The 136,336-nt window shown below is 38.0% G+C and overlaps 8 protein-coding genes and 1 pseudogene across 9 annotated transcripts; 4 read left to right on the forward strand and 5 right to left on the reverse strand.

Moving 5' to 3' along the window:
- Window positions 1-16,048: 16,048 nt before the first annotated feature.
- Window positions 16,049-16,990, forward strand: LOC310650062 (olfactory receptor 6F1-like; the record flags this gene model as incomplete). Its single annotated transcript, XM_083378899.1, has 1 exon — window positions 16,049-16,990. One exon carries the CDS (start codon window positions 16,049-16,051, stop codon window positions 16,988-16,990), a length of 942 nt encoding a protein of 313 aa, XP_083235025.1.
- A 19,331-nt stretch (window positions 16,991-36,321) lies between these two features.
- On the forward strand, window positions 36,322-37,263 carry LOC310650063 (olfactory receptor 6F1-like; the record flags this gene model as incomplete). Its single annotated transcript, XM_083378900.1, has 1 exon — window positions 36,322-37,263. The coding sequence occupies one exon, from the start codon at window positions 36,322-36,324 to the stop codon at window positions 37,261-37,263; it is 942 nt and encodes a 313-aa protein (XP_083235026.1).
- Window positions 37,264-42,851: 5,588 nt separating this feature from the next.
- LOC310650064 (olfactory receptor 6F1-like) lies at window positions 42,852-43,802 on the reverse strand (the record flags this gene model as incomplete). The annotated part of the gene is made up of 1 exon (XM_083378901.1): window positions 42,852-43,802. One exon carries the CDS (start codon window positions 43,800-43,802, stop codon window positions 42,852-42,854), a length of 951 nt encoding a protein of 316 aa, XP_083235027.1.
- A 10,431-nt stretch (window positions 43,803-54,233) lies between these two features.
- Window positions 54,234-64,494, reverse strand: LOC310650065 (olfactory receptor 6F1-like; the record flags this gene model as incomplete). The annotated part of the gene is made up of 5 exons (XM_083378902.1): window positions 54,234-55,172; window positions 58,171-58,228; window positions 60,525-60,595; window positions 63,117-63,123; window positions 64,454-64,494. 5 exons carry the CDS (start codon window positions 64,492-64,494, stop codon window positions 54,234-54,236), a joined length of 1,116 nt encoding a protein of 371 aa, XP_083235028.1.
- A 174-nt stretch (window positions 64,495-64,668) lies between these two features.
- Window positions 64,669-65,625, reverse strand: LOC310650066 (olfactory receptor 6F1-like; annotated as a pseudogene). Its single transcript has one exon. The product of its transcript is annotated as an olfactory receptor 6F1-like (transcript).
- Window positions 65,626-83,553: 17,928 nt separating this feature from the next.
- On the forward strand, window positions 83,554-84,501 carry LOC310650067 (olfactory receptor 6F1-like; the record flags this gene model as incomplete). Its single annotated transcript, XM_083378903.1, has 1 exon — window positions 83,554-84,501. One exon carries the CDS (start codon window positions 83,554-83,556, stop codon window positions 84,499-84,501), a length of 948 nt encoding a protein of 315 aa, XP_083235029.1.
- Window positions 84,502-99,064: 14,563 nt separating this feature from the next.
- LOC310650068 (olfactory receptor 6B1-like) lies at window positions 99,065-100,036 on the forward strand (the record flags this gene model as incomplete). The annotated part of the gene is made up of 1 exon (XM_083378904.1): window positions 99,065-100,036. The coding sequence occupies one exon, from the start codon at window positions 99,065-99,067 to the stop codon at window positions 100,034-100,036; it is 972 nt and encodes a 323-aa protein (XP_083235030.1).
- A 20,224-nt stretch (window positions 100,037-120,260) lies between these two features.
- Window positions 120,261-121,202, reverse strand: LOC310650069 (olfactory receptor 13G1-like; the record flags this gene model as incomplete). Its single annotated transcript, XM_083378905.1, has 1 exon — window positions 120,261-121,202. The coding sequence occupies one exon, from the start codon at window positions 121,200-121,202 to the stop codon at window positions 120,261-120,263; it is 942 nt and encodes a 313-aa protein (XP_083235031.1).
- A 7,720-nt stretch (window positions 121,203-128,922) lies between these two features.
- On the reverse strand, window positions 128,923-129,864 carry LOC310650070 (olfactory receptor 13G1-like; the record flags this gene model as incomplete). The annotated part of the gene is made up of 1 exon (XM_083378906.1): window positions 128,923-129,864. One exon carries the CDS (start codon window positions 129,862-129,864, stop codon window positions 128,923-128,925), a length of 942 nt encoding a protein of 313 aa, XP_083235032.1.
- Window positions 129,865-136,336: the final 6,472 nt, after the last annotated feature.

Genomic DNA, 136,336 nt, shown 5'->3' on the forward strand with positions numbered 1-136,336 from the left:
TGGTTTTGGGGTGGGGTATCATCAGTATGCTGATGATACCCAGCTTTTCATCTCCACCCCAAACCAACCCAGTGATGCCGTCGACATGATGTCCCATTGCCTGGAGGTGGTTTGGGTCTGGATGGGGAGGAACAGGCTTCGACGTAATCCCAACAAGACCGAGTGGTTGTACATACCGGCATCTCAGGCAATCCAGCCTATTCCATCTTTAACTATGGGGGGTGAGGTGTTACCCCCCCCCCCGTAGATAGGGCTCGCAACTTGGGAGTCCTCCTTGACTCACAGCTGAGTTTGGAAGATCACATAGGAGCTGTGGCCAGGGGGGCTTTTGCGCAGGTTCGCCTGGTGCGCCAGTTGTGGCCCTATCTGGACCGAGATGCCCTACGTACAGTCACTCATGTGCTCGTGACCTCTTGAATAGACTACTGCAATGTTCTCTACATGGGGCTGCCATTGAGGACCATTTGGAGGCTTCAGCTGGTGCAGAATGTGGCCGCGCAAGTTGTGATGGGGGTCTCCCGATACTCCCATTTAACACCTCTTCTCTGTGAGTTGCATTGGCTCCCAGTTGTCCTCCGGGTGAGATTCAAGGTGCTGGTGATGACCTATAAAGCCCTAAATGGCATGGGTCCGGATTATTTACGGGAGCACCTTCTGCTGGCATCAACTTCCCATTGCCCCATGTGCTCCCACAGAGAGGGTCTCCTCAGAGTGCCGTCGGTCAGGGAGTGCCAGCTGGTGGCCCCCAGGGGGAGGGCATTCTCTGTAGGTGTGCCTGACCTCTGGAATCAGCTGCCTGTGGAGCTCCGGTTGGCTCCCAACCTTCGCTCTTTTCGCCATGACCTGAAAACCTGGTTATTTGAGCTTGCCAGCCTGGACTGAGGGATTGGGGTTTTAAATTTCATAATTTAATTTATTTTGTTTGGGGCTAAATTTAATTTAATCTATTTTTAACTTTTCTATGTTATATTTTAATTGCCCTGTACACCGCCCTGAGTCCCTCGGGAGAAGGGCGTTATATAAATCTAATAAATAAAATAATAAATAAATAAATAAATAAATAAATAAATAAATAAATAAATAAATAAATAAATAAATAAATAAAAGCACTATTATGCAACACTCCTGCGCTAACCAAATATACTGCAATTGAAATACTCAGAATCATGGTTCTCGTGAACCATTGCCCTTCCACCATTGATTTTGTTCAAAAAATATACCAATAAATCAGAGGAACATCCATAGAATCACTACTCTCATAATTCATAGCAGAATGTAATGCAATCCCTAGAAGGTCCCAAATATGCAATCTAAATTATGAATCCAATATGTAGACAAAACCTTCAGCATAATAAAAAAGAAAGAACTAGAAAAGATGCATAAAACTATCAATAACTTCAAAGGAACATAATTTACAAGGGAAGAGGAAAACAACAACATACTAACATTTCTAGATATCCTCATTAGCAGACACAACAATGGTAAATTAGAAACACAAGTATCATAAAACCATCCACAATAACCAAAGGTTTCACTACCCAACCTCACAGAACAGAAGCTGTGTAAGAAAACAATTTAGACAAGCACAAACATACTGCAGCAACTCTGAATATCAAAGAAAGGAAACAGATAATCAGTACATTTTCCAATAAAAGGAATGCCCATGCAACTTTATCAAAAGTTGAACACTCAATTATTCATAGGACAAACAACACAAGCTGTACTATACATTGGGTGGGGGAAATCTCAGAAACAACCAACAATGAGTATAGAAGAAACTGTTCAGCAAAGGTAGTGTGGTTAGAAGATCAGTATGACTGTTCTACAGAGCAAGTTTTACAATTCTTAGTTCTTCTAGAATCTTAGTTCTAGTTCTTTTTGTAGAAAACTTCAAAAATGTTTTCAAGGGCAGGCAAAAGTAGAAGATGTACAATGGTAATTGCTTCGGCAGAGAACTGCAACTAGTTTAAAAATGACTTAGTCATGGTAGGGAAGATAAAATGCCTCCAGTGATTGAAAACATCTACTGATAAATTTCTGCCACTTTTACCAGACCAACGATGAGATTTAGGAATCTTGGACAATTGATGGTTATGATCAATTATGGGATTCAAATATGTGAACAACCAGTTCTCTGTGTGGATGCTGCTTCTGGAAGTCCATTCTGGGCCTGGGCAACAAAAAATTAGCTACCAGTTCTGCCAAAGTGGTGCAAACTGGCTGAATGCCATCACTGGTTATGATGCAGAGTCAAAGGCTTTATTCAATTCACAAAAGGAATAAAATCACACATTCATAGAATAAGATAAGCATATCCTGTTCTAAAATATTGTAGAATATTCTTATTCTAGAAACAGTAATCAGACAGATGCTAATTTGCCACACCATGGTAGGCAGAAAATAAAGCATTTAAACATTAAGTTAGAATAATGTATTCCATTCATTTATTTTTCTCCCATTCTAGATTCAAAGTTTCCTTAAAAATGTCAGGTTTAACAATAGTGCTGGCCATGAAATCTCATTTGCCTCTGGGGAATTTTTTGCTGGCTTGGATCTCATCAACTGGATCACTTTCTCCAATCAAACATATTCTAAAATGAAAGTGGGAAAGCTTTCACCAAGGGAAGAATTCACTATCTCTGAAAATGCTATTCAGTGGAATACAAGATTAAAGCAGGTAAAAAATAAGCAACAGTGAGTTTAAATAACAGTGATGAATGTGTTCTGTTGTGCTGTTAACCACCAAGTGCTTGGTACTTTCTGATCATTATAGAGTGGTGAAATGGATAAAGGAGAATGTTTGTAGCTCATGGGTTCCTTGGTGCTCTCTGAGCCTAATTGTTTGTAATTTTTTTGCAGACATTTCATGGGGAAAATTATTCCTGCATTAAATTAAAGTATTATAGAACAAATAGGGAAGTGTTCTGTACAATGCGAATAAGAAAATTGATTTTGAGTTCCATATGCAGTAAGACATTGGATGAAATTCAAGGTAGATTATTACTAGCAATAACAATAATCATAATCATCAACATCATAATTATCACTGAGAGGTGTAATAATGATGCTTATATTTTATAAAATTAGGTACCTCCCTATTCATTTTGTGTTGAAAATTGCCACACTGGACAAAGCAAGATACTTCAGGAAGGAAAACCAATATGTTGTTATGATTGTATTCCATGTTCAAAAGACATGATTTCTAACCAGACAGGTAAATGATAGTAAGTGATACCTGTGTTTAAATATACACAGTATGTAATATATGAGCAAGAGTTTCAATCTGTCTCCTCTGTAGAGATAGTTCTGTACATATATGCAGCATATTTCTTTCTAGGATAAAATTCTTATTTATGAAAGGCAAGATATTTTGAATGAGAAGAATATTAATGTACTATCTTTTCTCCAGGAAATCTAAAAACATTTACTAATGTGGCTGTAATGCTAACAATACTGTAGGAACCAATGAAAATATATCTAAAATTTGTTTGTTTGTTTGTTTGTTTGTTTGTTTATTGGCTGTCGATCTTACCATAGGGTAACTCTGGGTGGCTTACAGTTATTGAAATGAAATCTGTTGCTTTGGCTAGAGCATCAGACAACTCCAATTCAACCGTAACAAGATGGAGTTGCTATGGGTAGTTGAAACCAATAGAGACAAAGCTCTTCTACCTCTGGTCCTGGATAGGGTTGAGGTGCCCCAGACAGACCCAATGCACTATCTCAGGTTTCTCCTGGGCTAGGAGGGACTTTGCATATCTTTGGCTGGTATCCAGACATGCCCATATCTGGACCAAGAGGCCCTGATCACAGTAACTCATGTTGTTGTAACCTTCAGGTTAGACTACTGTAACACACTCTAAATTGGCTTGCCCTTGAGAACTTTTTGGAAACTTCACTTGGTGCAGAATGCAATTTGTGCATATTAAATGTTGCCAGATACACATAAACACAACTCCTGCATGAGCTGCACTGGTTACCACTATGTTTCTGAATGCAATTCAAGTTTCTGGTGGTGCTCTCATCTTCCCAGGAATAGTCCTTTAATTCAGAAATCAAAGCTTCCATGACAGCACTAAAAACCTAGCTATGTTTCTGAACCTTGGATGCAGAATGTATTAAGAGTCCCTTTTCCTCTCTATATTGCTAATTTGCTCCTATCTTGCTCCTATGAACAGTATCTTGTTCCTATGAAGAGTTAAACTGAATATTTTAGTGTTATTTGTTTTACTGTTTTTATTGTTTTAAAATATTTTAATATATATTTATATTTTAATATATATTTAATTGCAAGCCACCAGAATTATTGCCTGAAATGGGCAGTCATAGAAATTAATTAAATAAATAAACAATGGCTCATGAAAGTTAATTCAAGAAATGTATTTACAATATTTAAAGTACTTACAATTAAACAATTGTAAATGGTTTGTCTGATTAATAAAAATAAAATAACCAACCAATAATATATTTGACACTATTATTACTTGATTAACTATCTTACATAAAATGTATACTTCTCTGAATAATATATCAAATCTGCATATATCTCATTATATTCAAATTGGTAACCAACCTAGTGTTATAAATACAACTTGAGGGCTATTGTGAAGAAAAAGAAAAAAAAGAGAGAGAGATCATGAAAAGTCATTGATACTTGTTATATTTTAAATATTATATATTATGAAACAGAGCAGAGATTAAATTATATTCTGATGTATTGTTTAATAAATATTTCTGCATCCAAATGTTTTGAAATAGCCATCTATGATACAATTAAAGCTGTCGTGATATAGGAAATGAAATACTGTTCATTTGATCAATGACCAGCACTACAGTACAAAAATAAAATCAAATGAATGTGACAATATTCCAGTACAGGTAATCCTCGATTTATGACCACAATTAAGCCCAAATTTTGTTTTTAAGCGAGACACTTATTAAGTGAATCACTGCAGTTGTTATGTTAGTAGCTTGGTTATTAAGTGAATGCCCCTGAATTTGTTTGTCAGAAAGTTGCAAAAGCTGATTACATAATCCTGGGACACTGCAACTGCCCTAAACACAGGCCACTTGCCAAGCACCTGAATTTTGATCACAGGAGAATGGGGATGCTGCAGCTATTGTAAGTGTAAGAAATGGTCAGAAGTCACTTTTTTCAGTGTTGTTACTTTGCATGGTCACTAAATGAACTGTTGTAAGTCAACAGTATAACAACAAATATATATGTAATATACATTACTATAGATAGTCCTTGACCTATGGCAACAATTTAGTTGAATCTGGCTTCAGCATTGACTTTGCTTGTAAGAAGGTTGCAAAAGGTCATCACATTACCCTGCATCACTGCAACTATCATAAATATGACTCAATTATCAAGCATCTGAATTTTGATCATGTGACCATGGGGATGCTGCAACAGTCATAAGTGTGAAAAAATAGCCATAAGTCATTTTTTTTCAGTACCATTGTAACTTTGAACAGTTATTAAATGCATGGTTATAACTCAAGGATTGATTGTATAAAGGTGCATTAGTTAGCTATGCAAGTGTAAATCTAAAATATTACAATATATGAGGTGAAAATATATAGTATATCATTTAAATCAAGATAGGTAATGTGTAATAAACCTAAAGGGACGTGGTGGCTCAGTGGGTTAGGACGCTGAGCTTGTCGATCAGAAGGTCGGCAGTTTGGCGGGTCGAATCCCGAGTGCCGTGTAGCAGAGTGAGCGCCTGTTACTCGTCCCAGCTTCTGCCAACCTAGCAGTTTGAAAGCACGTAAAAATGCAAGTAGAAGAATAGGGACCACTGCGGTGGGAAGGTAACAGCGTTCCGTGCGCCTTTGGCGTCTAGTCATGCCGGCCACATGACCACGGAGACGTCCTCGGACAAGCGCTGGCTCTTCGGCTTTGAAACGGAGATGAGCACCGGCCCCTAGAGTTGAAAACGACTAGCATGCATGTGCGGGGGAACCTTTACCTTTACCTTTACCTTAATAAACCTAAAATGATGAATAGAAGAGGATGCATCATTTCTGTGTAGAGTTGTGACTTATTAGGATATGTAGTGTCGTTAATTTGATAAAAATTGTTATAAAATATTATTTCATTTATATATGCTCTCAGCTTAGCTTTTGAGAGGTATTACTTGTTTTTTATTCTTTTGTTAATGTTGTCAATCTGTTTGCTGATGTCACCCTGCCCATCACTACCATATCTCTCTATGCATCTCTTTGAGTCAGTCTACAAAAGTCTATGCATTATTAGCAAGAGTTTTAGAATTTAAAATTAATTGAATATGCAACTATTTGAATCTAAAACAAACATAGGTAACACTGGATGGACATAGAAATAAATTGTGTATCTGTCAGGACCCACCCCAAACCATGTCTTAGGAAGACAAAAACTCTTACAGTCAGTTCTAGTCCAAAAGGAATCTTTACTAGGACATGCTTGGTTGTGGGAATACAAGGCAGGACTTAGTATTGTTTTACAAATTGAAATTTTATAAAGGGTACCCGGTTCAACCCCCCCTTCCCTCAACCCCATTTGGTCAGCCCCCATCCTTCTACTTCGTCATCCCTTTCGTGGGGGAAAAAAGGAACTTCAAATTTTTATGGTTATTGCTTTCTTCTTCTCCAGAATTAAAAGAAGACACAAGCCAGACGCCTTCTTCTCTACCCCTCCCTTTTGTTCCCCCCAGTTCAAAAGGTTCCCTTGGCCTTTGAAATAACCTAAGGCAGGCTGAATCCACATATGCTCCTCCTTCCTCGGGAGATGGCAGAATCCAGGGGTGGGGATAATGTTTTAAACATACATTTATGAATGTGATATAAATGGATTCTGACATCCCGCTCTCCTTAAAAGAAAGATATATCCATCTGTAGGGAAATAAAAGAAAAAACATATATAAATGTTAACTCGGTTTGTTTGGATATTCTGTATGAAATCTCTTAAGCAGCTTTGGTGCTTTAACGTGGCGTTTGCTCACCCATTCGTTTTCTGAGGAGGGGAGGTGTTTCCAAGCCACTAAATATTGGGTCGTTCCATGATGTTTCCTGGAATCCAAAATTTCTTTCACCTCAAAATGTTGTTCCCCTTCCACCATAATGGGAGGTGGTGGTGGTGGGATTTTTGTTCGTAGGGAAGATTGTTGTTCTCTCTTTATTAGGCTGCAGTAAAAGATTGGGTGTATTTGTCTAAGATTTTTAGGTAGTCTCAATTCAACTGTTACTGGGTTTATGATTCTTTTAATTGGAAAAGGTCCAACATATTTTGGTCCTAGTTTTTTGCATGGTTGGAGTGATTTGAGGTATTTTGTGGACAGATATACCATCTCTCCCACTTTGAATGGTGTGGGATCGGCTCTTTTCCTATTTGCCTGTGTTTTGTATGCTAGTCTAGCATCTGTTAACGCTTTTCTGACAATAGACCAGGTGTATTGTAATTGAGCAATCCATTCCTTTAGTTCTGGAATTACCGGTTCTTTTGGGGTTAGTTGAACCTGGGTCAGTCACCAGGACTAGAGATTTACTCTTCCAAACTTTCAGACTCATGCTGCTGGAACCCATCTTCAGGGAACCCATCTTCTATAGGGCACACCCTCCCATACATCAAAAACATTGTGGAACAGTAGAACACAACTTCCAAGATCTGCAGGTGGGCATCTCACACTTCCCAGAGGCTACCATACGAGGACAAATTATGCACTGTAAAGATTACTTGGAGGTGGAAGAAACTTCCAATATAATCTACCAAATCCCCTGCATGGATTGTCCCTGTGATTTTGTGGGATAAACAGAGAAGAAGCTAATCACCAGATTGCAAGAATATAAGCAAGTGGTCAGACAAGGAACCTGAACTCTTTGGTAGCCTCACATTGGAATGAACAAGAACACACATTTAATTTCCCAGCTACTAAGTTCTCTGGCCATGCAGGTATAAAGATAGCCAGGGAAATGATTAAAGCCTGGGAAATGGGTCTCTTGTCAGTTAAGAGAAGTGCGGATTTACTATTGGTTTATCTACTTAAGAGCCAACAGCTTGGCAGCAGAAAGAAACAACAGCCAAACACCAGCCATCAACACCAATCAGCCAAAAGGAAGGCACCATGTAAACACATCTCACAGAATAGCCCAAAGCTATTCCAGTAGAGAGAAGTTTACTGAAGATGGGCTCCAGCATGAATCTGAAAGCTTGGAAGAGTAAATCTCTGGTCCTGGTGACCAATCCAGATTCAATTTAAATTATTGGTCACTTCTAAGCTTTGGCTCAATCCTTTTTTCCTCAATTCTCTGTTTTGACCATTTTTTTTTGATAACCAGTTCATAAAAATAATCATTACTTTTTAATTACTTTTTTAATTAAGGCATTGACATTTCTGACTCAGATATATATTTTCCCTTCTTTTTAGATGCTGCTCATTGTATTCCATGCCCCCAGGATCAATATCCAAACAGCAATCAAGATCAGTGTATCCCAAAAATTTTAACTTTCCTTTCTTATCATGAACCAATTGCGACTGTTTTGGTTTCTTTTGCCATATCCTTTGCCTTCATCACATGCTTTGTGATATTAGTTTTTATAAAGAATTGGAACACACCCATTGTTCGAGCTAACAATCGGAATCTCAGTTGGGTTCTTCTTGTCTGCTTACTTCTATCTTACCTTTGTTCCTTGCTTTTTATTGGCAAACCTACTAAAGTGTCCTGCCTCCTTCAGATAACAGCTTTTGGCATAATTTTTTCTATTGCAGTTTCTTGTGTGTTGGCAAAAACAGTCATTGTTATTCTGGCTTTCATGGCTACAAAACCAGGAAACAGGATAGCAAAATGGCTAGGACAAAAAGTGGCAAATGCCATTGTCATTTCTTGCTCCTTCATTGAAGTAGCAATTTGTACTGCTAGGTGGCTGATCTCCCCTCCATTTCCACATCTTAACTTGGATTCACCAACTGGGCAAATGGAAATAGAATGCAGTGAAGGTTCCATCAACATGTTCTATTATGTTCTGGGCTATTTAGCCTTTTTGGCCATCATCAGCTTTATTGTAGCTTTCCTAGCCCGCAATTTACCAGACACATTCAATGAAGCCAAGTTTATCACCTTTAGCATGCTGGTCTTTTGCAGTGTTTGGATCTCCTTTATTCCAGTTTATCTGAGCATCACAGGGAAGAAGATTGTGATTGTGGAGATTTTTGCTATCTTGGCTTCCAATACTGGTCTTTTGACCTGCATCTTCTTCCCCAAATGTTATATCATTATTTTCAGGCCTGATCTCAATACCAAAAAGGTTCACTGAAGAAAGGATCAATTAAGTCAGAATGGAAATTTGAGGTTCTTTCTTCCTTTTTTATTATATTACATTTATCCTAGTGTCTGTAAATTATTGTTAAGCTAGCAGGTTATAATTATTGTAACAGTTATATAGGCACAGTGAGTGAGAAAACTGCTCCTAGAATTTGACCACCTCTTGCAAATAAATCCTGGACAAAAGGACTTACCTACTATAGGAGGCCATTACTATGAAGTTGCTTTGGATCTGATTTGAAAAAAAAAATGAACAGATATAAAATATGTCATAAAAATACAAATCATAGAAAAAACTAAAAGAAACTAAATAATAGAAGTAAGAAACCAGGCAGAAGAAAAGATTAAATTGAAAAAAAAAGATCAACAAGTAAAATATATGTTTTCCATAAACTCATTGTTGTATCGTGAGTTCTTTGGAGGCAGTAAGCGAGACAAGAGGTTGGAAACAGGAACATTGCTTTATTGAGGCAAACAGGAAAAGAACTGAATCAGAGGCTTCTGCACAGCTACTTATACGGTTGGCCACTAGGCAGCGGCCAATAGGTTTAAAGGAACTCATTCCTGCCCCAAATCATCCAATGATCTTCTTGGAAACAGCAAGTCTGGCAAGTCAGTGACCATTACACAGACACACCAATTGAGCAACCTTAAGCAGCATTCAAACAGACATGTGAAACAGTTCAACTAAAATCTCAATACATTACACCCCTCCCCTATAGAATATACACACATTATTAATAATATTTAAGAATAAAGTCTTGTAAATATAGTAGTGGTCTGCATGACCTTGCAGACCATCTGGGGGACCCAGGCAACCCCCGGTCTACCAGCTTGCCCACCGGGCAAGTTCCCAATAGTCAATCTCTTTGGCTGGCCATTCCAGGTCAGCCCAAACCAAATTCCAAAGAAGAAGCAGAGTCAGTGCAGTTCCTGCCTTGTTCAGTTTGACCTTCCTTGTCTGGAGACCCATGTTGCACTCCCAGACTTTGTCCATCTATGACCACTTCCCCATTGTACTGACTGGTTGAGTCCTCAGAGTGTGTGGACTGCCCTGCTTGGCTGCTGGTTTCTGGTTTTATTTGCGGACCTGACATGAGGCCCTTGCTTAGTGGCCGTTCTGCAAAATGCTTCTGCAGCTGATCAATATGGCAGTGAACAACTCGCCCCCCATCCAGAGCCACCTCATAGGAAAGAGGTCCCAAAATTTTGACAATTTTACCTGGCACCCACAAGTTCCCATGCCCATAGTTCCAGGTCCACACACCATCACCCACTTGCAACTCCCTTGGAGCCTTTGGGTGTGAGGTGTCTGCTGCCACCCGGTCAGGATGCAACCTGTCCAGTTTCATGATGAGCCTTCTTCCCCAGTGAAGCTCTGCTGGGCTCTTGCCTATTGCTATAACAAGGTGTAGTGTGCTGGCAAAGCAAGAAATGAGCCAGCCTATGGTGCCAATCCCCGGTCACGATGCACTTGAGTGGCTCCTTTGTTGTGTGCGCCATGCATTCAGCCTGCCCATTAGTCAAGGGATGAAAGGGAGCCAATGTTGCATGCCTTATGAGGTTAGTTCTCAAGAAGCTGTGCAGCTGTGAACTGGGCCCCATTGTTTGAGACTATGAGGTCCAGCAGCCTGTGTGTGGCAAAAAGCTTTCTAAGCACCTGGATGGTCCTAGCAGTAGTCATAGTTGCAATAGGAATTACTTCCAACCATTTAGAGTGGCTGTCGACCACTATAAAAAATAGCTGTCCCTGAAAGGGCCCAGCGAAGTCAATGTTAATCCTTGACCATGGTGTATGAGTTTCCTCCCACCTGTGGACAGGACCATGTGGCATTTCTGGTCTGGTCTGTCAATAAATTCACAGATTTTCTGGAGGAATATTTAAATTAAACAACGGGGACAATGAGTTAATTGATACAGAAGATCTCTGTCCCTGTCAATCTAAAAATTATAGGGTTATCAGAGCATGTAACACAGATGAGTATGTGAACAAGAATGTCAAGGAAAATCAAGCTTTTAATAGCAAGTGCCACACAAAGTCCACTAACCAAATAGGTGGTAAGAAAATAGGGGAACTCAGGCACCACACAGGTTATGTAGAAAGTAAACACAGGGTCAGTCATAAAGGACTCAAATGTCTATACACCAATGGACAAAGTATGAACAGTAAACAGGGTCAACTAGAAATTCAGGTAAATGAGGGCAGGTATGATATTGTTGCCATTACGGAAACATGGTGGTATGAAACCCACAAAAGGAACACACAGCTAGAGGGATTTAACTTATTTAAAAGAAACAGGCCAAACAAAAGGTGAGGTAGAGTTGCTCTCTCTATAAGAAATAACTACATCTCTACAGAAATAGAGCACAACAATGATGAAAACTGTCTTGAATGTATTTGGGTCAATATAAAAGGGGGAGGGAAATGAGATTGCCATAGGTATATACTATAGGCCACCCAGCCAAACAGAGGAAATAGATGAACTTTTTGCTAATCATCTAAGGTGTGTAGGAAGCACATCACAATAGTAATGGGGGACTTTAATTACTCTGACATCATCTGGGAGACAAACTCTGCACCAAGTGGAAGATCAAACAGATTTCTGACAAACCTAGCAGACAACTTTGTCTCCCAAAAAGTAGAGAAGGGAACTAGGGGATTAGCCACACTGGATCTAATCCTCACTAATAGAGATGAAATGATAGAAGGTACTGAATCCACAGGAATCTTGGGGGGAAGAGATCATGCAATATTAGAATTCTACATTATGGAAGCACAAGCAATAGAACACAGTCAAACTAGAGCCTTGGACTTTAAGAGAGCTAATTTCAATAAACTTAGAGAGCTTGGGTAGGATTCCATGGATGAGAATCTTCAATGGGAAAACAACTCAAGAAGCTTGGGAAATTTTGAAAAGTGAGATAATAAAAGCCCAGTGTAGCACAATACCAACAAAGAAGAAAAATAACAGCTCTCAAAAGAAACCAGCATGGCTGCATAAAGAACACTCTGATAAATTGAAAGATAAAAAGGACAAGTATAAAAAGTGGAAGGAGGGATGCATAACTAAGGCAGTATATCAGCAAATAGCCCAAGCCTGCAAAGATGAAGTGAGGAAAGCTAAGCCTCAAAATGAACTAAGGCTTGCAACCAAAGTCAAAAATAACAAAAAAAGTTTCTTTCAACATGTAAAAAACAAGAAAAAAGTTAAGGAAATGCAACACACGCAACACCCTCAATAGCCTTATCTAACCCTGACCACCATAGATAAACTCCGTACCAATGCCTTCATCTGGACTATGCCTGGATGGCCCTCATGCTGAGACTGAAGCACACAGTGCCTTAATGAATTGGGGATAATAACCCTGCTCCCCCATAAGATGCAGCCTTTGTGAACTGAAAGCTCTTGTCTACGTGTCAAGTAGCTCTGGAACTCTGGTCCAGGGCTATTTTCAAGCCACCCTCTGTGAATCCATGACAAGACTCTACTTAAAACCCTGTCTGCAGCATCCACAGCAACATCCCCAGCATGGAGGGGAAACTCAGGCAAATCCTGAACTGACAAAATACGAGCTGCTGAAGCCAGATCTGGCTCTACCTGTGGCAATGGCAACCTGCTAAGGCCGTCTGCATGGCCCATGTCTTTGCTGGGTTTGTGAACCAGCCTGTAGCTGTAGGCTGACATAAAAATAAAGTAGACCATCTTAACATTCTAGGGGACAATATTTGGGGCATCTGCCTATGTGTAGTGAATAACCCCAACAGTGGCTTGTGGTCAGTGAAGACCGTGAATTCCCTGCCATACAAGTAATCATGGAATTTCTTTACCCCAGCCACAATGGCCAAGGCCTCTTCGTCAATCTGAGCATAATTGTGCTCAGCTGAGGACAATGTCCTTGAATAATAGGCAATGGGAACTTGAGTCCCATTACTTGACAAGTAGCTTAGAACTCCCCCTATGCCATAAGGGGATGCATCATATGCAATGCACACAGGAGCTTTGAACTTTTACTGGTCTCTGCATGCCATGGACTTCATGAGACATCTTAGGGCTGTACTGCTGCAAAAGTACTCAGTGCAGTGTACCATACAAAAATATTCAGTACAGTATAGCATGCCTCTGAGTTTTCCTTGAAATTTCTGGAATATTTTATAATCTGGCCTTGGGAGGCTCTTCAAGAACTCTGGGACTGTGGAGGGAAAGTTATGTGAGAGTAATGTGAGTGTGTTATTCCCTCCCCCCTGGGTAAAAGCTAGGGGGAAAAGTGGCTCCCTGCTTGGTGGGTGAGAGCAACCAGGCAGGGTGTTATTTGTGTACTGAGTGGATGCATTGTAAGTGTGTTGGTGTACAAGGGAATGCTGGATGTGACTCCTCTGCTGCAGTGAGGATGCTGGATGTGACTCCTCTGCCTTTTGGGGTCATCTTACCCCCTGACTTTTGTTAGTTGGCAAAGATTCCACTTTTATAGCAATAAAAGAGTATGGAAGATTGGGAATGGAATGTTGGCATGGAAGGAAAGGAGTGTATTTCAGTGGTATCAGATAATGGGTGATATGGCGGCAAAAAAGGACAGGGAACACAACCTCGGTATTTAGTACCATTTTTCTGTTCTGACCACTTGCACCCACCTCAGCAGAACTGCAGGGTGCAGTTTTTAGGCTGCTGCTTTTAAATGTCAGATCAGCCTATAAAATGGCTTGTCTTATTGCTGATTTGATTCATGTAGAGAAAGCTGATCTGACTTGCATCACTGAGACCTGGCTATGCCCAGAGAGAGGTGTTCCTTTCTTAGTAAGGTGCCCAATGGGTTATTGAGTATGGCACCAGCCTAGACTTAATAGCCAGGGAGAAAGTATGGCTGTTTTCACCATAAAATCTCTGGCAGCCTGCAGGGAATTAGTTCCAACAAATGTATCTATGAGATCTTTTTTTCTTAGGTTGGATTCAAGGGATCATGTGGGACTGCTGCTGTTGTACCAGCCTCCCTGCTGCATATCAGCTTCTCTACCCAGGTTGCTAGACCTCACCACAGGGCTGTCAGTGAGGAGGCTTATAGTTCTGGAGGACCATCCCTGGGGATGGAGTCACAGGTAACCTGGGATTTCATGAAAACCATGACTTCCAAAAGGCCTCTCCAAAGGAAAGACTACCATCTCTCTGTGATTGATGAAACACCCCTCCTTCTTCACTGCCTCTTTGGGGCAACTTTAGGCCCTTTTTAGGGTCCCCAGCAGGGCAAAATTGGGTGCAACTGGCAGAGCCCTACCTTCCTACATCCATATCCCCACGATGCAAAACTGGAAGTTGAATTACATAGAGTTGGAGTAGTATCTTACTATCTAATCCACACTGGATAACAAGGGCTCATTAACAGTATTTAGAACCTAAAGTCCCATTTGGAGTCTTCTGTACATGCTGACATTATTCTGCTGAAATTCAACTGCAAAATGGTCACTTTCAAATCTCATATTTACGTTTAAATAATGTAATCAATGAAATTAGTGTAATGAACCTTCTTCTGCTATCTCCCATTCAAAAAACTTTGGGCTGACATTCTTCATTCCTATCTCCCAATAACACCACTTTATTATTATTATTGCAAAAGTAGTTTTCAGGCCAGATTGAAGGCTTAGAACTCAGACAATCTACACTCCAGAGTCAGGAAATGGTAACTACTATTGATTTCTTTTTAAATTCTAAGGAACTTTCAGGAATTCAGCTGAGAAAGTGTGGCCAGAAGAGGCTAAGTTTTTCAGTGGTATGTTCAACTTTGCCATCAAAGACCATTTGCAAATGTCAACCAAAGTTGACATCTTGACTGTTGTCACTCCCCTCCCCATTGAAATTTTAGAAGCACTTAAAAAAAATCCTTTCTACTACTGTGACCTAATATATGCTTTAAAACCACCAACTACACAAAATTAAAATAAACAAATTCCTCATTTCTGGTTTTGCATCGCAAAGCAATGGGACACAGGAAAGCAGGGCTTTGCCTTCCACACCTGATTGTAACTGTATAATAAGGGGGAAATGGAAAAATATGGGGAAGAAAGGAGCATGAGGGGAAAAATATGGGATTGTGTAGTACTTAACAGATTTATATTGAAGAAGTTAATGTCAAATATGTGAATCGAGACAACATGTTGTTTAATAAGCAATAAAGATTATGATTCTTAAAAATCAATAAAACATTTTAAATAAATAAATGCCTCAAAAATAATTTGATGGCACTAGTGTCAACAGCTTACATACAGTTGAAATTACAACTTTTAATATGGTCTTCTCACTTTGCAGAGTGTGGCCCCAGAAGAAATAACTTAAATACCAAGTGTGAGTTTCTCTTAAAATGAAGTATTTGATAATGATCCAACTCAAAATTTAATGAATCACCAATGTTAAATTAAAAATAATAGGTCCCATGTGCTTTATCAAATTTGATGATATTTTCCCTTTGTGGTAGAGCAACATAAATCTATTGAGGAGACTGAGCATGAATAATCTTTTATTTTTAGATAGTAGAAGTACTGTACCTACAGAATATCCAAGGGAAACTATCATAGTGGCAGTTTGAATGGGATCTCAGTATTTAAATTTCTAGGGGGGAAAGATTTTAATATATATTCTAAATGCAGACTTAGAAAGACCTAAACAAAATATAAAATTGGTCTGTTTCAAGTAGGGAAGCCAGAGTCTAAATAGTATGCTTTCCCCCAATTTCAACAAAGACAAATATGGGACAAATGGAAAAGACCAATGAAGGAACACAAAATCAAACAAAAGTGATGGAATTCATTCTTCTTGGCTTCCCTGGATCTCATTATATACAAATGTTTGTCTTTATTATCTTCCTTATAATGTACATTCTAACAGTTTTGGGAAATGTTGTCATCATCATTCTCATAATCTCAAATCAGTGTCTCCATACTCCCATGTATTTCTTCCTTTGCAATCTCTCTTTTCTGGAAATGTGGTATACGACAGCCTCTGTTCCAAAGGCCCTTGTCACCGTTCTTGGATGGAATAAAGCCATTTCTTCCACTGGCTGCATTCTGCAGATGTACTTTGTTTTTTCTTTGGGATGCACAGAATACTTTCTTCTATCTGTCATGGCTTACGACCGATATTTGGCGATATGTTATCCACTGCATTATACCAACATCATGAGATTCCATTTGTCTAGCATACTAGCAGCTAGCTCTTGGCTCTGTGGATTCATCATTATTTCTGTGCCAACTTTTCTGATCTCGAGATTGACCTTCTGTGGACCCAATGTGATTAATCACTTCTATTGCAACATTGATTCTTGGATTGTTCTGGCTTGCAGCAGCACCTATGATGTTGAAATGGCTGCCTTTATTATATCCATCTTTGTTGTACTGGGACCCTGTGCTGTAACTCTACTTTCCTACATTTATATAATCTCTACCATCCTGCGTATTCCTTCAGTCAAAGGGCAGCAAAAAGCATTTTCTACATGTTCCTCCCATCTTGCTGTTGTCATAATTTGGTATGGTTCCACTATTTTTCTCTATGTTAAGCCTTTTAAACGGACCTCTTTAGAAATGACCAAATTAGTGAACATTTTGAGTACAGTTGTAACTCCCTTGCTGAATCCCTTTATTTACACACTAAGGAACAAAGAAGTAAAGAAGGCATTTAAGCATACACTATATTGGCATTAAAGAAGAATGACAGTTGGTGATAAAAATAGGTTTTAGTTTGAATAGTTTTAAAGACAATGTACATCTAATTCTGTTTTACATCACGTTTTAAAATAACTTTAATAAGATTTGAATAAAAAGGCAATTGAATACTAACTGAAACTAAGATTTAGAATATAGAAAAGTAGAAGAAAAGAAAGACAAAAAATAAAAAGGCAAAGACAGGAAGAAACCTTTATTTGGTCTCTGATGTTACATCCTATTTTTTTAAAAAAAACATTTGGATGGATTTTGAGAACACAATGTCATTGTTGCAAGTGTGGTTTTATGTCAGACTGAAAGTTTAGACTTAGACATGCAATCTACTTTCTTATGGAAAAATCTGATATTGTAGGGCAATTGTAGGATATAGTTGTAACATTGTAGGATATCTGTAGAACAGAGAGGAAAACCTGGGCAGAAATCTGGCAAAACTGCAGAAAGAACCTGATTTTGGATTAGGGGCTTCACTCCCTCAACAGCCTCAGAGGAAAACTTGGAAAAACCAAATTTGGGCTACCCATGAACTTTGCAGCAAAGCATAATTTTATTTTGGGAACTCTACTATTTCTGAAATAATAGGTAAAAAGTATATCAGAATTTGATTTGTTTTCCATGTGGTAATGAGTCTACATTTATATGGTACTCTGTACTAATTAAAGAATTCTTTTTAATTCATACTTAAGATTGCTTTGGGAAAATATATTTTCTTTCTTGCATTTGCAGCTATTCAGTTTTCTTTATCATGAAACAGGTAAATATTATCTTGAAATCTGCAAGGATCACTGAATATTGTTCAGGTATTTATTTTCCAGTTTGTCACCAGATGTATCATTATAATTTGGGCAGGTGCAATTAATTTTTCCAATATTAAAAAGTTGACACTTCATGTACTTACATATTTCTACATTGAGTCACCTGATTTCACATCAGTTAAATCAAAGATTTGCAGCTAAAACACAACAATCACAGAAACATTTATACAAGATAAAATTCTTTACCTTCCTCAATGGTGATTGAGTAATACAGAGGTTTCTTCTCAAGCTACACACAGATCTTCTGTGTGAACAGTCCCAGTTTTTCCACAGAAGGGACAAGTACTAGAGGGAAAACAGGGTGGGGAATTCTTCATAGTGAGTCTAGGTGCTTGGTATTCACCACAGTAACATGTAAAAGTTAAAATCTGAATCATATCACAGGGTAAAATCTGGCTTTTTGTAACTCTGATCTGATGTTGTATAGAAATAACATATTGGTTTGTGTTCAATACTTTTTTTCCATTTTCCCCATTTTGTTACCTCTCTTTAGTTTTATTTTGTTGAACATTTTCCTAATCATTCTGTACTGAGTGAAAATTAATAAAACTGCATCTCCAATAATATTTGCACAAGGAGTTTGAATGCAATAACTTACACTCAGAAAGTATTTGATTCTCAAGCTGATTTGTATGCATCTATGCCTTTTAATAATAAATTGCTAACAATTAAAATAAAATGTCAATTTCAAAGCATACTATCAAACAAATAAGTAAGAATTTTATTTGAATAAGATTTAGAAACTTTATTAAAAACAAATAGCCTTTATACAACAAATTAAACATTAAAACAAAAAGATAATGATGTCCTGACTTCCTTTAAAATACAAATCAGAATCACTGAACTTATTCTAGTGTCAGTTAGTGTTAGGGAGAAAGATATTCTCAGAAAGTATTAGGATGGATGACTAGATTCACAACAAGCTCAACACAAAACAACTGATGAACTTGAATGCAACCCAAGAACAGCCAACAGAACATTAGAACTGGATCATAAGTACCTTTTGAGGAGTAACTCAAAAGATCACTAAGTGATCAGTGGTAAATCAAAGACTGTCTGTATTAGTAGTTTGTTATAAGTGATCAAAAGAATGACCCTGAACCCTGGTGACAGTCTTACTGTCACCCTAGTGACAGTAAGAAAATGTAGCATGGACTCCTGTGATGATTTTTAACAATAATCATGGGATCCAGTTTTTGGTTTTGGGAGAAAAAAAGTTGTGGAAGCAGAGAGAGCTACATATTGAGAGCTATGAAAACTGACCACAGTTTGATTTATCTGGGAAAAAATGGCATGATATGGATTGCTAGCAACATTTTCTATGCCCAGAAGCATATCAGCAGCATCACCTATCAAAAATAAAAGTTATCAGAATACAATTGAAGCAGTTAATTGGTATACTGGTGTGATGAAAATGCTGGCCTAGAAACCAGGACTCTGTGAGTTCTAGGCATAAAAGCTGACTGAGTGATCTTCACTCTCTGTTAGCCTAAACCACTTCACAAGGGGAAAATAGAAAAAGGAAGAAGTCTTGTGTGTGTTTGCCATCTTGAGTAATCAAAAAAATAATAATAAAGGTGAGATAAAAATATTTTTAAAACTTTGTATGAAAATCATTTATTTGAAAACTTCTCAAGACTATTCCATCAAGAAGGATATGGCTAATAGATACCCATGTGAAAAATCTTTGCCATCTGAGAGATACTTATCTACTCTGTAATTAATGAAATCACTAGTATGTATTTATTTTCTTGCAGTCAATAACAGTCAAGGCTAAAGATACAAAGAAATAAATTATGTATCTTAGTGTGCTGAAGCTATAATTTGACATTCAGAGCTAAGGGCAATAGAGATTTATGATTAATTTGGAAGCCTGATGTAGAGAACATTGCAGCATTCTGTATGACCAAAGATGAGACTATGCAACTGTGGCATCATTAAGCATGGAAACCTACTGCTGCTGTTACAGTTGCTGCTCCCTCCTCCTGCATGTGAAAATGTAACCAAAAAGTGTAGTCATTCTACAAATATGCAAGAGAACCTATACAGACCAGGAGAAGTGATTATTGGAGGTGTTCTTTCTCTAATCTATCCTAGAGTTCATGTCCACAATTTTAATGAAATTCCAAATAGGATATATGACACTTCTGTGTAAGTTTTCTCTTAAAGTACCTCCTACATTGAAACTATTATTATAAACTTAAATAAATAAATACAATACCAGGTCCTTGGGAAGGATTCAATATTTAGATAAAATGAGTATAAACATGTGGCTAACTGTGCAACCAATCATAGTAATAAATTTATTAGGTGTTATGGGAACTGTCTGGAGTTAAGAAAGATATATCCCATTCTCTATCATTGATTAAACTACTAAAGTTGGAACTGGTTCTTGAAACAATAGCATTAGTAAAGCATGTGAATTAGGTTTATGCAGAAACTACCCAGTTGCTTTAAACATCTGACATTCACAAAGAGTTTTATCAGTGATATAACTCATTCTCAATTATTTCTGGCGCCAGTGTATGTTTCTGTGATGCTGCAACACTTTTCTTTTTAATTTACCTCCACAAGCAAATTCATTTTTTTTTAATTAAGTTTATTTTTTTTAACTAAGAAGACAATCAGAATCCAAGCATTGAGAAGCAACCACTGAAAGTTGTTACAAGTTCCATAGAAAAATCACTATAGAAACTGAATTGAATTTTTCTAGGGTTCATGTATGCATTTTCTGGAAAGCATTAAACACTGTTCTGTGCATTTTTCTATGCATGTATCTATACATAACAACTGCTGCACTACCATCACTCACATGCCTGAATTCCAGAATGATAGTGTCTTTTGTCTTGAGGCCTCCTATAATTTCAATTCATAAAAGTGTTCTACTTTTCATATACTGCATATGCTAAATATCTCTGTATTATCCCACAATATTTATTCATGCAGATCTGGAAAACAGATATCATAGACTCCATAGTTAAATAAATTGTATATATATATAATTCAAATCACCTTTGAACATTTCACATTGATTACTTTCTTGTTTATCCTATTATTTTTCAACATCCCCCAAATGTATTCTTCAGCAAATCGAGCTAAAAAATAAAACAGTGGAAGCAACATAAGGTAATGTTACATTAGTTGAAGTCTCTCAGTAAAGTCAATGATAAAATTTCAGCATAAAGTATAATTCACAATAAAGTCTCTCAAAATATATTTATTTCTCGTAATCAGTAGAACAGAACCTTTTCCAGTCTGTGAGGATTGCTGTTCCACAAATTTATAAAGAACACTGCAATATTCCTAGAGTTTCTGGGTTGTGGGTGGAAGATAACAGATTGCTGCTAGATTAAGAATCACAGATTAGAGCAATTCTATTCCAGTAAACAGAACTGTGAACTTCCTGGGAGAAAATTCAGCCTTTTTTATCCGTGGGTTAGAAACAATGATACATTGTTGCTGATGTCAGTTTTTTCATGCTCAGTGTTGATATTATTGCAGAATAAAGATGAAACATTATCAACATATTCTTGCCCTGATTTTTGCAATTAATGAAATTGATAAGAATCCAGAACTCCTGTCCAATAACACTTTGGGTTTTCATATTTTTGACAATCTTTTTGATTCAAAGACAACATACGAGACTGTTCTGGACCTATTGTTCTCAAAGAAGAAGAATACATTTAATTACAAATGTGATAAGAAACATCTATTATCTGTTATTGGAGGCTTCACTGTTGAAAACAGCATCCAGATGGCCACAATATTAAGTATCTACAAGATTCCACAGGTGTGTGTTTATGTCTGCAGTAACAATTTGGATTCTTACATTTGTTGTCATTTATGATCAGATTCTGTTCAGCTAACTGTCTTGATGGGGAGAGGCTTGTAATTTTAATATATTATTTTTCACTTAAAAACATGAAGCCAGACATAATTACTGTATATAATTTCAATGGATTAGATTTTGTATTGAGGAAGTTCTTGGTATTGATTATTCAAGTGTTTAAATCAGGGATATTGTGTCGTATCACAACTTTTTTTACCTTTGCCGGCAATGGGGTAGCTGCAGTTTTGCCATGAGGCATCTGGCCCATGGGCCAGCAGTTTAATTGAAAATACTACTTTGTGGCTGAGAATCTTGTCAACCATTTCATCAATAAAGTGTACTCTTGATGAAGTGTTTTATACTGATGGATCAGAAGATTTGGAGTCTCACTAGTGGAATTATAATGCAGAATGTCCTCTTACTAGAGATTTGGTTGATGCCTGCTTTAGGAGAGGTTTTGCTTCAGATGTTTTTGTATTTTCCCTGGTTTTTAATGTTTAGAATAATTGAATTTGCCTTCCTACAAAGTTATTTAAGTGTAAGACATTTATTCTGACATTTATTTCTATAATTTTACACGTTTTATAGTTTACCTTTCTATTAGTTTTTACTTTACCTGTTTTATAATCTTTACTGAATATAATATTATTTTAAAAAAGAAAAGAAGTCTAAACAAATTATTTATTGCTGTACTTTAATTTGACAACAATAAATAGAAGATTTATATGAAGGTTTTATCAATTTTACTTGGGGGTATGCATGCTGTTTTATTTTGGTATTCGGTATTGTTTTCAGAACAAAAGAAATCATTGGAAAAACATTTAATCTCCCATTTCAAAATAGGATTATTTTTCCTCTGTTAGCTCACTTATGGTGAATATCAGCCTGAATCAAGTAGTAAAATTGATTTCCCATGTCTGTATTGGATGGTGCCCAGAGAATCTATTGTGTTTAGAGGGATAATCCAGTTACTTCTACACTTTCAATGGAAATGGATTGGCCTTATTGTTTCTGATGATGATGATGGAGAAAACTTTGTGCAGAAACTGACACCTATGCTGGCCCTTAATAGTATATGCATTGCCTTCCTGAAAAGAGATACAGCAAAGAATTATCTTCCTGTCAGTTACTCGGCTAAAAATACTAGAAAATTATTAACAACACTTCACTCAACAGATGCTAGTGTAATTATTCTCAGCATGGGCTCTGAATTAATTAATATCTTGACATTCTTCTTAGAAAAAAATGAATTAACATTCAAAGGGTGTGTAGAAAAAGTTTGGATCATGCCAGTTCAATGGTATTTCAGTATCACACCTAAAAATGAATTGCATGGCAGAAACATTTTCCATGGTTCCTTTTCTTTCTCGGTTCAAACAAATCCAGTGCCTGGATTTAAAGATTTTCTAGATAACATGAATCTAGATGAGACACTGAATCACTTTTTCTGTATGTTTTTGGAAAGTGCATTTCATGCATGTGAAAAAAGTAGAGGAGAAGAGAAACTGAACCAATTCCCGGCACATGTATTTGAGATGGAACTCTCTAGTGAGAGCTACAATATCTACAATGCTGTTTATTCCTTAGCACATGCTTTACATGCTATATACCTTTCTAAAGAAAGAACCTTCCAAAATAGATTTCAGTGTAAGCATTTGAATGTTCAGCCATGGCAGGTAAAGAAATTTCAGTGTCTATATGCATTTGTGTGTTTCTGTATGTTTGTATTCACATTTTTATTCGTGTGACCTAAAATATAAGAGTCAAAACCAGTAATTTCCTAAAGATTTTCTCAGGCGTTTTAGAGGAGGGAGTCTGTTATAGACACACAGACATAGAGAAATTCATAGTATTAAAGTTATATAATTGTTTTTAAAATATAAATGTTCAAATATTGTGTATAAATACATACTGTAAGCCAGGCATATCTCTTGGTCCCATTGTATAGTTATTAGGGACCCCAACCTATAATATTGTTAAACAACTGACAAAAAAGCTTAGATATCTCACAGAAAAGAGAAAATATTCTGACAACTTTTCATTATAGTGCCTCCCCCCCAAAAAAATCAAAGACCTGATAATAGAAGATGAAATCATGCTTTCTTTTGATATAGCCTTATAGCCATGGACCCAAAATTATAAAAGAATTAATCCAGCACATAACATACCCAACATAAATAAATATAGTAAGACTGAAATATTCAGAACTATGAATCTCATAAACGTTTGCCTTACTTTCAGTTTGTCAGACAAATATGCCAACTAAACAAATAAACACCCATGGGATCTCCACTCTTAGGATTCGTGGCAGAGAATGTAATGTAATATCTTGAAACTATAATATTCCTGCAAATACAATCCAAAGTATTGATCCAATATTAGAGAACTCCTTTGTTGTAATAAAAAAGGAGTAATTAGAGAAGGCATTTGAAATTATCAACAATATCTTCAAAGGAACAAAATTCACAAAGAAAGAAAAAACAACATCACACTACCCTTCCTGGATATCCTCACCAGCCAAGAAAAAAATGGCAAATTAGAAACAAGTCTATTGTAAAATCATCCACTCTCACCAAATGCTCCACTACCAAAGTAACAACCCAACAAGAGAAGGTGTTTGCATGAGGGCAAACAAGTGCAGAAACATCATGAAAAAGAAACAGATCATCTTTACAGCATCCTCCAAAAATGTATGGCAGTGTTGTTTGAATTGTATTGGGTTGGATGGTCAGGCACTTTTTGATAAAGTCGCATGAGGATGTGAGGGCGATCTGGCTGCGACATCTGTCACCCCATTGATCACCAAGGTTGATTTGGCTAATCTGGCTGGCTAGGCGGGTGTCCCCTTCCTCCCTCACCCCTCCATGTGTGTCCCTCCCCAAGCTGCTCACTCAGTGGAAGAGGATGACCACCCCAGTTATAAGGAGTGGACCAATCTTTGGTCAAGGGTATACAATAAAGTTGTACGGATATCCATTTTGTTGAAATATGTTGGATAGATGGTCTGTTTCCATTTTGTGCTGTTCAGGGTTGCTACAGTGAATTTGTGCTCATCTAAAAAAAGGTTCTTATGCAGCTTCTTTTGTGGGAGATGTATAACACTGCCATACATCAAGAACATTTCAGAAACCACCAACAGACTACTACAACCACATGAATCAATACAGCACACAAGCCTACTAAAGCCCTTCAAAACAGCCTAAATAAACCAAAAGGCTCAGTAGCCTTGGAAGGAAAAACAGAAGGCATCTACAACATACAGTATAATGACTGCAACAAGCATTATGTAGAACAAATGGGCAGAAGACAGGCAGAACACATCCACAAACTCCAACAGCTGTCAGAAGACACGATGAAATCTCTTTAATTTCACAACATATGGACAGACTTAACCATTGTTTCAACCAGGAAACTGACTATCCTAGACCAAATCAAATCCAAAAATGCTAGAAACCTGGCACTCTGACAAATTAACCATCAATAGGCACATATACACAAACAAAGTCTATATATTATGCAAAAGAGACAATCAACAAACCAAAAAGGTGGGGGAAAGAGCAAGGCACCTCCCCACCAGTAATCAACAATCAGCAGTCAGATGAGCATAGATTAACTCCAAGATTAATATTAGACCAACAGTCAAGTAAACAATACCCCAATCAAGGAACTGCCAAACAAGCCAACAGTAAACAGCTCAATCAAAGAACCCTCTAAGACCAGCCTCACCAACACTGGCAAGGCAAGCCTCTAGAACAGGGGTGTCAATCTGCTGGCCTGCGGGCCGGTTTCATCATACCAAAGCCGCGCCCACCCCATTGCCGGCAATGCAAAAAGAGTCGTGATACATCACGACATGTCACATGATATGGTGATTTTGACACCCATGCTCTAGAATATAAACTGAGAGCAAACCTCACTTCTTACTAAGTTTGGGTAATGAAACGTCTGTAAGAAAGCAATCAAGCTCTGAGAGCACATGGATCTTTATTGCTATATTATACTAATTATAATAATGTATTCCATTTATTTATTTTTATTCCATTCCAGCTTCAAAGTTTCCTGAGAAATATTAAATTTAACAATAGTGCTGGTCATGAAATCTCATTTGCCTATGGGGAATTCTTTGCTGGCTTGGACGTCATCAACTGGATCACTTTCCCCAATCAGACATATTCTAAAATGAAAGTGGGAAAGCTTTCACCAAGGGAAGAATTCACTATCTCTGAAAATGCTATTCAGTGGAATACAAGATTAAAGCAGGTTAAAAAAAATAAACAACAGTTTAAATTACATTGATGTATAGTGCTATTGTGCTGTTGATCACTGTTTGGGTTTCTCTGATCACTGCAAAGTGTGGAAAATTCCGCATACATTTAGATATAGCATTGTAGAACAAATAGGGAGGTGTGCTATATAATGTAAGTAGCAGATTTAATTCTGAGATACATACACAGTAATATATGAAGTAAAATTCAGGGTGGATTATTACTAGCAATGATAATGATAATCATCATTGTACAGTGTATATTCAAATTTCTTGACTAAAGATAGTTTATGTGTAGTTTCTCTTTTTATTTTATATAGAGTTGTGACAGAAAATAGAAATCAAGTTTTGTAGAAGAACAAGGTTCCTAAAAAAATAGGATTAGACTGGTATAATAATAATAATAATAATAATAATAATAATAATAATAATAATAATAATAATAATAATAATAATAATAATAATATTGCTTATAACACATTTTATAAAACTAGGTACCTCCCCATTCATTGTGTGTTGAAAGTTGCCATTTAGGACTAAGCAAGATACTTCAGGAAGGAAAATCAATATGTTGTTATGATTGTGTTCCATGTTCAAAAGATATGATTTCTAACCAGACAGGTAAGTGATAATTTACATATGTGTACTAATTAGGTTTGAACATGTATGTTACAACTGAGCAAAAGATTCACTCTCTCATCTCTCTAGAGATAGTTCTGTAATTATATATGAATATTGTTTTCTAGAAATGTTACTTGTAAGAGGCAAGATAGTCTGAGCAGAAAAAAAGATTAAAAAGAGAATATTAATCTACTAGCTTTTCTCCAGGAAACTGGAAAACACTTACTGATATGGCTGTCATACTAACAATAGAAACCAAAGGGGAAAATATATGAAGTATGGGGGGTGGTGAACCAAAAAAACTATTGCTATCTTCCCTAATACAAGGATGAGGAAGAATAAAGGACCTTGGAGGACTTCTAGTCCATCCCCCTGCTCTGGCAGGAAAACCTATACCATTGCAGACAAATGGTTGTCCAATCTCTTCTTAAAAACTTCCATTCCCTCCCTCTCTCTTTCTCTCCCTATTAGCTGATCTGGAGAAGTTTATGCAATTTTTTTAAGGAAAATTGTTAAAGTTTAATATTAATGAAATACCTGGAAATGCAGAGAAATCTAAAGCAGAGAAAAGTAGCATCTCACTGGATGGGCATGCAAGTCACCCTTGCATCTATGACCATGTCCTCATTGCATGAAAGAAGAACAGTTCTCCTGTTGCTCACAGGCAGCAATAATAATTAATATAGTAGGAGTGGTCAAGCACCTTGATTTCAGGAAGTAGGACTACTGAATATAAAATTGGGCCTATTTAGATGAACTAAAGTGGTAGATAAAATGTTAGCCATCCCTGAGTATTGGATTGTTCTATTATCCTTATATTAGGTGTCTGCACTGGTGGATAGGGAGCAACGGAAATAAATGCATCATGATGCAAAATCTATGATTTCAGTTACTTGTATCCACTATTTGTGGATTACAGAAATCAGTCTGCATTCAATTGTCACTACATGTGTTGTGTTGTGTTTTTTTTAGTTATATGGATGACATTGGACACAAATGTCTCTTATTGTGTTTGGTTACCTGTTGTCATTTTGAAACATGATGGTTTCTTTGTGAAATGTGGTGTTTCTCCTGGCACCAAATGTTAAAAGAAGAACTTAGTGGTAATTTTTATCATCCTCAAAGGAAGATAATTAATATGTTGGTCCCTTCTGAGATTTGACTAGATTCTTTCCCCCCCTTTCAATTTATAATCTCTTTTATTCATTTTCTTTTGATACCAGTTCACAAATTAATCAGTACTTTTTTTAAAAAAAGGCAATGGAATTACTGACTCAGCAATATTTGTTTCCTCATTTCAGATGCTGCTCATTGTATTCCATGCCCTCAAGATCAGTATCCAAACAGCAATCAAGATCAATGTATACCAAAGATTTTAACTTTCCTTTCTTATCATGAACCAATTGGGACTGTTTTGGTTTATTTTGCCATATTCTTTGCCTTCATCACATGCTTTGTGATATTAGTTTTTATAAAGAATTGGAACACACCCATTGTTCGAGCTAACAATCGGAATCTCAGTTGGGTTCTTCTTGTCTGCTTGCTTCTATCTTACCTTTGTTCCTTGCTTTTTATTGGCAAACCTACTAAAGTGTCCTGCCTCCTTCAGATAACAGCTTTTGGCATAATTTTTTCTATTGCAGTTTCTTGTGTGTTGGCAAAAACAATCATTGTTATTCTGGCTTTCATAGCTACAAAACCAGGAAACAGGATAGCAAAATGGCTAGGACAAAAAGTGGCAAATGCCATTGTCATTTCTTGCTCCTTCATTGAAGTAGCAATTTGTACTGCTAGGTGGCTGATCTCACCTCCATTTCCACATCTTAACTTGGATTCACCAACTGGGCAAATGGAAATAGAATGCAGTGAAGGTTCCATCAACATGTTCTATTATGTTCTGGGCTATTTAGCCTTTTTGGCCATCATCAGCTTTATTGTAGCTTTCCTAGCCCGCAATTTACCAGACATATTCAATGAAGCCAAGTTTATCACCTTTAGCATGCTGGTCTTTTGCAGTGTTTGGATCTCCTTTATTCCAGTTTATCTGAGCATCACAGGGAAGAAGATTGTGATTGTGGAGATTTTTGCTATCTTGGCTTCCAACACTGGCCTCTTGACTTGCATCTTTTTCCCAAAATGTTACATCATTATTTTCCGTCCTAATCTTAATACCAAAAAAATGTTCACTAAAAAAAGGATCAATTAAACCAGAAGACAAAAGTTGGCTTTCTTTTTTATGTTCTTATATTTATCTCACGACCTAAGTTAATGTTAGCTAGGAGTTATCACTGTTGTAGTTTGATAGGAGAAAGAATCAGAAAAATGGTTATATAATTGTCCAACCATTACAAATAAGGTATTTAAAAAAGGTAAAGGAATCCCTGCGGATTTTATGTCGCTAGTCTTTGCCAACTATAGGGGGTGGTGCTTATCTCCATTTCGAGGCTGTTGAGCCAGCACTGCCCAAAGACATTTTTGTGGTCATGTGTCCATCAAGATGTCACAGAGCACTATTACCTTCCCACTGAAGTGATATCTATTTATCTACTTGCCTTGGTATGATTTTGAAGTGCTAGGTTGACAAGAGCCAGAGGGAGGATGGAAGCTCATCCTGTCATATGGAGCTCAGGTTTTGAAGCCAGGCCTCATGTCTTAACCACAGCACCTCCCATTACTAATAAGAGTCTGATTAAAAGCACCACCTATGATAGGAGTATATTATAATAAAGTCATTTTGGATCTGATTTGAGAAAAATGAACAAGTATAAATGATGACATTAGAAAAATTCAATTTATAGAAATAAATGGAAGAAGCTAGATAACAGAAATTAGAGACCAGACAGAACAAAATTATAAATTTGAAGAGCTGATAAATAAGAATTGTAAAATGTATTTTGTCTTTATCTTATCTCATAATTATCTTATGAATTTTTTTTAAATCCACATATTCTATTTCATATTCCCTTTCAGATTGCATAGAACAAATAGTTGCTTTTATTATTCTTTGAAGTAGGGTATATTTCAAACCTCACTTCCCAAGTTGCTAACAGATTTGTTTAGAAATCAGAAAACTATTTAATTGACAAAATGCATCATATAGTAATGTTTTGTATGATGTGGAAACAATTGAATTCTTCCTGCCATTGTTCTATTTGGTGATGTGTAAGTCATTGCAGCATTCACTTTCTAATGGCAGAAAGTGAAGAGGAACTAAAGAGCCTCTTGTTGCAAGTGAAGAAGGAGAGTGCAAAAGTTGGGTTGAAACTAAACATTAAGAAAACCAAGATCATGGCATCCAGCCCTCTCAATTCCTGGCAAAACAGATGGGGAGGAAATGGAGGTAGTGACAGATTTTATTTTCCTGGGCTCCAAGATCACCGCAGACGGGGACTCCAGCCAAGAAATTAAAAGACGCTTGCTCCTGGGGATGAAAGCCATGGCAAATCTAGACAGCATATTAAAAAGCAGAGACATCACCCTGCCAACAAAAGTGCGTATAGTCAAGGCTATGGTCTTCCCAGCTGCAATGTATGGCTGTGAAATTTTGAACCATAAGAAAGGCTGAGCACCAAAGAATGGAAGCCTTTGAACTATGGTGCTGGAGAAGACTCCTGCAAGTCCCTTGGACTGCAAGGTTATCAAACCAGTCAATCCTAGAGAAGATCAACCCTGACTGCTCTTTAGAAGGCCAGATCCTGAAGTTGAAACTGAAATACTTTGGCCACCTAATAAGAAGGAAGAACTCACTGGAGAAGAGCCTAATGCTGGGAAAGGTTGAGGGAAAGAGAAGAAGGGGATGACAGAGAAAGAGGTGGCTGGATGGAGTCACTCAAGCAGTAGGCATGAGCCTAAGTGGACTCCAGAAGATGGTAGAGGACAGGAAGGCCTGGAGGAACATTGTCCATGGGGTCGCGATGGGTCAGACATAACTTCACAACTAACAACAGTCATTGCACTATACCTAATTGATGGATTATTATTTTTGCTATAAGTTACACCTGACAATCAGGTTTTTATTGGCTGCTGGGACAAACTACATTACATTTATATCCTTAACTCTCTGTGACTTCAACCAAATTGACCATTACTTTGGGGACATAACACCCTTCTTGAACTTGTTCTGATTTGACATTTACCTGGCAGAGCTGTCTATCTTTGCAGGCATTGTTCAATCTTCTCACTGTTCCCCAAAAGGAATCTTTCTTCTGAGGAGAAACTTACAAACTTGTTTTCAATTTGATTTTAAATGAAATACTGTACATAAAAATGTCAGGTGTATAATCCCTGAAATTCCCCAAGTGGTATGTTTTTGTATACACTGTATTTTACAAATGAAGGAAAATATTTGTGTCCCAGGATAATATTGCAGGATCCAATCTGGGTCAGTCACTGGGGCCAGTTTTGGCTTCTGACCTTTTGGACTCATCCTGGAGCCCATCTTCAGGGAACTTCTTTCTAGCAGAATGTGTGCTATTCTGTGGTATTTATAGTGCCTGTTGCATGTGACTTTTTAGATGTTGATTGGATGTGTTGATGGCTGGCTTTTAAGCTGTTAGCTGTCATTTGCTTGCATTGCCCAGCCCTTGCCTTCTAGGTACTTGATAGGCTGGTGGTAAATTAGCACTCCTCTTGATTGACGAGAGGCCTGTTTTCCAGGCTTCAATCATTTTCCTGGCTTTTTTGTGCCAGCTTGTCCAATAATCTTAGTAGCTGCAAAATTGAATGCATGTCCTTGTTCATTGCATTGAGACTACCAATGAGTTTGGGTCTTTTTGTCTGACTGTTCACTTGTGTTCTTGCAATCTGGTGTTTGGTTTCCTTCTCGTCTGTCCTACATAGTTACAGAGGCAATACATAAAGAGGATTTGGTAGATTACATTGGAAGTATTTCCCATATCCAAGTGATCTTTACAATGGATAATTTGTCTTTGTTTGGTAGCCTCTGCATGTGCAATGCCCACTTGCAGATCTGTGTTCTACAGTTTCTGTAAAGTTTTTGATATATGGCAGGGTGTGTCATGTGGTTGGTATTGTACCTTGTTTCTTTCTTTCTCTCCCCACTGTGTTGCACAGACATCTTGTGATACAAGCAAATGACAACTAATGACTTAAAAGCCAGCTGTCAACACGTAGTAATCAACATCTAAAAGCCACATACAAAAGGCACTATAAATACAATACACAGAAGAACACACTGTCTTCTAGAGAGAAGTTCTCTGAAGATGGGCTCCAGGACAAGTCCAAAACCTTGGAAGACAAAACCTCTGGTCCTGGTGACTGACCCATATTGGATCCAATTGTATTTTAAGTGAAATTTAAAGGACTGAAAATTTCATTTAAAGATGACTGCCACAATCTGCCACAGTCATTAGTCAACACTCTATTGAATTCCAAACTGATCACCAGATTTTGTAATACTTCCAGTTTTTTTACATGATCTCAAAGAACCTTTTCAGGTATGCATGACTCTATAACTAAGCTGGATGCAAAGCTGAAATGGATAAAATGGACAAAATAAGTACTTATGCAATATTAATAAATCAAGCAGAACCATAACTATGTTTTTGGCAGAATTGAAGAGATGGATTAGTGCTTCTGTCATAATCCAAACAAAGCAAAACTCTTTTTGATGTGATTTTCAACATTCATCATACACTTTGAATTATTGAGCAGAGTTGAAACATGTCACACAATCATTACATTTCTTCCTTGGATTAAAAGTGTTATACCTATCCATCCCATTAAAATTAATGTGAAAAGTTACCTTTAACCTAATTAATTTAATTACCATCAATTTCCATGGTATTATGATAGCTTCAACCCATAAAATTAGATAATCGTATCAACTGGGATTTGACATAATATACAGTACCGTGCCTTTATATGATGCTGAATAAAAAACTTCAGAATTAAAATTGCTTGAAAGATTATATTCTCTAGTTCCTAATCATTCTAGCTATTATTCCAGAAGTCAACTCTCATGTCATCTTTTCCAAAAAGAAGATATAAAGTAGCATAAATAGGGTTCATCCATTGATTTCAAAAAATGTCTAATACCTAAGAGAACTAATGATTAAACTTAAGAACTATCTCTTAAAAGCCCTGATTACTGTGCAAATTCATATCATACATTTGGATCAGGACACATAGTGGCACATTTAATTGTAGCACCAAGGAAACTTTGAAATCAAGGAAACAGAAGATAGATTGAGAAGAAGAAGCAGAAATAAGCTGTTGAGTATAGATATCGTAGGTAATATTAGTTTATTTTCTTCTTCTCCTCCTCCTCCTTCTCTTCATCAAGAATATTTGTTTTAACTATAACTATTGATATAAATTTTGCACCTGAAGGCTTTGGACAAATAATAATAATAATAATAATAATAATAATAATAATAATAATAATAATAATAATAATAATAATAATAATAATAATGATGATGATGATGATGATGATGATGATGATGATGATGATGATGATGTTGGAAGGGACCTTGGAGGTCATCTAGTCAAACCTGCTGCTCAGGCAGGAAACCCTATACCATTTCAGACAAATGCCTGTCCAGTCTCTTCTTAAAATGGAGCATTCACAGCTTTTGGAGGCATGTTGTCCTACTGATTAATTGTTCTAACTGTCAGAAAATTTATTCTTAGTTCTAGGTTACTTCTCTCTTTGGTTAGTTTCCATCCGTTGCTTCTTGTCCTGCCTTCAGGTGCTTTGGAGAATAGCTTGACTTCCTCTTTTTTGTGGCAACCCCTGAGATATTGGAACACTGCTATTATGTCACCCCTCATCCTTCTCTTCATTAAACTAGACATACCCAATTTCAGCAACTGTTCCTTATACAGTATGTTTTAGCCTCCAGTCCCGTAATCATCTTTGTTGCCCTTTTCTGTACTCTAGAGTCTCAACATCTTTTTCATATAATGGTGACCAAAATTGGGTGAAGTATTCCAAGTGTGGCCTTACCAAGGCATTGTAAAGTGATATTAATACTTCACGTGATCTTGATTCTATCCCTCTGTTAATGCAGCCTAGCACTGTGCTGGCTTTTTTGGCAGCTGCAGCACACTGCTAGTTAATATTTAAATGAGTGTCCACTAGGACTCTGAGATCCCTCTCACAGTTACTACTGTTGAGCAAGGTACTACCTGTACTATACCTATGCATCTGGTTTTTCTTGCTTAAATGTAGAAGCTTACTTTTTTCACCATTGAATTTCATTTTGTTAGATAGCGCCAAGATAGTGTCAAGATCCTTCTGTATCTTAAGGCTATCTTCTGGAGTGTTCGCTGTTCCTGCCAGCTTGGTGTCTACTACAAATTTTATGAGTTCCCCATCTATCCCCTCATCCAAATCATTGATGAAGATGTTGAAGAGTACTGGGCCCTTGGACACCCCACTGTACACTTCCCTCCATGTAGATGCAGTTCCATTGAGGACCACATGCTGAGTATGGCCGGTCAGTCAGCTACGAATTCCTCTGGGATGCTGCTGTCTAACCCACATTTTTCTATCTTATCAAGTAGTAGATTGTGATCTACTTTATCAAATGCCTTACTGAAGTCCAAGTAAATTATATCCACAGCATTCCTCTTGTCCACTAATTTTGTCACTTGGTCAAAGAATTCAATAAGATTTGTCTGACATGATCTGTTTATGACAAACCCATGTTGGCTTTTGGCAATGACTTTGTTTGCCTCTAGGTGTTCACTGATTCATTGTTTGATTATCTTTTCCAGAATCCTCCGAGGTATTGAGGTCAGGATGATAGGTCTGTAGTTTCCTGGATCCATTTTTTTTTCCTTTTTTGAAGATGGGAACTACATCAGCTCTCTTCCAGTCCTCTGGTAGTTCCCCAGTGCTCCAGGATCTTTGAAAGTTTTGATATATTTCATATATCTAAATCTAGATCTGTCTGCTGATGTATCTGACATCTAAATTTATTTCCTTCTGCAGCTGAAAATATCAATGTCCAAAATTTAAACTCTGGATATTAACATTTTCTATGATTCTGCTTGCACTGTTGAGGTGCAAGAAGATTCTCTCTTGAAGCATCAATATTCTACAATACAATGTTTAACAATAGACTACAGTGCTCCAGACCAATACTATTATAAGCATAAAGGGAAGTTTAAACACACAAGTGACTCAAAGCATTGCAGTTGATGATGGGCTTACTTATGGACCTGTTCAAGTCTTGGACTTTGACAGCCATGTGCTAGCTTTGGACTTGTCAATATGTGTTTTTATAAGTTACCAAACTCTGATACTGAATTTTGATGAGACTATATATAAAAGGAAGAGGGAGCTTTCTTTCTAAGACGCAAAATAAATCATGCAGTAATTCAATACAAAGCACAATGATGTAAATTATTTTAAAAGTTTGTTATCTGTACAAACTTGTGAATCAGTGCAGATGTGAAGATCATCTTACTTAATATGCAAGCAGAAAAAGCTCAGTTGCTGTGCATTATTTTGTTATTTGCTGTGCAATATCTTGATCTTGAGGGAAATAGCAATATAAATCTATTGAGAAAACCTTTGACCTTTGGGACTGTTTCCAATGATAACAAAAAAATATATATATTATTCATTGCAAACTGTAATATACAAAAAAGATGGTTTTGGCAAAGGAATAATGTATTTGTTGTATTGGAAAAGTGTAAGTTTATTTATATATTTCTATCTTGATACTGCTATTTATTCTGACACATTTTTTATAAAGAAAGAAGTATGAATAATTATTACATAGAAGAGGAATTGCAAATTATCAAAATAGAAATGCAAGTGCATTTCAGATTAAGAACCCAAGTAGCAAATATTTTGGTAGTGATCTTTGTTTTTTTAGGCCACTGAATAAAAGTTTAGAAAATTTCAACTTTATATTCATGTTCTCTTCAAAATTGCCTGTTGAACATACTTTCTTTTTCAAAACATATTAACATCTGGTACATTCTAATATAAATAATAATTAAAAACAATATTAGACAATGCCAGAAGGCATATTTAAAGAACATTTGATTTTTCTTTTTATGCTTTTGAAGCTCAGTTTGGATGGAAAGAGATAAAGTAATATATTAGAATTAACCAAATATGTATTATTTCATGATTTCAATTCTGACTACATTATAGATATAGCTTTAAAAACAAGAAAATACCCTGTATTTTGTAATTTATTACTTGTCTCAAATTTATTCTACAATGTAGTGGTTACAAACCTTTCAAAGTGCCTTCCACCATAAATTCTAAAGCAATAGTAATGGGTATATATACAGAAATACTAACACAATAACATATATATACATTTGTCTGCATATTTATCTGTTGGTATGTATCATGTTTTGTCTGTTAGATTTGCAGTTTAGTGACTGAAGATCAAAATTGTGAATGAGGACATCAGACAATGGGAGAATATAAGTGGGAAAATCATTTTAGAATGGAGAATTTGCCCTAGATCAGAGTTTTATTTCAGATGGTAGAAGTACCTGTATACTATCTTTGGGATGCTATCAGAGAGGAAGGATGAATGTGACCCCAGTATTCAAATTCAAGAAAGAGGGGTTTTATTATTATTTTTAAAAGGATTTTATAATTGTAATCTTGTGCAGGTGAAATCAAACTTAGGGAAAATAAAAATCATGAAAAATTGATGTTTCAAGTATAGAATAAGTAACGTAGAATCATAGGGCTGAAAAGGACCTCAGAGATCTCAGAGAATGAAAGCCTGAATTCAATTAGTATGTTTTTTCTCCAGTTTCAGCAAAGACAAATAGAGGACAAATGGAAAAGACCAATGAAGGTGCCCAAAATGAATCAAAGGTTATGGAATTTATTCTTCTTGGCTTCCCTGGATCTCATTATCTAAAAATGTTCATCTTTATAATCTTTTTTATCATGTACTCTCTAACAGTTTTAGGAAATGTTGCCATTATCATTATCATAGCTACAAATCAACATCTCCATACTCCCATGTATTTCTTCCTTTGCAATCTCTCTTTTCTGGAAATGTGGTATACAACAGCATCTGTTCCAAAGACACTTGCCACCATTGTTGGATGGAATAGAACCATATCTTTCATTGGGTGCATTCTGCAGATGTACTTTGTTTTTGCTATGGGTTGCACAGAATACTTCCTGCTATCTGTCATGGCTTACGATCGATATTTGGCCGTATGTTATCCATTGCATTACACCACTATCATGAACTTTCATTTGTCTAGCATGCTAGCAGCTAGCTCTTGGGTCTGTGGATTCATTATTATTTCCGTGCCAGCTTTTCTGATCTCAAGATTGACCTTCTGTGGACCCAATGTGATTAATCACTTCTATTGCAACATTGATTCTTGGATTGTTCTGGCTTGCAGCAGCACCTATGATGTTGAAATGGCTGCCTTTATTATATCTATCTTTGTTATATTGGGATCCTGTGTCATAACTCTACTTTCCTACATTTATATAATCTCTACCATCCTGCGTATTCCTTCAGTCAAAGGACAGCAAAAAGCATTTTCTACATGTTCCTCCCATCTTGCTGTTGTCATCATTTGGTATGGTTCCACTATTTTTCTCTTTGTTAAGCCTTCTAAATGGACCTCTTTAGAAATGACCAAATTAGTGAACATTTTGAACACAGCTGTAACTCCCTTGCTGAATCCCTTTATTTACACGTTAAGGAACAAAGAAGTAAAGAAGGCATTTAGACATTCATTGCATTGGCATTAAAGAAAAATATATATTTGTTGGTTATAAAAAATAGGTTTTAGTATGAACAGTTTTTTTAAAGACTATCTATGGTGTGTCCTTGAAATTTATAAGTTTGTATATTTATGTAACTTCACTAAGCTATCCAAAGGAACAATGAACACTCAGGCATTGGTATTTTTGTAGTTACATTGAAAAAAATAAGGCATTTTCTGTTGTTTAATTGCTAGTTCTTTATTAGTCTTTAGCATGCACTTTCATTTGTGCCTCTCCTTCACTAGTTATAGGCACCTGTGAAAGAGAGATAAGTACTTTTCAGACCATTAGCATTTTGGTCTTTCATTTTCATTTTTTTACCATTTTATTTGCTTTTTCATACTTTCTTTCTTTCACCTTTCCAATTGACATACTGCATGATGAATATGCCAATTCAGTAGGATATGCATAATTCAGTAACATCATTTACTGCATGATGAATAAACCAATTCAGTAGGATACAGATGGAAAATTACATAAAGAAATAAGTTGAATTTCAAATTCAACTTACAGAAAGTAAAAGAAAATTTATCTAAGGAATAATACAATAATTTAAAGTGATAAAGCAAGGGACCATTTAGGGGCCACAAAGTCAAGCTATTCTCCAAAGTGCCTGAAGACGGGACAAGAAGCAATGGATAGAAACTAATCAAGGAGAGAAGCAACTTTGAACTAAGGAGAAATTTCCTGAGTGTAAGAAGAATTAACCAGTGGAACAACCTGCCTCCAACACTGGAAGTTTTTAAGAAGAGACTGGACAGCCATTTGTCTGAGATGGTATAGGGTTTCCTGCCTGACCTCCAAGGTCCCTTCCAACAACATCATCATCATCATCATCATCATCATCATCATCATCATCATCATCATTATTATTATTATTATTATTATTATTATTATTATTATTATTATTCACAGTCAGTCAAATGTTCAGACTGGATTTGGCATTTTTGTCTACCTATAGAGTCCTTACCAAGGATCTGGGATAGGCAGATGTGGATGTTTGATGGTATTATAGATATCGTCACAGGATGGAAGCAGTTCCCAATAAGGCCGCCTTTTGCAATTGATTAATGGTGAATTTGTCAATGCCAATGGTGTTCAAGTGGTGCTCCAGTTGTTTTGGGATTGCACCCAAGGCACCTATTACTATTGGTACTACCCTTGCTTGCTTTTGCCACAGTCTTTCTCTTTCTATTTGTAGGTCTTCGTATTTTGTTACCTTCTCCAGTTCTTTCTCATCTATTCTGCTGTCTTTCTTGTCTTTCTTATCAACAATTGTTAAGTCTGGGGTGTTATGTTGCAGGTGCTTGTCTGTTTGAATTCTGAAGTCCCAGAGCAGTTTAATTTTATCATTTTCTATGACATTCTCTATTTTATGATCCCACCAGTTCTTGCTTACAGGCAAATGATATTTCTTGCAGATCTTCCAATGCACCATTGTTGCTTTGTCATGCTGCTGCTTGTAATCAGTCTGTGTGATCTTCTTTCAGCATCTTATCAGGTGGTCCACTGTTTCTTCACCTTCTTTGCATAGGTGGCACTTACTGTCTGTTGCTGTCTTCTCAATTTTGACTTTGTCTGGATGGAGCAGGACCAGCTCCCTCATGAACAAAGCCTTCAGAGTATCAAAGGATATCTGACATACTGTAGACCATGCCAGTGGCTGACCAGGACGTGGCTTCATCATGGCCTGTTGGGTATGTAACAGGTCCGTAAGGGGTAAAGCTACTGCAGCAAACAATGGGATGAATTGCTGATAGAAATTGGCAAACCCCAGGAATCTCTGTAGCTGACAATGGGTCCTTGGCACCTGCCACTCTAGAACAGCCTTGACCTTATTGGGGTCCATCTCCACCCCTGCCTCTGATATCCGATAACCCAGGTAGTCCAATCAGGTCTGGTGGAACTTGCATTTGACAGTTTCACAAATAGCTGGGTCCTCAACAGCTTCTCCAACACCCGCCTCACCAACCTGACGTATTCCTCCATGGTGGTGGTATAAATGAGGATGTCGTCTAGCTACACAAGCACACCGCGGTATAGGTGTTCATTCAACATTTCATTAATGAGTTGCATGAACACTGTGGGGCCCCCCTGCAGTCCAAATGGCATGACCCGAAACTGATAACTGCCAAGTGGGCAATTGAACACCATCTTCCATTCATCCCCCTGCTTAATACAGACCATATAATATGCCTCCCACAAGTCCAACTTGGTGAATATCTTACCCTTTACCAGATGGGCCAGAAAGTCCTTCATCAGAGGAAGGGGATATATATGTTCAACACAGACACCATTAATGCCTCAGAAGTCCACACACAAATGGAGAGAACCATCCTTGAACAGGACCAGCACTGCAATCTGTGAGCAGGCTGGTTGGATGAAACCCCTGGCCAGGTTCTGGTTGATGTAGTGGCATAACTCCTCTATCCCTCTTGGTGCCATTGCATACATATGGGGCTTGGGCAGCTGTGCTCCTGGCACAATGTCAATGGTGCAGTCGGTTGGCCAGTGGGGTGGCAGGATGTCACATTCTCATTTTTTAAACACCTTGGCGTGGTTAGCAAACACAGCCAGGAAGCAGTTCTCTTGCCCTGTGCTGACCTGGCTTATCTTTGCCCCCCTGCCTTTTCCCTCAGACTCCCTGGGGTCTTGGGATGGTGGCCAGGGGCCAACCCCAATGCGTAGGTAACCAAGCTCCCACTAGATTGTTGGGCCCCACTTATCCAGCCATGCAAGCCCCAGAATTACAATCTCAGTCATGGAAGAAACTACAATGAATCGGAGGACCTCCCAATAAGCCCCCATCTCCATCCTTACAGGTTTTGTTACAAAAGTGATTGGAGCCCCCCCCCCCAAGAGGCACCCATCCACTTGTTTGAATTGGATCAGGTTAGGTAACTGCCTCACCCTGATCCTGACCTTGGCTACCACATCCTTACTGATGAGACAGCAGGTACAATGGGAGTCGATCAGGGCTCCCTGATAAATGGTTTCCATTTGTCCAACCAGGCTAATCCTAGAATCACAGCCTCAGTCATTTTTGGAGCCACCAGGAAGCAAATAAATTCCCAGTGCTCACCTATTTCTAGACATAGGGGATCCATTAATTGCTAAAGTCCCTCCCATCAGGGAGCCATCAGCTTGCTCAAACCTCACAGGTTTGGAGAGCAGTTTTGCTCATATGCCCAGTTTCATGGCAAATGTCAAGCTAATGATGCACCGGGAGCATCCAGAATCAATTACCACTTTTAAATCTACCTGTGTACCTGACTTAGGGATTATGAGCTTGGCAGGTAGCAAGAAAGGTGGGACATGTTGGGTCACCATCAGGTCATTCTCTCCTTCATCGACACTGTCAAAAGAGGGTAGAATGTGGGTGGATCCAGCCTGAGTTCTGGCATCCTCCTGTGTGGGGGATGTGACCTGGGCAATAGGTTCCTGCATCATCTGGTTGGATTTCTCTCCCTTTAGCTGCCATGCAGGTCTTTTTCTCACTACTGGTCCTGGTCTGTTCTGCTGTTGGGGGAAGGGGACTGGGCATTTCACTGCTCGATGACCGTTCTGTCCACATCAAAAACACTTAAATGCCAGGCCTACAGGTCGCCTGGGTCTTTCAGCCCTCACGGTAGCTGGAGATTTTCGTGGGGGTGATTGCCATTCAGGTTGTTCTCACCTCGGCTCAGCTTCACGGAGGAGAGACTTCTTATAGCAGGTGAGCTGAACATCTAATTTCACCACTGCCTGGTACCATTCATGCAGCTGGTCTGGCACAGCTCGGTAGATACATGCCTTAGAAAGGTGGTCATCTAACCCTTCTCTAAAAAGATGAATTATGGATTGCTCAGGCCATCTTTCTAACCAACCAGCCATATTTCGAAACCCCTGCACATATTCTAGGGCAGGCCGGCCATCTTGCTTTATCTTATGGATTTGTTCTTCCTCTTTGAGGGCAATGGAAGGATCCTCAAATCTTTCCCTCAGCTCCAGGAGGAAAATGTGGGGGTCCTCCAGCTCAGGGACCTGCTCATTATATAAATTGTTCAATCACTTGGATGCTTCTCCCTCTGGGCTGGATGCAATCACATTTACCATAGCACCTGGGTGAGGGTAGAGATGACCTCAGTGATTCAAATGAGAGCGTACTTGGTTGAGGAAGAAAATCAGTTTCTCCGGGTCCCCATCAAAGGTTGCTCTGAAGGATGGGCTCATTATTGGTTGCTGGGGCCCCCATTGCTGCTGGCCCCACCCTGGTTGTTGGTTAAATGGTTGCTGAGGCCCCCACTGCTGTTGTTGTGTCTCCAGTTGCTGCTGGCCCCACTCCGGTTGTTGATTTAATGGCTGCCAGTGCCCCCACAGCTGCTGGCCCCACTGCCCCTGTATATTCAGGGGTTGCACATTTGTGTCCTGCTGCTGCCATTCTTGCTGTTGTCCTCCCACCAGCTCCTGATCTCCAGGCTTCTGCACCACCCCCAGCTGTTGCAAGGCCTCTATTAGCTGGGGGAAGCTCAGAGGTTGTTGGTCTTTCACTAGTGGGGGTTCCCCAACCTCCCATAGCTGCAGAGGCCCCATGCTGAGGTCCTCTGTCTCTGTGTGTCTGGAGGGCCTGGCAGGGGATTCTTGGGGCTGGCAGACAGTCTGGTCTGCAGATGGGATTTTCCACTCACCCTGATTCTCAGTGGTAGATGGTCTGGCAGCTCTCCACCATTCTGCTCTTCGGGGCTCCGGCAATACAGTCTCAAGCCATGTGTAGTCTTCACTATAGTGGTTCCAGCCTGACAACCAGCTGACCTCTGCTAACTGCTTGGATTCTGCCCCCAAATGGGAGTTCTACAAAAATTCATCTTCCCACAGCATACTGTCAGTGAAATCCTGCCCTGCACTGTCAGCAGCTGCCAAATCTTCAGTTCTCAACCAATTCTCTGTTTCCATGATAAAGATTCTCCTCTGAATCTTTGCCAAATTCTCTCAAGGCCAGAGACAATGGCAGGTTGTTTGAAAGAATTTAGATTCTGGCATGATGTCATGGTTCCGATAAATGAGACAGTTCAAACAAAATGCAGGCATTGTTTATCTAAAAACTCTTAATAATGAAACAAAACATCGGCACTCATGGAGGGATGCCAGAATCTGAAATCTCCTCCCCCCAAACCCATCGTAACATACACAATTCCTGCCCTTATTTACATTTCATAAATCACATTATCTAATAAGTTTTGCATATGAAGTTTCACTTCCCATTCTGTACACAGGCTTTTCTTATCTTCTCAAAACATCAGGTTGACATCCCCCCCGGGGATTGAAAGCGAAGCAGTTAAAGTAACAGACTGTCTCTTATATTGTCAGTGCAAAAACATGTCAATGTTTGCAGCATTAACATTTAGATAGAAAATATGAATGGAAAAATATGCAAAAAGAAAAAAAAATGGTAAGAATAAACCTATTCTTCCCATTCTCTCCCAGCCTTGTTAAGTGAGTCACAGAGTGAGTATGGGTTTTTTAAACATTTATTTATTTCTAATGTTTTGAAACACAGAGTCTTTAGTCTTTTACATCAATGTATAATTGGTCAATCACCTGCAAAATACATTTTTCAAAATATCCCTGATGTCTTTGTTTCTTAATGTATAAATAAAAGGGTTCAGAAATGGGACCAAAATTATACTGAAAATTATACTGAAAACACTTACTAACTTGTTTTTTTGTAAATAAATCTCTTTAGAAGGCTTTACAAAGAGGAATATGGTGGAGCCATACCAAATGATCACAACAGCAAGGTGTGAAGAACATGTGGAAAAAGCTTTTTGTTGACCTTTGGTAGAAGGAATGCGCAAGATTGTGGAAATAATGTACATATAGGAAAGAAGGGTCATCATACAGGAGCCTATAATAACAATACTAGCTATGAAAAAAAATGTTAATTCAATGAAACGTGTATCTGTACATGAGAGTATGATCCAAGAATCAAGGTTGCAATAGAAATTGTTGATCACATTGGGCCCACAGAAAGACAACGTAGTAACCATGTATATAGGTATGGAAATAAGAAGGAAGCTCCCCAGCCAACATCCAAGAGCTACCTTACAAGATAGGTCGATAGTCATGATGGTGCTGTAATGCAAAGGATAACATATGGCCAAATATCTGTCATAAGCCATCACAGCTAATAGCAACTGTTCAGTGCATCCAAAAGAAAAAATGAAATATAACTGCAGAATGCAGCCAGAGAAAGAAATACTTCTGCTTCCCCCCAGGAGTATGGCAAGGATCTTGGGGATAGATGTTGTTGTGAACCATACTTCCAAGAAAGCAAGATTGTAAAGGAAAATGTACATGGGAGTGTGGAGGTGTTGATATGTTATTATGAGAAGGATGATGGAGAGATTCCCTAAGATGGTCAGAATGTAAATATTTAAAAAAAATATGAACATGAAGAGCTGAAAATATGGTGAGCCTGGAAAGCCTAGAAGAATAAATTCTGTAACCCTTGTGGCATTTAGTTGTTCATGGTTGAGTTCCTCCATCTGAAATGAAAAAAAAATGAACAGAAAATTTCACTGAAATGTAACAGTACTAATATTAATTTATGCTATAGCATCAGCACCAACAATATGAATTATTTTACAATATTACATTTTTTCTTTTCCTTCCGTTTTGAATCTCTTAATTTATCATTACCTATATTAGTGACTTTGATATGAGCATTAGAAAAATGATTTTTAGAAATATCAACAGAGCAATATTTGTTATCCCCTTCATGGATTACTGCCTTGTTGTGGCAAGAATCCCTCGGAAGAAATGGAGTAGCCTTCATAGTCAATAAAAGAATAGGAAAAGCAATCCTGGGATGCAATCCTCAAAATGTCAGAATGATCTCAGTTTGAATCCAAGGCAAACCATTCAATATCACAGAAGTTCAAGTCTATACCCCAACCACCAGTACTGAAGAGGATGAAATTTACCGGTTCTATGAAGCCTACAGCACCATATAGAACTAACACAAAAAAATGATGTCCTTATCATCATGGGGGATTGGAATGCTAAAGTAGGAAGCCAAAAGATACCCAGAATAACAGGCAAGTTTGGCCTTGGAGTACAAAATGAAGCAGGGCACAGGCTGATAGAATTTTGTCAAGAGAATATGATGGTCATAGCAAACACTCTTTTCCAACAACCCAAGAGACGGCTCTACACATGGACATCACCAGACGGTCAACACAGAAATCAGATTGACTATATGCTCTGCAGCCAAAGATGGAGAATCTCCATACAGTCAGTAAAACCAAGACGAGGAGCTGACTGTGGCTCAGACCATGAGCTTCTCGTTGCAAAATTTAGGCTTAAACTGAAGAAAGTAGGGGAAAGCACTAGGCCACTCAGGTATGAACTAAATCATATCCCTGACGAATATACAGTAGAGGTAACAAATAGATTTAAGGAATTAGGCCTCATAGACAGAGTCCCTCAAGAACTATGGACAGAGGTTCACAGCATTGTACAAGAAGTAGCAACTAAAACCATCCCAAAGAAAAAGAAATGCAAGAAAACAAAATGGCTGTTTGACGAAGCTTTGCAAATAGCTGAGAACAGGAGGGAAGTGAAAGGCAAGGGAGAAAAAGAAAGATACACCCAACTGAATGCAGAATTCCAGAGAAGAGCTAGAAGAGATAAGAATGCCTTCTTAAGTGAACAGTGCAAAGAAATAGAAGAAAACAATAGAAGAGGGAGGACCAGAGATCTCTTCAAGAAAATTGGAGAGATGAAGGGAACATTTCATGCAAAAATGGGCATGATAAAGGACCAAAATGGCAGGGACCTAACAGAGGCAGAAGAGATTAAGAAGAGGTGGCAAAATTACACAGAGGAAATATACAAGAATGAGCTTAACATCCCTGGTAACCATGATGAGGGGGTCACTGACCTTGAGCCAGACATCCTAGAATGTGAAGTGAAGAGGGCCTTATAAAAACTGAGCAACAACAAAGCTAGTGGAGGTGACAGTATTCCAGCTGAGCTATTCAAAATCTTAAAAGATGATGCAGTAAAAGTGCTACACACAATTTGCCAGCAAATTTTGAAAACTCAACAGTGGCCACAGGATTGGAGAAGATCAGTTTTCATTCCAATTTCAAAGAAAGGCAGTGCCAAAGAATGTTCAAACTATCACACCATTGCACTCATTTCTCATGCTAGTAAAGTTATGCTTAAAATCCTACAAGCTAGACTCCAGCAGCATGTGGATTGAGAACTACCAGAAGTAGAGGCAGGATTTCAAAGAGGCAGAGGAACTAGAGATCAAATTGCCAACATACGCTGCATCATGGAGAAAGCTAGGGAGTTCCAGAAAAACATCTACTTCTGTTTAATTGACTATGCTAAAGCCCTTGACTGTGTGGATCATAACAAACTGTGGCAAGTTCTTAAAGAGATGGGCGTACCAGACCATCTTATTTGTCTCTTGAGAAACATATATGTGGGCCAAGAAGCAACAGTGAGAACTGGACATGGAACCACTGATTGGTTCAAAATTGGGAAAGGAGTCCGGCAAGGCTGTATACTGTCGCCCTGCCTATTTAACTTATATGCAGACCACATCATGAGAAAGGCAGGGCTAGATGAATCAAAAGTTGGAATTAAGATTGCCGGAAGAAATATCAACAACCTAAGATATGCAGATGATACCACTCTAAAGGCAGAAAGTGAATAAGAACTAAAGAGCCTCTTGTTGCGAGTGAAGAAGGAGAGTGCAAAACTTGGGTTGAAACTTAACATTAAGAAAAGCAATATCATGGCATCCGGCCCTCTAAATTCCTGGCAAATAGATGGGGAAGAAATGGAGGTAGTGACAGATTTTATTTTCCTGGACTCCAAGATCACTGCAGATGGGAACTGTAGCCAAGAAATTAAAAAAACGCTTGCTCCTTGGGAGGAAAGCAATGGCAAATCTAGACAGCACACTAAAAAGCAGAGACATCACCCTGTCAACAAAAGTGTGTATAGTCAAGGTTATGGTCTTCCCAGTTTCAACCTATGGCAGTGAAAGCTGGACCATAAGAAAGACTGAGCGCCAAAGAGTTGAAGCCTTTGAACTATGGTGCTGGAGAAGACTCCTGCGAGTCTCTTGGATTGCAAGGCAATCAAACCGGTCAGTCCTAGAGGAGATGAACCCTGACTGCTCTTTAGAAGGCCAGATCCTGAAGCTAAAACTCAAATACTTTGGCCACCTAATGAGAAGGAAGGACTCACTGGAGAAGAGCCTAATGCTGGGAAAGATTGAGGGCAATAGAAGAAGGGGATGACAGAGAATGAGGTGGCTGGATAGAGTCACTGAAGCAGTAGGCGTGAGCTTAAATGAACTCCAGAAGATGGTAGAGGACAGGAAGGCCTGGAGGAATGTTGTCCATAGGGTCACGATGAGTCGGACACGACTTTGCAGCTAACAACAACAACAAAATGAATGAATGAATAAACTAAAATATATATGGAAAAAGTGATTAAAAAACAAGAACATAATATTAGGTCCCAAAATGTATTGGTAATTAGCTGTCCTTGCAAGGATTTATTGATTATTTAAGATTCTCTAAATCTAATCTCATTTTTTGCACTAGTATTGTTATACCCTGAAATATTTGAAAATGGATGGTGAATACATCCTTAAAAAAATTATAGGGCAATTCTGGGAGAATTGTGGGGCATATTTAATTATGAGGGAATGCAAATCTAATCCTGTCTTTTACAAAGTTTAGTATACAACAGAGAACAAAGAACAGCATGGAAATTGGGGGGGAAATGGCACTCATAATTCTTTCAATATCTCTGCCCAAAGTTAAATAAATTTTATAAGCAATTGTATTCAAAGGACTCAAAGAGGCAACAGCTAAGAAAATAAAAGTTACTTCAGAATTACCAATTCAATATCATTATTGTCATGTGCTAAGCCTTAATAAGACAGGAATCCATAGCGGACTATTCCCAGTATATTATTACATTTTGAAACTAGGTAAAATAATTACACAAATACAAACACAATATGTCAGTTTGTATCTTTCAGAAAATAAAAAAGCACTAATCAGCATAGTTTGATCTTGCCCATGTTGGAAAATTCCAAAAGTTCAGAGCAATTTCAGGCATTTCAGGCATTAACCTCAAACTGGATATTGCTTGCAATATTGCTTGAATGAAATATCAAAAAGAATTTCAGAATACTTCCATTAAAAGCCAAATAATGGCTCATTCAATTTTAGGTTTTTGTTTAGCTAGCGTAACTGCAGAAATAAGTATATTTCCTGCTCATCCTTATTTCCACCTAACAGTTATATGGAGCTTTGAAAACCAGCTATAGAAAACTTAATTTAGCTTAATTTTGTTTTTTTTTTTCTTTGTATTATTGTTCAGAAACCTGATTCACCTTTCCTCTATTGATAGGATATGTTGAAGTAAAAAAATATGGAAGGAAGGTGAAGAAAAGATAAATTAGATATTTAAATATAGATAAAAAATGTCAGTAGTGTTTTCTCTAATTTGAGAAATTGTATCTGCTTTAGAAAAATATAAGTGAAAATTCTCTATTAAATTAACTACAGCTAATAAGAAACTATAAAACTTAAGAAGAGAAAACCAGAAGATGCATTAGATGGGAAAAAAACATTATTATTATTATTACCGTAAGTTTATCTTATCTTCTTACAAAATCTTTAGTATATTTTAGCAGTAAAATGTCCTAATGATACCCTTCCCTGATTTTCTGAGTGAATCTCAATAATCCATAAAATAATATATCTATATTTAGTTTTGCATACTGATTTGTTGTTTTCTTTCTTCTATTTGCAGAACTTGAAATTTTCTTAGAGTTTTTTTAACAAGTGGAAAGCAAAAGTATCCAGAGATACTGGAATTGGTATGTTTTATGAAACTGGATTCTAATACGTTGATTGAAACTATTTTAAAAACATTCATGTCATGATTAATTTAATCCCAGTGGATAGATGTCTCTACTGGCAGTTTATTAACCCAAGCAAACCTTTTAGAGAGGAAAAAATACACAGAGAAAAGAATTTTGCTTACTCCATAAAAAATGAGAAAATTGAGGCATTATGAATTGTGATAGCAAAGTTGAACTTCCTGGTTAAAGTTTAAAACAAATAGGACTAGATTGTGATCAAATTCTTATAGTCCTGTCAATAGTTACGAATTAGCAATGGGTAATTGCAACTTTAATAATACTGGGTACTGGGTTATATTAGTATATACATTATCTGTAGAATGAACACTACTGCAGTCTCTCTCTCTCTGTGTGTGTGTGTGTGTGTGTGCGTGCAGGAGCAGGCAGAGTCAGAACTTCAGAACCAAGTCCTAAGTACATTTTGAGGGAGTTCATCATAAATTCAAAAGATAGCTAAGTGACTGGTTATAACTCAATAGCTGCCTGTATTAGCAGCTGGTTACAGGGGATCAAAAGAATGACCCTGAACCCTAAAGGGAAAAATGAAAGATGGAATCTGTAAAGTCGCGTGCTTCACATAGAGACGGACACAGAGCTGGGGTAAAGATGAGTTTATTCTGAACAGAACGAACTGGGGAAACAGGGAAGCCTGGCGTCTATTTGTACCTGCCCAGGTGGATGGCATCCAATCAGTTCAAACTTGGGCTTCCTGCCAGTGCAGGTGACAATGGGTGTAGATTCTGGCTTCCCACCAGGCTGACCATGCCTGGGGCTGTCAACAGCTTAAGTCATTAGGCTTAAGTCATTAGGCTCCGAACGGCCCCCCCGACCTTCGCTCCTTTCGGCGTGATCTCAAAACCTTTCTTTTTGAACAAGCTGGCCTGGTCTGATGGGTTGGGGCTGGGTTTTATAATTGGTTTTAATTTTAATATGTATTAATTTATTACGGGCATTGTAGTTTAATTACTTTTTAATTTTTGTATCCTGGTTTTTATTATGTATTGCCCTGTTCACCGCCCTGAGTCCTTTGGGAGAAGGGCGGTATACAAATTAAATTATTATTAAATTATTATTATCATCCTGAGTGAGCAGTCATCACCCGGAGCTGTCCAGCCCCTCTGCTGATCTGCACCATCAGCCTCCTGCTGTGCTGTCCTTTGTGTATGCTGGGAGGCATACACTGCAGAATCCTTTTTAACAATAGTTAAAAAGGATCCATTTTGGGAAAATAAACACTTTTGCAACTTGAAGGAGCTATATATTAAGAACTGTGGAAACTGACAGATTATAGCTCATATTCCTTCAAGTTGTGAACAGAAAACTGTGTCAAACACTACTCTTTTACTTTCAGAATTCAGAATATGAAAATAACAGAGTTGGAAAGGAGCTTGGAGAACTTCTAGTCCAACCCCTTGTTCAGGCAGGAAACCATATACAATTTCAGACAAATTATTATCTAATCTCTTGTTAAAAGCCTCCAGTATTGGAGCACCCACAATTTCGGGAGGCAAGTCATTTCACTGATTAATTCTTCTGATTGTCAAGAAATTTCTCCTTAGTTCTAGGTTGGTTCTCTCCTTGATTATTTTCCATCCATTGCTTCTTGTCTGCCTTCAAGTGCTTTGTGCAGTCCCTTAGATATTGGAATAATGCTATCATGTCACCCCTAGTCTTTCTTTTCACTAAACTAGACATATCTAATTCCTGAAACTGTGAACCACTGCATATGATTGATTCTGGAGGGAAACACACCCACAAAACAGACAAGTATACACACACAAATCAAATCAAAACAACAACAGCTAAGCCTGATGCCTTCATTATTTCTGAAATTTATACGCTGGTCATCTGAATGTTACAGTGGCATAATAAAAAGATAAAACAATTATCTTTTCTACACTAAGTTACGACATTACATAGTATCAGAATATTTATGATTTGTTTTACATCCATCAGGGCTGGCCTTGGTCAAACAAAACAATACAATACCATAGAGAAAAAAATGAAGATTTTGGGGTGAATTGCCTAGTTCATACTTAGTGACAAGATAAATTCACTCCTGCCCTTTTGAACACATAGCTCTCTGGAATGAGATTAGTTCCCACCCTTCTGACCTTCTGCAAGAGCTTGAAGACCTGAGTCTGCCAACTGGCCTGGAGCTCCACTAGGGGACCGTCACTCTAGATTGATTGATAACAACAGATCCCACCTTCCTCCCTACTCATAGCAATAGCACTGAGACTTAAGTTACAAGCCTCTGGTCTCAGAGGTCTCTTCCAGAGAACCTAGCCCATGGGTCAGCAACCTGAAACAGTGAAAGAGCCACTCAGAACCGGTTCCCTCACAAAAGGAAAAACTGGGAGCCACAAAAATGTGCATACATGCGTGCATGCGCAGAACAGGGTTTGACTGAAGAGTGGAGCCAAGGTGAGATATGCACCTACCCTGCATATTTGAATAGATTGGTTGAACGTTTTTAGTCCCACTTTTTTTTTTTGGACTGCACATGGCAGAGGACTGGGAGCTGCAGGAGATGGCTAAAAGAGCTGCATGGAGCTCCGGAGCCATGGGTTGCAGACCTGTGACCGAGCCCATTGATTTTAATGGGAAAGTTAGTCCCCCAGATATTCTAATCCTATGTAATACAGAACTTAAAGGGATGTCCGGTTCCTGCAAGCAGCAAAGCAGTTGAGAGGCTCTGGACTCTGAGCTGTCCAGCTGAGTTTATTCCTATAAGGGGATCCTAAATGGGCCAGAGGCCACCCTGAAGAGGTGGCAATGAAGGAAGGAAGTCCCAGGGACCTAGAAGAGATGGCAGTCGACCTGATTAATCCAGGAGAAGCCTTCCAGAAACCAACAGGAGAAAGGCTGGCTTAACTTCAGAGTCCAGCCACAGTTGCAAGCAACGGAAGTCAAAAGCACTAATTTAAGTTGATCGTAAACAGTGTGATTGAATCTGGGTAAGAGCATTGATTTTCTCTATCCTACCTACTTTCCTGAAGGGGAGAAACTCCCAAGAAGCAAAAAAAAAAAAAAAAAAGCCTCCAAAACTGAAAGGGGGGGTGCCCCTACCTTTCGGATGTGGTGAATCTTAACCTTCCAAGGAGGAACAAAATCTGAAAAATGAACTAGTGATGACACCCACTGGTGGATGAGGATAATGACAGTCAAGGTAAAACCAGGGGAAAAAAATAATCTTGCCTGTGACCTTCAAAGTACAGCTGTGTAGATAAAGTGAGACTTGCAAACCTGAGAGAACAAAAACAGAACAAGAACAATTCTGACTTCAAAGCTATTTCCAAAGTGGGGGAAAAAAAATCTGGATTTTTGGCCATCATGGAAAATCAGAGATTTATAGGAAGTATTTATCAAGAAAAAATGAATATTTTTCATGTAGAACTGCAACTAATTCAAAGAACAATGATCTCAAATCACAAAGAAAATCAGAATAACTTTGAAAGTATAAGTCAACTTATTTCCAATTTAAGCTTATACCAAAAAAAAAAAAATCCTCAGGAAAATACAGCAGAGAAGGAATAGACAAAAAAAAAGACTGAACATAAATTCGAGGATAAAGACTTGAAGATGGAATTCAACAAAACAAAGGAGTATGATCTAATCCAAGTGAGAAAAAAAATACAAGAAATACTAGATTTTTCAACACTACAAAATAAATTGAAGGACAAGAAAAAAGACTGGATAAAACATTCTGCAGAAATATCAGGAAAAACACCAGAACCAGAGAGGCAAAAAGTGACAACAGAAGCAAAGAGAAAAAGAAGGAAAAAAATTCCTAATAAAAAGCAGTGGGTAAATGCCCCTAACAAAGATATTGATTTATCTTTTATATATACAGCAACATTTATAAACATATGGAAAAACCTTTTGATTCAACAAAATACACTGATTAAGAAAGATATTGGGCAAAGGGAAAAGACTAAGATGGAAACCAAGAAAATAGGTGATGGGACTTATCAGAGAGAATAGTTAAAAAAGAAACATTTGTTTGAATATGGTTAAAGAAATAGAAAATTTTTGGAATATATTATTTTAAGAAGGATGGATTCTCTAAACAATATAGTCTGCTTTCTTCTCTTTTGTGTTCTTTTTCTTGCTATGAGTAACATAAAAAAGTTGAAATGAAGGAAATGTTTTAGATACGTAAACGTGACTGAATGTAAGAATTTTTTTTAAAAAATGAGTAAGAGTTAGAAGACTAGATGACTAGATGTATTGAATGGAATGTTTAAAGATTAAATATATTCTTAATTATGGTTAAAAAGAATAAGAAACTAAGGAAATAAATATATATTAGCCTAGGAGGGATAGATATTTTAAATATTATGTTATTTCTTATGTTTCTTTATTCTTTATTCTTTTTTTCTCCTTCCCTTCCCTTTCCTTTTTTTTCTAATTTCTTTTCATTGTTTTATTTATTTCTTAAGAAATGTAAAAATGTGAGATGGCTTATATGGAAAAAATAGAGTTAAATTTGTAAGTGTAAATGTAATTACCTTTTGAGAAAATCTTCACCACCCAGAATATCTAGAATTAAAATAAGGATTGTAATAGGATTTATGATGAAGCAATCAGAATGATTGAAAAAAACCTGTACATTTAATTGTTATTTATCAAAATAATAAGAATTGTATCAATCCAATGCTTGCAAAAGAGGTTATTTTGGAGAAAGAGGAAATCAACTAAAATTAATATGTGGAATATGGATTATAGAAATTAATTGTTAATGTTCCTTTTACAAATGTAACCCAGACAACGCACTGTTCACCACTTATTGAGTGGAAAAAAATCAATAAAATATATTAAAAAAGAACTTTGAAGAATAACATTAAGACCTTAAATCATGAGTGATATGTCATGATGTATCACAACTCTCTTTTTTTGCATTGTCGGAGTTGGGGTGGGCACAGCCTCCACATGATGCAACTGGCTCCTGGGCCAGCAGTTTGACCCCCCTGCCTTAAATTGTACCTAGTGCAATTATGAGGGATAGATTAGGTAAAATTTTGGAACCTCCTGTGCAATACATTTTATTTGAATATTACAGGTTCTCAAAATGCCAGTGATACCTACTAACCTACTAACAAGAACCAGGGAGAAATACCAGTGGGACAATTGATGTTCCATTATGAGAGGTCCTTGATGCTCTCTTGGTTGTTTTCTTGCAGACATTTTGTTACCCAAAGTAGGTAACATCATCAGTGCTCCATTCTGCCGTGGTGGCACAGTGGTTAGAATGCAGTACTGCAGGCTACTTCTGCTAACTGCTGACTGCCAGCAATTTGGCAGTTCGACTCTCACCAGCTCAAGGTTGACTCAGACTTCCATCCTTCTAAGGTCAGTAAAATGAGAACCCAAATTGTTGGGGGCAATATGCTGACTCTGTAAACCACTTAGAGATGGCTCTAAAGCACTGTGGAATGGTGTATAAGTGTAAGTTCTATTGCTATTATGTTCCATTTATTCAGACAATAATTGAAGAAGGCTGCATTAGAATCGAGGGTATTATCTATGTAAATGAACTATGTGTTTGGTACCCAGATTTTAGGATCAGTTCTGAAACTATTTCTTTAATGAAAGAATGAATGACAACATTCTCACAACCAAATAATTAGTACCTCTCTGAGTTTTCATTTTAGATAATATGAAATGGAAAAATATTCAAAAGGAAAAAAAACGGTAAGAATAAACCTATTCTTCCCATTCTCTCCCAGCCTTGTTAAGTGAGTCACAGAGTGAGTATGGGTTTTTTAAACATTTATTTATTTCTAATGTTTTGAAACACAGAGAGGAAAACAAAACAGATAACAAATATCTTCTATGTTCACTCCAAAATGAGAAGATCAGCAATGCAGCTTCACTGAAACAGTGCTGGAGAATATGGCTAGTGTGGGAAAAATATTCCTGCCACCTGTAAGAGTTGAAATTCAAAATTGCTGAGCAGTACCTTTGTTTTAACCATTTTAGTCTTTTACATCAATGTATAATTGGTCAATCACCTGCAAAATACATTTTTCAAAATATCCCTGATGTCTTTGTTTCTCAATGTATAAATAAAAGGGTTCAGAAATGGGACCAAAATTACATTGAAGACACTTACTAACTTGTTTTTTTGTAAATAAATCTCTTTAGAAGGTTTTACAAAGAGGAATATGGTGGAGCCATACCAAATGATCACAACAGCAAGGTGTGAAGAACACGTGGAAAAAGCTTTTTGTTGACCTTTGGTAGAAGGAATGCGCAAGATCGTGGAAATAATGTACATATAGGAAAGAAGGGTCATCATACAGGAACCTATAACAACAATAATAGCCATGAAAAAAAATGTTAATTCAATGAAACGTGTATCTGTACATGAGAGTATGATCCAAGAATCAAGGTTACAATAGAAATTGTTGATCACATTGGGCCCACAGAAAGACAATGTAGTAACCATGTATGTAGGTATGCAAATAAGAAGGAAGCTCCCGAGCCAACACCCAAGAGCTACCTTACAAGATAGGTTGATAGTCATGATGGTGCTGTAATGCAAAGGATAACATATGGCCAAATATCTGTCATAAGCCATCACAGCTAATAGCAACTGTTCAGTGCATCCAAAAGAAAAAATGAAATATAACTGCAGAATGCAGCCAGAGAAAGAAATACTTCTGCTTCCCCCCAGGAGTATGGCAAGGATCTTGGGGATAGAGGCTGTTGTGAACCATATTTCCAAGAAAGCAAGATTGTAAAGGAAAATGTACATGGGAGTGTGGAGGTGTTGATATGCTATTACGAGAAGGATGATGGAGAGATTCCCTAAGATGGTCAGAATGTATATGTTTAAAAAAAATATGAAGATGAAGAGCTGAAAATATGATGAGCCCGGAAAGCCAAGAAGAATAAATTCTGTAACCCTTGTGGCATTTAATTGTCCATGGTTGAGCTCCTCCATCTGAAATTTAAAAAAAAAATATGAACAGAAGATTTCACTGAAATGTAACAGTACTAATATTTATTTATGCTATAGTATCAGCACCAACAATATGAATTATTTTACAATATTACATTTTTCTGTTACTTTCATTTTGAATCTCTTAATTTATCATGACCTATATTAGTGACACTGATATTTTTATGAGCAATAGCAAAATTATTATTTTTTTATCAGCAGAGTAATATTTGTTATATGGCATGGTTTCAAATGAAAGCTAATGAAAGACCTTTCATTAAAAGGAAAATTATTCTTAATATATTAATCAACCAAGTTAGGTAAAATTCTCTTACATATCATTGTTCTGTTTTATTTGGGAAAATGCAACAAAACTTGAAAATATAATAAAATATATGTATGTATACACACACACACACACACACACACACACCCTTTCAATGTATCCTGCAATAAAATGTCATGACTTTTCTGAATATGAAACAATTGGATCTTTCCCTTCCAAAACTGAGGAAGATATTTTAACAATATCCCATATCTCAGGGATGAAGTCAGAAACTGGCCCCCAAAAGCTTTTATAGTTCCTGATGACAGCAATGATATAATAACTAGAGGGTTGGATCTTCCACTGCTATAGGGTAAGGTATTACCTATATAGTACAATGATATTCAAATTATATTTATCTGATTCTGTTCAACTAAGTGATGCACTCAAGGTTCTATATGAGTATCTAAAAGCTTTGGGAATCTGGATGGGGAGGAACAAATCTTTGTTGAAGTCTAATAAGTATAAATGCTTGTGGGTTTTAGATTGCTATTATGCTAGGAATTTTCCAGCTTTAGATCTTGGTCAGTTGGAATGCCACCATGCTTGACCTTGATTAGGGCCTCTCAATCCACAAATAGGAAAAAAATGGCCCACAAGATAAACTTCTGCAAAGGTTTGCCTGACTTTATCTGCCAATGGTTCTGCTAGTAGGAGCTATAAGTACCATTGATGCATAATTTGGGGTCCAACTGTCCTTACAGCTCCTGCTAGAAGAGCCATTAGCAGGTAAAGTCAGGAAAACCTTTTCAGAAGTTTGTCTTGAGGGCCACTATTTGCTATTTGTGGATTGGGAGGCCCTGATCATGGTCAAGCATACCTTGGTGACATCTCATTTGAACTAGTGGAATGTGCTTTACATATGTCTGTGTTACAACTGAAAGTACAACTGATTTAAAGTGCATTGGCATGGGTTGTTACAGGCATACCTGAATATACCCATGTTATACCATCAGTTTATAAACTGTACTATTTCTAATAATTACTGGGTACAATTCAATATATTCTTATTATTTATTCACTTCAAAGCACAGCCCGGAGTTATTAGCAGAATCTTGTATTACCTCTGCTTGCCCCAATGGATCTGTCAGCATTGGTATGATATTTGATGGGTCCCAGAAATGTGTTTCTCTGCCATGGTGCTCATCTTGTAGAACAAGTTATCCCTCAAGATTTTGCTGCTTCAAATATTACTGCCCCTTTTTTATTGTCTGAAGACCTGCTGTTTTCTTCAGTATTCAGTCAGTGTGTTGACTGAACTCATTTCTAGGAATCTTGGAAGTATATTGATTAGTGTCTTTGCTTGTCACATTTTTTTTCTGTTTAGTGTGTGAGAGAGTGAGTGTGCACTTAATTGTTTTCAATGCTGCCCAGAGTTGTTGTGAATTGAAAGCCTCTAAAATGAAGGAATGAACCAACTAAAAATATATGGAAAAAGTGATTAAAAACCAAGAACATATTAGGTCCTAAAATGTATCAGTAATTAGCTGTCCTTGCAAGGATTTATTGATTGATTAAGATTCTCTAAAATCTAATCTCATTTCTTGCACTTGTATTGTTATACCCTGAAATATTTGAAAATGGACAGTGAATACATCCTTAAAAAAATTATAGGGCAATTCTGGGAGAATTGTGGGGCATATTTAATTATGAGGGAATGCAAATCTAATCTTCTCTTTTAGAAAGTTAGTATACAACAGAGAACAAAGAACAGCATGGGAATTTGGGGGGAAATGGCACCCATAATTCTTTCAATATCTCTGCCCAAAGTTAAATAAATTTTATAAGCAATTGTATTCAAAGGACTCAAAGAGGCAACAGCTAAGAAAATAAAAGTTACTTCAGAACCACCAATTTAATATCATTATTGTCATGTGCTAAGCCTTAATAAGACAGGAATCCATAGCGGACTATTCCCAGTATATTATTACATTTTGAAACTAGGTAAAATAATTACACAAATACAAATACAATATGTCAGTTTGTATCTTTCAGGAAATAAAAAAGCACTAATCAGCATAGTTTGATCTTGCCCATGTTGGAAAATTCCAAAAGTTCAGAGCAATTTCAGGCATTTCAGGCATTAACCTCAAACTGGATATTGCTTGCAATATTGCTTGCATGAAATATCAAAAAGAATTTCAGAATACTTCCATTAAAAGCCAAATAATGGCTCATTCAAGTTTAGGTTTGGTTTAGCTAGCGCAACTGCAGAAATAAGTATATTTCCTGCTCATCCTTATTTCCACCTAACAGTTATATGGAGCTTTGAAAACCAGCTATAGAAAACTTAATTTAGCTCAAAGACAATTCAGGTTTGACATATCCCATGTAAAACATAATTAACTAGAAACCGGAGAATATATTTAAAACAGATTAAAATCTAAGGAAGGTGATAAAATGAGTATTGGACATGCATTCCCCACAACTATATTTAATCCTTCCTCCTTAACAGATTGTGTATAAGAGTGGGCCAAGTCCAATGTTGCTGTTTGGAGACATGAGAATGTAAAAATGGGAGACAAACATGGGACAAAAATGTATATGGATGGAGTTTTGCAACATTTACTGTTTACAAAGTGACCTTGGATTCTTTTGTTTAAAGAACCAAGCTATTTTCTCCAGGATGGTTGTCAGCCTTGCTATTAGCTAGACAAGCTTAGATGATAATAATACCAAAGCTACTTCATACCAATCAATGTGATCACTAGCCTCTCTAGATGATTCATTGTTGCTGAAGAAACACAGAAAGACAGAAAACAGTTATCCATTCAGTCCTAATTTTTTATTGACTTAACTTTAATATTGAGGAAAATTTCCCCAAATTGTTTAAATGTCATAGAGAAGAGGGTTTTTCCCCTAACAATTGATTTGTGTTGCTGGCAGAAATTGTTAATGCTGGACCTAAAGACAAAGAGAACAGCATTTTACATCTGCATATTCACACTTACAGAGAAGGACATCCTACTGTGCTCAATAGAGCATACATTTGAGTAGAGATATATAGCATTGTGCTGTTAAAAACATAGATGCATGGAGAAATTATTTTATTTATTATTCTATGAAATAAAAATATGAATAGGATGATCCTATTTGTTTCAACAAGAGGACTGTAATTTATGATAATTCTAGCTTGATAAGAAAGGCATGAATGGTATATAGAATGATAGTACAGTTTCAAAAAAGGGAAAATGTACTTTGGAGTAATGCTTTTTTGAGAAAACACACTAGTAACAACGGAGTAATCATGAAGACTCTCAACATCAAGCAAGTTTGAATTCTAACATGAAGTCCATTGTTGTGGATGTAAATGCAATATATCATCATGCCAATATTACTGAATTGGCTGAAGTGCAAAGAAGAAATTTTGTTTGTTTGTTTTCCTTTGCATTAATGTTCAGAAACCTGATTCACCTTTCCTCTATTGATAGGATATGTTGAAGTAAAAAAAAAAATGGAAGGAAGGTGAATAAAAGATAAATTAGACATTTAAATATAGATAAAAATGTCAGGAGTGTTTTCCCTAATTTGAGAAATTGTGTCTGCTTTAGAAAAATATAAGTGGAAATTCTCTGTTAAATTAACTACAGCTAATAAGAAGCTATAAAGTGTAAGAAGAGAAAACCAGAAGAAGTATTAGATAAAAAAATATTATTAAGTTTATCTTACCTTCTTACAAAATCTTTAGTATATTTTAGCAGTAAAACGTCCTGGTACCCTTCCCTGATTTTCTGAGCGAATTTCACAATAATCCATGAAATAAGATATCTATATTTAATTTTGCATACTGATTTGTTGTTTTCTTTCTTCTATTTTCAGAACTTTAAATTATCTGAGTTTTATTAACAAGTGGAAAGCAAAAGTATCCAGAGATACTGGAATTGGTATGTTTTATGAAACTGGATTCTAGTACGTTGATTGAAACTATTTTAAAAACATTCATGTCATGATTAAATTAATCCCAGTGGAGAGATGTCTCTATTGACAGTTTCTTAACCCAAGCAAACCTTTTAGAGAGGAGTAAATACACAGAGAAAAGAATTTTGCTTACTCCATAAAAAATGAGAAAATTGTGAATTATGATTTCCATAGCAAAGTTGAATTTCCTCGTTAAAGTTTAAAACAAAAAGGACTGGATTGTGATTACATTCTTGTAGTCCTGTCAATAGTTATGAATTAGGAATGGGTAATTTCAATTTTAATGATACTGAGTACTGGGTTATATTAGTATATACATTACCTATAGAATGAACACTACTGCAGTGTGTGTTTGTGTGTGTGTGTGTGCACGCACATGCGTGCACATAAATAAATAAATAAATAAATAAATAAATAAATAAATAAATAAATAAATAAATAAATAAAATAAATAAATAAATAAATAAATGCATACACACATACATACATACTGCCCAATATACTACATAGCGTAGTAAGATAAAATTAATTAAGAAACTCTGGTGAAAGAGGTGTATTATTTCTTTCTATTTCATATTTAGGGAACAATGCTGAATAAAAATATTAAGTGACAATGTCTAGCCTCAGAGGTTTCTTTAAGGGATATATACTGGTTAGATATTCTGATTCTATGCTATTTAGGACTTTAAAGTTTAACATTAAAAGTTTAAATTGCATTTAATCATCATGTGATCACTAGGGCAAGAATGAGATCTAGATTAGATAAGATCTGAAAACCCTGAGACACCCAGATACATACACATACACAGATGCACGCGTGCGCACGCACACGCACACATACACACACACACACACACACACAGAGAGAGAGAGAGAGAGAGAGAGAGAGAGAGAGAGAGAGAGAGAGAGAATGATTTTATATTTTTGAGTTACCATATTTCTTCAGTACTAGTTTTCTGTGGGTAGGTTGGGTTAGTGTGTCTAATAAAACTAACTTTCCAATTTTGTGTGCTTCAAGGTGTGCAAAACTTCTAATTCCAATCTGAGTTTGGCCTCCTGCATTAAGTCTCAGTGAATAACTTTGGAAAGACGTTACATTTCAGTCATTTTACCTTACAGATGATTTTGCTGAAAACAACTGAAAAGGAAATATCTCGGGTACATTATCCTGATCTGTCTCTTCCTAAGTATAGCAAAGAGAAGAAAGGAATGATCATGAGCAAGATGGATTGGCTAAGTTAGGTGCATCACTGGAACACTGAACAACAGGTTTTGGGATAGATCATTCTGGAGAATGTCTTTCTTCTTACAGTATCTCTCTAAACATTCAATTTGCATTGCTGTAGAAAAGTTTCTGATTAAATTTTCTGGAAGATAGCAAGTAGATTGACAGCAGAGATGAGTCATTATACATAGAATACTAATTACATATTGTATTAATTTAATAAATAAATAAAAATATCCTAGCACACAAAAATTTATTTACCACAGGAAAAAAGGCTCCATTTCTATAGTGAACCTATGGCACGCATGCCACAGGTGGCACGCAGAGCCCTCTATGTGGGCATGCGTGCCATCACCTCAGTCCTAGGCCTTCAGCTTTTGCTTTAGGCCTCCACTGCCATGTGCAAAAAAAAAAAAGATTCAATTAATCAATTTCAACTTCTTGCACAAAAAAAAAGATCTCGCAAAGTTGGAATTGATTGATTGAACTTTTTAGTTCCACCCAGTCTGCCATTACCACCACAGCTATACCCATGTAATGGACCACACCCACACAATTGGCCACACCCACCCAGCACCCAATGATACTTAAGTGGGTTTTGGGTTGCAGTTTGGGCACTCTGTCTCTAAAAGGTTCGCCATCACTGCTATAGAGAATCAAATCTTATTAGATTCAATGGACTTACGCCTCCCCATTTGAGTAAACTTCTGATTTTGTTCCATCAAGGATTGTATTTATCTCACCACTTACTCCATTTCTCTTACAATGAGCCCACAGGAGGACAGTATTGTAACCAGGAAGGCAGATATGCAAATAACAAGGTACCCACCAAAGACAACACCCAAAATCCAACTAAGATAGGTTGATAGTCATGATGGTACTGTAATGCAAATACTTCACTGTCCCTTAATAAGGAGCTTCCTAATATTTTAATATAACTGGTCATTGCTATTATAGTAGAGTACCCAAGAAAGAAAGAAAGAAAGAAAGAAAGAAAGAAAGAAAGAAAGAAAGAAAGAAAGAAAGAAAGAAAGAAAGAAAGAAAGAAAGGAGGGAGAGATTGATATTCACACTTTTTTGGATAAGATTAGCTGGAAGTTAATCTGGTTTAAGATACAGAAGGATTTTGACAGACTTGAACATTGGGTGCTATCTATGAAAATGAAATTCAATGGTGAAAAAAATAAGGTTCTACATTTAGGCAAGAAAAACCAAATGCACAGGTATAGTAGGTGGTACCTTGCTGAATAGTAGCAACTGTGAGAGGGATCTTGAAGTTCTAGTGGACAATCACTTAAATATAAGTCAGCAATGTGCTGCAGCTGCCAAAAATGCCAACACAGTGCTAGGCTGCATTAACAGAGGAATAGAATCAAGATCACATGAAATGTTAATGCCAATTTACAATGCCTTGGTAAGGCCACACCTGGAATACTGCATCCAGTTTTTCTCACCACGATGTAAAAAAAAAACATGTTGAGACTCTAGAAAGAGTACAGAGAAGATGATCACAGGACTGGAGGCTAAAACATACAAGGAACAATTGCTGGAATTGGGTATGTTTATTTTAATGAAGAGAAGGATGAGGGGTGACATGATAGCAGTGTTCCAATATCTCAGGGGTTGCCACAAAGAAGAGGGAGTCAAGCTATTCTCCAAAGCACTTGAAGGCAGGACAAGAAGCAATGGATGGAAACTAACCAAAGTGAGAAGGAATCTAGACTTAAGGAGAATTTTTCTGACAGTTAGAACAATTAACCAGTGGAACAACCTTCCTCCAGAAGCTGTGAATGTGCCAACACTGGAAGTTCTGAAGAAGTGACTGGACAGCCATTTCCTGTCTGAGCAGGTGGTTGTACTATATGACCTCCAAAGTCCCTTCCATCATCATCATCATCATCATCATCATCATCATCATCATCATCATCAGCAACAACAACAACAATAATAATAAATTTTCTATTCAAATCTTTAGATCAATTTGATAAGCCAAATAAAGGTATTCTCATGAAGACCAAGAACTTGGATGCTTTTTGCATGTGCATTTTAGTTATCCCAAACTATTTATATAGTTGAGTTTGGAAAATTGGTTCAAATTTACTAAGATGCCTCTGTATAACCAGATTAATTTTCTAAATCAGTTTAGCATTGGAACTGAATTGAATACAATTATATTTTTGATTGAAAATTATTTTTACATGAAATAAATATATTTTTATATGTTTATATATTAGTTATAATGCAATTTATACCATATAAATGTAATCTATAGGTGATTACGTCAATATGATTATTTTAACCTGGTCATTTATTAGCAATTAAGCGAGGATAGCAAGTAATACATATCTTCAAAATAGACAGATACATTTATATTTTCCACTTTTTCCCTTGACTTTAAATTTCCTCTTCTCCAGTTGTACACTTCATGATTTTTTTTTCTTTTTGCAACAAAAAAAATGAGGATATTTTTTTTACTTACTGGTAGACTGATAAAAGAAAAGGGTTTTATTAATAAAATTGACCATATGGTTGGCATCATTCAATGCTGCTGATCAACTAGCTAGCCTGAGTCAGATTTGAGTTTTCCTCATATTGGTATGTTTTCAGGAAGTTGCTTGTTTTTACTTTATAAGTCTGAAGTGTGATGGCCTACATGAACCCATACCTACCAGTCCTTAATTGATACATATTAATCTGGATGAACTTTGCCATCATGCTACTTAATCACAATGGCATCTAGTAAGTAGATAACCACTGAAGTTGGATATGCTTTAAAGAAGAAAACCAGTATTTAGAATCATCCATCATTTCCAAATTGTATCAGAAACCCCATATGGATTTGTGTGTGTGTGTGTGTGTGTGTGTGTGTGTGTGTGTGTGTTTATTTAGAAGCAATGCTTTGACCAGAAGGGGGAAAAAAGGCAAATGTTGTATTGGAATTGGCAATTAATATCTGAAATGCTGACAGAGGACAATCTCATATGTTTACTATTTAAATAAATGAAATTGGTTATTTCCATTTGGAAACTCTGGGTGTGCAGATTTCTCTGTGAATATTCAAGCAATTTTCTTTGAAATGTCATTGATACCTATTAGTTGAAACATTAGAAACTTCTGATTTGCCTTAGTAGTTTCAGTGTTATCTAATAAGTTAATCTGGGGGGAGGAACTGATAGACCAAGATTTGCAGTTTTTCTGATGTTTCATGTAAGAGAAATGCTAGAGGAAATAGCAGAGATGGGAAGCCCACTTGGGTAAGATGATGATGATGATGATAATGATAATGATATGAGGATTTCTGCAATCATTGTTTTACAAAATGGAACATTTGTCCCATTTTGTAAAACAATGATTGCAGAAATTCTCATATCATCACCACCACCACCACCACCATCATCATCTTAACGATTGTCTATCCACTAAAGGATGAAATTCTCTTTGGCATGTTTCCAACAAATACGGTCTTTTCCCAATTGGGCCCACAATACTTGCTGATATCATTGATCCATCTTGTATTAGGTCTCTTCTATGGCTGCTTTTTGTCAGGTGGGATCTATTCTATGATTGCCTTGATCTGCCTGCCTGTTTCCATTTCAATTCTTTTACTCTCTTGATGATATTGTATACTTCTCTTTGTTCTCTAGTCCATGTGCAGATCTTTCGATTTTGCTTTGTAATGCCGAGCATGTATCTTTCCGTGACAATTTTCTTTATTGTATCACCTATTGCAGTGATGGCGAACCTTTTAGAGACTGAGTGCCCAATTACCTTCTTGCCCCCTGCTCTGCCCACTCTTCCCTTCCCCACCCCACCCACCTGCAGGACTGCCCACCACCTCCACGGCCTGCATCAAACATTTTTTTAATGTCTGAAACTGGGAGAAAAAAAAATTAAAATGTTAACATATCCTTTCCAGAAAGAAAATATAAGTAATGCTAGTTGATGGAAACAGTGATTATGAATCTGCAAGAGTTCAGATTCAAAATGTATGGTATAATGTTTCAGTTTTAATTATTTTGAGTCTTTGAGGATCAACATACATTTTGCCCATCATGGTGAAATACATTCCTCAAAATATCTCTGACTTCTCTATTTCTTAATGTATAGATGAAAGGATTCAGCAATGGGACCACAATAAGGTTGAAGATGCTTACTAACTTAGTCTTTTCTAAAGAGGTCTGTTTAGAAGGTTTAACAAAGAGGAATATGGTGGAGCCATACCAAATGATAACTACGGCAAGGTGGGAAGAACATGTGGAAAAAGCTTTTTGTCGACCTTTGGTAGAAGGAATGTGCAGGATTGTGGAGATAATGTACATATAAGAAAGAAGGGTTATCATACAGGAGCCTACAATGACAAAAATAGCTATGAAAAAAGCTGTTATCTCAATAAACCAAGTATCTGTACATGAGAGTATGATCCAGGAATCAAGGTTACAATAGAAATTATTGATCACATTGGGCCCACAAAAGGACAGTATTGTAACCAGGTAGGCAGGTATGCAAATAACAAGGAAGCCCCCAAGCCAACATCCACAAGCCAACTTACAAGATAGATTGATATTCATGATAGTACTGTAATGCAAAGGATAACATATGGCCAAATATCTGTCATAAGCCATTGTAGCTATCAGAAAATGTTCAGTGCATCCAAAAGAAAAAATGAAATACATCTGTAGAACACAGCAAGAGAAAGATATAACTCTGCTTCTCCCCAAAAAGATGCCAAGGATCTTGGGAATAGAGGCTGTTGTGTACCATATTTCCAGGAAAGAAAGATTGCAAAGGAAGAAATACATAGGCGTATGGAGGTGTCAATATGTTATTATGAGAAGCATGATGGAGAGATTTCCTAAGATTGTCAGAATGTACATGATAAAAAAGAGGATGAAGATGAAGAGCTGAAAACGTGGTGAGCCTGGGAAACCAAGAAGAATGAATTCTGTTACTCTCGTGCTGTTTGGCTGTCCATGGTTGAGTAACTCCATGTGTCTTCTTTAGCCTGTAAAGGAGAACTCACAAAATTAATGCCCAGAATATTTCAATGGAGTCTATAGTTATATATGTTGCACTGTGACAACCCCAATATTAGTTCTTTTACAATATTGCAATTTGTTCCTCCTGAAATTTTCAGTCTTTTAATATGTCATGATCTTCATTAGTGACATTTATACTTTTATGAATAGATGACAAAATAATTCCTAGCAATACAACCAGACTAGTGTTAAGTATTGTTAAGGCATAGAATCAAGATCACATGAAGTGCTGCTTTATAAACCTTAGTAAAACCATACCTGAAATACTGCATCCAGTTTTGATCACTACATTACAAAAAAGTTGTTGAGAAATAGAGAAGAGCAGCTAAGACAAGAAACAATGGATGGAAACTAATCAAGGAGAGAAGCAACCTGGAATTACAGAGAAATGTTTTAACAGTGAAAATAATTAATCAGTGGAAGAGCTTGCTTTCAGAAGTTGTTGGTGTTTCATTACTGGAGGTCTTTAAGAAGAGACTGGAGATCCACTTGTCTGAAATAGTATAGGGTCTCCTGAGCAGGGAATTGAACTAGAAGACCTCCAATGTACCTTCCAGTTCTATTCTGTTTTTCATTTTTAAATGAAGTGTGATTTTTAGATGCAATATTTATTTTTTAATTAGAAAAAAATATATGTGATATCAGCAAACCCTAAAGGCAATAGCACAACTTTCCTGAAAATGGGACAATTACAGATATGACTTTCATCAGTGGATCATGGCTTTTTCTTAGCATCAAGTATTTTCTTTGTAAGAAGAGTTTTGAAGTTTGTTTTTGGTAGCAATGATTTGAGGAATGAGTGAACTGCAGTTAATCTATTACTGGAGTTAATTCAGGCCAATAAAGTAGATTTGATTGTTCTGCATCCCTAGTCAATCCTGCTTTTAGATTTGAAGAAAATTAGGGAGGGATAACCAATCACTGATTCCTTAATAACATACAGTATTTCTGAATACATGCTATTGAGCAAAATATGAACTAAAGAACAGTCTTGTTTTATAAATTTCTACATTCCATAACTTCCTTTCTAACTATTTTACATGTTTCACTCTCCCATAATTTAGATTCTGATTTAGTTTAATCTGTTCCATAATAATAATAAATTGCCATGAATTGCTTTATTAATGTTATGCTTACATAAGGAAATACTATTTCCTTGATCAAAAAGAAAATCAGTTATGTAAAGTACTCATTTTCTTTGGATATGTTCTGCTGGTGAAAACTATACTTTTCTAAACTAATATTTAGAAAAAGAAGGAGGAGAAGGATAAAATAATCTCAGAATGGTATCAGCAAAGATTTAATTATATTTTCCACATCATGTATCTGAACTGATGCAAAAATAATATGCAGTAAATTTCCAGTTATCCATTCATCCATTCTGCAATTCATATATGCCAACTCTCAGCTCTCTGCCTTCCTTTGTTGTACAGTATTTGGGAAAAAAAATACTTATTACTTCTACTTACCCAATCTAATGACAAGTAGAACATGCTGACATACGAAGGATGAAATAAAATATGTTTATATAATTGTAACTGAAACCTCCTTTGAGATTTAATATGAATAGCAATTAGACCTCATGTGAAAACACTTTTCCAGCTATTAGGATTTCCCCCCTTTTCTCAAAAGGCATGTAAGCTCCAGTGGTGATGAATGTTCCATTGGGAGACCTGAAAGAACTGATTGGGGTACATTATCATGGAGAAAATTTATCTATGTGGTTGCTAGGTGCCAAAAATAACTTGATGGCACATGATGAACCAATTAATTTGAGAGAGAGAGAGAGAGAGAGAGAGAGAGAGAGAGAGAGAGAGAGAGAGAGAGAGAGAGAGAGGGGGGGGAGGGAGGGAGGGAGGGAGGGAGGGAGGGAGGGAGGGAGGGGGAAAGCTGAAGGAAGGAAGGGAGAGAGAGGGAGAGAGGAAGGAAGGAAGGAAGGAAGGAAGGAAGGAAGGAAGGAAGGAAGGAAGGAAGGAAGGAAGGAAGGAAGGAAAGAAAGAAAAAATGTCTGAAAAATGATTATGGGACACAAGGTTTAGCTAATGAAGTTCAAGGAGGTAATAAAAATGGGGGTATTCTAAAAGAGTCCTTAAACATTATTGAATTATTGTATTCATTACTGAATTATTCAGGAGCAAGACAGGAAAGATAATACAGCTGCATCAAATAAGGAAAGATGTAGACAAAGAAGGTCTTGAATAATTTAGTCCATTTATCATATGTGCTTTTTCTGTTCTTTGTAGATTCACAATCATCTCTTGACCATTTCAGATATGGCATAGCATTCAAGCAGAGTTGTGTTTTGTATGTGTTTTTTGTTTCTGGCTGAAGGAGGAAGAGTCAAAATTGAACCCATAATTCGTTTCTTTTGTTTGTTTGTTTGTTTTATGCATTTTCAACTACTTATTACTTTGATACTGTATCTTAATGAAAACCTGAATTCTGAATGACACAATGATGTTCATTGTTTGAAAGCCTTTTAAATACCTTTTCCCCCCTGTTGGTTGATACAAAGAGGGTTATTGCTTGTTTTTATTTCAGCAAACCAGGAAAGATAAGATTTTCTCTTGAACAAAATGGTTGGTGGCCCAGGACAAAATATTATGGTTTAATATAAATTTAATTAACACAAACATATAATAAATTAGTCTCCATATATTTAATAATTTCCCCTTTCCAAAGGAAGGTTAATTTATTTATTCATTAAAATCTACCTATTTAAGTTATCAGGGGCAGAGCTTTGAAATAACATAGTGTTCTTTGAAACCTCAGGCTGCATAATTTTTAAATCAAATCCAGATAATGCCCAACAGAAGTTTATGTCCTTTAGTTTTCTTTTTTACAGACATGAATAGAATCATTCAGCATCAGAATTTATTTCTTCTTTTGCTTCCTGTCTTTCATCATGCTGAATTCTCTCACTCCTTGTCCTTTTTTTTTCTCTTTTAGAAAAGCCCTTTATCACACAGCCTTTCATTTCTCAAGGACCAAGTCTGTAAATATATATTCTGTGATGATGATGAGGCTTATTCTGAAGGAAGCTGTCAAGCCCCGTGGGCTCGACATCACGAGGGGAGCAGGGGAAACGCCGCGCAAACCGCCTGACCGAACCTTCCTGCTGGAGCCACCCGGGAACAGCACATCCAGCAGTCAAACGGCCTCCAGCTACCACGGGCAGCTGCACAAGTCCCACGGCCATGCCACCAACGGGCAGCTGTTCTGGGGCTTTCTGGTGTGCCTGCGTCGACGGAGCTGCTGAAGGGACCCACAGGCAGTCAGACCGGCAGCCGCAGCTTGTCCTGGGATTATCCAGCTGCCCGTTCCTCGGTGGGGGCGTTGGGCGGCTCAGAGGGGGCGTCAGGTGGCTCAGAATGAAGTCCGGATGGCGGGGTGTTGTGGGGAGCTGTTAGGGGGGCTGTAACACTGACACGCTGGATGGTGGAGGGGAGCATGGAGGAAGGGTGGGGGAGCATGAAAGGGGTGTTAAGGGCATACACTCACCTGGAGTCTGTGTGGGAGCTCAGGCACAAAGGGCAGGGTGACATGCGGAGAGCTGGGAAGGGGGCAGGTTTTTGAGCAGACTCAGCCGGATGCTGGTTTGCATGGGGAGGGGTGGGGCTAATCACCCCCAATGTATAAAAGACGCATTGGGACGGCTAGCTCCCAACGTTGACTTTGTATCTGCTAGGCTTTTCTGAAGTAAAGAAAACCTCGTTGTCTCCCATACCACGTTGTTGTCATTCTTTCAGCGTGGACGGCTGTGATAGAAGCTATATATTCCCCTTTCCATACTTTCTTTACAATTTATTGTCAGCACAGATTCCAATGTAATAAGTGCTTCAAGCCTTCCTTCACTTCTCTGGAAGTAGATAAAAGGGTTCATCAGTGAAATTATAATGAGACTGAGGATATTCATAATTTTGTTTATTTTTAAAAACTTCTGCTTAGAAAGCTTGACAAAAAGGAAGATGGTGGAACCATACTAAATCACCAAAAGGAAAGAAAATGTAGAGGCTTTTTGTTGAACTTTGACAGATAGGGTATGTAGAAAAGTCCAAATAATATAAATATAGAAAATGTCTCTTGCATAACAGAACAATGCAAAAAAAGAGTTGCCCAAAGAATTAAGGATATAGAAGCACAAACTGATATAGCTATCCTTGGTAAGGTGGGTAACTTGAAATGGCTGAGTAAATGCAAACATACTTTTCAAGTAGACAGTTATTTGAAGTTAAAACTCCCAAAACATCTTAGGGAGATATTTATGCGAGTGAGATTTGAACATCTTGACACAATGGGAGGTTTCATGCTATACCCAGAATTAGCATCTCTGCATTTGCGAAGTGGCAGAGGTAGAGGACCTGGCTCACATCCTATTTGACTGTTGCCTGTATAAGGTGAGAGACAGGTATCTTGGTCTATATACCAAACAAATGACCCATTGGGATCCCCATATCAAAACAACTTATCTTATGTCTGGCCAGAACTTGAAAATAACATTTAATGTAGCACAGTACTTAAACAAAATGGTTCGATTGAGATCTGCATATGTGGGACTGATTGGGGTAGATTGCAAGGGTGACTCCGAAATATAATTTTATCATATTTTATCTATATCTTAAATTATTGTACACTATTACAATTTCATTTTAGAATGTATTTTATTACCATTTCATTTTAAATTGTATTTTATTCTAGTTCCATTTTAAATTGTATTTTACCAAATTCCATTTTAAATTGCTTTTATCAAATTTTAGTAACAATTTGTTGCTAGAACTTTGCACTTTGATATGGCCCAAGGGCTAATCAATAAAGACTTTATTATTATAAATGTAGAAAAGAAAAATCATCATGCAGGAACCCTAGATAGGAATGGTGGAAATGATGAAGGATGCCAGTTCAATAAGGATAATAGTGGTACAAAAAAAACCTAACAAGGCATCAATACAACAATAGAAATTACTGATTACATTGGGTCCATAGACCAGGATATAATATGAAGACAACATTTGTTAAACTGCTGTCAAACTGCTGAGTAAGGTCACCCACCAATTTAGAATCAGGTATCATGAATATGCTATTGATACCCCAGCCAAGCAATCGGGAAGAAGAGTTTAGGTTCAGTCCCAACAGAACCAAATACCTTTCTATATCTGGGCTCCTTGAAAGTGTACATGGTCATTCATGTCCTTGTTACCATACAATTAGTTTAATTTATGATATTATACCTGAAAAAATTGTAAGCTGTAAAAATGAATATAATTCAAACACAGATTAATATAATAATAATAATAATAATAATAATAATAATAATAATAATAATAATAATAATAATAATAATAATAATAATATAAAATAATAATAATAATAATAATAATAATAATAATAATAATAATAATAATAATAATAATAATAATAATAATGATAATAAAGTTGGAAGGGACCTTGGAGGTCATCTAGTCCAACCCCCTGCTCAGGCAGGAAACCTTATACCATTTCAGGCAAATGGCTGTCCAGTCTCTTCTTAAAAACCTCCAGTGTTGGAGCATTCACCACCTCTGGAGGCAGGTTGTTCCACTGGTTAATTGTTCTAACTGTCAGGAAGTTTCTCCTTAGTTCTAGGTTGCTTCTCTCCTTGACTAGTTTCCATCCGTTGCTTCTTGTCCTGCTTTCAGGTGCTTTGGAGAATAGCTTGACTCCCTCTTCTTTGTGGTAGCCCCTGAGATATTGGAACACTGCTATCATGTCACCCCTCACCCTTCTCTTCATTAAACTGCACATACCCAATTCCAGCAACTGTTCCCTATATGTTTTAGCCTCCAGCCCCCTAATCATCTTTGTTGCTCTTCTCTGTACCCTTTCTAGAGTCTCGACATCTTTTTTACATCGTGGTGACCAAAACTGGATGCAGTATTCCAGGTGTGGCCTTACCAAAGCATTGTAAAGTGGTATTAGTACTTCACTTGATCTTGATTCTATCCCTCTGTTAATGCAGCCTAGCATTGTGTTGGCTTTTTTGGCAGCTGCAGCACACTGCTGGCTCATATTGAAGTGATTGTCTACTAAGACTCCGAGATCCCTCTCACAGTTACTACTATTGAGCAAGGTACCACCTATACTATACCTATGCATTTGATTTTTCCTGCCTAAATGTAGAACCTTACTTTTTTCACCATTGAATTTCATTTTGTTAGATAGTGCCCAGTGTTCGAGTCTGTCCAGATCCTTCTGTATCTTAAGCCTATCTTCTGGAGTATTGGCTATTCCTGCCAGCTTGGTGTCGTCTGCAAATTTGATGAGTTCCCCATCTATCCCCTCATCCAAATCATTAATGAAGATATTGAAGAGCACTGGGCCCAGAACAGAGCCCTGGGGCACCCCACTGCACACTTCCTTCCATGTAGATGTGGTTCCATTGAAGACCACATGCTGACTACGGCCTTTCAGCCAGCTACGAATCCATCTGGTGGTAATGCTGTCTAACCCACATTTTTCTATCTTATCAAGTAGTAGGTTGTGATCTACTTTATCAAATGCCTTACTGAAGTCCAAGTAAATTATATCTACAGCATTCCTCTGGTCCACTAGTTTTATCACTTGGTCAAAGAATGCAATAAGATTTGTCTGGCATGATCTGATTTTGACAAAGCCATGTTGGCTTTTAGTAATGACTTTGTTTGCATCAAGGTGTTCGCTGATTTGTTGTTTGATTATCTTTTCCAGAATCTTCCCAGGTATTGAGGTCAGGCTGATAGGTCTGTAGTTTCCTGGATCTATTTTTTCCCTTTTTTGAAGATGGGAACTACAACAGCTCTCTTCCAGTCCTCTGGTAGTTCCCCAGTGCTCCAAGATCTTTGAAAAATATAGTTCAATGGTTCTGAGATCACATCTGCCAGTTCCTTGAGAACCTTGGGGTACAATCCATCTGGTCCTGGTGATTTGAAATCGTCTAGGCTGGACAGGTGCTCACTTACCATTTTCTTGCCTATCTTAACTTGCGTTTCTATTCTGTCTTTTATGGCACTGGTTTTGGTAGGTTGGACTGTTTTTTCCCTTTGTGTAAAGACAGATGCAAAAAATGAGTTAAATAGTTCTGCTTTCTCCCTATTGCTTGTCACCTTCTTGCCACTTTCCCCCACTAATGGACCAAACATTTCCTTAACTTAATATGTTAAGTTCAACAATTATTACATAATTTTTGGTAGCTAATCTGCCTTCACTTTGGCAATACAAAAAGTAGCAATATAAGGATACATACCCTACTCCCAACCAGGCCCTTATGAAAGGCACATTTAATTCTGATACAAGGCATAATTTTAAGCATCATTTAAAAATAATAATCTACTCTAATCTGTAGTAGTATTGTGCCTTTCAAGATTTCTGATTGTTACTGTCAATGATACCTGCAATTTGTTTGAATTGTCTCATTTATCGGAACCATGACAGTTACATTACTTGGGGATGAGGCAAATTATAATTACTTTTAAAGACTGTCCTCCCTCCCTCCCATTTCTTTCTCTCTCTCTCTCTTTCTTTCTTTCTTTCTTTCTTTCTTTCTTTCTTTCTTTCTTTCTTTCTTTCTTTCTTTCTTTCTTTCTCTCTCTCTCTCTCTCTCTCTCTCTTTCTCTCTCAAAGGTATGCACAAATATAACTTTGTATATTTGGGCTCTCTGAAAATGTACATAGTCATTCAGGTCTAATCATTATACAATTATAATAATTTATTGCAATGATAGCGAACCTTTTAGAGACTGAGTGCTCAAACTGCCACCCAAAACCCACTTATGTATCATTGGATGCTGGGTGGGTGTGGCCCATTGGGTGGGTGTGGCCAATTAGGTGGGCGTGGCTGTGGTGGTAATGGCAGACTAGGTGGGACTAAAATGTTCAATCAATCCCAACTTTCCGAGATCTTTTTTTTTCCCGCAAGAACTTGAAATTGATTGATTGATTGAAACTTTTCGCCTAAAGCGAAAAGGTTTTATAAAACCCAGCTGAAAGCCTAGGACTGGGGTGATGGTGTGTGGGCCCACAGAGAAGGCTCTGTATGCCACCTATGGCATGCGTTCCATAGGTTCGCCACCACGGCTTTATTGTATTCTACATTCTGAGTGTCACTTGATATAACCGTGTCACTAATGAGGAAACTGAGCAGTGAAGTGGATCCAGTAAGTTGCAGGCTATTCTGATGGAACACTGAATGCATGTAGCTGGCCACATTGTTCTCTTGCCAAAATATTATACCTGAAAAAGCTATATGATGGGAGCTGCCAAAGGTAAAGCAAAGATGGAGTAAGCCATGTAAACCTCGATATAAAATGTTAAGAAAAAATGACTTACACATAGTGAACATCAAATGGGAAGATGTCTAAGACTCTGTCATGGATAGGATTCATTGGAAGAAGCTTGGTGCCCCATGTGCTATGTGTGAAAGAAACAGTGATGATGAAGATGATTCTTTATGGGCATTGTTGAATATGATCTGAGTTTCTGAGAGACTGCTTACTTTCCATTGTTTTTGTAAAGACCAGTATAGACAATTAAAGAATGTCATCCTATGGAGTCAAAGAAACAAGAGCACACTGTTTAAATTCTTGGCCTCTGGAATCAAGAGATTCACGTGGCTACCATCATTCTACTGTTCAGGAAATTGTTGAAGATCTAGTTGTTAGTCTGGCCTTGGGGAGAGACTGATTGTGGAACTCCCTTTTTCACTTTCCTTTGCTTGTTTTCTGTTTTGATTTTGTACATTGCTCTTCTTTATTTTCTTATAACATGTTGGTTTTCACTATTTTGGATTATCAGATTCTATTGTTTTTGTATAGAAAAGATATGAATAAATCATATTTTTGAAGATAATATAAGAATCACACAACATTAAAATTTGTCTCTGTGTCAGGACCCACCTCAATCCACATCTTAGGAAATAAGAACTCTTGGATGCAAGTTTAGTCCAAAAGGAAAATGTTTACTAGGAAGGAATCGATTGTGGGAATACAAGACGGAATCTGAGAAAAGTTACATTTCAATCCTATATAAACCATTCCCATTCCAGTCCCTCCCCTCATCCATTTGGTCAGGCTGTCGTCAGTTGCTAGGTGTCAGGTCCTTTCATGGGAAAGGGAACTCTCCTTGGTTTTATGGTTATTGCTTCCCTTTTTCAGTTGTAAATGAAGACACAAACCAGATCTGTCTGTCCCCCTCCCTTCCCCCGTTAAAACATCCCCTGTTGTTTGAAAATCGCTTTAGTAACCATCCTCTCCCCCCCTCAGAGAGATGGCAGAATCCCCAGTAATAGCACGTTGTTCTACCTATACAATTATGAAATGTGATATAAATGGATTCTGACATTCGGCTCTCCTTTCAGAAAAAAGATGAGTCCATCTGTGGGGAAAGAAAACATATAAATGTTAGCCTGGTTTGTTTGGATATTCTGTATGAAACCTCTTAAGCAACTTAGGTGCTTTAACATGGAGTTTGTTAACCCACTCGTTTTCTGAGGAGGGGAGGTGTTTCCATGCCACTAAATATTGTATCGTTCCATGGTGTTTTCTGGAATCTAAGATTTCTTTCACTTCAAAATGTTGTTCTCCTTCCACCATGATGGGGGGTGGTGGTGGTGGGATTTTTTCTCGTAGTGGAGATTGTTGTTCTCTCTTTAATAGACTGCAGTGGAAGGTTGGGTGTATTCGTCTAAGATTTTTGGGTAGTTCTAATTCAACTGTTACTGGGTTTATGATTCTTTTAATTGGAAAGGGTCCAATATATTTTGGTCCTAGTTTTTTACAGGGTTGGTGTGATTTCAGGTATTTTGTGGATAAATATACCATCTCTCCTACCCTAAATTGTGTGGGATCGGTTCTTTTTTTGTCTGCCTGTGTCTTGTATGCTTTTCTGGCATCTTCCAACGCTTTCCTAACGATTGGCCATGTATTTTGTAATTGAGCAATCCATTCCTTCAGATCAGGGATAACCGGTTCTTTTGGGGTTAGTTCTGGTATTGGGTTGAAACTCTGGCCTGTAGCTACTTGAAAAGGAGTGTAACCTGTGCTTGAGTGGACTGCATTATTATATGCTACTTCTGCAAAAGGCAGTAGGTCCGTCCAGTCGGACTGCTGAAAATTAATATAGCATCTCAGATATTGTTCAAGTATATTATTAAGTCTTTCAGAAGCTCCGTCTGTCTGAGGATGGTGACTAGATGACAGTCCTTGGGTGGTTCCTAAGAGGGATAAAAATTCTTTCCAAAATGCCGATGTAAATTGCACCCCTCTGTCAGATATGATGCGTTGTGGTACCCCGTGCAATCTGTAAATATGCTGTACAAAAAGTTTTGCTAATGCTTTTGCAGTCGGGATTTTTTGGCAAGGTATGAAGTGTACTTGCTTAGAGAACAGATCTGTGACAGTCCAGACTACGGTGTTTCCATTACTTTCTGGCAGTTCTACGATAAAATCCATGGCTATTTCTTTCCATGGGGCTGAGGGGTTTGCCACCGGTTGTAACAGGCCTGGCGGTTTCCCTTGCAGTCTTTTGGCCATCGTGCAAATTTGACAGCTACCCACATAGCTTTCTATGTCCTTTTTCATAGATGGCCACCAAAATTGCCTTTTAGTTAAGTGTAAGGTTTTTACAAAGCCAAAGTGTCCTGCTGATTTTGTATCATGGTACAGTTGCATGAAATTGATTCTCTGTGTGGCAGGTATATATAGCTTCTCCCCCACCCACGGCAGTCCATCTTTAATTGTGCACACATGTTTATTTTTCTGGAACCATTCATCACTTTCCAAAGATTTCCTGAATTCTATTCCAGTTTGGCTATCTACCTTCGGCTTCATTTTTTCTTGTGCCCTGGTGGTGACTGGTGCTGCCAGTTGTTGTTCCGGTACAAGTGGTTTAAAGTCAGTAACTCTTGTGCTGTTATATTGGGGCATGCGGGATAATGCATCTGCCAGGAAGTTCTTTCCCCCTGGTAAGTGTTTGGGAGTGAAATTGAATCGGTGAAAATGTTGGGACCAGCGGGCTTGCTTAGGAGTGAGCTTCCTGGGCGTTTTTAGTGCTTCCAAATTTTTGTGGTCTGTCCAGACCTGGAAAGGTATTTTATTTCCTTCTAAAAATTGGCGCCATGTTAGTAATGCCCACCTCAACGAGAATGCCTCTTTTTCCCATATTGGCCAGCGTTGTTCTGTTTCTGTGAGTTTTCTGGATGTGTATGCGCATGGTTGCAATGTCCCCCCATCATTTTCTTGTAATAGTACGGCTCCTACCGCTACATCACTCGCATCTGCCTGTATTACAAAAGGTTTGTCGGGATCTGGGTGTTTTAGGACAGGTTCAGCAGAAAAAAGTCTCTTTAGCCTCTCAAATGCTGCTTGACATTCCATTGACCATTTCAGAGGCTGGCTGGGTTTCACGGGTGACCCCCCCTTCGTTTTCAACAAATTTGTGAGGGGCATGGCTATTTGGCCAAATGTGGGGATGAATTGGCGGTAGAAGTTTGCAAACCCCAGGAAACTTTGCAATTGCTTCCGTGTGCGGGGGGGTGCCCACTCTAGTACTGCCCTTTCGATGCCCTTTGGAGATATGCGATATCCCAGGTAGTCGATTTTTTCCTGATGGAATTCACACTTCGATAATTTAGCATATAAGTGGGCAGCTCGCAACTTCTTCAGGACTGCTCTGACTAGTTTGATATGTTCCTCTTTGGTTTCTGTGAAGATAAGGATGTCATCGAGGTAAACCAGGACCCCCTTATATAGGTGCTCTCTCAGCACATCATTAATTAATTGCATAAAGACTGCAGGGGCCCCTTGCAGTCCGAATGGCAATACTTTGAATTCATAGCACCCCATTGGGCAGTTGAATGCAGTCTTCCATTCGTCTCCTTCCTTAATCCTAATATGGTAGTATGCTTCCCTCAGGTCTAGTTTGGTAAAAATCTTTCCTTTCGATAGGTGGGATAACATATCCTTCATTAGGGGAAGGGGGTACAGATTACATTCACTAATTGTGTTCAAATTTCTATAGTCCACAACCAAACGAAAGGACCCATCCTTCTTCTCCCTGAACAGAACCGGGGCGGCCACTTTGGGTTTGGCAGGCTCAATAAATCCTCTTTCTAAGTTTTTCTTTATGAATCTCTCCATTTCTGCCATTTCCCTTGGGCTCATGGCATACATCCTGGGTTTTGGGAGTTTTGCCCCAGGTTTGAATTCTATGGTGCAGTCTGTGGGGTGGTGGGGGGGGAGCTCATCTGCTCTTTCCTCACTGAAAACCTCAGCCAGGTCCCTGTATTCCTCTGGTATCTCTGGTAATCCCTTCTCTTTCCCCACTGCTGCTGTCTCCTCCCTCTGGGTTGGGGGGTGCTTTTGGAGTCTACGTTCTTCTGCCCCCCATTTGGGAAGTTGAGTTCTGCTGTCCTCCAGTTTATCCCGGGGTTCCATTTCTTCAGCCATTCCAGTCCTAGGATCATTGGGCATTCCATGCCTGGGGCCACTATAAACGTTATGTCCTCCTCATGGGGCCCCAGTGATAGGTGGATTGGTAAAGTGGCTAGGGTGGCTGGTCCTCCCCCTGCTATTGTCCCATCTAAAAGATGTTTTAGTCTCCTCACTGGGATGCTCAATCTCTCCACCAGCGTTGGGCTGATAAGGCAGCGGATGCACCCAGAGTCTATCAGAGCTTTTATTTTGGCTGCTTCAGGCATAGGGGAAGCTAATATAGTCACTGTCTTAAGTATGGGTGGAAGGGGTCCACTTACCAATGGTTCTCCCTCTGAGCTGTCTTCCGAGTTGTCCACCGTCCCTGCGGTGCAGGCCGGAGTCCAGTCCCAGTTCCTGGCAGGAATTGTGGACTCTACAGCCTCTGTCCCCTTCATGGAAGATTCTTTTGTGTTGCCTTGGGGCTTCCCCGGCTTCTTGGAGGATGATGCCTCTGGTTTTCGTGGGGGGGCTTTTGAACGACATTCTGCAGCATGGTGGTCCTCTCTCCCGCAGTTGAAGCAACTTGTTGATTTTTTGGCTGTGGCTGGTGGGTTTTCCCCCTCGCGTGTTTGCTCGGGTGGCAGGCGGCCCCATGGTTTTCCTCTGCGGTGTCTCTTCAGTAGGTCTATTTCCACTTCCTCCGCCAGGATGTACCAGTCGTCGAGGTGGGGTGGGTCTCCTCGAGGCAGGCAAGCATCATACAGGTCGTAGTTCAGACCGTCTTTGAAATGGCTAAGGAGGATGTCTTCTGGCCAGTTCAGCTTGCTGGCAATGGCTCGGAATTCTTGGGTATAATCAGCCACTGCTCGCCTGCCCTGCCTCACCGTTTTGATTCTCTCCTGGGCCTTACGGTCAGCCAAAGGATCCTCGAACCGTCGCCTCAAAGATGACATGAATCGGTTGAAGTCGTTGAGTTCTGGGGCGTTGGAGTCATGCAAGTTCACCACCCAGTCTGCAGCCATCCTGTCCAGGGCAGATTGCACAATTCGGATGCGTGTTTTGTCACTGGGGATGTCCCGTCCATATTCTTCCATGTAGCTGAGGACTTGGGTTAGGAAAAATCCCAGTCGTGATGGCTCCCCCTTGAATTTGACTTCCAGGGGCGGGAGTCTTTGGCTGGAGCGTTGTCTGCGCCGTGGCCAGTATCGCTCCTCATCCTGGTCCCCATCTGTGGTTCTGGGGGGGGGTGGGTACTGCTGAGGCAGCAATTCCTGTTCCATTGGATGGCCCCGGGGTTTCAGGTGTTCGATCCCCTCCGTTACCTTTCCAGTTGCATCCCCAGGCGCTGCCTCGGTTGCGATTTTCAGCTCTCTCCTCCCTCAGTGAACTCAGGGTTGCTTTCATCAGATCAATGGCCTTTTCCAGGATCCGCTCCTCCTCGCTGGCGTGCAGGGAACTCTCCATCTCTTGCCTCCATTCCGGTTGGTGGTTACTACGCCTCAGGGTCTTTTCTCCAGAAGCCTTTTCCCACTCACTTTTCCTTCCAACGCCCATCGACCACCGGGGTTTTCGGTCGTACTGCTCCACCGCTTCTTCCCCGGGGGAATATGCTGCTTCAGTTTCCCATTGTCTCTGGGATTCCATTTGGGGGGAAGACTCCCCCTCCATGGGGCTTCCCTCCTCTCTTGCTTTGTCGCCAGACATTTGTATTTGTTGCAAAGTCCCCCGGTAAGGTTTTTCCCTTCCAGGTTGACTCTTAAAGGAGATTCCATCTACTGTCAGGACCCACCTCAATCCACATCTTAGGAAATAAGAACTCTTGGATGCAAGTTTAGTCCAAAAGGAAAATGTTTACTAGGAAGGAATCGATTGTGGGAATACAAGACGGAATCTGAGAAAAGTTACATTTCAATCCTATATAAACCATTCCCATTCCAGTCCCTCCCCTCATCCATTTGGTCAGGCTGTCGTCAGTTGCTAGGTGTCAGGTCCTTTCATGGGAAAGGGAACTCTCCTTGGTTTTATGGTTATTGCTTCCCTTTTTCAGTTGTAAATGAAGACACAAACCAGATCTGTCTGTCCCCCTCCCTTCCCCCGTTAAAACATCCCCTGTTGTTTGAAAATCGCTTTAGTAACCATCCTCTCCCCCCCCTCAGAGAGATGGCAGAATCCCCAGTAATAGCACGTTGTTCTACCTATACAATTATGAAATGTGATATAAATGGATTCTGACACTCTGCCTTTTGGAATATTTCAGTTGAATAATCCATAAATTTAAGTCCCCAGCTATTCATGATGTCATTTGCCTTTTTTTTTAAAAAAAAAATATGGTTTACAGATGTGGATTATATGTGGACAAACATAGGGAACTATAATAATTCTTTATTGAAACCAGTCTATATGCATGTTGAAATATAAAATTATGATGCATTTTGGTATATTTTCTAAATTAGCTGGGTTAATGAGATGAAACCTCATTCAAACAAAATTCCCTCTTGAGGTTTACTAATTTATGAATCAACAATTGCTGTATTTATTGAAATTATGCCCATTTCTTCTGGGGCCTAAAATCAAAGGAAATATTCATAACAAATATATATAAAGTTTGGAATGCATGGCATTTGAAACAAAGCAACCAAGTTGATAGCTTAGGAAAGCATATTATTTTAGAGGTTTTTGGGCAGTGGTAAGATTCAAATATGTGACCAACTGGTTCTCTGTGTGGATGCCACTTCCGGAAGTCCTTTCTGGGCTTAGGTAACAAAAAATTAGCTATTGGTTCTGCTGAAGTTGTGTGAACTGGCTGAATCCCACCACTGGTTGTGGCTTTTTTAAGCAAATCATTGGAAAATATCTATTATCCGCACATAGGAGATAGACAAACACACAGGCATGTGTACATCTACTTTTATATCTCTGAATCACATTTTTCAAAGTATTGTTATGGTGGCCTAAGGTCTTCATTAACTACATCAGAATAATAGCAAGGTAAGTATCATGATATAATAAATTACTTTTAATTTAATTTAATTTTTAATTACTTATGCCAAAACCCTTACCACATGAGCTATTACTGAGTAATTAAAAAAGTTTTTCATGTCCCTTGAAACTAATGCAATAAATATTCTTAAACAAGCTTCAATCCTGAAATAAATTTACAAGGTATTAAGTTTCAAATTTTCCAAGTTATTTTCTGATTAAATTCTGATAAATTTAGATAGATATACAGATAGATAGATAGATAGATAGATAGATAGATAGATAGATAGATAGATAGATAGATAGATAGATAGATGATAGATAGATAGATAACCTTTATTGTCACTTTTACTGTGGGCATAATGGCACACATTAAATATAAAATTCAGTTGCTTGCTCTAAAAGTGTACACATACATAACACACATTTAAACATACTATGTACAACATATGTATAGACCTACACCTTTACATATAAGTAATATATAAATATTAATCATTGTCCATCTTGAATAAATAATGGAAGGAGGAAGCTTTAGAGTTCAGAAGGTTAACACTGTATGGAACAAAACTGTGACTGAATCTAGATGTTCTGCTTTAGATACCACAAAGCTTCCTCTCAGAAGGTAACAAAGAAAACAGGTTGTGAAGAGGATGTGTAGTGTCCCAGACAATCTTACGGACCCTGCTCAAGCAACACTTATTTGCTATGTCTTGGATGGAAGAGAGAGAACTGCCAATAATCTTTTCATCCATCTTCACCACTCTCTGCACCCCATTCCTGACTGAAGCAGTGATGCTTCCAAATGCTATGTGACATGATGCTCTTGACTGTCCCTCTGTAGAAAGTGGTAAGGACAGGGGGAGGAAGATGTGCTTTTCCCATGTGACACAGAAAATGCATGCAGTGCTGTGCCCGCTTCACCAGTGTCTTGTTGTTTAGTCACCAAGCCAGCCTACTTGTTAACTGCACACCCAGGAATTTGATGCTTTTAACCATCTCCACAGGTGAATCATTGATGCACAGACAGTATGGCTTTGCCTGTCTTTTCTGAAATTGACAATGATCTCTTTGGTTTTTATAAGGTTTAAAACTAGGCTGTTTTCCTTACACCAGTTCACCAAACCCTCAATCTCCTTGCGGTAAGCACCCTCACTGTCATCTTGAATAAGGCCCACTACTATTGTATCTTCCACAAACTTCACAATAAGGCTGGTGGCAAACCTCGGACAACTGTCATGGGTCAATAGAGTTTGAATTTAAATAGGAATTGATATCTAAAAATAATAAAACCCAAGGAAACGTACAACTACGAATAAAAGTGGTTGTTTATGTTATATAAAGGGCTGGGAAATGAAAAGGAGTGGTAGTTCTAAATATAATGTACCGTAAAAGATGTATTTGTAGATGTACTAGCAGTCATGGAGTAGAACTTCATCTTCAATTTTAATTTAAACTGAATTATAGCTAAAATAAAACAAATGGTTAGTATTTTTATGGTTCCTTTAATTATTTTTTATTATTTTATTCAAAGCCTTTTGTACAGTCATGGTGTATTTTTTTTTCAGTTTACTCTTTTCTTTCAAGACTTCCTATCCATTGGATAGATTTTTGTAAATTGTACTTTTCTAAACTCTTAATAATGTGCACAACCTCAAAATAGGTATTTTCATGATACACTTTCATTACAGAGAGTTGCCAGCCAAAGAAACAGCTGATTTGGAGTCTGATGGAAGATTTGACAAGAAGATAGTATATGGAGAAGGTCCTATGAATTAGGGTAAAACTATCATCCATATAGCACACACTTACATTATGTTATAAAATTTCAAGAAAACATAGGTATAATAGGTATAATGAATAAATGTAAATCATTGGATGTACTGTAGAAGCAAAGGAATGATAATCTTTTGTTAATTTGCCGAAATTTGCAGTATATTTTCAGGTCACATTCATAGATTAAATAAATGATGTCTAAATAGCTAGATTGTAGGGGAAAGTGCTCTAAAATAAAAATATACAAAACAAAACATTTTGTAGAAAAAATACAAAAGTCTACTGAAATGAAATATGCACATTTTGTATTATTTTTTTTTTAAAAAAAATAATTACATTAATGGAATGAATGGAATGAATGTAAAATTTGAAGGGTACAAAAAGTGAAGAAAAAATTGACAAATTAGTCCCATTTTACTATCTTATTTGGATAGTCATTGTCACATTTTGAAAACATCCTGTTACGCTTATAGCTAAAGCGGTTATTTCATTAGGATACAGTATATAAATTGTCTTACTTAACTAAATTTAATTTTTCTTTTACTCACATAAAATAAGTACTACTAAAATTTAAAACATGATATAAATCTGTGTGTTAATATATGGGTAAAGTTTTCAAATGAACAATAATATGTATTGTATGACATTCTCAAGCTCTAGATTTTTATTCAGCTTCTTTTGACAGGCAAATGCTCTGATACCGATGAGAGAAGGAAATGGCTCAAGAGTGAAGGAATTTATCCTTCTGGGTTTCCCTGGATCTTGTGAACTGCGGATCTCTCTTTTTATAGTTTTTTTCTTCATGTATGTCCTTACAATCATTGGAAACGTATCTATCATAGTTTTAGTGAAGAACGTTCAGAGGCTTCATACACCCATGTACTTCTTCCTCTGCAATCTTTCATTCCTGGAAATATGGTACACATCAGCCTGTATTCCTAAGATGTTGTCAATCCTTGTTGCTCAGAACCAAGCCATCTCATTCATAGGATGCCTCACACAGATGTACATTGTTTTCTCCCTGGGATGTACAGAATATTTCTTGTTGGCTGCCATGGCTTATGATCGCTATTTGGCCATCTGTCACCCCTTACACTATAATATCATTATGTGTAAAACTCTTTCTGTACAAATGGCATTTGGCTGTTGGACATGTGGTTTCTTAATTATTTTGTTTCCAGCCTTCTTTATATCTCGATTGTCTTTCTGTAACTCTAATGTCATCAACCATTTCTTTTGTGATATTGATCCTTGGATAGTCCTCTCTTGCACAAGCACTTATACAGTGGAAATTGTTTGTCTTATTCTTTTTGCAATTGTCATTATGGGATCCTGCATGATTACCTTGATTTCCTATATTTATATCATTGCTACAATCTTAAGGATTGCATCAGTTCAAGGACGTCAACGAGCTTTCTCCACTTGCTCTTCCCACCTCACAGTGGTGATTATATGGTATGGTGCTACCATTTTCCTTCATGTCATACCTTCCAAAGAGCAGCCAAAAGAACTCACAAAAATAATTACTGTTTTGAATACAGTTGTCACCCCCTTGTTAAATCCTTTCATTTATACACTGAGAAATGCAGAAGTGCAAGAAGCATTGAGGACTGTACTTAGGGCCTCAGCTATAAATCTAAGTAATAGATAAAATAAGAGTAACAAATTAGCTTCACAACACCCACAAAGGTAACATTGCATTGGGTCCTTATGTTAACAATTAGAAATTAACTATTTGCAAGCTTATGGAATGTTCTGCATCATATCCCGTGGGCCTTTCATCTAAGTTTTAATCATGATTAAAGAAATGAAAATGGAAGACATTTCTAAACATGTGCAAAATTTCTTTCACTAGATATAGAGAAAAAGAACTACAAAAGTTCTTGACAATAGGTATGTTATTTTAAAGAAGGGAACAAAAGGTTTACAAATTTACTCTCCTCTATGAATCAATGCTTATTTAAGGTTTTGCCTTCAAGTTTGATTTAATGCACAATATGAAAGTACGTGGAGTCTCCTAAAGACTCTCTGAATAAATTAAATCCAAGCACTAAACATGTAATGAAAAATAATTATAACAAGCTGCTGTTTATGGGTTGTTAGTAAGTGATACAGATTATTTTCTTCAAAATAAATTATACTCTCTGATTACAGTTAGAATGTAAGCAAGATATGAGACTTCCAGAAGAATGGCTTCACTGAAAGCTTATGTTCCCTTCCTTGTATATATCACAGTTGGAGAATTAATAGATCAACACAGAATGTATTATTCCAAATGTTTCATTACCTTTAGCATAGAGTGTGATTTGTTAACAGGAAAGCAAAATATAACATTTTAAGTGTTGGATGAACCCCAACACTTAAAGTTTTATGAGTGTTTTCCATAGTCTTACATTACTATTCTTTCTCTCTCTGATTCTGAAAATAAAATGGAGAATGAGGGTAACAAAATTTTTGAAGTATAATTTAGATTGGTAAGAAAATACTTAATGAGATATTGGCATTTTGTTATTTTTTTAATTAAACACATGGTATATGCTGTCACCTGATGTTTCTGTTAAATAGATGAACAGATACAAAATATAGGGAACTGTTTTCTTCAGATTCTAAACATGAAACATTGTGTCCTTTGTTTTTTGCAATTAGTTAGACTATTCTATAATAGAATAACAGATTTGGAAGGACTTTGGAGGCCTTTTAGTCCTGGAGTATAATTTAGAATGGTAAGAAAATACTTAATGAGACATTGTAATTTTTTTTTATTTAAAAAGGTTTACAATACATTTTGACTTTAATCCCCCCTCCCTGACCCCTATCTAGCCCTCCCTATCCCTCTCCCCCATTCCCTCCTCCCCCCCCCGACTTCCCAGAGCTAAATACAGGGTATAAAATCAAAAAACAAACGTAAGCACCCCTATGTTATCAACAATAAACTATTAATTCTATCTCCCTCTAGCTCATATAAAATGAATACAAACAATATTAATATTACAAATAAAGTATAAAAGAAAAAGAGGAAAACAAAAAAGAGCTTTACTCAGAATAGATTTTCTTAATCCCAGTCCTTATTCATATTAATTTCAAAAAAAGAAAAAAAAACTTTCACCTACTATTTGCATTCTCCCACCTTTCTCTAATTTCTAAACAAATTCTCAGTTACGCACCAAAAGCGCCTATCTCTGTTAACCTTAATAATCTCCAACCAAACTAAACTATGATCAAAAATAGTTCTTGCATGTATCACGCCAAATGTCTCGCAGTGTTCAACACATACTGTTAGTCCATAACCCTAATATACTTTTCTAGCAAGCAAATAACATCAATCTTAAATTGTGTCAAATATTAAAAAAAACTTTCTTTCTCCTCTATGATAAATTTAATCCATTGACATTCTAATTTAAAAATATTAATCACCAATCTTAACGCTCCAAAGCTTTTGGAGCACGTCTGTCATGACCCCCAAAACTTCTTTGGACCGCACCCCTCCCACAGCTTCACTGTAAGTACACTTTGGAGATTCCATAACTTTCTGCTGGTCTTGCTCTTGCTCTCGTCTCGCTCTTCTTGGGGCGGCACGCGTCATCCTCTGGCCTCCTGCAACAACCGATGAGACTGTAACTTGATCCCCTCCAACACCATTGCCTTCTGTCTGTCTATCTGCAACATCTTGAAGCTTTCCCTCGCCGTATCCCTTTACAGCTTCCAAAAATGATAGGGGGGTTGCTTTTAACACATTGCTATAAAAATCACGTGCCTGAGCCACAGTAACCAGATGATGTCTTTTACCTTCATGCGTCACCACCAGTCCAACTGGAATCTCCCATCTAAACTTAATATCACATTTCTTAAGTTCCTGTACTAGAAATGCAAAATCTTTCCTTCCTCTTAGGATCTTCGGAGGAATCTCTGTTAAAACCAAGACTTCTTGCTCAGCCACTACCAATTTAGTATCATAAGCAGCTTGAATGACTTCATCTCTAATTACTCTCTTTGTAAAATAGACCACCACATCTCTGGGTAACTTCCTCTGTCTTGCAATCCATGAATTTACACGAAAAATTTTGTCCATATTTCCCTCAATTTCAGATGCTGGCTGGCCCAGTACCCCTTCCAGAGCCTCAGAAATCAGCTGCTTTAAATCTTCTTTACAATTCTCCTTTAAACCCCTGATTCTAATAGCATACTGCATCTGATGATACTGAACAAGGCTCAATTCTCCGTCCTTTTTATCCCTTATATTTTCATTTTCTAATACCTTTGCTTCTAATATAGAGTTCTTTTGACTGAGATCCTCCACTTTTACATCCAGCTGTTGCACACATTCAGCTACAGATTCAATCATAGACAACATGTCCACCCTCATTGCTCTAAACTTCTCTTCCATCTTCTCCAATTTCTCCAATTTCTCCTCCATTTTCTCCTCCAGCTTTTTCAACTTTTCATCCATCATGTCAGACATCAATTGTGAATGCTTTCCAAGAGCATCTTGTAAATCCTTAAGCGTCAATGTCGGAGGAGGTGTAGGAGGAAGCAAAGCTTGCAATGAGGTCTGTTGCACCAGGGAAGACCCCGCATTCCGAAGAGCTTTAGAAGTTTTAGCTGCCATCTTCCCCCACTTTCACTTATTGCGCACTTTCACTTTAAAGCTATAAAATCCATTGAGCTAGAGAGTAAAGATAAGAGTCCACATCACCTTGACCTCCTGTACCGCTCTGCCTGCATCTTGATAATCAAAAGTATTTCCTTTTGGCAGGGGTGGTTGCTAACGCCTGGCTCTGCTCCAAAAATCCCGGAGCAGGGGCGCTGCGCAGCTCGGAGCAACCCAGGCTTTGGGGGGGCTCATCCTTCAGCCGCCCAAACTCTCAGCTCAGGTGGCCCCGGAGAGCTCAACCCCTACCTGGGGCCTCACCCCCTCCTCTTCTCCCGAGGAGGGGGCTTCAAATCCATCTAAACAGCTGATCGACACTGTTTACGATGGAAAAACACAGCTGCGGAGCGGGCAGCCCGAAAACGGCTGTCTTCGGCGTCACGTTGCCACCAGAAGCCATTGTAATTTTTTATTATTATTAATTAAATGAACACATGATATATGCTGTCACCTGATGTTTCTGTTAAACAGATGAACAGATACAAAACATAGAGAACTGTTTTCTTCAGATTCTAGTACATGAAACATTTTTGTTTTTGCAATTAGTTAGACTGTAAAAATTAATGGCTTCTTTGATTACCAGATTCTAAACCAATATGTTATTCTTTTCCTAAAGTACCACTTCTTAGAGTCTCTTCTATAAAACAGAATAACAGAGTAACAGGATGTTGGAGGCCTTTTAGTCCAACCTCCTTCTCAGGAAACCCTATACCATTTCTGACAAATACTTATCCAATACTTCTTTAAAACATTCAATGTTGGGGCACTCACAACCTCTGGAGACAAGTCACTCCACTGGCTAATTGTTCTCACTATCAGAAATTTCTCCTTAGTTATAGGCTGGTTCTTTCCTTGATTACTTTCCATCCATTGCTTCTTGTCCTGCCTTCAGTTGCTTTGAGAATAGGCTGACTGCCTCTTCTTTGTGGCAGCCCCTCAAATATTGGAACATTATGCTTATGCAGTGCATAATTATGCATATAAAATGTTTATGTGTGTGTACATGTTGGGGAGGGAACCTATTTTTTAAATCATGCTGTACTATTTGTCAAATGTTTTTAACTACTTGGAAGGATTTTATTTTAATGGTTCTACAGTTTTAAAAAAATGAGCTGACTATTCTTTGTTTTTTGTTTGCTTTTTGTTTTAAAGTACTTAAAGTGATGTTCCTGTCAAATTTAAGACATTTTCTTCAGAATAAACTCCATAATTAGTTATCTGTGCCTAGCTACCCAAAGGGATCCTACAAAAGAGGGAGAGAAGTGTTTAATATCCCTATTCAAAGAATGAAGCCAAACAGATTTACTGCATAAAACTAAGGAGATATTTTAACAATAATATTATGGAGCCACAGAAATCTTTGCTGAAAAAAATACAGTGAGAAGATTGATTCAATGAATATCCTTTGTTCATCATAAGGGATTGTTTTGACAGGCAAATATTATGAAGCTCAATGCATCTACCTATGTGGGATTTCTTGAACCTTGTGAACTATGGATCTCTCTTTCATGCCTCTTGTATTTTATGTGATCTTTTTGGTGCATTTACCCAAGTATTTCTTCCTCTGAAATCTTTCTGTCCTGGCAAGATGACACACAATAGCCTGTATTCCCAAAATGTAAATAATCCTTTTGTCCAAACATGAAACCATTTCTATTCTATGTTGTATCACAAGGATATACATTGTTTTATCCTTAGGAATATTTGCTATTATTGTCCTTTTAACTGTTATACTGTACATCTATTACATTTAGAATTTTCACATTTGGAATCTCATTTGTCTTTTGGATATGTGGCTTCTTGGCTATTTCTCATGACATCCTTATTAACCAACTATCTTTCTGGAATTCTAATGTGATCAACGCTCCTTTTGTGATGTTGTGTCTTGAGTCGATAAACCAATTAATTAGATTTAGAGGCTGTCTTACTCCAAAATAACCACAAGTGGATTATCTAAATATGAGAATTGTTTTGTATTGAGATAAGTTGCTTGTAAACTGTGTGCAACGGTTAACAGCTGTTATGGTTAAACTCCCAACAGCTTATCTCCGGAGTTGTTACTTTGCATTTTAAGGCGGGAAGTAACTGTTTAATCTCATTGGCTGCTGACTAGTGGCAGACCAGATAAATAAAAGCTGAGCAGCATTTGGGGCTGCTTCTGTTGTACTGAATAAAAGGATTACTGTTTTCATCATTCTGCCTCATCAATGTCTCACTGAACCGAGAATTTAACAGTGGTGATGAAGGTGGGATGTGCTACTCAAGAAAAAGACAGAAGTCAATAAGGGGTGAGACCAGCACCTGAGCCTAGCAGAAACTATGTCCCCCGCCCTCAGTCTGCCAGAAAACCACATTGGAGACCACCATGCCTTGAGATCCATCCTAGGGCCAGCACAGCAGCACAAGGCATTGTGAGGATGAAGAAAACACTCACCATGGCCAAGTTCAGCAAACTGGTGGAATTCGATGTGATGCATCCTGAGAGGTGGAGTTCTTACATCTCCCACATTGAGAATTATCTCCGTGCTAACCAAGTTAGCAAAGATGGGCAGAAGGCCAAGACACTCCTGTATGTATGTGGCCAGGCGATGTTCGATATAGCCAAAAACCTAGTCGGCCCAGCTACACTTGAGTCAGTCGCCTATGCAGATCTTAAGAAGAAGCTCAAAGACCATTTTGAGCTGAAACTCTCTGTAATCACATGGTGACATGTGTTTGAGCAGTGGGAGCAGCAGCCAGGAGAGTCTGCCACTGAGTTCATAGCCTCCCTATGCCAGGCATCTTGGCTTTACAACTTTGCAGATATTGAAGAAAGACTGAGAGACCGATTGGTTTGCAGATTGCAGATTGAGATCTCCAACAGAAATTATTTGCAAAAGAGACCCTCACCTTCCAAGATGCTCTGAAGGAGGTGATGGCTGACAAAGCCACTGGAGGAGCCGTCAAGGCCTTATGGCCCTCCAAGAATACTCCCAGCCCAGAAATTGTCCACCACGAGGACACCAAAAGAACAGAAGACTCCAAAATGGACCTTGAGGTCAATCAGCTCCAGTAGAAGCCAGAGAGGAACCAGAGGCTGCTTGAGGAGGCAGTTCCCTTCACTTGATATGTGGGCTGTGGAGGCCATCATAGATGCTCAGAGTGCAGGTTCCACACAGCATTGTGCCAGGCATGTGGCAAACAAGGCCACATTGCCACCATCTGCAGAGGTCACCAGTGGGACATACCTCAAGAAGAAGTATTCAGGAAAGGTACCGGGGCTCCCAGGCAACACAGAGTTGGCTACTTCTCCAGCTAAAGGAGCGTGTTCAGAACTGGCACCCATCATCACCGTAAAGAGAAGCTTAGGCAAAAAGTCAAGCTTCAGGGAGTTTCATTTAACATGGATCTGGACACTGGTCAGCCCTATCTATAGTTTCCCAAGGAACTTTTAATCACATCTGCAGTCTCAGTGGCAAATGAGTAAAACTCAGGCCATCTAAACTGTTGCTGATGGATTTCCAAAACTCCCGCATAGCTGTTAAAGGAGAAGCTATGCTCAATGTGCAGTTCAAGGGGTTTGAGGGTCCATTGGACATTGTGTTTGTCAATGACCATCGCACAAGCCTCATTGGCCTAGACTGGCTTGACGCATTTGGCATCCTAGTAACTGGTATTCACAAAACATAAGCAGCAGACCTGTCGGCAGTTTGCCAAGAGTTTGCTAATGTGTTCAGCCCGAACTTAGGGAAATACAAGGGGCCTCCAATTGCCCTTCATCTTGGTCCTACCATAACCCCAATATGGATCAAGCCTCATAGAGTGCCTTTTGTCCTCAAGCCCAAAATCAATGCAGAGCTAGACATGCTGGTGCAACAGGAGACATTGCAGCCAGTAGATAGTGGGGTGTGGGAGACCCCATAGTCACACCACTTAAGGCCAATGGTGAGGTGCACATATGTGCAGATTATAAGTGCACTTCAACAACATGGATATCTGGTGCCTGTAGTCAGTCACATTTTGGGGTCACTACAGGGAAGTTGCATATTCACCAAATTAGACTTGGCACAAGGCTACCAGCAACTGCACGTGGATGATGCCATGGCAGAAGCTCAAGCCATTGTCACCCACAGGGGAGATTCCAAGGTTAGGCACCTACAGTTCAGGGTCAGTGTAGCCCAAGGGCTGTTTCAGTGAATGATGGAGCATACACTCAAGAACATTCCAGGTGTGTGCCCCTACTTCGATGATGTCCTCATAGCCAGGGAGTCAGAGGAAATTTTGGCCGAACAGCTGAAAACTATCCTTCACTGTTTCCATGAAATGGGGCTAAAGCTAAAAAAGAGAAGATTGGGGTAGATTCAACAGAATTCCTCGGGTTCCATATAGATGCTGTAGGCATTCATCCAGTGGAATCCAAGCTCAAAGCAACCCAGCAGGCTCCCAGTTTTAAGTCTAAGCAGGAGCATCAGGCTTTTTTTTTAGGACTTCTGAATTTTCATCATGCATTTCTTCCACACAAGGCCACGGTAGCAGAGCTGTTACACCGGCTCTTGGACAAAAAGGCAAAGTGGCAGTGGACAAATGTCCATGAGAAAAGCTTCTCAGCAGTCAAATCACTGCTGTCTTCAAACTCAGTACTCACCCATTTTCAGGAAAAGCTGCTTCTCTGCATCACTTGTGATGCATCTTCATATGGGGTATCGGTCATGTTAAGTCACTTGATGGCAGACAGGAGACAGGCTCCCATTGCTTATTATTCTAGGACACTGTCTTCAGTGAAATGCAATTACATGCAAATAGACAAGGAGGCACTGGCCATAGTGGCCATTATTAAGAAGTTTCATGATTACTTGTATGGCCGCCACTTCATGGTCTTCACAGACCACAAGCCACTTCTAGGGTTATTCACCATGAACAAACAGACACCTCAGATCTTATCCCCAAAAATGTTGAGGTGGTCTATCTTCCTCTCAGCTTATAGTTACAGAAATGGGCCATGCAGACGGCCTCAGCAGGCTCCTCCTACCACAATTAGAGCCAAGCTCTGCTCCAACTACTTGCATCCTGGCTATTTGCTAGAATCTCCCCTTCATGCTGGGGGTGTAGCTGCGGAAACAGCCACTGACAGGACGCTTAGCTGCATTTTGAACTAGGTATACACAGGATGGCTTGACAAATGTCCAGGGCCAAACTTTCAGAGTTTTTACATGAGGAAGGATAGGTTTCTGCCCATAAGAGTTGCATACTTTGGGGCAGTTGAGTCATAGTCCCAAACTCTTTGAGGCCCAGGGTTTTAGAGTCTCTGATCCAGGAACAGTCCAGATGAAGGCCCTCGTGGCCTGGGCTGGATAAAGATATTAAGGCTCAAGTTCATAGCTGTTTCACATCCCTGCAATCAAGGCCCAAAATGCCGCAACCCCCTGTCAACTGATAGGAAGCCATGCACATCCAATGATCAAGAATCCACATTGGCTTTGCCAGGCCTTTTCAGGGACAACTGTTCCTAGTGTGGTGGACAGCCACTCTAAGTGGTTAGAGGTCACACCAGTCCCAAATATGACTACAGCCAGGACCATCCAGGAACTGCGCAGGATCTTTGCAATGCATGGGCTACCCGATGTGCTAGTCTAAGACAATGAGGCTCAGTTTACCACTACAGAATTCCAGTCCTTCCTGATGGCTAACCTGATAAGGCATGCCATGTTGGCCCCCTTTCACCCGTCCTCGAATGGCCAAGTGGAACGTATGGCCCAAATGACCAAAGACTTTTTAAAGAGGATTGTAACTGGCGACTGGCAGCACAGGCTGGCAGATTTCTTACTCTGCCAATGCACAATGTCCTGCACATCAACAGGCAAAAGCCCAGCTGAACTTAGATGGGGTCGGTGCTTGATCACTGAGCTGGATCAGTTGCATCCAGACAGAGTCACCTCTGACACCGCACACTGTGAAATTTGTAAGTTGGTGACCAGGTATGGGCCTGGAACTATGGTCAAGGGAAACTGTTGTGGTAGCAGTGGTTGGTAAGGTGTCAGGACCACTTTCTTATGAAGTGGTCCTGGAAGATGGCAGAGTGATATGGCGGCACATTGACCAGCTGTGCCAGAGGCTAGTGAACCAACTGCTGGTGCAAGACTCATTTCATAGCCAACCCCAGGGGTAACTCAACAATGCCCCATCTGCTCCAGCCAGAGAACTCTGTTGTGGACCTGATGGAGATAATAACACAATATGGGAAGGTTTCTGGATTTAAAGTAAATATACAGAAAACTAAAATTTTGGCTAGAAATATGACAGTTTCGCAGAAGGCTCTCCTAGAAGGATTAACTGGATTTGAGATTGTTAAAAGGGTTAAATATTTGGGGGTGATTTTGTCGCCCTCTAATACAAAGCTATATAAAAATAATTATGAAAAGTTATGGGGGAAAATTCAAAAAGAACTGGAGAGTTGGGAAAAATTGCAATTGTCTTTGTTGGGACGGATTGCAGCAGTGAAAATGAATGTCCTGCCCAAATTTTTATTCTTATTTCAAATGATACCGATTCTTAAGAAAGACTCTAACTTGGAGGAATGGCAGCGTGGTATCAATAAATTTGTGTGGGCAGGGAAAAAGCCACAAGTTAAACTTAAGATTATGCAGGATACTCGTGAGAGAGGTGGCCTTAAAATGCCTAATTTTAAATTATATTATGAAGCTGCTGCACTAGTAGGAATAAGTGATTGGATTAATTTGACACAATCGAGGTTATTAAATCTTGAGGGCCATGATCTGTTGTTTGGCTGGCATGCATATTTGTTGTATGATAAGAAGGTAGATACTGTGTTTAGGATGCATATTTTAAGACAGGCATTGCTGAGAGTTTGGAAGAAGTATAGACATAAGTTAAGCAGCAAGATACCATTGTGGGCAATCCCAAAACACGCAATGGAAAATATACATGCTGGTTTCAAACATGATGAGACTACTTACAAGGAAATTTTAAGTTTGGAAAGGAATATTTGGTGCTTGAAATCATATAGTTTCTTGCGAGAAGAGAAGGTTGTTCAGACTTGGTTTCAATATATTCAGTTACAGGCCAGGTGGAAAGAAGACCAAAAAAATGGATTTGCAACGACTGATGAAAATTTGATAAAGCAAATTAGAAATCAAGGACCAGCACATATTAAACGGATATATCTTGCATTGATAGAGATCGATTCAGAAACAGAGCTTGTTAAGGATTGTATGATAAAATGGGCCCAAAATATTCAGGAAGTTATTACAATGGACACGTGGGAAAAGATCTGGGTGAGGAATGTAAAATTCACTCAAGCTCAAAGTCTAAGAGAGAACTTTTACAAAATGTTTTATAGATGGCATCTAGATCCTAAAAAGCTTGCAAGTATGTATCCGAATTATCAGCCTAAATGTTGGAGGTGTGGTGATGAAGAGGCAACATATTTTCACATATGGTGGACATGTAAAAAGGTCAAGGCTTTTTGGATAAAAGTCTGGTGGAATATGCAGAAGATTTTTAAACGGAGGATAAAGTTTTGTCCGCAATTTTTTTTGTTGGGAATAATTGTTGACGCTACAGTTGTGGACTCTAAGTTGATGTTGAATTTAGTTACAGCAGCAAGACTTTTGATAGGTCAATATTGGAAGAAAGAGGAACTGCCGACTATACAAGAGTGGATTTTAAAGGTTTCTGACTTGGCAGAGATGGCGAAGATTTCGGCCTATTTGAAAGATTACTCGCAAGAACATTATATTATGGAATGGAGAAAATGGATTGAGTTTATCCAGAATAAGTATAGGGTCAAGAAGTTTTATCTAGCATTTGAATAAGTCTTCTTTCGTTTTCTTTTTTCTTTTTTTATTTTGTCTTCTATATATATTTAATAATGCTAAGTTTTGTCTGATCCTATATAAGTTAGAGAGTGATGGATTTTAGAATTTATAGTTGTTAGTATATGGTTGTTTATGATTGCTTTTTTATATATATATACCTTGTATTTAGCTCTGGGAAGTCCGGGGGGGGAGGGGGGTGGGGGGGAGGTGGGGGGGGGAGGAGGGAGGGGGGAGGGGGGGAAGGGGGGAGGTAGGGAGGGGAGGAGGGTGGGGGAAGGGGGTTTTTTAAAGGAAAACTGTATTTTTAAAACTTTTCAATAAAAAAAACAAAAAAAAAACAATGCCCCATCTGCCAAGTCTGCATTCACTGATGAGACTCCCAGCCATGAAGAAGGGGGACTATCGGCAGGTGATTCAATCCCAAATGCACAGACTGCACCAATTTAGCAGAACTGGCAATCGGCTCTGATTTCCAGCTCAACAGAGACTGTACCACAAATGGACTTTGGTTCTGGTCTATCGGAACAGGCCAGCCAAAGGGATTTGGGTTGATCTGAAGCAATCGTGTCTAAAGCTGGCAGGTGAGCTGGTACGCCAGGAACTTCCAGCAGCTCCGAGATGCTCAGAGCAACAGTGAAGACCACCAAATTATTTAAGGGAGTATGTACACTGTTTAAGATTTGCACCATCTAAGGGTAAAAGGTGTTATGTATTGAGATAAGTTGCTTGTAAACTGTTTGCAACAGTTAAGAGCCATTACTGTTAAACTCCAGACAGCTTGTCTCCGGAGTTGTTACTTTGCATTTTAAGGTGGGAAGTTACTGTTTAATCTCATTGGCTGCTGACTAGCAGCAGACTGGATAAATAGAAGCTGAGCAGCATTCGGGGCTGCTTCTGTTGCACTGAATAAATGGGTTACTGTTTTTTTACCATTCTGCCTCATCAATGTCTCACCAAACCAAGAACTTAACAAGAATAATATAAGGAAGGAATAAAAAAATAAATCCTATTTGTCTGGACCAATATACACTTCCTCTAACAAATAAACAAACAGAAATCACCAATGTGCTCCTGAAAGAAGAGCCATTTTAAGAAAAAATCTAGAACATCATCAGGTGGGGACAATACAGATATCTGATTGTGGCATTGATTATTCCAAAGAGCAAATTCTGTGACAAAAAAAGAGTATTTCCTGGGTCCTGACAGGTGGTAATGTTTGCACCTATATATTTGTTTAGTGAATCATTTCACAAATGTCACAAAATGTGAGTCTAACTGATATATAAGCACAACAACAATTAAAGAAATATAGGAATCCAAAACACTCAAACATGAATAAAAATAAACACTGAAGCTTGCAAAGCAATAACTATCATCTAACATTGTACTACCACTTGACTTTTAATACAGAACTGACTGGTTGATTTCTTTGGTCAGCCCTTCCATGTTTTCACAGAGGACCTTCAAGGTTTTCTGTTACCACTTTATGGCATTCTGATCCAGTTTCCTGTATGTAGCTGCTTTCATCCTTTTCTCTCATAAATATGCTAATGTTTAATTCCTATGAGTGTTATATTAATATTACACATACTTTCTTTGCACAGTTACAGGGGTGAAATAAAAAGCAGTGCAAAAATGCATTAACAAGAATGAAAACAAAAGCAAAAAAAAATGTAGGCCCTTCATACAAATTATTATATTTAATATATTATTGTATTTAACAATAGGGATGATATATTGTGAAAATGTAAAATGATGTTAAGTTGTAAAAATAAATATAATTCAAAAACAAATTACTCATAAGACCAGTTCAACCATTTTTATACAATTATTGTGCAATTTTTGGTAGCACAAGAATTTGGTTCCTAAACTGTCTTCACTTTGGCAATGCAGGAAGTAGTTATAAGGACACATAACCTACTCACAACCCACACGAAAGACAAATTTAATTCTGATACAAGATATAATTTTAAACATTTTTTTAAATCATCCACTCTAAAACTGTAGAAGTAGTATCATCCCTCTCAAGGCCACTGATTGTTATATCACTTGTGGATGGGGAAAATTATAATTTCAAATATTGTGATTCCTTCCTTCCTTCCTTCCTTCCTTCCTTCCTTCCTTCCTTCCTTCCTTCCTTCCTTCCTTCTTTTTCTTCTTTCTTTTTCACATGGCAAAAAGCAATATTTCTTAGGAAATATTCTGTAATGAAATATTTGGGAATAATATGCTGCAATAATTATGAAAAATAACTGCATAGATGTATCATCAGGGAACCATCACTTCTTCTCAAGAATGTCCTTGAGATTACTGAGTCATTATATAAAATATGAATGATGAAAACAGAATGTTCTTTGAACTGTCCTTGAGATGCCACCAGACCCACAACTTTAGTTCTGGTACAAGGTTAAAGCACAGTACTGTAGTCTATGTAAATATTAGTATCTGTGTGGGTCCAATGTAAGAGCGTCCAATGTAATAATATATGTTTCCACCTAAGATGATGAAATTTCTTCAATTGATTTCTGAGGTGTGTTCAATTTAGGGATCATTATTTTTAAAATATACAACTCTTTTTGATTTTTAGAGAGGCAGAATTGGAAGCGGAAACTCAAAGAGAGTGCAAAAGGACAAAGTTTACAATTTTTAGTCACATATTTAAAGGAGACTTTAAATGAGATTCTCTCCACTTCCAGTTTTGCCATAAATTCAGCAGTATAATAGGGGAAAAGTAGGACAATACGTTTACCATTAAGCAAAGCCAATGTATAGAAAGGGGGGAAATACCACTTATGTCTCTAAAATCTTGATGTCAAGGTGACATATAGTGTGCCTGTCAGGACTAATTTCTTTTGAGAAGACTAGTTGTTTCAGAAGAATTCCACTCAACTGGTCTACCACACCTAATGAAATTAGATCAACAGCAAAATCCTAGGCACACCTACTCAAAAATAAATCCTATATTATTCAGTGGATCATGTTAACAGGTAAGTGTGGAGACCCAAACTGCATTAAAATGGTGTGTCCTTTAGCAAAAGTTACAAACTTGTGGTCAAAATATGTCCACATCTATAATCCAGGTCATCTTTTAAAAAACTATCAATGTTTGTTACATTGGAAAGCCAGAACTAAAGACATACCTAGCTTGTTTGTAAATATAAGTTTGTAAATGGGAGTGAAATACTTTATATTACACAATGCTCTGCATGCTATTGAAAAGCTTGAAATGCAATGCTTTGCTATGATATTTAGTCATAATATAAATAATAGCAGTAGTAATATGCTGTAGTATGCCATGGTAGTGGTCAATGACAATGTTTCATAAACTTATTACTTGAAGTTTTAAGACAGTCTTCTAATTTTTTTTATGTGAGACAGCGAAAAAAGGAGGAGGAATTGTTATGGCCAAATTGGATTACTTTTGTTTAACATTTTCCAGTGTTTTTGCTGATAACTTCTCAAATAAACTGGTGCACTTGACCTGATGTCATATATGTATCCTTCCCACTAAAATCTTTGGCTGCATTTTCAATATGCATTTTTATTGCAGTTAAATTGTAATTTATATTAAAATTGGCTATATTTTATGAGATTAGTGGATTTGACCTAAAATAATTTACATACCAGTTTATTTTGCTGACTTCTCAAATGCATTTACTTTCATGAGGTACTTTTATTATGATAATATAAAATATGCTTAGCTCTTTTTATATTATTATTAACAGTGAAAACAGTGACGAACATATTGGAGAATGCAGAACCACACTTCTCACACCAAATTCATTATTATGGGTTTTCCTGAACTTCCAGTGCATCAGCTAACATTGTTTGCAATATTTGCCACCATCTACCTTCTGACTTTGGTGGAAAATGTCCTCCTCATTTTGACCATAAGTTTGAGCTGGCAGCTTCACACTCCCATGTACTTTTTCTTAGGAAATCTTTCTGTTTTGGAAATCTTCTATGTCTCAGTAACAATGCCTAAGTTATTCTCCATCCTGTGGTCAAGACAGAACACAATTGCTTTCCAAGACTGTCTCGCTCAGATGTACTTTTTTCTCTCCTTAGCATCTTCTGAATGTTTTCTCTTGGCAGCAATGGCCTATGATAGATATTTGGCAATTTGCTATCCACTTCATTATACTTCTCTTATGAATCACAGAAGCTGTGTTTTCCTGACTATGGCTTCCTGGCTTAGTGGTTTCCTAGCTTCCATTCCATCTGTGGTGATGATCTCCAGGTTGCAGTTCTGCCATGAAAATATCATTAGACACTTTTTCTGTGACATCTCACCTTTACTGAAGTTGTCTTGCACAGACACTTCAACCATCGAGGTTCTGGATTTTGTGGCAGCACTAGCTGTCCTTATAACATCACTTGTGGTGACTGGGACATCTTACATATGTATTTTCTGTACAGTTGCAAAACTTCCTTCCAGGAAAGATAAGAGCAAAGCTTTTTCCACATGTGTTTCTCACCTAACAGTTGTTTCTATGTTCTATGCCACTACCATATTCATGTATGCCCGACCCAGGGCCATTGGAACATTTGACTTGAACAAACCAGTATCCATCCTCTACTCAGTGGTAGTTCCATTCCTGAACCCAATTATTTACAGTCTCAGGAACAGAGAAGTAAGAAAGACCTTGAGCATTGCTATATGTCAGGTAGTCACCTTCTCAGGATGTTTTCTAATGAAAAGATTAAAACCATTGTTAAGCTGATATGTGTCACATATCTTTTGCAACAAGTATTCCTTTCACTGCCACAAAAATTGATTTAGTAACTTGTATAGTTCCAAAAAGGGATGCGGTGGCTCAGTGGGTTAGGATGCTGAGCTTGTTGATCAGAAGGTCAGCAGTTTGGCGGGTCGAATCCCGAGTGCCGCGTAACAGAGTGAGTGCCTGTTACTCATCCCAGCTTCTACTAACCTAGCAGTTCGAAAGCACGTAAAAATGCAAGTAGAAAAATAGGGACCATTACAGTGGGAAGGTAACAGCGTTCTGTGCGCCTTTTGCGTCTAGTCATGCCAGCCACATGACCATGGAGATGTCCTCGGACAAGCGCTGGCTCTTCAGCTTTGAAATGGAGATGAGCACCGGCCCCTAGAGTCAGAAACGACTAGCACGTATGTGCGGGGGAATCTTTACCTTTACCTTATAGTTCCAAATATTTTACAATCTGAACAATTTGTTTTGCTACAACAGATGCATGTTATTTTTCAACTGAAAAGGTGATTTGAATATTTTCTTTTTTATGGTATGTTATAAAAAATTTGGGAAACAGGAAGAAAACCTGCAGACTAGAGAACAGCCTTCCTCCTTCCCCTCCCCCCCCCCAGTTCATTCCCACACACCATCATATTTTTTAAGCATTTCATACACTTTGCATTTCTGTAGGCTCAGACATAAGAAATAATAAATCTGCTATAAAGTGCTCTTATATTATTGGACTATTCATTACTAACAGGGCTGAAGATTTTACTGAACTCCAATATTCAGAATACATATCTCATTAGGCCAGTAAGAGCCACAGCTTCTCACTTTATGCTAGATGGTTAAAGAAAGTTAGAGAAATAGTTTATACATATTCCTTTGTTTGACATGACTATTGTCACAGAACATATTTTGTATTAATAACTTTTATTTGATATTTTAAACACTGTCTATCTCACATTGCTCTGATATCTTTTTAATAATGTTCTAAAAACTACAAGACTATAAGAGGAACACAATTTTATTTTCCATGTCATAGTTTAATTGCTAATCTTAATGCAAAGCCACACTGTTGCAAGCAAGAGTTGATACCATTTAACTGATTTATGCAAACCTCTTTCAAAAAATTATTAGAGCAATTGGATATCATTATTTATTGAGCTATATAAAATAGCTGCATAAATTTAAATTTTGAATAGAGAACTGACTTGCAACAGGTTTTATTAAGTAAATTAATAAAAGTTTCAAAGCTAATCTATACCACTTTGTCATGAAAAAATTAGCAAACCATTTAGAAAAATAAGGCTTTGTTCAGAAGCCCCAACAAATTACAGAACTTTTTTACTAGGATTTCCTGACAGAGCTAGTTTTATGTAGCAGTTAAGATGTTAGGCTGGAAACTGGGAGCTGGTGAGTTCTGGTCCTCCTTAGTTACAAAGCCAGCTGGGTGACCATGGGCGAGTAATTTTCTCTCAGCACTAGGAAAAAGACAGTGTAACTTCAGGAACTTGCCAAGCAGTCACCAGGAATCAACACTGACTTAAAGGCACTAAATAAATAAATAAATAAATAAATAAATAAATAAATAAATAAATAAATAAATAAATAAATAAATAAATAAATAAGTAAATACATACTGTAAATGTGAAGTTCTGTTGTTTCTAAAATATTGTGATTTAATGCTTCTGTAGTTGAAATTTTTACATATAAATTTGTGAAATAAAATCAAATTCAGGTGGATTTGGTTACTTTTCTTTTTGTATTGACTATCTACTTTATGGAATAGTGTGGGCATGATACTCAAAAGGCAAGAAGACTTCTCACCCCATTAAATAGTAATGTGGTAAGTGATGTTACTAAAGTCATTTATGATGAATCCTATCTTAAATTGCAGACTTCTTTTCTCATTTAAAAACATTTTAGTAGAATAAGATGTACTACTGTTACCTTAGCCTGTTGGACTAATCCATTCTTTGTTCAAGAGAAAATCTCTATTACCATCTGGTGGGGCCATCAACAAGCATCTGCTTAATGCAGATGGTAGACTTAATGAAGATTTATTTGCTGAATGAAGTTCTTTACAACCATGTCTAAAGTTATGACCATTGCAGCAATTTGGACTAGAAGGATTTCAGAACATCATGAGAATGAAACCTGCTCTCATGGTGCTTGGAAGCCTTCTTCTCCAAATCGGAGAAGAAGGCTTTTGAAAGATCTTGAGAATTATTTGGAGAATAGCATGAAGTGGCCCCAGTCAGAAGGACCCATTTTGCATTGGCTGGGTGTGCCTGTCAGCAGCTGGATAAAAAAAAAGTTGAAGATAAGTGAGACATTTTGTATATCTGTGACAAAATCACAGATATAATCTACAATATAGTATCAGACTAATTGGGAAAAAAACATTCCAAATTCTTTTTTCCCCCTAAAATATATATCTACTTTTTGGGTGTTTTTCAAGGAAGAGCTTCTTGGGTATGGTGGGAGAGGGAAAAATGATGAAACTAGAGTTCCCCTATTGTGACATGACCTTTTTATATACCTAATGGCAATTTGGCATTGCCTTTGATCCTGCAGACCCTGTCTAGTTCAAGAACATTCCCATTGATTGTGTGTTATAATATCTAAACAAAAGGTAGTCAACACATAGATAATGACCAGTTCAAAACTCTCCAAGAAGGGACATACTTGATATATCACATACATGCAGTATGTGTAGCCAGTTTAGTGTAGTGGTTAAAGACTATGAGTTCTAGTCCTATCTTAGGTATGAAAACTGGCTGGGTGAGTTTGGGTCAGTCACTCTTTCTTGGTCCAAACCTCCTCACAGGGTAATTGCTGTGGGGCAAAAAGAGAAAAAGAGTATTATGTCTTGAATTAGGTATAAAAATAATAAAGGTGGAATGAATGAATGAATGAATGAATGAATGGATGGATGGATGGATGGATGAATGAATGAATGAATGAACGAATGAATGAATATTTGCCTTACCAATAACCTCACAATGCAAGGACAATAAAAGTAAAATATCTAACCCAAATAGGGTTGTCTATGTGGGGAGGCATTTTATCACTATTAACAGGTGAAAAAAATGTAACCCAAAATATTAAATTGTGACTGTAGGATTTGGATCCTTTCTGTACATCTTTGTAAATCACATTGGACACTTATGTGACTGGTATGATTGATTATCCTGGTAGCATATATAATATAATTGAATACATCAGTCTGGGCCAAATAATCTAGGCTAAACATGGGAGCTCAGAAAAATAAACATGACTGGGACCACAATTTTTGCCAGGTATTCCTAATATATTTTAGACTTATATTTCAGAAAGCAGAGGATCTGAGAAGATTGATTACTTAGGACAGGGATTCTAGCTGACCTATCAAATTACTAGTGTAAATGAACCCAATAGGCTGCATTCCTAAGAATCAAAAATTGCAAAAACAGACCAACTGGTTTGAACACAGACACAAAAACAAAGGAACAACTTTTTAAAAGGAGAATGTTGACAAAATAATTGTCAAATCCAGAAGAAAGCAAAGCTTTTAAAAAAAATGGGGGGAGGCATTCAAGAGCTGGCAGACTATGATTTCCATGTTTATTTCCTTTAAAAGTAGAAGAGATCTGTGTTAGTAAATAAGCCTATTTATCTTTTATCAGAACAACTTTTAAAACATTATGTAATAATCTCTTTAAAAGTTATTAAGTTGTTCAGTTATGTTTCATTCACTGAGTGTGTATGTGTGTTTTGTTCAGACACTTTTTTTCTTATTTTGAATGTAATGTTTAAATGACAGGGAAGTTATCTTCCTCACCTTCATTATCTCCAATTTAAAACACAATGTCCTTTCCTACCGTATCTACTTCACCAACAACTACAGTAATAGATTGCTGAAATGTAGTTTGCCTCTTCTTCTGAATATTTGAACAGATTTATGAATATATTTGTACAATATGCATTACTATAAATATATTTTCATTTCAAAACCAGATTCTCAAAATTCTAATTTGGCAAGAGATATTTTGCTTATCTGTTAAAAGGGGATATAATCTAGAGTGGTCAATTCAGTGTAATACAGCCATACACGATTCATCACTTTTTTCCTGCTTTATATGTCACTATAAGTTTTACTCTCACACAACTTCCTGAAAATTATAGGGATAATTACAGCTAACACTTCGAAGTATCAGTGAATTATGTAAATTTGAAAGTAGGATAAAATATATATTTTTAGAAATCTCACACTCTAAGAGAAAATGTGTGATATTATCTTGCATATATTGCATCAACTCTCACTGATTAAAAACTTAAAATGTGGCTTTGTTTATGCAGGTGAGAGACACAGCCCAATTCATTTGGAATGATCATATCTCTCATATCTACACCCAATTTAGACTACAGTGTTATTGATGTTGTGATTCCAGATTTTCTGCCATGTCTTCCATTGGGGATAAAAGGTAGATTGGAAAGAGAAGAAGAAGGCAACTGTTGTGTATGTAAATAGTTATTAACAAGGGAATTAGCAGATTGCAGCATAGCAGGGTTTTGAGCGGGAGATTCAGCTGCAATCATTGGTTGCAATAACTTAGGAGCGGGAAAATAGGCTCCATTGATTGGTTACAGTTCAAACACTACCCCTATAAAAGGTTGCAACATTTGACAGTTGACAGTTGACTTTGTGTATTCAATAAACTCGTTCATTGTTAAACCACTCTGAGTCCTCGTCTATCAGAACCAAACAATTGGCGACGAGGGTGGGATAGACAGAAGACCAGAGAATTGGCGGAATCGTCGCGCAAAGGCGGCAGAGTCAGAACAAGTCACAGTCAACCGAGCGGCCGCGGCAGAAAAGAAAATTCTCCGAATGGCGCAAATTGGGTCATTGAAGGAATTCGACCCAAACTTTCCCGAGGATTGGGAAGAATACATAGGACAAGTCGAAGGGTTCCTGTTAGTGAATGGAATCACAGACGACCGTAAAAAAAGCGGCAGCGCTATTGACGATTTGTGGCACACCGGTCTACCGAATCGCTGTCGGACTGTGTCAACCGCAACCAGTCTCAAGCGTGCCTTACGCCGACCTCCTAGCCAAACTAAAGGTCCACTTTACACCAAGGAGGTCCGAACTCTTTTGGCAGCGCATCTTTGAGAAGAGGAACCAGAGACCGGGAGAATCCATACAAAAATTTGTCGCTGCCATCAGGGAAGCCGCAGTATGATGTAAATACGATAATTTAGAAATAAGAATTCGGGACCGAGTAGTACTGGGCTTGCGTGATGAGCAGCTTCAAAACAGAATAATCGCCAAACCCACCGGCGATCTGCAGGAAGTGATCGACGAACTTCTAACGTACGAGTCCACCGGGTATCGTGACCCCCCCCCGCAGCAGCATGGCAGCGGCGTCCGAGATCAACCAAGAGGGCTATGTGGACTGCGGGGAGGCGGACCAGCAGTGGGAAGAAGATATTGCTGAAATCTCCAGGCGATTCGGAAAATTGGCGCCAAGACAACCCAGAAGTGAAGGGCCTGAACCTGCCCGTCGTCAACAACCCGCAACTCCGCAAAGACAAGTGACAGCGACACAACGACCATGGCGGGACACCACAACCAGACCGCGCGACATGGACAACCAGAACCGGTGTGGCAGCTGCGGAGGCAACCATCCCCGCGCCTCTTGCCGATTCCGGACCGCAAAGTGCAGGGCATGCGGCAAGACCGGCCACATCCAGGCTATCTGTAGGAGCCGTGTTCGCGACAACCGCCTTCACGAAGTCAATGTGTGGCCCGAGGGTAAGGTAACCCCTTGTTTCAGTGGCAAGGAGACCCCTAAACCCTGGGTTAAAATTCCAAATCTAGGGGAGGTGGCGCGTGTCAGCCGGAGGAGACAGGGAAAAGGTTACAATTTTCCTGGAGGAAAATTAAAAATCACAGTCCATCTGCAAGGGGTCCCTTGCAGAATGGAAATAGACTCAGGGGCTTCAGTGTCAATAATTTCCACTGAAACCCTTGAGAGGATCGAACAAATAAGTGGAAGGAAAATTCCACTTAGTTCAACTAATATTCAATTAACTGATTTCCAAAAAAGCCCCATAAAAATAAAAGGAAAGATCAGCCTTAGCGTTAAATTTAAGGGATTTAAGGGGGTCTTAGAATTAATAGTTACGGAGGGACATAGGACTAGCTTAATCGGGGTTAACTGGTTCCCTGCCCTGGGCATTTGGATTGGGGGGATAAATTCAGTAATTAAAAATAAGACCCTCGAATCAGTCTGCAATGAATTTGCAGACGTATTCGATGGATCTCTGGGTAGGTACAAAGGGCCCCCAATTAAATTTAACCTAGACCCCTCTGTAAAACCAATCAGGCTTAAGGCCCGAAGGGTACCTTTCGCCCTAAAGGAAAAAATCGAGGCCGAGCTCGACAGGCTTGTAGGCCAAGGGGTATTAGAACCTGTTGAGGGTGGTTTGTGGGAAACGGCGATTGTCACACCCCTCAAACCCAACGGGGATGTGAGAATCTGCGCTGACTACAAGGGCACCCTGAACATTGGAATGAAAAAGCATGCTTACCCGGTCCCGACGGTGAAGCAGGTCCTCGCCACGATCCAGGACGGCGCCATGTTTGCCAAGCTAGACTTGGCGCATGCGTACTTACAGTTGACTGTTTCTAAAGAGGCTGCAGAGGCACAGACAATTGTTACCCACAAGGGGGCGTTCCGAGTCCACAGACTGCAATTTGGTATTGCAGCAGCTCCAGGCATCTTCCAAGAAGTGATGGAGAGGACCTTAAAGGGCATACCTGGAGTATGCCCTTACTTTGATGATGTCCTGATAGCTGGAAAAGATGAGGAAATGTTAGTAGAGCGGCTGGAACAGGTACTGGGTAGATTTAGGAGGGCTGGATTGAAACTAAAAAAGGAAAAATGTAGCATAGGGGTTAAATCCACTGATTTTTTGGGGTTTAGGATTGACAAAAACGGAATCCACCCTACCCCTGACAAAATTAAAGCAATCAAATGGGCCCCAGAACCAAGGAATAAGGCGGAACTACAGGCCTTCCTTGGCCTGGTAAACTTTTACCACACGTTTGTGCCCCACAAGGCTGCCATTGCAGAACCCCTCCACAGACTCTTAGATAAGAAGACTCCTTGGCAATGGCTGAACAAACACAGAGTAAGTTTCCAAACTTTAAAGGACATTCTGTCCAGTAAATCAACTGTAACCCACTTTATAGAAAACAAACCGATTTACCTGGCGTGCGATGCTTCGCCTTATGGTGTAGGGGCTGTAATCAGCCACTTAGACAAACAAGGAATACAAAGACCAATTGCATATTATTCACGTACACTAACCAAGGCAGAGCGAAATTACACTCAGATAGACAGGGAGGCATTAGCAATAGTGGCAGGAGTAAAAAAGTTCCACGACTAACTTTATGGTAGGAACTTTACTATACTGACTGACCACAAGCCCCTGTTGGGACTGTTTACCACGGATAAACAGACTCCCCAAATAATGTCGCCTAGAATGCTGAGGTGGTCCATTTTCCTCTCAGCATACTCATTCTCCCTCCAATACAGACCGGGCAAGGACATGGGACATGCTGACGCCCTGAGTAGATTGCCCCTTAACATAACAGAGGAAGACCCTGCACCTGTGGGACAAATAATGTCCCTACAGGATATTCCTGATTGGCCCCTAACTGCTAAAGACATAGCTGAGGCAACAAATAAGGACCACACTTTAAAGAGAGTAATGGCCTGGGTCCTGAGTGGGTGGCCAAACGCCAACCCGGACGAGAAATACATTCCCTATTTTAGAAGGAAAGATGAATTGTCAGTTCATCTGGGATGCTTACTCTGGGGAAACCATGTGGTCATTCCAGGAATCCACAAATCAGCTATTTTACTAGAATTACATGAAGGACACCCTGGAATAGTACGGATGAAGGCGTTGGCTAGGAGTCACTTGTGGTGGCCAGGACTGGACAATGACATCGAGGAATGTGTTGCCAATTGCCATCTGTGCCAACGCTCTAGGCCTGAACAACAACACATCCGTACGCATAAGTGGGAGTTAGCTAGGAATCCGTGGTCCAGGATTCATATTGACTACGCTGGACCTTTCCAAGGGTTAACATTTCTGGTAGTGGTTGACAGTTTCTCTAGATGGCTAGAGGTAGTGCCAGTCAGTTCAGCAACTTCTGGTAGAACCATACAGGCATTAAGGGGCCTCTTTGCCACTCATGGGTTGCCGGATTTAATCGTGTCTGACAATGGGCCACAATTCACATCTGTTGAATTTCAGGATTTCCTCAAGGCCAACTCGATTAAGCACAAGACTTCAGCACCCTTCCACCCATCCACCAATGGCTTGGCTGAACGGAATGTGAGGACCACGAAGGACGCCTTAAAAAGAATCATTCGGGGCGACTGGCATCAGAGACTGGCCGAGTTCTTGTTGGCCCAACATACGACCCCATGTTCTGCTACAGGAAAAAGTCCAGCTGAAATGAGGTGGGGAAGGAGACTAACCACCAAATTGGACAGATTACACCCTGACAGACTTCTACCAAGCGCTGAATTGGACATTCCTAACAGAACATTTAAAGTGGGGGACTTGATCTGGGCCAGAAACTACGCCCAAGGGGACAAATGGATTCCAGGGGTGGTGACTGAAATTTTAGGTCCCCTGTCGTACACTATTGAGGGGGAGGGAAATAGGATCTGTAAAAGACACACAGATCAGCTGAGGAAGAGATCCAGCGGATGCTTGCCAGTAGAGGGGGACCAAAGCATAATTGGGGGAAACAGTACATCCAGGTTCAGTGATAACAACATGCCAGAGAGTGTGGTAGAGGAATGGCAAGGCACTTCATTCCCTAGTACCCAACAACAACAACAACAACAATTTAGTCAAATCGACTGGGAGGTACCCCTGCGAGGTAGGCCAGTGACCACTGATTATCAAACACAAACTGATGCACAAAACAGCAATAGGGAAACATCTGATTCTAGCAACCCAGAGCATAGGTCCAACAGAGACAAGCAGCCAAACAGTCAATCAGGAAAAGGGGCCCCTAGTAGCCAGAGTAAGAGATACCCTTCTAGGATACACAAGCCACCAAAATATTTAAAGGATTTTGTAAAGAAATAACAACAACTGGGGGGTAAGGGGTGTTGTGTATGTAAATAGTTATTAACAAGGGAATTAGCAGATTGCAGCATAGCAGGGTTTTGAGCGGGAGATTCAGCTGCAATCATTGGTTGCAATAACTTAGGAGCGGGAAAATAGGCTCCATTGATTGGTTACAGTTCAAACACTACCCCTATAAAAGGTTGCAACATTTGACAGTTGACAGTTGACTTTGTGTATTCAATAAACTCGTTCATTGTTAAACCACTCTGAGTCCTCGTCTATCAGAACCAAACAGCAACCATATTTGTTTTACATTCTAAATCACTATTTATTGTTGTGAAATGCCTTGGAAGCATGTTTATGAATATATACCAGGTATGGGATTAAAAGAAATGAAGCATGTTAATTATTATTTTTTTCTTCAAAAGATAATTCTGGCAATATCTTATTTAGAGTGAGGCCAAACTGTAACAGGACACATTCTAATAAAAAGCAGCAGGAAGGCTTCATGGCCTTGGAAATTTTATACTTATTGATTCCATGTTTGGCCATGCAGACACAATTGTTGCTCAGAAGTGTGGTGTGGGTAAATTAATTGCACATAACTCAAACATATGAGCACTGAAACTGAAATCACACATGTAAAAAAGTGATTGATCACTTCTCTAATTATTTCTTTGACATGAAGGTTATTTATTTAGCGTATGGCTGGTCACACACAGAATTAAAAGCATTTCAAATTTACAAGTTAGAACAGTTAAAAGAATTTATTTTTGGCATGAAGGTATCTTAAGTTAATACAAAAGCAATATGTATAGTTATTGCACTTTATTTCATAGCAATATGCTTTGAATTGCAAGGAACAAAACTTTAGCAATTAGTCACACAGGGAGAGCTGTCAAAGTGTTAATGTGATCAACCTTCCCACATGAATTTTTTGTAAATGGCTTGTTCTCTAATAAATCCTTGTGAGGTTTTGCACACCAGGTTATAATGATGAATCCCAATGTGACCAATTCAGCTTTGCTTTGTGGTTTAGAAACTTGGAGCTTTTCAGTAATCTCTCAAGACTGGCAATTAATGAAGGGAATAAAGTTCCTGGAACTCTAACAGGGCCTTTAGGGAACTATTAACAAAGCAACTTTCCCTTAAGGCAAAATGTAACTTTTTGAGTGACAAACCGTTTCAATGCACCTTGAAAATAAATATTAAAAAATGGCACTGAAAAATTAAATAAGGAATTGTATCTTTAAAAAGAAAAAAATGTTATTTAAATGTATTTAATATCTATTTTGGTACAGTGATAGCTTGTTTAGAAATTCTACACTGCAACTTAACAATTAAAAGACTAGAAATTATGAATCACAATGATTTTATTCCTGATCCACAACAAAAACAATATGTTCTTCAGGTTTTGCATTTGGCCAAAATCAAATCTGGAGAAAACCAAACATGACCCTGAGGTCTTGAATATATGTGTTTTGTATCCATTCCTCTCTGAATGTAGTTTGGTCTGGACTTTCTCTGTTTGAATAAAAATTGTCAGCAAGGTTTGTTTCTGATATAAGGCCACCAAAAATGCTAGAGGGAGGCAGATTAAATTTAACAGCTTCCACTTAGCATTTTTACCAGCTTCAGAGCATATAGAAAATTGAGCCTTGCTGATATTTGTAAGTCTTCAGATACCACAAAGTCAACCAGCAGAATGGACACAGAGCAGACATATTCAGACTGTGGGTCCATTTCTTACCATTTCTATCTTTCCTAAACAAAATGAAGATCATCTTAGTTGATGCAAACAGTTAAAACAGCAAAAAGAAAAAAATGCAAAGAATCAGATAATCTCTACTTCCAACTTTAAGTGTGTTTGGGTCAGATTCAGGCTTACAAATTCTGACACTTTTGTGAGTGGTATTAAGTGTGTAGTACTCAGCTTGACTTCAAAAGTATTGTATGGAACATGAGCAGAGAAATGCACTGAACATCTATTCACCAAGGGCTTCTGCCAAGTTGATGGTGGGGTGGGGGGGAGAGAGAACTATCCCTAACTAAAAGATTGTAGCATATATATTTTTTTCAGAAATTAAGACACTCCCTGATCTCTCACCATTGAATGATATGTGAACCTTAGGAAACCACTGTTCTTCATCTACTTCAATCAAACCTTCATAATATAATCCATTTTAAAATATTATAATTATTAGGAAACTGAAAATATTACCACTGAAAATCCAGCAGGTATCCAATTTAAAACTAGCCATATTGTATGTGTGTTATCTTTACATGCTTATTGTGAATGACAGAAAGCACACCTTTATAACTATAAAAATTATGGGTTAGACTCTTGCAGGTAAATTAGGATGGCAGGAATATTAGATAGCTCTAAGAAGCAGATAAAACATTGGTGGATAAAACATTGATCATCTAATAGCAATGAGAATTGTAGCCAGCTGGAGGCAGTGGACAGACAAACTTGCATGTTACTGGTAAGACAGTTCTTAATTTCACCAATTAGCAGGTATCTAAGACGTTACAGCCAGAATGAGTTAATTAATTGAAAGTAGTAGATAAATATCCTTTTGAGGATTGCAAGCTGGCTGGAAGCCCAGAACTATTTTGTAGCTCTCAGGAAACTGAAGGCAAGCTTAGAAACACAGTTGAAACAATAATAGGATCTACCGGGAATTATTAGCAATTAAAAATATATAAGAAAATATAACTCTGGTAATGATCCCAATGTGGGTGATTAAAAAAAGTAAATCAATTCCACTAATTGATCTTACATGCAAGTTAGCACAATGAATGCGTAGAAGACAGAAATGGATGATTTGGATGTCTAAGCATTTATTATTTTTTCTTATGTGTAATAAATACTACCATAATAGAATTCCATTAGATGTCCATTCAATGACGGAAAGTTTATATCCCACCCAGGAAAGCACATGTTTTATATTTTAAGTTGCTGTAAAAATATTAAAGAAAACAGTCTTTGTTGTGAAGTACTACAACTATTATACATGTGTCTTTGTTCACTAATGATAATGTTACTGCTCAAGTTTCAGTCAAATAGCCTATGGCTTATTAAAAGGTCATTCATTTCCATTCATATATTTCCATTCATACTCACAGAGAGAGAGACACATGCACACAATGAAACTACAGCCATACATGTATGAATATAAAGAACTATAAATAAAACACTGTTAAATATTGTTTAATAAAGCAAACTTAGTTAAAAGCAAATAACAAATAAGAACAACCATCTGTAGGGGAGATGGGTTATTTAAAAATTGGAAAAACAAACAAACAAACAAGCAAGCAATAAATAAATAAATAAATAAATCTGATGCTTTGGAGTTTTATTATCCCATATACAGTACTGTATTAACATACTATTTGCTGGACTCCAGTCTCAATATATCCCAACACATATGGAAACAGCCTGCTGTTTGAGGCCTTCAGAAGGTGAAGAGGGCAGAACCCCGCTGGATCTCCAGGGAAAGGGTGTTTCACAGGATGGGCAACTATAGAAAAGACATGCTTTCTAGATCACACCGAATGACAACATTTATTGGAAAGGACTTGGAATGTCTACAGTCTGTCAAACTTGGTGGGACAGGCAGATATACCCAGAAAGAGGTGGACTTGAAAATAATATTGTCCTGTGCTATTTGGGTGATAACTAGGGTTATGTACTGGGCTCTTGTGAAATACCACGTGGGTTGCTGGAGCAGCTAACGGCTCTCCAGCAACCCAGACTACAAGTCTCCTATGCTGCAAATGGCTATCTCCAGGCGGCAATGCTTGATTCAAACCTATTGACTGCCACCTAGGGGATAGACTATATATTGCGGCTAGTTGTAGGCATTTCCCCAGTACAGTCCCAGCATGAAATAAACAATGAGTTACCCTGTACTCTGTTCAGCGTCTTCATTCCTGCGCCAAAGAACCCACTATTTAACAGTGGCGACGAAGGTTGGATGCTGCTTCACCGAATAAAGAGTTGAAGTCTTTGAGGGAAAGGCAATACACTCTGGAGGGAAGAGGCATTCCTGCCCCCCCTTAAGGTCAGCTAGTAACTACGCTAGCAACCTTGTGCTCAGTGGACTCATTCCCTGAGCCTGAAGCAGGATCCAGAAGAATGCAAGAACCAGCAAGAAATAATGCCAAAGGTTGGCAAACTGCGAGAATTCGACGTGAAACACCCAGAGGAATGGCCATAGTATCTATCACAAGTACAAAACTACCTCAGAGCCAATCAGATCACGGAATAAAGACTGAAGGCCACAACACTACTCTGTGTGTGTGGCCCAGCTACCTTTGATTTAGCTGAGAACCTTTTTGCGCCAACACCAATCAAAGCGGTTTCCTACGCAGATCTCAAAAAGAAGCTAACCAGGCACTTCCAGCCCATGATGTGTGAAATGGCTTGGCGGTTCAAGTTTGACCAAAGAGTGCAGCTTCCCAGGGAGTCAGCGTCAGAGTTTATAGCAGGCCTAAGGCAGGCTGCACACCTATGCAAAAGTGCTGCAGAACTATGTTGTGGGAGGTGTTTGATTACTAAACTGGACAGGTTGCATCCAGATAGAGTGGCAGCAGAAGCCTCTCGACCAAAACTCCCAAGGGGGCTGCATATGCGCAATTGGGTTTGGGCAAGGAACTATGGTCATGGGAATCTGTGGGTTCCTGGTGGAACCGCTTGCCGGTTGAGCTCCGGATGGCCCCCGACCTTCGCTCCTTCCGGTGCAATTTAAAAACTTATTTATTTGAACAATCTGGCCTGGTCTGATGGGTTTGGGGTTGGACTTAGTTTTAACACAGTTTTATTATTGTATTATATTGGGCATAATTATTTAATTCCTTTTAACTTCTTTTTAACTTTTGTATTTATATTTTGATATTTATTGCCCTGTACACCGCCCTGAGTCCTTCGGGAGAAGGGCGGTATAAAAATTTAATAAATAAATAAATAAATAAATCCCGACCCCTATCTTATGAAGTGGGGTTGGAGGGAGGGCGAGTTGTCAGTCGGCACATTGATCAGCTCAGGAAACAGTTTCCAGAATGGCCACTAAGTGAGGACTGCATCATAAGTCCCTCCCAACGTCCTCAAAATTGCAGCCAAGCCAGCCCTAACATGGACTACCAGGACTTTTCCTTCTTAACTGAGATTGAACCAGAGGGAGAACTGGGAAGCTCTGGAGTGCAACATGGACCCGTTGAAGGAACAAGCCAACAGAACGTCAGCAACCACTGTGCCTACTCTTCTGAACCATCTGACTCTGGGCTGGGCCAACCTGGAGAGGCCAGGCAGAGTGCATCAAATCCCCTTGACTCAGGAGCACAAAGGAGCACTAGATGTCCTCCTTCACTTATTTATCAATGTCTGATATTTTTAACAAAGAATCTTTCCCCCTGTTTATATAATTACTCACCACTCTTAAATCTTCTGGGGGTCTTTACTTTCCAGCCCTTTCCAATCAGGGGCTCAACATTTATAATCCTCAAGGAGAAGGAAAGAGAAAATCTTGCTCACCCAGCTTCAGCAGGCAGTTGAAATTCTGCTGATTTATAGCCCTTCTGCTTTCTGTCAGAGGTGGCTATGGCTGATAGATTTTAACAGCCTTTTCCTTAGTTTTTCCAGAGGGTCCTACAGTTTGCTCTGATCTGGTGCCCCCTGATTTGAGCTTCTGAAGTATCCCTCCTCCTTCATTGCCCCTCCATTGCCCCTTTAAGGGTCACTAGATGAAGAAAAAGCAAGCTGGAAAGCCAAGCACCGGCTTTTCCCAGTTGTCCCAATGGCTGCCAAACAGGAAGTCCTGTTCCTTGATTTTGTGTAGTAATTTTTAGTTTGCCAAACCTTCCCAGGAAGTCATTCAAGTACTAGCATTTGATAAGAGAATTTTGTTTCATTTTTTTATCCAGATGGCAACATTTCATTCATGGTCTTGGCAGTTAATTTATCTTACACAGTTTTTAGAACTAAACTTCATTTTCATATTTTATATAAACTTATATTTTTCATCAATATTTTATATAATACGTACACATCAGTTAAAATTAATTGCAACTGGTGATTTATTTATGTATATACATTAGTAAAGTCCAACAGTGCAACTGGATAATATTTCCAAATACAATAGTTGTTCAATTAGATTCATATAAATAGCACGTTTACGTATATACTGAACTTTTACACTGAAAACAACATATAACAAGTTTGCAATTAAGCTGAATCATATTCATATTAAGTACATGGCAAATATGTATAACAGTAGAAAAGCTTTCTTTATAAAATGTCATAAAACTTACATATTACACAGTACTATTCAGTTAATAGATATGTGAGTACATTTCAATATAAGCAAGGGGGACCATGAAACTTGAAAACTGCAGATTTAATTAATTAATTAATTTCATGGTTACTCTGCATTAAAAATAAAAAGGCTAAAGTATTTCTCCATCATAGTATAGCAAGAGTAGTCCAGAAGCATCTTAAGAAATATATCATGAATCATATGAAGTGATCCTTTAAAGACTACTTTTAAATCACTGGGGAATCCTAATTGGGAAACACAATAAGCTCCCATAATTGCCATGTTTGTTTGAAACCTATAACTCAATTCTCCTCCTTCTCCTTCTCTGTCAGAACCCATAGTTACAGGGTATCCCTTTCCCCCTCTTTTCTCCCCCTTTCATCCTGACCTGAATTTCACTCTCTTCTCTTCTTGGGTTCTGCCATACCCCTGGAGGGGAAAGGGGAGTGCTTGTGGGTTATTGCCTTGACTTCCTCTATCACTAAAATGTAACACTTTGCTTTCCTGCATTATTCTTCTCTGAACTTTCTTCTCCATTGATGTCAGCTAACAAAAGGGGGAGGAAGAATGGAATATAACCTGGTTTATCTCTGTGCTCCCAGGAGAAGGTGTGAAAGGCCTCCTAAACATCGCTACTACAGCCAGAGACAGCTTGATGTTATCTCCCTTTTCCCACAAAGAACTTAACACCTGGCAATTGGCCCATTTGAACTGACCGGATGAACTTTAAGGTGGGGTTTTGCTTGGGACACTTTAACGTATTGATCTGTGTGGGAAATCCTCAGATCCTGTCTAGTATGCCTGCTATCAACTTCTCCTAATAAAAAATCCTTTTGGAAGAAACTGCTTCCACGAGTTCTACTTTCTTGGGATGAGGTTTTGAAGTGGGCCCTGACATTCTCTTCTTCTTCTTCTTCTTCTTCTTCCTCCTCCTCCTCCTCCTCCTCCTCCACCTCCTCCTTTTCTTCCTCCTCCTCCTCCTCCTCCTCCTCCTCCTCTGAGTTTTAATAACCTCTCACTCTCCAGGGCCAAAGTCAGCATTGTCTTTGTTATATTTGGTATTTCTGAAGACTTAAGCATTGGAAAGGGAGAAAAATATTTGTTCCAGGGCCTTCTCACCATGTTGTTGTTGCCATGAATTGAAGAAATTTCAGGAGTCTAGAATCAAGATATAAGTAGAATGCTAGACAGAAAAAAAAATGTAAACTATTTTTGAAAACATGCATAGCAATCGAATATTCACTTATTTACTTCAGAATCAATTCCACATTTCAATCTCTATTTGGTGAACCAATATATGAGTTAAAGAAGTATTCAAGTTACTTTTTCTGGAAGGTTTTTTTTTTCTCCATAAAAATTTTATTAGAGTCTCTTTAGCTTTCTTCTTCCCTTTGATTGATTAGATCTTCATGACAGTTCTCAAAATAAATAATCTACACACAGCATAATTCTTCTCCTCCCCTTCCTCCTCCTCCCCATTCTCATTCTCATGCCCCTTACCCTGCCCCCCTCCTCCGTTTTAATACCTCTCAGTCTCCAGGACCAAAATCAGCATTCCCACCCTCAGTTGATAAGGAAGCTGAAGAAGAAGGAAGCTGAAGCCACCAGCCTGAGGATGACGGATGGGATTTTGGGAGGCTGAGATGATCATTTCAAACTCTTTATGTTCCCATCAGTCAGTCATACCCTTTATCTGAGATTCGAACCTGGGCTGATTATATATTAGGCAGTTGTTTTAACTTCCTGAGCCACAGGTTCTTTCTCTCTTTTTATTAGCTAGAAGGCAAGGCAAATGTGTGTTAAGTATTTGTCAAGGCTTTTTGAATGTACCTTGCTAATTAACTCTTTCATTCCTGTTTTGGCCTGACTCAAGGCTTATCCACAGGATATAGTCAACTTATGACAGCTCATTATTTGTGCAAATTATTCAAAATGCTAATAAAGAATTTTGGGAGGCTGAGATGATCATTTCAAACTCTTTATGTTCTCATCAGTCAGTCATACCCTTTATCTGAGATTCGAACCTGGGCTGATTATATATTAGCAATTATTAGCAATTTGAATAATTTGCACAAATAATGAGCTGTCATAAGTTGACTATATCCTGTGGATAAGCCTTGAGTCAGGCCAAAACAGGAATGAAAGAGTTAATTAGCAAGGTACATTCAAAAAGCCTTGACAAATACTTAACACACATTTGCCTTGCCTTCTAGCTAATAAAAAGAGAGAAAGAACCTGTGGCTCAGGAAGTTAAAACAACTGCCTAATATATAATCAGCCCAGGTTCGAATCTCAGATAAAGGGTATGACTGACTGATGAGAACATAAAGAGTTCGAAATGATCATCTCAGCCTCCCAAAATTATTTATTAGCAATTTGAATAATTTGCACAAATAATGAGCTGTCATAAGTTGACTATATCCTGTGGATAAGCCTTGAGTCAGGCCAAAACAGGAATGAAAGAGTTAATTAGCAAGGTACATTCAAAAAGACTTGACAAATACTTCACACACACACACACACACACACACACACACACACACAAACACATATGCTCTGTTTCACAAAGACTATATAATGGGATTAAGGACTGGAGTGACCACAGAATAAATAATAGGAATCACCTTGTCTTCCTCTAAAGCAGGGGTGTCAAACTTGCAATGTCACATCACATGTCACAATGTATCATGATTTTTTTTCCCATTGGCGGCAATAGGGTGGGCATGGTTTCATCATGACACATCCGGCCCACAGGCTGGCAGTTTGACAGCCCTGCTCTAAAGAATAGAATGAAGCAGGACAGAGGAATGTATAGATAATGATGGAATAGTAAAAGATGAGATGGGAAGAGGATGCGGATAAGGACTTCTTTTCTGCTGGTCATTTGCATTCTTTTAGAGAGTCATTGAGGCCATCTAGAGGGTCACCTCCTGTATTTCAAAGATAGCAAAGTCCACATTTTGGACAGAGAGGATCATTGGTTTGAAAGAGGAGTCAAAGAGGCCATCTATCTCAAAATTGAATAGCCCTCTCTCAACAGAGGTGGAAGGATACAACATCATCTATCTCCAGTTTACAACACAGTCCTTTCAGCAGTTCCAAGAAGACTCCACACCCACTTGCACTACTCAGGTGACCCTGACAACACAGATAAATCTCCAGGTGGCCTCAACAACTCTCTAAAAGAATGCAAATGACCAGTTGTCTACAAGGAATATAAATCCTTCCATTCCCCACCATCCAGTCAGAGCTGAAGAAGCTTCTTGGAGGAGAAGCAAAACGTCTTAAAAAAGAAGAAGAAAGTCTAGTTGCCTTGTGAAAAATACATACCTTAATGTTCATGAAGTTGAAAAACATTGCTTAGAGTTCCTATCTCCAAACTTGTCTGCTTTCCTCCAATGGCTGCCTATGCCCCTCGATAACCAGGCATCTGGAATCCACACACTGCAACACAGCACCTACAACCTTCACTGCATGAGAAATCTGTCTCTTACATATTTTCAGGAAAAGACAGACAGCAGGCTCCTAAGTTTTCAATCAGTCAAGAAGCTTCTAGGTATCTATCTGATATTTCACACAAAGTGAGCAACTAGTCAAAAACCTTAATCTTGAGGCTAATTACAACCCCTCAAGGCAATTCATTCTGCCATAAGCTATATCCTTCCTTTCTGAGAAACTGGAAATATTTCCAACTAGAATTTTCTTGAAGTTTGCTACAGATAGTACACATACACAGAGAAAATGAGTCAGTGGTAACATTATATGGCAAACCTCTGTCCACCTTTCAGGCTGAGAAAACCAAATTATTAGTGATATTATACAAATAATGTAAACATATAAAAATATGAAATGGTTTACAATTCGTAAGTTCATATCATAGAGTACCCACTAACCCATACAACAACTACTTATAAGTAAATCACTTATTTTTAAATGTTGCACTGCTGCCTTCTCAATATGAAACAAACATTACTTCCTTTTAGCTCTAAGGCTACAATATGAAAATGCAGCCGGTTGCTAGAATAATGCAAATCTTAGTTACCCTTGTATCCAAATGAAAAAAAAAAATAATGGCTGTATGTGTTTAACAAGCTATAACCTAAACAAAATTAAGTGTTTATATAATCTTATAAAAACACTTATACATACTGCATGTACAGAAATAATTAAAAAAAATAATTAAGAACTAAATGAGACATTATAAAATTATAACTTAAATTCAATCAATTGCAAGAAAAGTAGTATCTCTCTTTGTTATACATGTTCACCAAATCACAAGAATAGTAGTATATTGACTGCCATTATATATTTCATCCATTTCTACTATAGTAACATTTAATTTCATAAATTAAAACTTATGAATAGGAATATGCTATTAATCGAGAGAAATTATTCAAATTCTCTTCAAACAATGCTCACTCTAAATCACTTCTGTTTCAGCCAGATTTTAAAAATTCTCGAGGATCCAAAGTATATGAATGCATATTAATGTAAATTGTTCTTATAACCAAAAGCCTGATTATTGCTCTGGGGCTGATTAAATATCATGTAATAAAAAGCATTTACAGAAACAATTTACATCTTAATATAAACACAAAAATACAAATAAAATATTCACTATTTTATTATTATGCAATGTAGATTTATTTTGTTTAATTTCTCCAACCTAAGGTAATCATGTTTGGAGAGGTGAGAAAGACATGCAGAATATCAATTTCCTTTCAGATTTAGCCTATTTTTTGCTACTCACATGAAGACTTGAAAATAATTCATTAAAACAGATCTTGCTGGAAGAATTTTCTGGCAAATAATTTTCTGAGAGCTTGCTTAACCTCAGAGTTTCGCAGAGAGTATATAAGGGGATTGAGGACTGGAGTGACCACAGAATAAATAACAGCAATCACCTTGTCTTCCTCTAAAGAATACATTGAAGCAGGACGGAGGAATGTATAGATAATGGTGGAATAGTAAAAGCTGACAACCAGGAGATGGGAAGAGCATGTGGAGAAGGCCTTCTTCTTTCCTTCTGTGGAACGGATTCTGAAGATGCTCCTCAGTATAAACCAATAAGATAAGAAGGTCAGGGTACAGCTGCCTATGGCAATGACAATGGAAGATGCAAAAACCATTATTTCATTCAGGCTTGTGTCTGAACAGGAGATCTTGAACATTGGTGGCAGCTCACAAAAGAAATGATTGATGATGTTGGAATCACAGAAGGAAAGCCGTAGTACAAGTCCTGTATGAACTGAGGAATTTATTATACCTACCAGCCAAAGTCCAACCATTGTCCCAAAACAAACCTCCTTCCTCATGATTACTGTATATTGCAGAGGCTGGCAGATAGCAGCATAACGATCAAAAGCCATAAATGCAAGAAGCAGGAGCTCTGTTCCTAAAGTCAAAGTGAAGAGAAATACCTGTGCAATGCAGCCAGGAAACACAATAGTCTTTCTCTGGGTTATAAGGATTTGCAATAATTTGGGAACTATTATAGAAATTGCACATACATTTATAATAGACAAATTGATTAACAAAAAGTACATGGGTGTGTGAAGTTTCCTGCAGACACTGATGGCTAGGATGATTAGGAAGTTTCCTACCAGAGCCACTCCATAAATAATGAAGAAAGTCCAAAAGATGAGCATTTCATTTTCAAGGGAACTCGAAAACCCTATCAAGATGAATTCTTTAACAGTGGAAGAGTTCTTCATTTTTAAGACTGATTTGCAGAGTAATGAAACAGCACATTACTTTCCTGGCATTTTGCAATCCTGTTTCTTGGCATTTTGCAATCCATTAATAGATATCTTCGTTAACAAAATATTTGAAAAGTCATAGATTTCCCAAAGTTGATGGTTAAACTACTGGGATGTAGAAAAAGCTGTGCTAAATATTGTAGTTAATACTTTAATGATAATAATATAAAATCATTTTAATGATTTTAACTTGCTCAGTCTTAAGTAGTGCTGCTGGATGATTTAGGGTCACCCAAACTGGAACTAAACAAATAAATAAATTATATTATTTTTTCCAAATACTCTTCTACAACAACAGTGATCACTCCCCATTTTTGGAAATAAAGTCCAATTTTTTTCCATCAACCATCCTTGATGGTTGTAGCAAAATAATGATGTTAATCGTAATTCCCCTTGCATAGTAATCTGTTAATTAAAGACTGTAATAAATCATCTAAGAGTTACCTAAGTAGTTTAGGTAGAAGCCAGTCACATTCAGTTTTATTTTCTCTGAATAGCTAATCTTCCCATAAGACCACTTTTTCATTTCCCTGTAGACTCACAGCTTATATATTATGGAAGTTGGATGTTGCTAAAAGAGGAAATAAAGTTCACAAATCCCTAGGAATTTCACCATTGCTTACATATTTTTTGAATACTGACCTTACTTTTTAGAGTTTATAGAATTTATCATTTGTTAACAATTGTTCATGTTCAGAGAACAGAACAACAGACTTAGGTTGTGAATTGCTCTGGAGGTTATCAATCCATAACATTAAGTCACTGTTGTCATAAGTAAATTTGATCTCAAACATTTACTGCAGCTTCATTTGTAGTGATTGTGAATTATCCTATCTGTGTGACTGGAGAGGACTTCAAGGTTTTGACAAATGGTATAGACAGGATTATTATTCAGTCCTGCAAGACAGAGTACTTGGCAGCTTATTTGTGAGCTAGAAGTTAATTTGGTAAAATAATAGAACAAATAATAGAACAAATAGAAAATATATGCATCTTGCTAGAATGTTTAGTAAAATTGGAGAAATGCATAAGAAAAGGTTAAGATGTGCAATTGCTGATAGAAATGTAGTAGATTGAGCCCTGGTAGCACAGTAGTTAAAAGGTAGTATTGCAGGCAAATTCTGCCCACAGCCTGGAGTTAGATCTTGATAGGAGTCAAGGTTGAGTCAGCCCTCCATCCTTCTGAAGTTAGAAAAATGAGGACCCAGATTGTTGGTGAAAATATGCAAATACAGAGAATCTTGTAAACTATTGGGGGGATACAAGCCTAAATCCTATTGATAAATGCTGTTGCTAAATAGTATATAGCTTGAGGTTAGAGATGAAAAATTCTTTAGAAAAGCAAAGATAACAGAATCTGTTTCCCCATTTCTTACCTGGAATAAAAATGGAATATACCAGGGAATCAAGTTGCTTGATTAAATCTGAATAAGGTTCGCCCACTGCTTTTTTATCCATGCACACATTGGCTACTAAAAAGCTGAATGGCACAAGAGTAACCTAATAAATCCTTCCTCATCATACTAGAGAAGTTCATAGCCTGAACCTGGCCCTCAGTTCTGATTCAAGGCAACAGCTGCAAAGCAAGGACAAGGGCTTCTGTCTCTCCTTGCTTATCAGCCTTAAATCAGACATGGCAATTGATCTTGGCACAACACATCTAATATATTAATGTGTGCCATGGCATAAAGGACTTCCTATGTGTTCAGGAACTTTAAGGCTCAGTGGTCCTGTGATAAATGATTCCAGTCATGGTTTGGGGAGGGGGGAGGGAGGTTATTCCTCCTCTTGCTTAACTCTTTATGATTGGGGTATCACCTTGTTTCATGGTTACTCACCAAAATATCTGACCTGGAATTGTCAAGTGTATTCAAGGATTTTGCCACTGCTCCTTGACATTTTAAGTATGCTGCCCACAACAAAGTCCATCTGCCCACAAACAGATGTACTTTACTGAATGAGCTAGAAAACACTTGGCCATCTTTGATATAGACTGAGAATTTCACAATGGTTGCTGGAGCAGCCTAGCCTGTTTGGGCAGTGGTTAGGGGGATTTTTTTTTCCAGACTTCTCGTGTGGTATGAATTTTGGGACAGAAGACTAATAGGGATTCCAAACTAGAGAAATGTAAAGCAAAGTGATCACTATCCCAACTTTTATGATATTTTATCTCTTCCTTACATTTTCAGGTTATACATCAAATACATGTTTCTCTCAAGATGTGCAATTGGATTTACCCACTGTATATCATGTAAAGAAAATCAGTGTAAACTGATAAATAGTGTGGCATATAAGTAAAAAAAGAGTAATATTTGTAATGAACCAAATATTTTTGGAAGAGTCAAAATAATTGCAAAACAATGCAAACAATATTCAATCATTTGAAAATATGCATGTATCTATTTGAATTTGTGTGTATGTATACATATATACATACAGATACAGATATATATAAATACATACAGAATTAAAATACTAATAAAATTATGTTTAAAAATCAGCTATTGTTAAAAAAAATGGCACAACAAACAGATTGGATTACTATTTCTGGAAACTAGTTTCCAAACTTCAGAACATCTGCTTAAGAATCAAAGACTGAATGTAATGTTTAAATGAATCTTGGTTGAACTGAAAAGCAGGCAAGCTGAGCTGGGTCAGACCTTTTTAGTACTTGGATGAGAGACCATAGGAAATTCCAAACATTAGACTTGAGTGAGATGGTGAAAACAACCAAAGAAACAAATACCTCTAAAGAAGAAATGGCAATTGTAAAAAAAATATTTTAGGAAGCATTTGTCACTGGAATATGGATTCAACTTTATCTTTTTTTAATAAGTATTGATACAGTGCATTATATTTCACACCTTTTAAAAACTAAGACATTCACAATGAGTTACTTTCACAACATTGTACCATAATTTGTTGAGAAGGAAACTACAAATTCTGTGAAATTCTTAGCTGATACAGAACATCAAAATAATAGCCTTGTATGAAAAGCTTCTCTTCAACGTGTTGGTCAATTCTTGATGTGAAACTAATAATACATTATAGCATGAAATAACATGCATGGAAAGGGAGAGGAAATTTTATGGGTATATACATATATATGGATTACTGCCTTGTCATGGCGAAGGGGCTTGAGTAATTCAATGAAGCTATGAGCTATGCCGTGCAGGGCCACCCAAGATGGACAGGTCATAGCCGAGAGTTCTGACAAAATGTGATCCACTGGAGAAGGAAATGGCAACCCACTCCAGTATCTTTGCCATGAAAACCCTATTGACAGTACCAAAAGGCAAAACAATATGACGCTGGAAGATGAGCCCCTCAGGTCAGAAGGCGTCCAATATGCTACTGGGGAAGAGCAGAGGGCTAGTACTAGTAGCGCCAGAAAGAATGAAGCGACTGGGCCAAAGCCGAAAGGACGCTCAGCTGTGGATGTGTCTGGTGGTGAAAGGAAAGTCCAATGCTGTAAAGATTTTTTCTCCATAGGAACCTGGAATGTAAGATCCATGAATCAAGGAAAGCTGAACGTGGTCAAACAAGAGATGACAAGACTGAACATCGACATCTTAGGTATCAGTGAACTAAAATGGACAGGAATGGGTGAATTTAATTCAGATGACCATCAGGTATACTACTGCAGGAAAGAATGCCTCAGAAGAAATGGAGTAGCCTTCATAGTGAATAAAAGAGTAGGAAAAGCAATACTGGGATACAATCCTCAAAATGACAGAATGATCTCAGTTCGAATCCAAGGCAAACCATTCAATATCACAGTAGTCCAAGTCTATGCCCCAACCACCGGTGCTGAAGAGGATGAAATTGACCGGTTCTATGAAGCCCTACAGCACCTTATAGAACTAACACCAAAAAATGATGTTCTTATCATCATGGGGGATTGGAATACTAAAGTAGGAAGCCAAAAGATAACCGGAATAACAGGCAAGTTTAGCCTTGGAGTGCAAAATGAAGCAGGGCACAGGCTGATAGAATTCTGTCATGAGAATATGATGGTTATAGCAAACACTCTTTTTCAACAACCCAAGAGACGGCTCTACACATGGACATCACCAGATGGTCAACACAGAAATCAGATTGACTATATGCTCTGCAGCCAAAGATGGAGAAGCTCTATACAGTCAGTAAAAACAAGACCAGGAGCTGACTGTGGCTAAGACCATGAGCTTCTCCTTGCAAAGTTTAGGCTTAAACTGAAGAAAGTAGGGAAAAGTACTAGGCCACTGAGGTATGAACTAAATCATATCCCTGTTCAATATACAGTACAGGTGACAAATAGATTTAAGGAATTAGATCTGATAGACAGAGTGCCTGAAGAACTATGGACAGAGGTTCGCAACATTGTACAAGAGGTAGCAACCAAAACCATCCCAAAGAAAAAGAAATGCAAGAAAGCAAAATGGCTGTCTGAGGAAGCTTTGCAAATAGCTGAGGAAAGGAGGGAAGCGAAAGGCAAGGGAGAAAAAGAAAGATACGCCCAATTGAATGCAGAATTCCAGAGAATAGCTAGAAGAGATAAGAATGCCTTCTTAAATGAACAGTGCAAAGAAATAGAAGAAAATAATAGAATAAGGAGGACCAGAGATCTTTTCAAGAAAATTGGAGAGATGAACGGAACGTTTCATACAGGCAGGATTTCGAAGAGGTAGATGAACTAGAGATCAAATTGCCAACATATGCCGGATCATGGAGAAAGCTAGGGAGTTCCAGAAAAACATCTACTTCTGCTTCATTGACTATGCTAAAGCCTTTGATTGTGTGGATCATAACAAACTGTGGCAAATTCTTAAAGAGATGGGAGTACCAGACCATCTTATTTGTCTCTTGAGAAACCTATATGCGGGTCAAGAAGCAACAGTGAGAACTGGGCATGGAACCACTGATTGGTTCAAAATTGGGAAAGGAGTCCGGCAAGGCTGTATACTGTCACCCTGCCTATTTAACTTATATGCAGAGCACATCATGAGAAAGGCAGGGCTAGATGAATCAAAAGTTGGAATTAAGATTGCCGGAAGAAATATCAACAACCTTAGATACGCAGATGATACCACTCTAATGGAAGAAAGTGAAGAAGAACTAAAGAGCCTCTTGTTGCGGGTGAAGAAGGAGAGTGCAAAAGTTGGGTTGAAACTTAACATTAAGAAAACCAAGATCATGGCATCCGGCCCTCTCAATTCCTGGCATATAGATTGGGAAGAAATGGAGGTAGTGACAGATTTTATTTTACTGGGATCCAAGATAACTGCAGATGGGGACTGTAGCCAAGAAATTAAAAGACGCTTGCTCCTCGGGAGGAAAGCCATGGCAAATCTAGACAGCACACTAAAAAGCAGAGACATCACCCTGTCAACAAAAGTGCGTATAGTCAAGGCTATGGTCTTCCCAGTTGCAATGTATGGCAGTGAAAGTTGGACCATAAGAAAGGCTGAGTGCAAAAGAATTGAGGCCTTTGAACTCTGGTGCTGGAGAAGACTCCTGCGAGTCCCATGGACTGCAAGGCATCAAACCAGTCAGTCCTAGAGGAGATCAACCCTGACTGCTCTTTAGAAGGCCAGATCCTGAAGCTAAAACTCAAATACTTTGGCCACCTAATGAGAAAGAAGGACTCACTGGAGAAGAGCCTAATGCTGGGAAAGATCGAGGGCAATAGAAGAAGGGGACAACAGAGAATGAGGTGGCTGGATGGAGTCACTGAAGCAGTAGGCGTGAGCTTAGATGGACTCCAGAAGATGGTAGAGCACAGGAAGTCCTGGAGGAATGTTGTCCATAGGGTGGTGATGGGTCGGACACGACTTTGCAGCTAACAACAACAAGAACAATAACACATATATATGCACACAACACACATATGTACAGTACACTACATATACTGTAGGCAGGGCTTTTTTTCTCATAGAACGCTCAGAACGGAGTTCCGGCACCTTTTTTGGATGGAACCTTGTAGGGTAGGCAAGGCGGGTTGTATGACATGTGTGAGTTCCGGCACCTTTTTCTTTTACAAAAAAAGCACTGACTGTAGGTATGCACAAACACCCCAACACACACACACACACGTGTGTGTGTGTGTGTGTCTGTGTGTGTGTGATTTATCTGTCAGCTTTATACTACCTGATCAATGACACTAATGAAAATTCTGATTTTATTTTATTTTATTATTTATAAAAGTATACATTATATTTTCAGATCAAGACTTGCTTTAATCTAATGTGGATGATGGAGAAAAACAAGTTTACTTGTCTTAAAAGTCCAGGACTTAAATCAAGCTTCTTCTCAGCAACTTCTAATAAATTTTTCCAATTTCAGCAGTGTTTTTTTCCCCCTTCTACTCACTCCCTTCCTAATTTTTCTTCCTCCTACTAGGTCCACAGTTGCAAAATCTTCCTTTCTCCAAGATTCCACTTTCCAATTTTGTCTGCTTTCCTCCAATGGCTTCACAGTCATTGTTGCTTGATACAAAATGAATTAATCCATGCAACACAATCATTTTTATTGGGAAAAAATTCTGACCCTTATATATTTCTGTTCACAAGTTCTTAATTATACATGATTTTTTTAGGAAACTATGTGAATCTTTATATTATGTGGGTTAAACTTTACATTAAATGGCTTAATAAACAATAATAATTATTTATAATTAAAGTATGATAATACTTTGTGAGCAAGGTATTATAGCAACTCTTACCATTTTTATTTTTGAACTCTCTTATGGACATAAATGCACGGACACATAGAAAGCTGCATCGTCTAGTCAACATCAATCTTTATATACTGCCTCCTTATCAATATGTAATTTATGTTACTTATTTGTAGGTTTAGAACCTAAATAGTAAACTGTATCAGGTTATTTGAAGTTATTAAGTCTTATTTTGTCTAATGTCTATTTCAGTTATATTCATTTATTAATCTTTATAGACCTATATGAGTAAATGCATTTATGAATGCATCTTGTAACAGTTTCTACCCAAGCAATAAGAGCAAATAATTACAAATTATACATGCCATTATACACATAATTGTAAAGAAAATCAGATTCATAATATTCCTTAAAGTTTACCAAGAGCAAAGAGTGTCCTCTCTTTCTTACATACAGTATGCATACATAAAATATTGCATGTCACTATGTACTTCTTCTATGTTCAGTATAGCAACATTTTAAGCCAGGAGATTCGACAGATTCAACATATTAACAGTAATAGACAGCAATACTTCATACCCTCTTTAGTTATTGTTAACTCTGTATGAAAGGGGAGGAAAAGTATGTTGCAGTCTACTGATACAAAAAAAGAAAAGACAGATGACAATGCCCTGAATGTTTTTGCAGTTAGTGTTCTCCAAGTAATTGAAAATTTGTTTTGCTCTTTGTAACTACATTTTCTAAAATGGAATAGCAATAGGAGTAGCCCTTAGACTTATATATTGCTTCACACAGCTTTACAGACCTCTCTAGGCAGTTTACAGAGTCAGCACATTGCCCCTAACAACCTGGGTCCTCATTTTACCAACCTCATTTCACAATAATATCAATAAGTAATATAAACAAAGAGAAAAGAAAATGAAAACCTTCACCTTTCTCAGAATATATATGGTGAGTATGAATGTTACCAAATTATCTGCATGTTTATTGCCACTCATGTGAAGACTTGAAAATAATTCATTAAAACAGATCTTGCTGGAAGAATTTTCTGGCAAATAATTTTCTGAGAGCTTGCTTAACCTCAGAGTTTCGCAGAGAGTATATAAGGGGATTGAGGACTGGAGTGACCACAGAATAAATAATAGCAATCACCTTGTCTTCCTCTAAAGAATACATTGAAGCAGGACAGAGGAATGTATAGATAATGGTGGAATAGTAAAAGCTGACAACCAGGAGATGGGAAGAGCATGTGGAGAAGGCCTTCTTCTTTCCTTCTGTGGAACGGATTCTGAAGATGCTCCTCAGTATAAACCAATAAGATAAGAAGGTCAGGGTACAGCTGCCTATGGCAATGACAATGGAAGATGCAAAAACCATTATTTCATTCAGGCTTGTGTCTGAACAGGAGATCTTGAACATTGGTGGTAGATAACAGAAGAAATGATTGATGATGTTGGAATCACAGAAGGAAAGCCGTAGTACAAGTCCTGTATGAACTGAGGAATTTATTATACCTACCAGCCAAAGTCCAACCATTGTCCCAAAACAAACCTCCTTCCTCATGATTACTGTATATTGCAGAGGCTGGCAGATAGCAGCATAACGATCAAAAGCCATAAATGCAAGAAGCAGGAGCTCTGTTCCTAAAGTCAAAGTGAAGAGAAATACCTGTGCAATGCAGCCAGGAAACACAATAGTCTTTCTCTGGGTTATAAGGATTTGCAATAATTTGGGAACTATTACAGAAATTGAACATACATTTATAATAGACAAATTGGTTAACAAAAAGTACATGGGTGTGTGAAGTTTCCTGCAGACACTGATGGCTAGGATGATTAGGAAGTTTCCTACTAGAGCCACTCCATAAATGATGAAGAAAGTCCCAAAGATGAGCATTTCATTTTCAAGGGAACTCAAAAAACCGATCAAGATGAATTTTGTAACAGTGGAAGAGTTCTTCATGTTCAAGTCAGTGATGCAAGGGAATGAAACAGCACATCATTTTTGTACAGATTCTCTTTCTTGGCATGCACACTTTTTCCATTCTATTAATAAATGTCTCTGTCATATATATTCAGAATACATGATGATAATGAAAGAAAACCATACAGAGACAGAACCTTTTCAAGGTATTGAAGTCTTACAAAATAGTTGAAAACCATTTTTTGTTGTAGTTCTTGTTTGTTTGAAAACCAAGTTTTCAAATGTTCCTTATCAGTCAAGGTGGTTAAATTGCTGAAAAGGGGAGAAAGTTGTAGGAAACAAGCAGTAGTGTTGAAATAATGTCTAAACTTGGTTAGCCTTAAATAGGATTTTAGAAGACTTGCAGATATTCAAATTAGAGCATTACTGACACATAAATGGAATCTTATAAAATCTTAAAACTGTAATGCTCAATGGAGGGCTATTCAATCGGTTTGCATATAAGCTGCAACAAGTTTTTATTTTCTCTGAATATGCAGTCCCCATATCAGACTACTTTTGTACTGTCTTACAGCTCCCTAGTGATATTCTTCAGAGATTGGATGTTTCAATGAGAGAAAATAACTTTTAGAAGTCTGTATTGCATGTACTTGGATATCCACAGAAACTTGCTTTTGGTCTTTAAAGTTTCTCGCCTATTGATTGCAAGGGTTATAGCTAGATCAATATTTATTTTGATTGATTGATTAAAGTTCTGTATATGTTGCCTGTTCTCACTATCTCAGATGATTCTGGGCAACTTACAATAGTATTAAAACCTAGCTATTAAAATCTTAAATTAAGAATTACAGTAATTAAATAAATTTAAAAAGAAGAGCAACGACAGTACATGAGTGTGCTCCACAAATCCCATAGGGGTGAAACAGTGCCTCAGATAACTTGGTCCCATGTCACAAAGGGCATTGGGTGATATCCAATATGTTGAATTAGATCCAGAAGCAATTGGAAACCAATGCAGCAGTGTTACATGTGCCATCATAGGGGCTTCCAAAACTGCTGTATTCTGTCCCAGCTGTTGCTTACAAATATTATTCAAGGGTAGCCCCATGTAGAGCACATTGCAGTAATCCAACCAAGAGATGACCAGGGCATGAGTGACTGAGTGCATGACACAGGAAAGGTTGTTATCAGTGAACATTCTTTCTATTCTGCTTTTTTAAACTCCACCTTTCACATTTAAAAAATATCACAGGGAAAACTATTGCCTGTACCTTCCTTTGTATGCCTCTTTGTAGAGACATCATGGTATCTGAATATCTCATCCAAGATTTTCACTGCTCACTTACAAATACCAATTGGCAGCATATTTATTCACCTCTCTGGTCTTCATTGTTCATAATCAATCCTAAAAGGCAACAATTAGCTATAATTTCTGTAGGTTCGTTGCCAATTTAAAGGTTGTTCCTATGTCTCTTCATAAATTTTACTGCTTATATTTAATCATAGTCCCTTTTTTGTTTGCAGTGTTTCTCAATATTTTTATTAAAATGTTCAGGTCATCTTTCATCTTTCATAATAGTGATACAAACATAGACCAGCTAATAGGTATTTCTTCTTCCAATTTTCAATAAAATTGAAATAATTTATTGTATAATTTAGCATACAGTTTGGCTAGAATAGATATTCAGACAGAATCAGAGTTTCACACATGCATGATAGCTAGCTGTTCATCTCTCCCTAGGCCACTTACAAATACCTGACATTTATTTTATACATTTCACAAAGACTTTTGACTATGGTTGAAACAGGCCAATTACCAGTGGCAGATAAACCAATTAATGGTATTTCTTATAAAGTCATTCTCTGTGTATGTGTGTGTGTGTAAAACTGCCAAATTTGGAACAATAAGTATGGCTTCCAGATGTTTTCTGGTGCTACTTTCCCACTACTATTTTTTTTTTAGACTTTACTATAGATGTTCATTTTTATTTTATGTTTCAAGCACTGTTGAATTGCTGTTTGTACGCCAGACAGTGAAAGAACAAAATAGGACATTGGAAGGATGTCTGAAGGACAGTGAAGAAGATGCTTTGAAGCCAGAATACAATGAGGACTTACAGAGCACTGGAGAGATAAAACTGACTTAGAAAAAAGACCAAATAAACAACAGACAAAAAAAGTCAAGGCAAAGTATTTAAAAGGCCAGTACATTAAAAAATAAAATAGCAGACAAAGCATACAAAAAGACCTTACAATGACTACAAGCAGGAAATATGAAAAAGGAGACACATGTATAATTCTGTTTTCACAAGACCAAGCCTTATGAAAAAAAATGCATACAAAATCAGAATTACGAAGACATCAAATGCTGTCTCTGCAAAGAAGTTGAAGAAATAGTGGTCCACCTACTTAGCTGCTGCATGAAGATCACACAGACTGATTACAGAAAAGGGCACGACAAACTAGCGACAATGGGGCATTGCAGTATTTGCACTGAAATACAAGCAAGAACTGGCAAGAGCACAAATTGTCAAAATAATAAACAATGAAGAAGCCAAAGTGCTCTGGCAAATAGAATTCAAACAGACAAGCACCTGTATATAACACAGAGATTTAATTTTTTTTTAATAATAATAATAATAATAATAATAATAATAATAATAATAATAATAATAATAATAATAATAATAATAATAATAAATAATTGGTTTGTCTTGAAGGACGACCAGGAGGCAGTTAGGCACGGTCAAAGAACTAATTTATTGGGCAGAGGTCCCGGGCGAGGTACCGCCAGGAATCCCCGCTATTTATAGAGAACAACAACATTGACAACTTAACACAGAACCAATAAACTGGCGGGGTTCTCCCGCCATGCGACAGCGTCCAATCAGAAGAGACCGGCTGAGCTAGGCACGGCTGACAGCGGGTTGTTGCCGGGGCCAGCTGGCAGCTTTTGACAGCTCCGGCTGGACTGCGCATGCGCGGTCCGGCTGGTTTGACAGCTGTCAGTGCACTGCACCTGCGCGTCAGTTTGACAGCTGTCAGTGTACTGCGCATGCACGGCAGTTTGACAGCTGTCAGAATCGGCCACTTGCCGCGTCAGTGGGGGGGGAAAGCCGCGGCAGCCTTTTGACGGCTGTCAACAGCTGCCGGGATTCCCTTATGAATGTAAGGGGAATATATATGTCTGTTGAGTACATAACAACAACAACAACAACAACAACAACAACAACAACAACAACAACAACAACAATAATAATAATAATAATAATAATAATAATAATAATAATAATAATAAAGTCTGGATAGTGGACATTGCAGCACTTCAAATAAACTTAATTACTTCAAACATGTTTTAAGTGCTGTTTTATTAAACAAAGACACAAAGTATATATGTTAGGAATAGCAACAACAATCACAAAAATCATCCAAATCTCAAACCCTGCCCATTCACTGTGGTGTCACTTCATAATAATTTCAAGCATTTCAGTAAAAAGTACAAAAGAATAAAAAAATATGATTTGCTATGGCAAAAAAAATGATTGTTTTTTAGACGTCAAATGCTTTCCATATATAACCTTGCCTCGTGAAAGTATTGATATTTATTCAGTGTTTATAGCAAAAGATGGGGTGTCTTAAAATAATAAAAGCAGTACAATGTGGTATAAAATATAAAGAGAAGCCGAGGAGCCAAACCAACCAAACTTGTGGTCCAGAAACCATTGGTTTCAAACACATGTAAATGATTTCCATTATTTGCCATAGGTTAAAATAGAGCTTCACACACAAAACTATAGGTGATGATTTTCTCACAAGCCAACCCTTTAATTTCTCTTCTAGTTTACAATAACCAACCCTTAAAAAATACCGATTTCCAAATCAGATTTCATTATGTACTGACCGAAACTTCCAGTATTTTAAGAATGGTTCAAAGGGATGCTATATCCCTTATCTGAGATATATTTGCATATAGCTAATGATGATAGAAATCAGGTTTTCATTGTATTTTAAGGTTTCCCAGAAGAAAAGGCATAAGATGGTCTTTTGAAAATAATAAATAGGATAATATACTAATATAATAGTCATGAAAAGACAATATATGTAATTCAATTTTGTTACAGGATATGCATGTATAGATGTACAGATGTATGTATTTTTACAGGATATGCATGTATACATGTACAGATGCATGTATTTTTATAACCAGAATGAGACTCTTAAGAACAATATGTAACATATGAAGAAACATTGTTTATTTCTCCTCAGAAATGTTGGAATATTTTGTTGTTGAACCTCAAGATCTTGGAAACAATCTGAAATTTCCAGTGAACATTTTCATTGCTTCTTTAACATCTTTGTTTCTCAAAGAGTATATGAGTAGATTGACAACCAGAGTTACTACTGAATAAATGAGAGACACAAGCTTGTCCTTATCTAGAGAATAGATTGAATAGGGTATTATATATGTGTAGATGATTGCGGTGGCTCAGTGGGTTAAGACGCTGAGCTTGTCGATCAGAAGGTCGGCAGTTTGGCGGGTCGAATCCCGAGTGCCGCGTAACAGAGTGAGCGCCTGTTACTCGTCCCAGCTTCTGCCAACCTAGCAGTTCGAAAGCACGTAAAAATGCAAGTAGAAAAATAGGGACCACTCTGGTGGGAAGGTAACAGCATTCCGTGCGCCTTTGGCGTCTAGTCATGCCGGCCACATGACCACGGAGACGTCCTCGGACAAGCGCTGGCTCTTCGGCTTTGAAATGGAGATGAGCACCGGCCCCTAGAGTCGGAAACGACTAGCACGCATGTGCGGGGGAACCTTTACCTTTTAGATGATTGCAGAAAAGTAAAAACTGATTACAAAGAGATGTGAGGAACATGTGGAGAAAGCTTTCTTCTTCCCTTTAGTAGAACAGATCCTGAAGATAGTCCTAATATAAAAAAATAGGAAGTTAGAGTCAACCCACAAGTACCCATGCCATACACTACATTTGCAATCTTTGTCAAAATCTCATTTATGCTAATATCTGAGCATGTACGATTTAATATTGGAGACATATCACAGTAGAAATGATTAATGACATTGGAATCACAAAAAGAAAGGTACACCAGAACACCAGAATTTACAGCAGTATTTATCATTCCAGTAAGCCATACAAAGATTGCAATGCCAAGACATACTTCTTTCCTCATGATAATGGTGTAATGCAAAGGATGACAGATGGCAGCATAGTGATCAAAAGCCATAAATGAGAGAAGGACTGTCTCTGACCCCAAGGCCCATATAATGAAAAATATCTGTATGATAAAATGAAATTGTATTTCTATGTGTCCAGAGACTTTGGAGTAACCTAGGAATTGTCACTGAAACAGACAATATATTTACTAAGGACAAATTGAATATGAAGAAATACATGGGTGTGTGGAGTTTCTTTAAAGTAGATATGATAAAGATAAGGAAACAATTGGCCACCAGAAATGCAGCATAAATGAAGGCAAACATCCGAAAGAGAAGAGTCTGCGGTTCAGGGAAAACCCAGAAGGATAAATTCTAGAATGGTTGAATGGTTTTTTATTTCAATAATTCTGTCTCCAGTGACCTAGAAAGATGCTTTATATTATGAATTATTTAATATTCTTTTTTAATTGATTACCCCATAGGCCATATCAAAATATAGAGTTACAAATATAATAATAAAATCCTATAAAAACAATTTAAAATGAAATTTGAATAAAATACAGTAATTTGATATATAGACAAGTAAAATAAGATAAAATTATATTTCAGTATCATCCCTACAGTCTACCCCAATCAGTCCCACATATGCCGATCTTATCTGAACCATTTTATTCAAGTACTGTGCTGTGTTAAATGTTTCTGCAAATAAGGTATGCTGTTTTAATATGGGGTTCCTAATAGGTCATTCATTTAATATATGAACCAAGGTACCTGTCTCTCACCCTCTTAACACCCTCACAACAATCAAATAGTATGTGAGCCAAGTCTTCTATCTCTGTTGTTTTTTAATAACTTCACAGATGTATTATCAACAGTGCTTTTTTTGTAAAAGAAAAAGGTGCCGGAACTCACACATGTCATACAACCCACCTTGCCTATCCTACAAGGTTCCATCTAAAAAAGGTGCCGGAACTCCATTCTGAGCGTTCTATGAGAAAAAAAGCCCTGATTATCAACCAATTGGGCATTAAGCAGCAGAAGCTGAAACTCAGAGCCTCTGTGGTTTTTGATAATCTCTACCCACTCACCAGATCAGGCAGGATGGATATTCTCCAGGCCCCTTCTGTGAAATTGTATAACCTAATGGGATCTTGGAGTTATGGTTTCTCATTTCAGCCCTTGGTCTTTGGAACAGCCTTTCCCTGAGAGTTAAACAATCTACTTTCTGTTGTCATTTTGGAATATTAATGTAGTCTGGCTTGTGTCCTTCCAATATATTAGAAGAAAAGGCTGAATATTTGAAAAGGAGAAAGAACTAATATTAAAGGTTTGAACTCA

Source organism: Vipera ursinii (assembly GCF_947247035.1).
Source record: "Vipera ursinii genome assembly, chromosome: Z".
In the NCBI taxonomy this organism is placed as follows: domain Eukaryota; kingdom Metazoa; phylum Chordata; class Lepidosauria; order Squamata; family Viperidae; genus Vipera; species Vipera ursinii.